This window comes from Phalacrocorax carbo, chromosome 12 (genome assembly GCF_963921805.1).
Source record: "Phalacrocorax carbo chromosome 12, bPhaCar2.1, whole genome shotgun sequence".
In the NCBI taxonomy this organism is placed as follows: Eukaryota; Metazoa; Chordata; class Aves; order Suliformes; family Phalacrocoracidae; genus Phalacrocorax; species Phalacrocorax carbo.
This window is the reverse complement of record NC_087524.1, coordinates 3733693-3873760: the sequence shown is the minus strand read 5'-3', so window position 1 is coordinate 3873760 and position 140068 is coordinate 3733693. Positions and strand designations below refer to the sequence as shown.

At 44.3% G+C, this 140068-nt stretch overlaps 6 protein-coding genes and 3 long non-coding RNA genes across 17 annotated transcripts in view; 4 read left to right on the top strand and 5 right to left on the bottom strand.

Annotated features, from left to right (window-relative positions):
- The window catches only part of LOC135315469 (uncharacterized), a 13964-nt gene extending 4228 nt beyond the window's left edge, over positions 1 to 9736 (top strand). Inside the window, exon 4 of the long non-coding RNA XR_010374937.1 lies at positions 9214 to 9736. This is a non-coding gene — a long non-coding RNA (uncharacterized LOC135315469). The remainder of the gene's footprint in view (positions 1 to 9213) is intronic.
- Positions 9737 to 9867: 131 nt separating this feature from the next.
- On the bottom strand, positions 9868 to 27144 carry FAS (Fas cell surface death receptor). The gene is made up of 9 exons (XM_064463754.1): positions 26982 to 27144; positions 18924 to 19089; positions 18190 to 18324; positions 14812 to 14920; positions 14244 to 14308; positions 13823 to 13897; positions 13609 to 13682; positions 12508 to 12532; positions 9868 to 11106 (listed from the first exon to the last, which is right to left on the bottom strand). Exons 1-9 carry the CDS (start codon positions 27105 to 27107, stop codon positions 10691 to 10693), a joined length of 1191 nt encoding a protein of 396 aa, XP_064319824.1. The 5' UTR covers positions 27108 to 27144; the 3' UTR covers positions 9868 to 10690.
- A 92-nt stretch (positions 27145 to 27236) lies between these two features.
- LOC135315466 (uncharacterized) lies at positions 27237 to 29243 on the top strand. The gene is made up of 3 exons (XR_010374933.1): positions 27237 to 27664; positions 27940 to 28064; positions 29028 to 29243. It is a non-coding gene; the product is annotated as an uncharacterized LOC135315466 (long non-coding RNA).
- Positions 29244 to 29345: 102 nt separating this feature from the next.
- Positions 29346 to 44988, bottom strand: LOC135315468 (uncharacterized). Of its 2 annotated transcripts, none has more exons than XR_010374934.1 (3): positions 44843 to 44988; positions 33147 to 36741; positions 29346 to 33057 (listed from the first exon to the last, which is right to left on the bottom strand). It is a non-coding gene; the product is annotated as an uncharacterized LOC135315468 (long non-coding RNA). The 2 variants fall into 2 exon arrangements; XR_010374935.1 differs by having other exon boundaries at positions 29346 to 33054.
- ACTA2 (actin alpha 2, smooth muscle) lies at positions 42594 to 52640 on the top strand. Of its 2 annotated transcripts, none has more exons than XM_009508455.2 (9): positions 42594 to 42700; positions 45314 to 45485; positions 47660 to 47788; positions 49107 to 49217; positions 49663 to 49747; positions 49839 to 50000; positions 50258 to 50449; positions 51426 to 51607; positions 52415 to 52640. In XM_009508455.2, exons 2-9 carry the CDS (start codon positions 45357 to 45359, stop codon positions 52556 to 52558), a joined length of 1134 nt encoding a protein of 377 aa, XP_009506750.1. In that variant the 5' UTR covers positions 42594 to 42700; positions 45314 to 45356; the 3' UTR covers positions 52559 to 52640. The 2 variants fall into 2 exon arrangements, with proteins under 2 accessions (XP_009506750.1, XP_064319825.1); XM_064463755.1 differs by lacking the exon at positions 42594 to 42700 and adding an exon at positions 45034 to 45212.
- Positions 52641 to 54314: 1674 nt separating this feature from the next.
- On the bottom strand, positions 54315 to 77352 carry STAMBPL1 (STAM binding protein like 1). 4 transcript variants are annotated; one of them, XM_064463749.1, is made up of 11 exons: positions 77138 to 77352; positions 65772 to 65951; positions 64635 to 64852; positions 63155 to 63230; positions 62099 to 62194; positions 60477 to 60831; positions 59708 to 59832; positions 58696 to 58833; positions 57936 to 58048; positions 56241 to 56340; positions 54315 to 54622 (listed from the first exon to the last, which is right to left on the bottom strand). In XM_064463749.1, the coding sequence occupies exons 2-11, from the start codon at positions 65853 to 65855 to the stop codon at positions 54566 to 54568; spliced, it is 1362 nt and encodes a 453-aa protein (XP_064319819.1). In that variant the 5' UTR covers positions 65856 to 65951; positions 77138 to 77352; the 3' UTR covers positions 54315 to 54565. The 4 variants fall into 4 exon arrangements, with proteins under 4 accessions (XP_064319819.1, XP_064319823.1, XP_064319821.1 ...); XM_064463753.1 differs by having other exon boundaries at positions 59750 to 59832; XM_064463751.1 differs by having other exon boundaries at positions 65772 to 65948.
- A 51-nt stretch (positions 77353 to 77403) lies between these two features.
- ANKRD22 (ankyrin repeat domain 22) lies at positions 77404 to 102115 on the top strand. Of its 4 annotated transcripts, XM_064463756.1 has the most exons (9): positions 77404 to 77757; positions 80524 to 80604; positions 83030 to 83168; positions 87097 to 87168; positions 96632 to 96823; positions 98622 to 98729; positions 99061 to 99138; positions 100120 to 100218; positions 100995 to 102115. In XM_064463756.1, the coding sequence occupies exons 3-9, from the start codon at positions 83037 to 83039 to the stop codon at positions 101070 to 101072; spliced, it is 759 nt and encodes a 252-aa protein (XP_064319826.1). In that variant the 5' UTR covers positions 77404 to 77757; positions 80524 to 80604; positions 83030 to 83036; the 3' UTR covers positions 101073 to 102115. The 4 variants fall into 4 exon arrangements, with proteins under 4 accessions (XP_064319826.1, XP_064319828.1, XP_064319827.1 ...); XM_064463758.1 differs by lacking the exons at positions 77404 to 77757; positions 80524 to 80604 and adding an exon at positions 85069 to 86151 and having other exon boundaries at positions 83085 to 83168; XM_064463757.1 differs by lacking the exons at positions 77404 to 77757; positions 80524 to 80604 and adding an exon at positions 84908 to 86151 and having other exon boundaries at positions 83085 to 83168.
- Positions 102116 to 103467: 1352 nt separating this feature from the next.
- On the bottom strand, positions 103468 to 117388 carry LOC104041394 (lysosomal acid lipase/cholesteryl ester hydrolase). Its single transcript, XM_064464496.1, has 10 exons — positions 117313 to 117388; positions 113438 to 113576; positions 112258 to 112372; positions 111008 to 111206; positions 110298 to 110407; positions 108838 to 108974; positions 108148 to 108288; positions 106629 to 106700; positions 104709 to 104777; positions 103468 to 103701 (listed from the first exon to the last, which is right to left on the bottom strand). Exons 2-10 carry the CDS (start codon positions 113567 to 113569, stop codon positions 103468 to 103470), a joined length of 1209 nt encoding a protein of 402 aa, XP_064320566.1. The 5' UTR covers positions 113570 to 113576; positions 117313 to 117388.
- Positions 117389 to 120068: 2680 nt separating this feature from the next.
- LOC104041393 (lipase member M-like) lies at positions 120069 to 130708 on the bottom strand. Its single transcript, XM_064464495.1, is given in 11 exon segments — positions 120069 to 120716; positions 121906 to 121977; positions 123446 to 123517; positions 124590 to 124735; positions 125283 to 125420; positions 126156 to 126188; positions 126191 to 126264; positions 126976 to 127174; positions 127881 to 127998; positions 129171 to 129282; positions 130692 to 130708. Coding segments are annotated over 11 exon segments (1215 nt in total). The 3' UTR covers positions 120069 to 120482.
- Between the last annotated feature and the right edge of the window lie 9360 nt (positions 130709 to 140068).

Genomic DNA, 140068 nt, shown 5'->3' with positions numbered 1-140068 from the left:
CTCTGAACGACAGTACCTGAATTTGTGTGTTTAGGGAAGGGACTCCTTCCTAGGAGGTTGACCATTTGTTACTGATCTTCAAGAGAAAACCTTAATTTTGAATCTAACGATATTTTTATTTATTTCATTTGATCATCTGTCGCATTTACTATTACTGTCTCTAACTGCTGTCACTATGCCGTTACCGGCAGAGTAATGGTACATGGTGGAGCACGGTGTGTTGGCTACCCTGTGGGGACAGCAGCTGAGGTAGGGCATGCCAGGAGGTATCTCTTAAAAGATTGAGTCAGCACCTTTTTTCACTGCCTGTAATGTCCCAACAGTGGAGGAGGCGTTGATTAATTATAATGATTCAGAAGGTCATTGCAATGATTCAGAGCGCGCTGCATTCACAAAGAGCATAAAAGTCATGTTGAAATTCAATGTTAAAGACTAATTCCAGGAAAGAATTAAATTTAGACAAGTCACAACTACATTATTTTTTCTGGTAATTAATTCTTCTGGCTGTATCTTGAAACTAAATACTGAGAAAATGGGTAAAGCAGCAAAGCTGTCACAGCAATGAGCAGGGGTTAAAGGACACTGGTTAGCACAAAATGTTACCGTCTTGTTCTTGTGATTTTGAAGTCATAACTCCTAACGTTTCCAGTGATTTAATGATCCCACAAAAGTTAAGAAATGCATTTAAGACCTGACACAACAGAAAAGGGCATCCATATAAAGAAACGAACTGCATATTTGTTGATGCAGGGAGGAGAGAATTCCTCAGAAGACCCTTAGCATGACAGCAGAATAAAGGGAAGAGATGCCCAGAGCGCTTTTAGACCATATATCTACACTAGGTGAATACAGACTTCATCCTGGTGAGAGCAACTTTTCCCCTGGAAATGAAATCCAAAGCACTGTAACACCCAATGATTCTGTACAGAGCCCAGCTCCCTGGGACTTCTCACAGAGCAGTGTTTAGAGGATATGTGAAAAAGGGCCAGAACAGACCAAGGTCTGGTTGTGACAGCAAACTTGGTCATGTGTAAAATACCTTTACACTTGCAAAAAGTGCCTGGTCAGGGGCCAAGGAAATTCATTTCAGCCGCTATATTTTTGCCAACTATTCGTGGAACTAAAGCACTAACTGCATAAATTCTGCTTCCTTTGCTGAGGTCCTAATGAATACAGGCGATTTAGCAGGATTAGATGATTGAAAAGTTTTGAGCATAAGATTTTCAGAAAGAATCCTGGATAAGACATTATGGTATATAAGCATACATACTGTGGGAGAATCCGAAGCCCCTACTTGTTTAATTCTGGATTGCAATGTACAGAGAAATATATGCATCTGAAAATACAATCCTACTTTGGGGACTAATTAGCAAATTTCAAAGATAGATAACCGAAGGGGAATTCAAGGGTAACTGAATTAGCATGCTTAATCGTGCTAATGTGATCATGCAGAAAAGCAGAAAAAAATGTTCTTTTCATTTTTGTGTGTTGGCCATTGTGCAGAGGATGGGCCTTTCAATGAGAGACTGAACAAACTGGTGCTGTGTAGCCTAAAGGAGCAAAAAAAGATGATGTGGGAAGCATGATAATGATGTTCAAATATGTAAAAGCTGGTTGTAAAAAGGAAGGGAACAATCTCTTCTCCCTAGTGAGTATGGCAACATGTAGAGGGCTGAAAACACACCAAGGGTTCATTTTGATATTAAGACAAACTTCATAAGAGTAGAGATTGTGAAACATCAGTATGGATTACCTGGAGAGTTTTGGAGTCTCTGCCTCTGAGATAGGACAAAACCATTTTAGCCAATATTGCCTCAGAGCAAAGGACTGGAGTGAATGACCTTTCAAAGCCCTTCTAGTCCTATAAGTCTCAGAAAGTAACCAGTACCTTTTAAAGCAGAAAGACTGTGTGCATCTATTTTAAGGTGGCTGGAATTTCCAGCACTTTCTTTTTAAATAGGAACTCTCTCTGGAGTTCATTGTTCAACAGGAAAAATTCTTGGGTTTCACCTCAGCTAGAAGACTTAATTTCCTGTTTGAATCATAAACAGTACTGTATTCTCAAAGAAGAAAGTCCCAGATACCTTATTAGGAAAAAAGAACAAAAAAAAAAAAAATCCCAAAGGACAGTGTAGTGTGGCAAAGTAAAAACCTTTATAGTGTAACGCTGCCTTCACAGCATGTTGTTTGCTCTTACTAACTCCTGCAAGCCAGCCCAAATCAGTCCCACAGAAGAATTTAGGCACCTAATATCTCAGTAGATGCCCGTGTCTCAAGTGAGTTCACAGCTGCTGAGCCCCCGTGCATCGGTTCTGTTCAGAAACCGGACAATTCCTTGGCTGCCTTTGCTGTGGCATGCGGTCCACTAGATAACTAATGTGAATAACCTAATAGTTTAGGCATCCCCTGGAACAGAGGCAATCGATTCCAAACTTACACAGCAATTAATATTTGATTACACACAGTGGAACAGCTCCAACGAGAGCGATCAGGAAAGAGATGTCCTCCAAAAGCCCAGCCTCGTGCTTCTGGGAGGTGGGAGACTGGCATGAAATTTTCTGCTCCAGAGCAGAGAAGGGGATTCCAGCCAGGTTCTGCCACACCTCGTGTGGATGTTAGCATGTACCGCACCAGTCAGTGTGGGCTTAGAGCGGGAAAAGGGGGAAGAACATCTGACCTGCATTTCTGTGTTTGATAGTGTGGCAAGGCACCAAAGAGATAGGCAGCATCCCATTTTAAGTCATGCCTTCAGCTCCAGGAAGGCTGTTCTAGTATGTTTAGATTTTAAAAGTCTGGTTTGCTTTTTGGCTCTGCCATGGACTCCCCTATAGACTTATCTATATTAAGGTTGTCTGTAAGTCTGCCCAGATTTGTTAAGTAGTGAGTATAAGCTGATGACTGATTAGATCCTCAGGTGGAATCCTGCCTAGAAAAGAAAAACTCTCCTTTCTTTCTAATGATAATAGTTTTTCTCTTTGATCCCAATTGCTAACTTGAATCCAAGAAGAGCAGGATTTCACATGAAGTCTTATTTTGAACTATTTACAGCTTCTAACACTTCTTTGCCGAAATTTTCTGGACCTGGTTGCTGTCCAAGCATAATGTATTGATTTAGTTTGACCAACAATATCTTCAGTCACATTTGGAAGAACCATTTCCTCCGTTTAAGTAAAAAATGAATACATTACTATCTTTCTTTGGAATAGGTCCATAGCTGGGAGAAGAAAGTAGGAAAACAGTACTTCTTTCTGAGAAATGCTTTTGCACATTCTGTTGGTAGTTGTTTTGGACTTGGATGAGTTAGGGGATGTAGAAAACTGCATTTCCTGGAGGATCTGTGCATTTTTATTGTGATGTGTATAGGAATGCCTTTGGAGGAGGGAGGAGGAAGCTGAAAGATTGCTTGACTCCAGCCCTTACACAGAACAGGGCTTTTATCTTACATCCAGCCCCCAAATTCCAGCTCATGAATTTACTCATCTGTTTTCATTTACCAATAAAAAGAGAGCCTAAAAAGCTGCACTGACAGCAGGTTAATAGTCTTACAGTTGTAAAGTAAAGCAATGATAAGGGCACAAATCACCCCACCAATTTTCTATGCCTCTCCTTGGCTCTCCCCGGAGTGGGTATTCCCTGGGTCACCAGCTAAACGTACCTCTGTCCTGCAGTCCATAGGCGCTGAGCCCCAGGTACCTTGCAGTGGGGCGACAGCTCAGGAAGCCTTGGAAGCACCCGTTAGTGTTACTGTTCCGCAAACCACTCAGCCCGGGCTCCCTAAGGGGTGCCTAAGAGTACCCGCTCTCGTAACCTCTTATTGTTGCACTGCGTGACGTTGCTCATTACTCCCCTTAGAGCATCTTTATGGGCTGCCCTGCGCAAGTTCCTTACACCAGCGTGCCTGATGTCAGGGAAAGGCTTTTGAGCGCTGTAGGGAGACCTGAATAAAGCTCCTGCAGTAAGATGCTTTCTCAGGAAAGACATGTCAGTAAAGGAGCTGCGTACCCTGCACAGCTAGTTGCTGATTCGCTGTTTGCTAAATATACATCAATAGAGCTAACAAAAGTATAACACCTGGAGTACTTTGCAAGCTCTGATATCTCAGGGTACAGGATTATATATGTTCAAGCATTCATAGTTGTTCCAGTTTTTCTGATGGGAGCAACAACTGTAGATTTTGCAAGATTAAAAAAAAAAATCTTGGCGGGCAACTTCCTGAGGTGGTTATTCCCAACATTTCTATAGCTAGAACAGAAGTCAAAACTGCATTTAATGCATAGTTATTTAAAATGATAGGCTAACTTACAAGCCTGGAAGAGAAAGAAGACCACGTACAATAGCATGCTGTAGCAATTAAGGGTATTATTCATAAGCCAGTTCTTCCAGAAAGCCTCTAAGCTGTCACCACCCGCCCCTTCTCCTCCCCCACCTTCATCAGTTGCTTTTTCACTTGATTATGGTGATACAAAGACTATTCTTCAGGGGGCCAAACGTCAGACTTTCTCAGCCACTGCTAATGCCTACCTTTGATTGGTATCTTGGCAGTTGCATAAGTAACAAGCAAATGAATGTCTAACTCTCAACTGCTTTATTTTGTATGTGAACGTTTGTTAAGACTTTACTGCAACGCACACCCACGTTGGCACAGGTAACGTTGCGCGTCCTTCGGTAACAGCGCCAGTTCCAGACTTCTGAGTGTTCAGTTTGCAGCCCGAATGTTTTGTTATGACACAGTTTTTTCCATGTGGTATTAAACTTAAAACTGGTGGTGCCAAGTCATCGGCTGCGCTGCAGCAGAGTTTGGCATTGATGCGTGGGACTTTCTTAATCCTAGGGCTAGCTGAAGGGAGTCAGGCTGTGCTCATCCTCAAATCTGAGGAGTGTTACAAAAGCTGTCACAACATTTTGTGACACTGCAGGTGTTGTTTTAATCCTCTAAAGAGTCTTTAAGGCTAGAACATGTCTTGCAAGATCTCATGTAAAACTGGAGTTGGAACCGGGTCAGCCTGATGGCAGGCTCAGCTCTACCAGGGCAAGGCTTTGTGCCCGTGTCAGAGCCGGTCTGCTGCTCGCTTCACGTGCGAGCTCAGTTATAAAATGTCCTTTCCTCGTGAGAATAATTAATCTCCCAGAAGCCAGCCGGGCGGAGAGCCTGGGAAGGAGCAGGGGAGGCGGCGGCGGGGAGGGAGCTCTCGCAGGCTCCCCATCCTTGCCAAGCCAGGCCGGGGGTGTGCGCGGGGACCGGGAGGAGGGGACACGCGTGGGACTGCGCGGACACAGGCTGCCACCTGCTGAGCAGGGGCAGGGAAAGGCAGTCCGCAGGCTTGCTGCATGCTTTCTGTGAACGGGCAGGCTCCGGCTGTCACCCCCCCCTTATCCCCCCAAAACAACCACCATCACCCCGCGGGGTGGCTGTTTCAAGTTTAAACAAGTTTAAAGGAATTTAAATCTGAAGAGATTTGATTGAGTGGTTAAAAAATACTGAATTATTTAGTGACCAGTGTCCGTTCTTGGATAAATGAGGGGCACTGCTGGTATAAACTTAGTTGCACCCTGTCCCGCACCATACAGGAAAGTGTTGTCCTCGTGTCTTAGAGACAGACCTTGACCCTCAAGGCCGTTTGAGCTCAGCCCAGATCGTGGCCACCCTTCCCCGTGAACTGCAGCGACAACTTTGGGCCCCAGCCAGAAGAGCGGAGGTGCCAGGGCACAAGCAGCCCCAAGAGGCTGGCTTGCCGGAGGCCTGACGGTGCGTCAGAGCAATCTGAGACTGTCGTAAAACCTCCCCTGCAGCTTCAGCTATCCCAGGGATGTGTCCGGAGAGGGATCATCGTATAGTATGAGGGAAGGACCAGGAAAAGACCAAGAAAGAGAACGTAAATCTTCAGATACTGATAATATGGGGCAATCTCCTTAGCAAGGCCTGTTGTGACAGGACAAGGAGTAATCATTTTAAACCAAAGGAGGGTAGGTTTAGACTGGATATAAGGATGACATTTTTTACTCTGAGGGTGGTGAAACCCTGGCATAGGTTGCCCAGAGAGGTGGTGGGGGCCCCATGCCTGGAAACACCCAAGGTCAGGCTGGACGGGGCTCTGAGCAGCCTGATCTAGTTGCAGATGCCCTTGCGAATTGCAGGGGGGATGGACTCGATGACCTCTAAAGCCCCCTTCCAACCTAAACCATTCTATGAGCCTACGATAATCTGGAAAGTGTATCAGTCCCATTAGTGACTTTGGGATAAATATGCAGGCAATGAAACTGGGTAGTCCTGCCTCATCATTTCTTGTCCATATCCCAATGACACACATACAGGCATATTTATCCTCTGCTGTGGACAGCCAGACATATGGACACCACTTCGGGAAGACGTATGGGAGGCCGGGTGAGCGGCCTCCGTGTGCTGCACGCCCCGGGGCGCGGGAGGCTGAGCGCTCTCCCTCTGCGGACTGCACCTTTGGCTCTCTCCTGCCGTTGCTTTCCATCGCTAACTCCTCCCGTGTTTGTTCAGGAGCCTCTTTTCAGCATCCCTGCGATCACGGACGTTTCTTGCTGGTTCCCCACTGGGCCGTTTGCTATGAAAACAGCCCTTTGTCACACTTGCTGGTTTATTGGAGGAGCGAGAGACCTCTGTGTAAAGCTATGGGAAAGGGTCCTCTAGCACTCTGTCTGCCTAAAAAGTCTTGCTTTCTGTTGGGAGAGGAACTTGGAACTAAAACCACAGAAAAGCTACCCAGAAAACACTGTTTGTTAAGTTTTGTGATTGTTCCCACATCCCTTGTAATTCTCAACCACAGCTCTGTACTGGAGGCTAGATACACATGGTAGGCATTTTTCCTCTCGCTAGCAGTGGGATAGCAGGAATGTAAAACTTCCCTTTCAAGTCCAAATTCAAAGTATTGACAAACAGTAAGGGAGGAATGTGAATTTTGAGGTTGTATCTTCCCTCAGAACCAGAAAACTGTCTAACTCCAAGGCTTTTCCCAATACAGTTTTCATCTTCTCACGAATTTGTGTTGTTTTCCTTTCCTCTCCTCCATACAGGAAATAAGCCTACGGCTCTCTCACACTTTAATGTGCTTGTCATGCCATCTGTGCCGAAACATTTCTGATTCTTTGTACTCAGCACTTCATTTCTCAGCAACGTCTTTTCAAGAACTGGAGGACAGCTTTAAGAAGAATCCGTTTCATGTTGCAGTAATCCTGTATACCGGAGCTGTCTTGAACCTCTCCTACTTTGCTCTGGTGCCACACTGTAATAGTAACCTTGATTCTGTCTTCTCGCAGGTGTTTGGTTTGCTCACAGGGCAGCGGGCACGCCTCTAGTCTGCCGAGTGGGTGAGCAGAAGGAGTGGGTGTACGCAGCAAAACAGCCTGCTCCGTTTCTAAACAGATCCCTCCCTCCTGTGACCACTTTCGATTTCAGGGGACTGAAGTAAAAGCATCCTTCTGACCTTTTATTTCTATATTCCTGTTCTTCTATTGTTGTTATTTTTAAATAACAACGGCGCTGGTTTTATTATTTAAATAACAAACACAAGCGCTTTGCAAAGTTTTGGCTTCAGGCTTCAGAATGTGCCAAGTGATTCCCTGGGCAAGTTTCTGTTTCAGTTACCGCTTGCTTTTCTCATGCTGGGCTTCCATAAAACAGGACAGTTCCGGTTTTCAAAGTAATTTCTGTTGCTTTCATTTTTTCTTTTTTATTTTTAACCCTACCCAAGCTGAGAAAAGAGTTATTTTAGACTTCTCATGACACAGCCTTGTCATCTGGGAGAAAGAGGCTGGTTAAGGCAAGTATGCAAAGTGCAGAGCCTAAGGTGAATACCAGAACTATATTTCGGCGGGCAGCTGAGGCGGTGGCAGTTGTCTTGCTTATCGGCATGAGACTCTGCATTGACTTTCCTCCTGAGAATGAAAGGTGAGACCAAAAGGTGAAACAGTGCCAATATAGCCTGCTTGGTATGATTCTCCTGTGCAGCCCTAGTTTGGAAATGAGGCCAGAAGCAGGAAGCAATGGAAAGTTGGGCATGTTACTGTCATTCAATAGAATGAAATCACTTTTGGTCCGGGTACTTTAAGCTTGATCAGAGCTCTACGCTGCCCTGCTGACTGCAATGTAGACACATAGTCACTCCTTTGGAGAATCAACTGCACAATATAATCAATCCTCTTATTTGATACACAGTGTTACCAGTTAAGAAAAAAAATGATGGTGTATGCTAACCACCGTAGTTAATGGCAGTCTGGGTTCAGCCTTGCAGACGTCTTCTAAGGAGACTATGACTCACCGCTCAGGGACTTTTTTTTTTTTAACCATCCTCGTTATACTGAGGTTGGGGAATTCCAGTGTGATGAAAGAAAAATTTCTCGTTCTATTTCACTGCCACAAATTTATGAGGTTTGATGCCATTTTAAGATCTGCCTAGTTCAGGTCAGTTATACTGACTATATGAGAGATGGACAACCTTAGTTTCTGGTGGGCAGATGCCTCACTCTGAGATAAAGCCAGAGCCAAGAAAAGGCAAAGTTCAAGTCAAGCACCTGCCAACATATATTTAAGCTACATTTATGCCTTCCTGGGTGGGACACGGTACAGGGAACAGCCTGTCTACCAGGGCTGTGAGAGCACGGAGCTTTCCTTCCTTCCTGTCTTGGCTGTGCTTCTACATAACTGCAGTGTAGGAAGGCTGGCACAGCCTGTACCACTGCCATGCTGCTCTTCTGAAAGGAAGGCAGGTATTTTATTCTCAGATATATGTGGAGCCTGGCCAAAACATGGCAACGAGCAACACGCTGTTGCAGCACGTCAGGTCTGTACACAGATAGCACAGACACAAGTCATTTATACAATGGCATGCCCTGATCAGTCCATAGGTGCACAAGTCTGGTGCAGGGCTATTAAACCATCTGGCTACAGCAGTCTAAAGGTTTTCCTTTGAAAAGCAGCACATTGTGGGGATTTTGGCAGTATAGTAGTTGGAAGCTGATTGATTAGACACTTAGCAAATGCAAAAAGATTAGAGGCAAGAAGCTCCAAATTGAGGTGGAAGGTTTTTCCAAGCACTTAGCATCTGTGAGGTCCCTGAGACCTTGGAAAGAGCTGTACAACCTAAACCGGGTCTGGGACTGGCAAAAAAAACATGCTCTGACTTTGATGAGTCAAGCCTATAAAAGGCTTAAAGCTTCTGAAGCTTTAAGTCCTGCCTTTCTTTTCAGGCTCCCGCCTAATGCCATACACAAATTTCTAGCTGCTTTCAAAGGCCAAGCACTGCCCTCCCAGGCACCTCACTTCTAGCGACGTGACGTTTTGGAGCAACGCCACACGGCTGTGGGCACCCAGCGTTGCCCAGGGGTTGACTACCAGCACCTGGCACCCCGCTGCCAGACCTGTCCTGCCCTTTTCACAGCCCCAGGGCCAGGTGGCAGCGACTGGACCCTACCCCGCACACCGGCACGCCCTGGCTGGCAGGTGGGAGCAGCTCTCCTGATGTTCCGGCTGAGTGTTGAGAGTGACTGGAGAGTCTCTCTAGGGAACTGATGGCAGAGCCAAAGGAAAAAGTTGTTCTGCTTTCTGTGTGACCTAGAAAAGTCAAACCTTTCCACCAAGGACTCCTGCTGAAAGACTTTACGGGACCTTGCATAAATGGGTACGTGAGCAGGAAAGGCCTCGCTGCAAAGCAGCCAGCACTACTGGCTCTTTGAATTTAAGAGCCGAGCCCTCTGTGCTCTGCGATGGAAGAAAGGTAAGGTGGTTGGTTTTTTTTCAGGACGGTGATCTCCCCTTTCTGTGATTTACTAACCTGAGTAAAAGAAAACCTAAAAATGACTCCGTAGGTTGCATGATAAGAAGGAAAGACAGAAGTCATGCACTACGTGGATTTATTTTTTTATTGACAATGAAGTTTCCATTGCAGCAGGTCCTGCATTAAAAAAGCTGGTGTGGCACACTTGCTTATGGAGGCTTCACAGCTTCTGCAGGTTGCCTTCCAAAAGTCATGGTTCTGCTGTACTGTACTGCTTCAGCTCCTGCTTCTTTGAATGGTTTTAACATTAGAAAAGGCTGCAATTATTGCAGAGAACAAGGGAGCTTTTGCACAGAAAACTTGCACATACATATGCAAGTATACAGAACTCTGCGTACACACACAGAGGTGCTTTTATACAAGGCAGAATTCCATTTACAGTAGAGTAGAATTTAATTACACGGCAACATCTATATTCAAAATTAATCAGGTGTATATAACAAATTTTTTTTGTTCAAGTATTCTTCCTGCTACACTTCATAGACTCTGAACACCAGAGTTTTCACTCTGAAAAACGCAACATCCCACAGTTCTAATGTAAGGAAAACATTACATCAATTAAGTAATGCAGGACCATACATTTAGACGTTTTCCTCAAATAATGACTGCTCCTTTCTCCTTGGAGTGAATCCTATAGCTGGACTTTTATATTGTATCTCTTAGTAAATAAGGTATAAAACTTCTCCTCCCAGTTCTCAACAACCAAAATAAAGTTAAACCTTTTTTCTAAAGGAAAGATATTTTTACAAAAATCGTAATTATTCCTTGTTCATATTGTACTTCCTTGAATCAATCAGAACTGCCGATGAAAATGGCATTTAAAAGCTTTCTTACTTGTATTATTAGAAAAATACTAATTCAGTCAGAAATAATTCTCAAATGACTCTGTGCTATGTCTCTTCCAAACTACCAGAACAGGTTTTACTTAGCTCAGCACTATCATCATAAGAGTTTCTGCCTTCCTGAGTGCAGGTTTTGTTTTGCTCAGTGTCATCATTATAGGACTGTCCCCCTTCCTGACAGCTGGAAGCAGCTGCCTTCAATTTTTCCTCAATTTTATCAGCTGCAGCACACATTCTAAACTCTCTCAGGCTGCTTACGAGGGTTCTGTAGGCTCCTTTTATCCCATGTCTTTGATACCAGGCTTGAAACAGCTTAATCTTCTGTTCAGATGTATCACTAAAATAATCCCGAAGAATTTGATCTATGGTAGGTTCTGGCACTTTGTGATTTCGAACAAACGTCTTGACTTCTTGGAGTGTCATCTCCTCCACGATACCAGCAACGTGGCTGCTCAGGTCAACATCTAGAAGCATAAAAGGAAATTAATGCTCTTGGCACTTATATCTTACTGGTTTTTATCACCTGTGCTTGGAGTTGATACTTTTCCTATCCAAAACAGATTAAGTTTCAGGTATTCATGACTCAGTATATTTTATACATGATTTTTTATAATATACAGCTGATACCCGACACCAACTTCAAAAAGAACATATGGTCCCTTCTGATTGGAGCAACACAGGTAAGTTTGAAATACTTGGAATACTTTGCGAATAGATAGTGTCAGAATTTGCTATGTGTGATTAGGTAGGAGGGAGTCTGCAGACACTGTATCCTTGAGTAGAATAAATAAGGAAGGTGTGCTAGAATAAGCTGGTTTAGTATCAGTAAGAATTATGTAACCAAGCCAATAACGAACTGAGCATGCCCGAAGACTGAGGTCAACCAGCGGACACGGTGAGGAAGACTATCAGCGACCACCAGAGGACCCTGGAAGACCACCAACGAACAGAAATGCACATGCATTAAGGACATGTGCATGTATTAATGAGTATAAGAACAGTATGACTACGATAATAATTTCCTAGAAAACTAACGAACATGTCTATTTCGGTTGCGTACGACTCCTGTAGCAGAACAACTTGGGGTGCGCACTAGGTGGAGCGATCGCCTGTGTGCCTCCTACTGCAATAAAGAATGCCTGCTTCCTAGAACCGCAAATTGAGTTTTAGAGGGTTCTTATATTTGCCAGCTTACAGTATCACAGCGAGTCTGCTTTTACATGTTCCTACCAAATGCTAGGGAATTCAAATATTTAGGGTTGCATCCATATTGCTTTCTACCGCTCGACACAGAATCTCAGTTCCCTCTGTAACCTGTTCTGCCCTTCTCTATCACAGAAGTCTGGTCATCCTTCATGTACCCGTTTTGCTCAAAATGGTGTTGGGAAGGGTCCTGGAACAGGACGTGTCTTTTTTTGTGGTACAGCCTTGGAGCTTATGCTCTTTTCCTATTGTGCATTACTACTGTGGATCTGCCCTTGAGCATACGGTAGGTTTGTGTTTCTGCGGTCCCACTGCTGGGTGTGGGACTGCGCCATTATCATAATTATCCATGACTCTAGAAATCCAGCTTGTTGCCTCCTCGTGTCTGCACCATATGCAAAACAGAAATTCACCTGTTTTCAATTAGTAATTGCTTCCCATACAATAGAAATTCCTCCTGAGGCAAAATTTTCACGATACAACTAAATACCTTAATAAGCACATTATGAACTGGCATTTCATTAATAAGTACTCACTGGTGCGCTAGAATGACAGCCCTGGGCAGTGCCAAAGTCTACACAAAAATACCTTTTTTTTCAGTGTAGGACTTACATGACTGGTTTTTTTTTCTACTGAATTTTAAGAAATTGCTTTTCTCTTACCTGTCTCTATGAGACATACATTCTCCTGAAAAGAGAAGCAAGAGAGATGACTAGAAGCAAGTTTTGTAAAACACCAGCCTCACATAAGAGGATAAACACGTTTCGTAACACAGGACTTGGTTAATTTTCTTTTTGTTTTCTCCACGATTTCCCTGTTTTTATGAGTGAGGGAATCAGGTCGGACAGTGTCATGGTTTTAGCTGGGATAGAGTGAATTTTCTTCACTGCAGCTGGTGCAGTGCTGTGCTTTGGACTTAGTATGAAAACAACGCTGATAACACACCGCTGTTTTGGTTGTTGCTGGGCAGTGCTTGTACTGGTCAAGGGCTTTCCAGCTTCCCAGGCTCTGCCGGGGGCACGAGCAGCCAGGAGAGCGGATCCAAACTGGCCAAAGGGATATTCCATATCATGTAATGTCATGCCCAGTATGTTACTGGGAGGGGCTGGCCGGGGGAGGGAGGCAGCAATTGCGGCTCGGGGACAGGCAGTGTCAGTCGGCGGGGGGTGAGTGGTTGTGTCCTTTGTGGTTTTCGTTTTTTTTTTTTCCTTTTTCCCTTTTCCCTTCTATTATATGATCATTATTGTTATTATTATCATAATCATTATTATAATTATTTCATTTTAGTTATGAAGCTGTTCTTATCTCAACCGACAAGTTCTTTTTGCTTTTGCTCTTCCGATTCTCTCCCCCGTCCCACAGGGGTGGGGGGAGTGAGCGAGCGGCTGCGTGGTGTTTAGTTGCCGACTGGGGCTGAACCATGACAGACAGACAGACCTCTTCTGACGGGGTAAGCTTGGGGAATCACCTCAGAATTGTTATTGCCTAAAAATATGCATGGGGACAGGTACGCTGGGTCAGGGGAGGCCTGGTGATTTATGAAGTTTTGATCTTGGTCATGTAACTTAGGAAACATGTCAACAAATTCTGAAGAAATAATACATGGTTCCTCTTACTTCTCCCAAAAGAGTCCTCATAGTGAAATTTACTTCATTAATGTCATGGAAGAGAGGCATGCACATGCTTGGGGAGTCCCAGTGTAATTTAAATGGTACACCGTTCCTTGCATGAAGCTTTTTTGTGATCTAAGCAACAATACTTACACAAGAAGCATCTGTTGTGGAGACTACTTTGGCTAGGTTCCCATTCCCAGTAAGACCCTTCTGTTTTCTCTTGTCTGAAACAAAAAAGTGTTTTTAAAATAGAGGACAGATTGTATCTCTCCTCTGGAATCCAAGAGTATAACATTACAGCCGAGTAAGTAGCTGAATATCTTATTCAGAGTACGACAGGAGTAAGGAATAGGAAATCACTTACAGAAGCATATCGCTCCAGCTGCCAGTAGTAACAGAATTATCAAAAGAATGGCCCACCATGGCACTTCTGTTGGAGCTTTGGAAACATCACATGAAAGTTAAGTCAAGAAATACAATACAGAAACACACTCTAAATTTTAAACAGGATTGCATCAGATTATAAAAGCCTTTCTGTTGTCTCCTAATGGCAGAAGCTACCTCTTTGTTAAAGTTTTACCTATCATGAGTTGCCCCTAAAAAGGAGTAATAGCTCCTACATCTACACAGTGATTAAGTGAAAAGAGCAGTCATGCTCTGGCCCAGTAGATCGGATGCCCCCAGCTGTCAGGAATCACTACGGGCCATTGTGTAGCACTGTACAATTGAAATAGCCTTTCAAAATAACAGCTGATGCTAGACCATGCTAGGTTTTAAAACAGTACCTTTCATTCCGCACACAGTGTCTGAATTTGAAGTACACGGCTTTTCAATTATGCCGCTTTCACATCTGTAGAAAACATGAACAAAAATTATTATTATGGGATTTGTTTCTCTCTGTATAAAGTCTGTCAACAGAGCAAACCAAAATCTTCTAACGCTTTTATCAGCTAAATATTTTGTATATCAAGATGTTGAGGTTTGGAATTTAATAGGTATGAAAACAGCATGGAAAGGTATGGCAGTGGCGAAAGGTGTGGAAATTTCTTTCTAGATGTTCCAGTAGGTCACACAAAGGCAACAGGAAAGCTCAGATACCTCATTACATTTTTTGAGAAGTATACACAGGCTTGGTAGATATACACCGGTTTCCCTGTGTGCCTTTGGAAAGCCTGCATGGAAGCAAGTTGAGTTGACTGAGCTAAGTCAGTCAACTAGTCAGCGAAAGAAAACTAGTATGCTTATCCTCGAGTTATGCATTACCTTAGCCTCTACCTTGACACTGGCTGGAAGAAAGTGTGACAATGCATGGTATTAATAATTTCATATTTAACGATGAAGGTATTAACTTACATTGTACATGACTCACAGAGCGAACATGGTCGAGTATTGCAAAAATGGTTCTCTGCACAGACGCATTGTGTGTCCTTTTCTGGGGTACAGTTCATTGCAACCTCCAAACCTAAAATACATTTCTTAAAGTTTGTTAGTTTGAAAAAGTAGGCCTTAAAAGCAGGTCCCTGCTCACAAGCTCTTGTCCTCCAACTTACACGCTTTTAGCTCTACCACAGCTGGCACTGGTGAGGCTTAGTTGTAAGAACAATATAGCTTTTATAAGGAGCCCCGCTGCTGCAGTACTGGGAATATGGAGATGGCAAAGAGACCTCTACTGGACAAGAGCTCAAAAAACCGATCACACAATAAAGTACTTGCTGGAAGAGGATTCACTTGGCGCTGCCAAAAGTTGTCAGCTTCTTTTTCCCATTCAGAAGTGTAAAGCCAGAAGGAAACTCATAAGATCACGTAGCCCATCTCCCTGCTTGATGTCAGAGACAAGTTCTTTACTCTCTCTCACAGACAAGTTTATCTCTTCTTGAGGACCTCCAATGGTGAGGAATTGCACTCACTCTTTTGGCTAACATATTCCCTGCTTAATTATCAAAACAAGTGAATTAATTTTCACCTATCCTCACTGTATATGATGAAGCTGTCTCCATCTATGAAAAAATATTTCTGCATTAAAAATTACTTTAGGTACCTACCTACTATGAAAGCTACTTTCATAGGCGTGTAGGAACAGAAGGAAATTTTTGAGTTATCACACTCAGTGCCCTGCTGTAACAGGAAAACATATTACCTTTCAAAATTTGATTAAGCTTTACTGTGAAACCAGTGTTGAAGCATTCATGAAAATATCAAACGTGAATGATCCTAAGACTGGTTCTCACGGAACTTCAGTGGCAATTTTCCTCCTGCCCAATGTTTTCTGCTGAATTCTCTTCAACTACCTTATCGTCCATGGGATAATGTGACTAGCCACCACAGTACCCTTCAGTTTAACTAACAGTTTCCTTTGCTGCACTGCACAAAATGCTGAATTGTGTTGCTGTACTCAACTTTGTTACCCATGGAGAAATGCTTATACAGTAGCTAATGAGAGGAGAATTTTCAATGCATATGGAGGTGTTATAGGGAGGGAAAAGCTCTAAAGATTGATATTCCAGCAGGTGATCTGAGTATAACCATAGTGCAGTTAAGAGCTGTCTCTCCACTCACCAAACTCAATTTTGGACATGAGGAATGCAGAAATATCATTCCCTAAATCCAGGTATACTAGAACTACAGGACATCTGGTAGAACTGGTAAGAGACAGGTGTAATGGACTTAAAAAGAAAACAAACAAAACAAACACAAAAAAACCCACTACCCCAAAGACCCCAGACAAACCTAAGATGGGTATTTATGCAACGAGGAGTGAATTTCTGGAACCTGGTGCCCCCCAGCAGGTTCACGCACAAAGGGCTTGTAAATGGATACTAAAATGGCTAGGTAAGGATGGACCTTCTAACACCCTTTCCTACAACTGTGGATGCTGGCAGGCTTTGCAGGGAGCACACCATAGAAAGTAGAGAGGTTGGTTTGTGTTTTCTCTAAATAGCGTCTCTTGCCTCCACTGCTGAACGCAGAATACCGGAGTAGGTGGACCACTGGTCTGACCCGGTAGGGCATGCCTCGTAGTCTCATCATTTGATCCCATAACCCACACAGATCTTGAATGTATAAAAGACATCACTCTATCAGGTCCAGCAATTTTAAATTAATATTATTAGTTACATGAAAGACTATGAAAGAAACCATTGGGAATTCTCCCATCCCTGTTTCTTACAACACCCTTCTTTTAACAGAGCGAGAAGAGCGAGAGCTTTTCTTCCTTGACTCTAACCAATTTGTATAGGGTCTGTTTTGCAAGGGCTGCTTTGGTTGCGCAAAGGCAGAGACAATAGCGGTGGCAGCATCCAATCCATGGCGCTGATGGGACTGGGAGCCCATGTGAAACTGCCATATTAATATTTACTCCATAAAGCGCGCAGCTCCCAGCTTTGCACAGCTCTGGCACGCTCTGACCGCAGTACCAACCCTCAGGCACCGCAAACACAATTTGAAAACAATGTGATGGAAATGTTTAATCTGCTGGGCCCATCTGTGCTAGTATTTCTGCAGCTCTCCCTGAGAGAGGCACCTTCACATCTCCACATTGCCTTTAATATTCTCCTAAATCATGTCCCCACGGCGCTTCAAGGGACATTGCTACAATATCACAGGTTCATCAAGAGTGCACGGGAGAAGGGGGGCATGCAAAAACAGGATAAGGGACAGGGGTGTCACTTGGGATAATTTTTATTTTAAAATATTTTCCAGGGATGATGTTTCTGTGCCCCTTGGACAGGTGAGAGAGAGGAGAGGGTAAAAAAAAAGTGTGTATATGAGGAAATCAGAGGGAAGTTATTGTGGTCTTGCTGGGAGGCGATTAGCGAGGCTGTTTAGAAGCAAACAGGCTGGAATGGAGCAAAAATAATTTCCAAATAATTGCTTTTATTAACCTCCTTCATCAGCCGCTTGCTTTCATGTGTGGCTGCTGCTACTCCTCTCTCCAGAGGGCTCCATCCTGCTCTGAGTTTCACATGCAAAACAGGGGTGGGTGTTCAGGTGAGGGGAGAGACCCCAAAGCAGCGGCAGCCTGGAGTGGGGGTGGCTGGGCCCAGCACTCCTGGATCCCCCCACCCCGACACATCTGTGACCTAGAGCTGAGATGATCCAGCTCAGGTCCATCCCCACTCCCTGCCTCAGTTTCCCCATCGCACCAAGGCCAATCCCCCCATCTGGCCTTTCAATACTTAAAGGGGGCTTATAAGAAAGATGGGGACGGACTTTTTAGCAGGGCCTGTAGTGATAGGCCAAGGGGTAATGGTTTTAAATTAAAAGAGGGTAGATTCGGACTTAGGAAGAAATGTTTTAGGAAGAAACGTTTTACACTGAGGGTGGTGAAACCCTGGCAAAGGTTGCCCAGAGAGGTGGTTGATGCCCCATCTCTGAAAACATTCAGTATCAGGTTGGACAGGGCTCTGAGCAGCCTGATCTAGTTGAAGATGTCCCTGTTCAAGGCGGAGGGGTTGGACTAGATGATCTTAAGAGGGTCCCTTCTGACCCAAACTATTCTATGATTGCGTAAGGAGAAATAATGGACCGACATAGCTTGTTCTTCTTCCTACTTTGTGCCTGATGAAAGGGAACTGAGGGATAAACTTATGACTTTGTCATAAATTCCTTTGTGTACTACTGCTAAAACATTTTAATCTAGATGCTACCCACTGTTCAGGGATTGTGGAGACTTTTCAGTCAAATCCCATATCAAAGAATTCATTGCTAGAGCTGCTATTTCTACAGATGTACCGAATGTCCTGTCACACGAATGGCATCTTGAACACTTCTCCTCATCATTGACATGGTCTATGTACTCCTTTCCATTTTCACATGGAACACAGTGTTTGCTAATATCCGTTGGGCACTTGGTATTTTTAACAAAACCTGTAGAGACAGAAAAACCCAAGAATTAAGATTTGCAATACCTTTGGACAGAAGCCATCAGCTCTAAGACTTTCTTTTTAATCCTTAACACTTTTTGATTTACAAATATGGACATTATTTATAAAGAATACATATATTCTTTATGCATATATATATATGCTTTTCAGGAATGTAGTGTACACATAAGATTTGATTATTCCCCCTCTTCCTCCAATTTAGGACTGAAAGAGAACACAGCAAACAAAACTGTACATGCAAAGATGGAAACCCCATGAATATACAGAGTCTCGTAGGCAAAAGTCTTTACTTGCACTTTTTTAACCTCTTTCAGAGACATGTATGTAATTCTTTGCTCTTTTGTGACAAGCATGTTATGTGAGAACTGCTATCTGTAGTGGAAAGTTATTGGTGCCCTGAGCTCAAGAAATACTTTTCAAGTGTCTGATGTCCTGTAGCAGAGAATGATACAGCTAGAATGAATCATTGCATCCCGGAAACCACAGCATACTGCTTAGCTATCACAGCAGACAGCAATTGTGAGTGTTGTGGTTTCTACCCTTAATGACTTTACAACACAGTCTTACACAATTGATACCTACCACGTCCACATTTCTTGCAACACGTAGCACCTGATAGGTATTCATCCTGGTTACAGTTAATTTCCCTCTTAGCAATGATCCTCCTTGTAATTAATTTATTGTATGCTGTGTGTATTAGAGCTTCAGTATCATTCTTGCACTGTGTTTCAACAATTAAGACAACCACCTAGAAGAGAAGAACAGCAAGTTATTAAAAAAAAAAACTGTCAAGGACTGTAGGTGTGTATTACTACTAACACAGAGTTACATCAGTACTGTTACCCTACTGGTAAATGTTTTGATATTCACTCCCTTATTAAAGTTGTCCATTACTTCAGAAGAGTTAATGGACAATGAGGACACATATTAGATTTAGTGCTATCTGCTACCGCTACAAGTACTGACCATTTGAACTTCAATGCCTGAGAACAGACCCATACATCTGAGTTGTAACAGCTGACGTAAGATGCCTAATTACAGTGCAAAACAAAGGAAATCCCATTGCCTTCTTGAAGAGCTTTCTCTGCCTCAGATCACTGTGCCTAGATCTGCCCTTTCCTAGCAAGTACTTCCATATATAATAATCTTTCATAGAGAACTTCCTTAATTCAAATGATATCTCTCTTAACTTCTTGCCCCCCTACTGTTGCTCGCAAACTGAACAGTGTTAATGCATCTCTGAAGAAAAAAAAATGTTTTAATCTCAGCCAAAAACACTGGATTTCTAAAATTAACTTGTTCTCACTTTGTTTTCCAATTCAATTATTTTTCTCCTTAGTAGATGATGCCTATATATTCCTGAAAAAAAAGTATCACTCTCCTTTCAAATTATTTTACATCCTGATCCATTTATTTGAATGCACCGTCAAGCCAAATTGCATAGTGCTTGGTTTTTAAATTTTTTTTCCTGTTACTAGTCACTGTGCTGCCTCTTCTCCTGATAATAAGAATGCACTACGGACCATCGGCCAAGCCATTCTTTTTTTCTATTTTGGGAGTAGGGTGGGAAAATGAGAAGCATAGGCCTGCTATAGAACCATAGAATGCCCTGAGTCGGAAGGGACTCACAAGGATCTTCAAGTCCAGCTCCTGTCCCTGCACAGGACAACCGCAAAATTCACACTCTGCGTCTGAGGGCGTTGTCCGAGTGCTTCTTGACTATCGTCAGGCTTGGCGCCGTGATGCCTCCCTGCGGAGCCTGTTCCAGGGCTCCACCGCCCTCTGCATGGAGAACCTTTTCCTAATGCCCAGCCTAACCCTCCCCTGGCACATCTCCCTGCCATTCCCTCGGGTCCTGTCATTGGTCACAGTTTGCCTTCCTCTTGGCAGTGGTTTGTGTGGAATTCTGTTTAATTGGCATGCATTAAGCATGAGATGCCTATATAATGGAGGTATGTAATGCTTGTTGGCTGCAGAACTAGGTTCCCTCCTAGAAATGTTATGTACGACAGCCTAAGGACAACCTCCCTTTACTTAACCCAGTTTCTGCTGCTAGTTAGGAGTGATTTGAACATTTTCACGATTTATTTTAGGTGTGTGTTACTTACTATCTGTGTGGAGCTGTAACAAAAAATTAAGAGAGTCCTTAACTTGAAGAGTTTTAAGTCTTAACATCTAAGCTGAGCTCTACATTCACTGTTCTTGTCCCTCCTTCATTAAAAAATACTGTTTCATATTTTACAAAAGACTCAAGAGATATACACTGCGAGAGATACTGAGGAAGAGAGAAAAATGATGCCTGGAAAGACACGGAGCAATGCTATTGTCGTTGGCAAAATGAAAGAACAGGCCAAGTTGTGAAGGAGAGGGACGGCAGGGTACCTTCTTCCGAAAGGAGATTAGTGGGGAATGATGTGCAACACAAAGAAACTTTAAATCCTCATACCAATGGTGCACTGTGTGGATTAGAAATCCTGCTGACCACAGATTCACTCATATTTTAAATCAGTACGCAAAATAACTTGATTAGAATTATTTATGTTTAATTTTGTCTTGGATATTTGAAAGAGGTTAATTCTCACTGGTCAGTTATCTTTGAACACTTCTGAATTGCAGCTTAATACAAATTTGACTGTAGCTGTTAATGCTAACAACAAGGGACATACATGTTTCAGGAATTATCTAATAATTTGAGGACTCGTTATTTTTATTATTATACTTTTTTTCCCTGCCAGAAGGTGATATTTAATAGCTGATTAATTAAATCTTCATGATTTTGTGTGGAACTGCTTGGATGCTGATGTAACTTTAGTTAGATGCAGAGAACCCTTTAATTATCTTACATATTAACTTACTGAAAAATGGGTTTGGATTTCAAACTGAGCTCTCAAGTGAAGTAAAGCGTTATTTGTGGCAAATTAATTGAAGTAGCCAGTAGGACCACTGTCTGCTGACTTCTACAAATAGCCACTTCTTTTGATCCTCTAGTCTATTCAGAGATGGGAAGGTGAAAAGCATCTTCTTTCCTTAGCAGCCACCTGTTTTAAAATTTATGTAATACCAGTTACTAGACTGAAATGAAGGCCTTTCTTTGCACCTGGAGGAGAAGCTTCAGCTGCTAAACAGGCAGTTTAGCACTTGAGAAACTGTGGGCACAGATGCTTAGCCCACCTCTTCCCCCACTCAGTGCTCTGACCTTCCTCCTTGGCTTCCAAAGCTTCAAGCGTGCTCTTCTCTGAATCCCCAAGTAATGATGTCAGAAGGTTAAAGTCAACGTAAGCCCTTGACAGAAGCTGTCAGATGGATGTCCCAAATTAGGATGATCTGTTTTCCTTTTGTGTGGGAGAACTGTCTTACTAAAAACCAGGATAGAAAATCCAATTAAAAAATAACAACTAAAATGCCATCAGGGACATACGTCCAGTCCGGTTTGGCTTTCCCTGAAGCACGGTGAAGCCCTGCACTTCCATCGCTCTCCACCACATGTCGGACCGGGCTGAGGGAGGGGATGGTCACAGGACAACGCGGGGGACACGCGTTGTCCCAGCTCTGGGAGCCGGAGGCCTGCGAGCCCCGACCGGCCTGCCTGCCATGAGGCCTTGGCCAGCAGAAGGGTCCAGAAGCGAGGCGGTCGCCAGGCCGGGGAGGCCCTGAGGCAGCACGATGGATCTTTGGCCACCCCAGGAAAGCTGATGGCACCAGAAGGCTTCCGGCCCTGAAGGCAGCTGAGGTACATGGTGGGCCAGCACAAGGGCCGCTCAGGGCATGAGGAAGTTGGTGGGGAAATGACTCCTTTATCCACCCCTGCCCATGGAGGAACTGTGACTCAGCAGAAGTGAGGAGGACGGGACTGGCACCGCTGACCACCTACTGCTGAGCTCGAACGCCGCAGCTGGAGCTCTGATGAACCTGCCCCGGCTCAGTGACGCCCGCCCCGCTGCGAGGAGCCGGCTCCCTCCTCCTCGCCTGCCCTCACAGCTGCACACCCCCACGGACACCCAGCATCCTGCTTTCGGCACCCAAATCTCCCCTTTTTAGAGCACAGAAGTCAAGTCATTTTTGGAAGTGGGGGCGCGGGGGGGGAAAGACCCTGAGCAACAGTAAAGAGAAGAGTAGGAGTGAAGGTTACCGCAGCCCTAATGCAGGCACAAAGAGTACCTGGGTACAGCTGAGGAACTGAACGGCACGGACACAGAGCACACACAAAGAAAGAAAACATCGAGAGAGTTGTGCAGAAAATGGCACATAACGGAGGCAGCAAACATCTTTCTAAATTACTAATACCAGCAAAACTTAGCTGATTATTTTTTTGTCTTTACCGAACACCTGCCATCACAGTGCGTGCCAAGACACAGCCTTTCCTCATGTGAGCAAACCTCCCCGCCTCTTGCTTATGCTTTTATACAAGTTGTACTACGCTGATAGAGCGAGGAGGGACAGAAATGTAACGCTTTTAGATGGAAGCCCTCCCCTGTCACTCACGGAGATGAACTTCCTGGTACACTTACAAGAAGTGGGGATCACTTCTCAGAATTTGACACTTTAACCAGCACCAAACACCTACATGGGTTCTGCTCACAGGGACATCTTATACTGCCATCTGGTACAAGGAATAATGAGAAAACTGTGGAGTTTTTTCAAAGCAACACACTCACTTTTTTTTCTCCTCCCGGATTTGTACCATCTTAAAAGCAATCCATTTGCTATATAAAAATTTTGGTGTGTCTTATAGGAAAAAAGAGTCAATTAGTCATTTAGCTTTCTGGGCGCACCTTAATTGCTTCCCTTGTTGTCACCGAGCAGCAAGCGCTAATAGCGGAAAGGAAGCACTTTAGCAGCTTTTACATAGGCAAGGGTGATAGGTGCTTTTTTTATGATGTGTACGTTCAAAGAGCGGCTGTATGTTTTCAGCCTAAAATGACTCACAGAGGCTCTCTTCTACCTTTTCATCTTAACCTGAAAAATAGTTGCATATCTAAACTGACGATTTAGATTGAACTAAGCAGCTGATGGTAATAAAACCAATAGATGAGGGATATCTAAATTTAGCAGAATCCATAAAAATGATCCATAATAATTATTTTTTGCATTGCCCAGGCATTTAAGAGAGCTTTCTACCTCCTCCCTCTTCTTCACTCCCACAGCATCCTCCAAAATGCTTTCACCAACAGGCATCTGCTAAGGAGACTTACAAAATCTGATTTCATCTGTGTTCCCAGGGCAGAGTGACAGGAACTTTAGTTTCTTTGAAAACTCGTGTGACTTGGGGATTCTAAGGCCTCCAGGTCTTCCTGTATCAGAGTACAACAGGTCAGCTTCATTCAGCTGAGAAGTTTCAGCAGACCTGCCTTATGGGGATGTAATGTCAGCTTTGGAAGTGTGTGAACATGTCATTTGCATACAGAACTTTTTAAGCTTTGCAACTTTTAACCCTGAGAAAAAAATTGTCTCTGCTTTCTCCTGTTACCTTTGTAATATATTTTATTTTTAGCAAGCCGCTTCTCCCATTTCTAATCCATAGGTACCTATGGATAAGGAGGCTGATGCCTTCAGAACTTGGTGGCCTTTTTTTTTTCCACTCCACGTTTGTTATATGGGACAACATGCATGAGCTCATCAGGGGCTTTCTAAGTGTTAAGAAAAGGGGGAGCGGGGGATTTTTCTTGCTTTTTTGCTTAGTGGGAGCTCAGAAAAACTTTAACTCATTTTCTGACTTTTGATTTGCTTCTGGTACTTTTGGTGAATGGTTGCTAGAGTTAGCTTCACTTGAATACAGTTTTCTATGTAATTAATCTCCCTCGTGTTAAACCTGTCAGGATAGCTTTTTCCAAGAGTAAGTAATTTCACGGTGCTTGTTAAGAGGATTCTCTACTCCAATTCTTTTATTATGATAAGTGATTTCTGCTTCCAGTATCTCCAGTGTCATTTTTCCCCTCATCCCGCTCCACCCCACGCCCCCCAGGGCAGAAATTGATAGCACCAAAATAACCAGTAAGTATTTTGTGTTCTAAAATCTTTTATGAGACGGACAAAAAGAATCCAGTTCCATTTTCTGAAGCCCAGCAATGGGAATTGGTATTTCCCCACAACTAGAAGCATCCTGAGCTTCTTAAATTTCAAGTAAGATGCAATGTATTCAGTGCCTGTAAGAAGCCTCAGTTACTGTCCAGTGTCTTAAAATAGTCACTGTCCAAATTCAATCCATTACTATTTTGCATCTCAGCTGACTCAGATGCAAATTATTGGGGGGTGGGGGTTGTATGGTTGGTCATTTTGGTTTGGGTTGGTTTTTTAAATTTTGATTTTTAGGAGTACTGTTCTAGTGAACACCTAATAAATAGTTTGGGAGCTTGGGAGAGTTGGAGCAATACTAAAAGCTCCCACCTCACTTTGATGATGATGTGGCGAAGGATGAATAAGAGCTGGACAACGCAGAAATTTAGCGGCTCTTCCCCCTTTTCCTTTTGTAACACAATACAGTTTTCTTGTTGGCATTTTCTCTTGGTTCAGTCAAGTTGCCTCAAAGATAAAGGCAGTTAACTGTGGAAACGTGAGCAGACAAATGTTTCCAGAATTGGGGCCCTTATACTTTTACTTGAGTCTTAGGTCATCCTATGACTTCATGCCTGTTCATATGTATAGATTTAAATACATGCATTAGTTGTCTGGGAAATAAGAAGGGTCAGTGCAGTAATGTACGAGCCCTGTTTTCAAAGGTATGACTTCCAAATTTCCAGAAAACTGCCTGCTCTGTAGTCATGTTGGATAATTGCAAAATATTTATATAACATTTTACACCCTTATGATGGCCTGTTCCTTTAGAGTGGCAGGTGGTTTTGCGGCTTGTTTTACAGGGTAAAGTTAGCGTTTTCTAACTACGTAGGCCATTGCTATTTTGCATGACTATCCCTGCAGCTGCTTCTACTTAGGTGCAACATGGAGTTCCTTGCAAAATTGAGGTCTTATTCAACAAACTACTTTCATGTTCTTGTTTAATCAAAGCAGTATGTCAAACGCTGCCCAGGTTTACTTATTTATAAGTAACGGAACAGCATGGTAATTAAAAAAAAAACCATAATTTTTTAAAAAATATGAAGTATGTGGGAGTGCTACAATCCCACATACTAAGGGGTACTGAAATTTGGAAACAGGTGGAAAATAAGAATAGAAGTTATATTGATTCTCTGGGAGCACTGTGATAAAGTACTTTTTAATCCTAATTTATATTCTGAATAGTTCCAAGATACTGAGCTAGACTGATATTTCTGTCAATTGTTTGCTGCTCCTGCACAGGAAGAGATAATACACACTTCTGTCAACAGATGAAAATCCTTCTTTGTATTTTAACTATGCTATGGTGCTTTGTGCAGGGGCATGGATATAACCCTCTGAATCACTTTAAATAGTTTACTACCTCTTATATAGTAAATCAGATCAGAATTTGAGTCGGTTTTACCTTAACACCTGATTTTAACCTGCCAAATCCCAAAGCAAACTGCATTCATTACCAAAGTAACCATACCATGAAGAGATTTTGAACGGGAACTTCAGTGAATTCCCTCTGAAACAGGTGAGCATTGGCGTTGGGGAAGCAGCGTTCATCACATCCGCACTTCCAGGCCGGTCACGGCTCTGCTCTGCGGCAGGGCTTCCCGCCACCTGCCTGACGCCCGCTATCCCACCCGGGGCTCTCAGAGCAGGGCCGCCTCGGGGCAGCCCCCGGGGAGCGCAGGCAGCGCCGCTGCACCCGCAGGAGCCCAGCCATCCCGCCCAGGGGCCCGCTGCCCCCGCGGCGCTGCGGCCTGGCACACCTGTACCGGCGGAGACCCCTGTGCGGCAGGCCCTGACACGCTTCCTTACCTTCCTTGTCCGCGGCAGCCCTTCAGAAGGAGCGTTTGCGAAGACAGCTGTACTGGTGACAGACGCGTGACGCGAGGTCTGAAGCTGCAGGGACTCGTACTGTGCACAGGGGATGCAGAAAGGAAGGCCCTTCCCCGCTACTAGCGATAAACTCTGCACTTTGGGCCATGGACTCGGACTACTTCTCTAGCTTTTCCCGGATCACTGTGGCTCAAAACGCCGCCGCCGCAGGTCTCTGCGTTCGTGCCGCTTTCCCAGACCGCCCTGTCACCCGTCCCCGCGGCGCAGCACAGGCCGGCGGGCGCTGGGCACCCTTTGCCCGGGCACGCACCCGGCCGCACAGCGAGCCCTGAGCCCGCCTCGCCAGCCTCTCGGGCCGGGGCTGGGGGCTGCGCACCGCGGCCAAGCCCAGCTGCCCCTGGGCCCCCGCAGCTACGGTACGCGGCTCGGTGTCCCTGACAGCCGCCTGCATCCATCCCCCTTTTTCCTTCCCTCTGCTCTTCAGTAACGCCCACCTCCCTCCACCTGGCACCCTCAGAAGTGACGGCTGTAAAAACCATAAAGCGCCCGAACCCGAAAGACGAGTTTCCCAAGGCGCGGGGTGGGGTGAGCTGTGGGAATTGGCCTAAATGAATTAGCTGAAATATCGGAAAAAAGTTTGTGGCTGCCGGCGGCGACCAGGCACCGGGCCGGGCCCGGCCCGGCCCGGCCCGCCGCAGCTCCCGCCCGCTCCCCGCCGCCGCTCCCCGCCGCCGCTCCCCCGCCCCGGCAGGCACTCACGAGGAGCCGGGGAAGCAGTGCCCGAGCCATGCCGCCGCTGCCCAGCGCTGTCCCGCACCTTCCGCCGAGGCGAAGGCGGCCCTGCGGCCGGCTGCCTGCGCCCGGCCCACGCCCGGCTCCTCCCATGTTGGTAAACACGGCGCGGGCCCGCCCACGGCGCCGCGGGGCCGCGGGGCGCTGCGGGGCCGCGGGGCGCTGCGGGGCCGCGGGGCGCTGCGGGGCGCGGGGCGCTGCGGCGCCGCGGCGCCGCGGGGCGCTGCGGGGCGCGGGGCGCTGCGGGGCCGCGGGGCGCCGAGCTGCCCCCTCCCCGCCCGGGCAGCGGGCGGAGCGGCAGCCCCGGGCAGAGGCCTGGCCCGAGCGACCCCGCGGGCACGGGCAGGGCTGTTCTGCCCGCGGGCAGCGCCCTGAGCTCCCTCTCCGAAAGAGGACGGGCTGCTGAAGTCCCCTCTTGGGGGCGAGGGGGGTGTCCGTCCCCTCCTCCCCCCCATTCTGGCTCTCCACGGGGATCCGAAGCGTTTGGGTATGGGGTCGGGTGCACCCGCTTGGCAGCTTGTAGATGCCAGGCATGGTCCTGAGGGCACAGAATTTTGGCTGGGTGTGAGGCATTTGCTTCGTGTGCTTCAGCTGCTGAGCAGAGCCATCGCCTCCCCGCCAAGGGCAGAAACTCCAGTTTTGCAATATTGGTAAGGTTGGGCTTGGGGCAGGGAGTCCTGAATCCATAGGAGTGGAGCAGGCGTTCAGAACAGGCGAAATCCCCTGCAGCAGAAGACACTGCCTTTTGCTGTCCTGTTGAAAGGATTGCTCAAGCCATGACTTCTATTCTGTAGCAGTTTCCGGTCACTCCTTCTGTTTTTCTTGCAAGTTTTCAGTGGTTTGAAATGCCGGCAGTCTGGCCTCCCCTGTAGTGTTAGAAATAATGTGATGGTGTCATTTATTGACGTGTGTTCTGATCTTTCAGGTTTCGACATGATGCCGTTGCCTTTGGAAGACCATGGTTGTAACTGAGCTGGCGTTTTCATTTCAAACACCATTTTTCAGTGGTTTATGACTCAGATTTTCAGAAAACCTTCAGTTTTTCTGCAGGTATGGCTCTTAGCTGCCTTATAGATAAGCTGGGTTCGTAACATCATAACTTTTTCTAGATGCTGCTCTTTTAGATATTTCAGGCTTTTTAACCACTTCCGGACGAAGCAAAATGTGCTGCTGACACATTTTTAGAGATGCTGCCTTTGGAGTATCAACAAGCAACAATCAACTTTTTGCCTTCCCAGTGGCAGTAGGGAGTATGACCCTCTCTTGGGTGCAGCGAATGTTACATGTCTGTAGCTCCTACTGGGCAAACCCAAATCAGCATCTACTGGAAGCTGTTAATTTGAGCGGAAATTTGCATGTGCGTAGGGGTGGAGTAGGGACTGCAACCAACGTTGTCCGGATCTGGATGGCTGCTGCAGCAGAAAGCTCAGTAGAGCTGTTTCCAAATTCATCACTTGGGGGATTCTGGTTTGTCCTAAAAACAAAACCTTATGTGACTGGGCCCTCAGCAGGCATCGGTTAGCATTCAGTACACCTCGGTGTGCTTCTTGCCCTAATTATCCCATATCTTCCGCTAAGGTCGGTAGCGCCTATTAGGCGCATGCGGTTCACGCTCTTGCCCTTCCCCCGGAGGTGTGATGGCTGCATGCGATAGCTGTTTTGCAGTGGAGTGTTTTTGGTCTTGGTGGGAAGCTTTGAGAGACTTGAAAAGCCACCGGATTCTTGTCAAAACAATAGTCTCTGCACGTGACTTGGAGTCATACCTCATGTAGTTAATAACTGTAGCTGTTTGGGGTTTTTTAAATATATATAGTGGATACAAACCAAGAGAAAGTAATGTGTTTGGAGGAGGTTTTTTTTGTTTGACTACCCTGAGTTGGTATCAGTGAGCAATGTAAGGCCAATGTTTTCATCTTTGCACTGTTCCTTGGGTTGCAGGAGATAATTGTGGCTACTAGAAGTGGCAGCCGTGAGTATTTTCTTTACTCACCTTTTATCTAAACCTTAATTCAGGTGTCAGTTGAGGAGTGCTCAGCAGTCCAAGATGCTGCACTATTTTTCTTACCAGCAGATGGCCTTGCACCTTTCCCGACATGCAAAGAAGGATCAGACTGTGGTGGGATCAAACTCCAGAACAGTTAAAGCGCCAAGAGGCTGACTTTTTAGCTCCATTGCAGTTCCACCTTTAAAAATGTAAGGTTTTGGAATTAAAGTGAAGTTTTTGATTTATTTACTGTGCTGTTTTGATTTGTTGTTGTTGTTGTTATTGTTGTTCTGTGTCCACGTACGTGCACTGGTCATAGGAAATTCTGTTCGTGATAGCTGCAAAAACACCAGAGAAATTATTTTGGACACGCACAACCACAGTGTTCTGGCTTTGAGGGTGGCTGAGCTGGAATCTGTATTCATGCCTTAACTGGCATCACACCTTTTCTTCCCTCTCCGGAAGCCTACTTGCACCGAGACAAACTGACTCCATCACAATATTATGACTTTACAAATTATGTAAGTATTATAAATTACGAATAGTGTAACTTAACCAAAGTGGTTCCATCAAACCTAAATTCTTCTTTGACCTACAATACACATTAGAAGATTATTGCTGCACAGAAGACTTACACTGGGATACCTTAATATAATAAATACAGGAGTGGTTGAATTTGAGAAGAGTTACGAACTCCTCGCTACATTTGTCCTCCTGTTAGCTTTGCATCTTCTTGTCTTGTATATGTTGACTATTCCCCTGTCTTTTAGTAGATGGTAAGTTTGCCCTAAAATGTGGATTAGGGGACACAAATTGTTTTTGGACAACTTGATTTGGCTGAAAAGGGAGGAAAATAGAGAATATAGGAGATATGTTTTGAGATATTTAAAATTAAACATTTTGTTATGTGATTCATGTTTTGTAAGTAACCTGAAGTTTAAAGGAAGGGGGGATAAAGCTCAAACACTTAATTATCAGGCCCAAACTAGAGTAAATTTGTTTCACTTGTTTTCTGCATTTTGTTTTATTTTGCTTTTCTGTTTTGCCTCTCCCCTCCCTCATATGTGTTCAGAACAACCTAGTTTTGACTTTTGGTTCAAGTTCTAGGCTGAGTAATCCATTACTCACGCAGCTCTGTTGCACCTCCTTCATCCGTGGCTCAAACGTGTTCCGCTTTGTGACTGTCACAAGCATCAGATAGCCCTGTTGGGAAATGGTCGGGGTGGCATTAGTCCTTAAATCGTCAGCTCTTGCTGAGTACAGTTTTGCAGTGGAATGCTTTGCCCTTTGTTTTCCAGATCTTTTGTGAAACACTGAAATGGTGATCTTGCTCCACCCACCGGCTGGTACTCTTTCCTCTATGGTCTTGCAGACCAGAAATGATCTGTACCTGCTGTCACTAATGGCTGTTTTGCTGCAGTGTGATATGGGTAGATTCTGACAGTTTGAGGTTACCCGTCTCCCTTTCTAAGATACTACTTATAATAACCTGGGTTAGCGGTGTAGTGAAAGGTTCTTGGTCAGATTCAGATGATGTGGTAGCAAGGCACTGTATTGGCCCAAACACCCCTGTTCTGTGGGTGGAGGAGCTGATACGACAGCACAGAAGTGGGAAAGCAGCGTATGATCGGAGAGGTTTATGAATATCCTGTGGGCTTTTTTTGTAAGGGTGCTGCATGGTGTCTCCTCAAATCAGATCAGGGAGTTCTGGCATGGTCCTGTTAGAAGTAATAGTGATCTGATACGGAGGCCTGTGGAGCCAGAGATGCTAGTGTTTATCTAAGAACACCCACATTAGCAATGAAACAGGGTGGAAACCGAAACTCGTAGCAAGTCACTTGTCCCCTCTAGCAGTTCTCTGGAGAAAGTGATAAAGGAGAATTAGGAATAGCCCCTGCCACTCTAAAAACAGATGCCTGTCCTTCCTGTTGTAATTCAGCTTCTTGGAGCACCACTGGATCCATGCTTTTGTTCAGCAAACCCAGTTAGATGACGTCAATGCATTCTTCACCACAGGGGAAAAAATTTTTCAAACAAACGGAGCATTTCCTTAGACTGGAAAAGCAAACTGGCTGGATGCCTGGTGGCTCCTACAGCCAATCACTATAACCTTACCATAAATGTAGATGTGTTTCTATCTTAGGGTTGATTATTGACTTTATTTTAGCCATGGGACCATCCTGTCCCAGTCCTCTGTGTGTGCACTCGACCAGCGAGTGCTGAGGTCCTGAATGCTGCATTATTTAGCAAATGTTTTGCACATCGCACTGGCTCACTTAAAATTTGACTTGCTGACTTGGTATATTGTAAATGCATCTCTTTTAAAAGTTTTGCGGAGCACTCTTTCCATCCAGAACTTGCAACAGGCAGCTTAGCTTCAGAGGTTGGCTGGTGCTCCTTTCTCTTTTCTTCAGGCTAATTGCTCGTAGTTGTTCTTTGAGGATTTTATTACTGATACTGGGATTATGCTTTATACTCGCAAAGCTTGGTTTATAGCAAGTGCTAACTGTCAAATGTGTAACAGATGAACTGTAAAAGCTCCTAAGATAATGTGCTAGAGAGGCTAGATGTTCTCCAGAGGGGGGTGAGGACGCGTTCAAACCTTTTCAGGCACTCCCTGGACAAGGGCATGGTCGATTTAGTCTGTGAGTAGTAGTACTTGTTTCCTGCATTTGGGAGTTAAATGAGGATGAGAGAGGAAAGGTCTGTAGAGAAATGACTGGACTTAAAAGATAAATGTGAGTAAAAGGTCTTCAGTTCTGCTTTTAACCTTTGATCTGAAGATGGCAGTAACAGGCATACCAGATGGCTTTACTTCTGATGTTGTGTGACACCCAGACAGCCACCCTTCAAGGAAGAAAGTTTTTATAATAGTTTTAAAGTTAGCTAAGACAAATTTTATTAAGGGGGGGTGTGTGGAGAAGCTAAAGGAAACATTTAAAAAATATTTTAGCATACTGTGGTTGTTCAGAATTTCTGAAACCGTAAGAAGTATTATGTCTTTTGGATTTAGTTCCACTGGTTTGCTTTGCTCTGTCATGCCGCTCTTTTTGGGCTATCATCTAACAAGTGAGACTAACACACTCAGGTAAAGCAACACCTTGTGGCGGAGACTCCAAACTCTCAGGTTTTGTGGATATCGCTTGATCTTTGAAATGCTTTGGCGGGGGAAGGACAGTGATGTGAAAAAAAGTTTTATCCCACCCACTGAAGTCTCAGGTGCAGTTCAGCATCCTCTGTGACACCAAACGCTCTTCAGAGAGAGGACAGGATGCAGTGATCGCGCTCTGCGTGTTTGTCTCCGGGGCACTGCTGTGCGCTTTTAACCAGGGCTTGTGCTTCAGGCAGACGATCAAGAGCTAAGTTCTGGTAGAGAGGGGCTGTTGTGGTATGAGCAAGGTTTGGAGGTGGTGGGATGTCACTGTTCGTTGTCTTCACCTACTTACCCACTTCTACCACAGATCTGCACAAACAAACAGGAGGCCTGGGTAGTTCGTGCCAGCTGCAGGAGTGAGTCATCTCTGTTCAGCTGCACAGCCCACTGTATAGTCAAGCTTTGTTACGAGCACGAAGCAAATGAAATGAGTGTGTAGTACAGACGCACTTATATTTCTATCAAAATACAGTTGATTGTTTTCTGTTCGTGGTTCTCATCAGCAATTAAATGATGGGCTTAGAAAGGGGTCGTCATAACAAGAAGGGATACACTGGCATTTGTTGTCCAAAGCAGTCTGTTAAGTTTCCAGATCAGACGTTAGCAATATTTTTCAGCTGAATCATTTCTGAAATACTTCTTGGAAGCCAAGTATTTTGGAAGAGGCATCCTTTCTGCGCTGCCCGGTAGCTGCCTCTCCTGCTGTCAGCCAGCTCACACGCAGGAGCGGGAGACCAGATGGGGGACCGCAGGGGGATGAACAGCAGAACATGCATCTCTGGTTCCCTGGGATGGGCAGGGGAGCCTGGTGCCAGCTCAGGCCACCGCTTTAACAGCCACAGGTTTCCCATGTGCTTCTCCCAGCTCGGGGGTGCTCAGAAACCCCCCTGCCTGGAGGCAGCCTGCTGAGAGGAGAGCAGTTCCTCAGTTGCATGTGAGAAATGAAGAGGGACTCTCATCCCTTTGCTGTAATAGTGCAAGGAAATTGTCTTACCTTTCTGAAGTAGAGGTTTTGGCCCAGATTCTCAGCTTTCATTGAATCACTTCAGCGAGCTGTGATTTTACTTGAGGTCGTTGGGTAATTTTGATGTTGTCTGGAGTGGAGATTTCACTCCATGTGCATAAAGCGGATGTAAAGATACATTATATCAGTAACTGGGAACTTCCCCCCTCTAGGATGCAGGGCTGGCTGCCAGCCCCTTCTCCATTCGCCCCTGTAAAGGGTCAGCTCGGTCTGCCCTACACTTGCCACATGGTAAAGCGTGGAGCAGCTTGGCTTGGTGCAGTGAAGGGCTGTCGCTACAGGGGAGCTTGCTCCTTGCTCTCCCAGCTACCATTCCGCTATTCCTGAGTGAGCTGGTACAAAACCCACATGTTTTCTTTTCAGGGGGCCTACCTGAGAAACAGGATCTGACAAAAACAAGTCTACAGAAGAATACCTGTAAATTATTAAAATCAAGGTAATAGGGAAGGTTTAGCCCTCATTAAAACAGTAGCTTTTATTGTGTAAGCAGAAAAAGAGAAAACAGGTGTCAACCCTCTTTTGCAAGTGTGGTTGTCCCCTGTTACCCCCAGCTGATTTTTCTGAGGTCTGGCCATTTGCAGTGGAAGTGGTGCTGAGTTTTCAATGCTATAAAGCAACACTGTTTTATTTAAATATGTTTCAGAAAGTGTGACACGTTTATGCTGAAGACCTGCTAATTGCCTAATTTTCTCCTTTTATTAATGTGTTCATGCTGCGTAATACAGACTAACCACAGTGCAGAGGAATGATTTATATTATGTTGAAGAGGTCTGAGCATTTGACCTTGTAAATGAATTCCCAGAGACAGCTAAATACAATGCAGTAAGTAACAGGCTGTAACTAGGAAGCTGAAGGAGTTGTACGTAGTTCTGGTATCCTGATGTGGAAACCATCCAGGCATTTTCAAGATCCTTGGGCAAGAGTGTTTTGCAGCAGTGAAAGGAGTTACTACGTCTGTCTGAGAAGTTACTAGCAAGGAACTGAACGGAAGAGAAATCTGGGAAGTACTTACAGGACTGACAACATAGTAGATACCATAGCTCTGAGACAGAGGCATACACAGCCTCGTCTTTTATTTAGCGCTGTTACTGGCTTGCAAGAACACGAATCAGCAGGCTTCAGCATTTTCTGCCTGTAGGTACCCGGGATATTCCTGAAGTCCTGAAACCAGGCAGACGTTAGCCTTCTGCCAATGGAGCGGAGAGCTGCGTGCGGCGAGAGCGGCGCCTGTTGCAGACCCTGCGGGCGTGCTGCTCGTGCCTGTGCGGTACCGACTGGGATCTGGGATCTTATCCTGATAAAGAAATGGATCAAAAACCAGTTGCGGATGGAGGAATCTCCAGCTGGGCTATAGGCAGGTTAGACCTGAGTCCTGACAGCTTTCATCCTCCACGAGGCCAGTGGTACAATTGGTCTTGAAATGGGCTGGAATGAGCAAAAACTTTGCAGAATTCTGTGTTTTTCCTTATTCTGAAGGATGGTTGTGTTTGTTTCAGAGATGCGTGTCTAAGTCTCCTTTACAGTCGTAGAAGGAAAAGAACAAAACATTATTCTTGGATCTGATAGGGAATTTAAACAGTTAAAGGTATATAAAACACATTTAGTGGAAGAGGAAAAAAAAACCCTACCTTTGGCTGGAAAATACTGGCACACTTTCAGAAAAACAAGCAAGTTATTAAACAAAAATAGCATGTTATCTGTACTTTTCCGTAGTTCTTATAACTGTCTGTAAGAAAGAGGAAGAAGAAACTACCTTACGTAACTAAGATGTTGTGAGCAAAGGCGAAAAACCTGCTTGCTTCAGGCTTCTTGTGAGACTTGAGCATTGTTTGAGGAGAGGTTTATAGGCTGAATGTGCTAGAGCATGAGCAGTAGCTGTGTGCTAAGTTCCTCCTGGCTAAGTGACCAGCCATCGTCAGCTGCCAGCCTCCTGGAGCACCACAGTAGATAGCAGGAGGGTCCTCCAGGCCCAAGCAACAGCCAGGATGTGTGCAGGAAGGTGCGACGGAGGCAGGCTGGCACTGCACACAGGGCAGAGGAGAGCACCCGTGAAATCCCATCCTTCCTGCAACCTGTGGTGCGTTAGGCACCACTTTGCTGTACCTTGTTTTCATCAGCCAAAATGACATTCAGCAAAAGTGCGATGGATGGGGGTGGGGATCCTTTTGCACAGGTCAGAGGTGCAAAGTGTTTTCTCAAGGCTTCATATTATAAACAGGATTCTACTGAGGAGGACTCTGTTTTACCATAGATCTATAATGAAGATTGTAGCAAGTTATAAAAACACATACACACACACTCTCTCTTTATCTGTGACATTTATCTGCAACTTATGTTATTGTTCAGATCACTGATAGAGGCATTCAGGTGCATAGCCCATGATGGGTTGGGAAGGTCCCACAGGGTCGCACCCACTCAGCAGTGATTTCCCTGTGCTGCTGTGCTGTGAGGCTTCAGCTAGGCAGTTCTCATGCTACTCTGCATAGGTCGATACTGCATTTGCCTTATTTTTAATTATTTCATGTTCTAGAAAATAAAAGGTTTTAGAGGGCTTTTACAACTAAGTGTGTTATATTTCTCAAAAAGAGTTTGACAGGAAGTCATTTTTATAAAGCCTTATTCATTCAGCATTTATTATATTACCTCCTTTTTAATTATTTGGATTCAGTATTGGCAGCTGTGATAGTTTGAGTAAGCGTGGTGTGCTCATCTGGCAAGTTTGTAATTAGCTATTTCTTGCCGTTACGTGCTTGAAATTTTTTGTTAAATTGCCTTTCTTCCTGTTTCGGGAAAACCCCTTAAGCGTTTTTAAGGGCTAATGGAAATAAGTGTTTATTGTTCTGGAATCACTTTGCCCTGTTTTCTGCAACACCTGGATGGATGCAGGCCATCCAAACCCGCTGCACTGGGCACGCCCAACGTTACTGCTGCCTCTTTCAGCACCCTCCTGCGACGGAGTTGATATAGAAAACCCCAAACCATTTTGCAATTCTTTGAATTGACATCTGAGTGTTTCCTGGTGCAGAAAATGCACGTGTATTAAGTGTGCTTACGTTTGCCACATTGTTTTTGACAATTCCCTATAACAGCATATATTTCCATATAATGACATGCCAATTCCAAAAGTACGTTTCCTTTTTATCCTAAGGTGGTTTTTAATGCGTTCACTTTAGTCATATTTAGTCAAATTGTTTGTAGATTTCCCCTTGTATTCTTTGCACGTTCTTCAGTTTATTGCCTTATAATTCCTCCACTGTGATACAGTGGTTCTCATGGAGGTTTAAAAAAAGAACTCAGCTGTGCTCTTGGGAGTTGTTTATTTACAGGTTGTGCTGAGTGGCTCATACGGAAGACGAGGAAGTTGCAGCAGGGCCGTGTCTCCGTGTCCTGCCCGGCAGCGACATCTAACTGCTCCGATTGTGCCGAGCCCAGGTGCCAGAAGGGGGCTGGAGACCGGGGCTGGGCCATCTGGAGGGGTCGGTGCCTGCTCGCGGACGTTTGTGGTGAGAGGAACTCCGCCGTTGGTCATCGTCCAGAGCCCACGGGCAAAGAAGATACGTGTCGGCTGCAAAAAGTGAAACTGTGGTAGCAGAAAACTAGTAAATCCGGTAGTGAAAGAAATCACCCTATAGAGGTCCTTTTCCTTGCTGTTTGCTGGAGGGCCAGCCAAATTGGCTGATACAGGCACCTGAGCTTGTGAAATCGTGTGGTGTAGCTAGGCGTGCAGAGTCGGCAGGTTTAACCTGTGACTAGTAGCCTTACGAAACACGCTTCCAGCGAATTTCCTTGACAGGAATGATCTGATTTCTTATAACGTGCAAGCTCACCTTGAAACTTTTCTTTTGGTGACATAACAACAGGGCAGCCGCTTCCAAAAATGCGGCGGGAACTCGGTCTCCTCGTTGCTGTCGGTGTGGGAATACGTTGGTTGGGGAGCTCGGACGTTATTGCGGAGGAAGGACCCCCGTGCTCCGCCTGCCCCACGCACACGCTGCGTAGGCCTGGCTTCCTCGGGAACGCGGGGCTGGTTTTTCACGGTGATGTGGTGGGAAGATTTAATTTACATTTTGACAAATTTCGATAGCGTGTCACTGGCGTGGTTCTGCTAATTTTCTGGAGGAATCTGTTCTATCTTAGCTCTTAGGAGGTGTGCCAGTGTAACACCATCATGAAGCCTAGTCTACAGGATCCTAAATATATATATACACACACATATCTGTCCTAAATGGACAGATATATCTGCCTGAACTCTGAACGAGCTACTGAGGTGCTGCTAAGAATTTACACACAGTGGGGCAGAGCTCAGCCTTGGCCAGTGGCCTGAGGGCTTATCTAGGATCTCTGGCGGATCTGCAGCTCTTTGTATAAAGACAGCGTTCCTTTAACTATGCTTCTGATATATTTGATGTTTTCTTTCTAATATTAGGCATGTCTGCACCAGCTGGAGTGTGAGCTAAGGGTGCTGCCTTGCAGATAAAATGTAGAGCTTATTTCAACAAAAAAATCACGGAGGGCACTCTTATCTCCAAAACTAGGTGTTTAAATTAGGCAAATTTATGGAGGAAAAATATGTCTGCATCTGTTACGCATGAAGATATAGGTACAATCTCCTGCCCCAAGAAATCCTTATTCTGCATGTAAGGAAGCAGAGAGGATAGAGGAAGAAAGTTGTCACTGTAGGTGTCTCATTTCTTTCCTAAGCATCTGCTTGCTATCAGGAAATCTCAGAGACAGGACACTGAGCTAGAAGGATATCAGCCTGGCCCAGCAGGGCTCATTCTTATGTTCTATTTATTTATCTAAGAAGGGTGGTGAGGGAGCCATTAGCTCATTTTTACTTTGAATACATTCCTTTGATTTTGAATGAGGGGTAACTTTACCACGTTACCATGGAGGAAGATACTTTGTCAAGAAGACGAAGGAAGGTTGTGAATGAACATGTTTCATCACCTCGCTTGGGAGGCCCAGGAGGCAAACACTATATCCTCTAGCTCGTGAACAGCACTGGCCAAACTATTTTCCAAACTTTGTAGGTTGAAAACTGCCATATTTGAGAATGGTTAGAGATGTTTTGTCTTAGCTGTTAGAAAGAGACCAGTGCAAGAGCCTGACAATCACAGAGAAAGCTAGTCTATGGGTCTGACAGCTTATGGTTGATCTGACAGTTTACAGATGCACACTGTGTGACAGCTGCAATGAATCAGATTATTAGAGGGACTTTCTGCTCCCTAAAGCTTATTTATTCCTGCCTTTCTCAAAAGGGGGATGGGGTGGGGAAGTGTAAAGCCTATCAATGAGATAGAGGAGAGGGCCTGAAGCCAGACAAGCCAAAACATTTAGAGATTCTGCTAATGCTACGAAGATGAAAGGAATCCCCAACTAAAAGGAGCCAGAGACATATTTAGCAGAGCCTCATTCCTAAAGAGCCAATTGGATGTAGGCAGGAAGGTCTCCACGCACGTCTCAGAAGTTGTTTTCCCTTATAAAGTAATGGATTGTAATGTTATGGGCAAAGGGGTTACTTTATTCCCAGTTTTCTATAGCAGTTGGGATAAGACTGCAGCTTCTGCCCTCCTTTACCAAAAAAGTATGGCATCTACAAACTGGTGCATGGCCCCTGGGCCAGCGTCCTTCAGACCAGCTGAAGCCCGTTTCCTAGGCGTGGTGGCTATACGGCCCATTTTGTGTCCTTAGGACAATCTGCACAAGTTACTGAAAAACAAAGAACTGGACTTAAGGAATACGTAGCTAAGAGTTTCCACTGATATCTCGAAAGATGCTTGAAGTCAGTGAGGAAGTTCCTGATGTGCACGGGAGCTCTGCTTAGTATCACTTTAAAGAGAGCAGGGAAAAGGTTATGAAAGAGGCAAAATTATTTTTTCCACTTATTTTCCTTTCTCCGATCATACTCTGGACATGCTGCTGTGATGGAGGCTGCAAATGGTTTAGTACGGACAGAGAAGTTCTTAGGGGAAGCCAAATAAAACCCATAGGTTTTGGCTGTGGATGCAATGAAAGAAATAAAACCTCAGGGATATAGATACACCAGGCAAATTGGGCTGTGGCAGTTTCCATACGGATGGGCGGGATAAGTACTAAAAGATAAGCAGCAGAGAGTGGGGATGGAAGTGGCCTCCAGAGGGGAAGCTAAACTACTTTCAGAAATGGTATTGTCTTCTTCTGCCTCCAAAAAATTATACACACACATATACATATGTATATGTTGGGGCTAAGCTGGTATGTGTCTGTAGCTGCAGAGGAGGGTTTAGAGGTTTGATCCCCAGCATTTAGGCTTCGTTCTCAGAAGACTTGATCTGTTCAGTTCTCTTTAGGTTCTTATTTCCACCTCGTGGCAAGGACCTTCTCCGCTTCCCCCCACCCCTCCGGCAATCACCTGTATTGCTGAGAAGAAAGGTGTAAACTACTAATGGCGTTTTCCCCATGTGTTTTTATCTGTAGTAATATCTGTGAGATCATAACTCGAGCATGGTATCACTAAGAAAAGAAATACCTGTATTCTGTAATGTCCCTTGAGCCAGACTGACCTAATTTCCTTGCATAGTTCACCTGTTTGCCTCCTTCCTTCCTGCCCCGGGACCTTCCATAACGTAAGGCCCCAGGGACAAGCTGCCTGCTGAGCGCTGGCTCTCCATTGTGCGCTGGAGGCATGGTTGTGCACCATCTTTGCATTTTTCCTGTGCTGTTCCTGTGTATCAGTCATTACCCCTCAGTCAGCCTCTGGGCTCCTCCCTTCTAGTCTGCATAGCCCAGTCTCTAACAAATATCCTTCATGTGGTAGGGTCCTCCAAACAACTGGCGCTTCCTCTTTATTGCTGTATCAACAACTGCCTGCTCTGAATGAGACTCTGCGCCAGCCGTTATCTTTTTCATGAGCACACTGAAAGCTGGGATTCCCACGCCTTTGCTGCCCATGACAGGCAAGGCGATGTGCGATCCTCACCCAATCAACCATTCCTCAGAGCAACCGAGGGGCTGCTGCCGCTGTCGTTGCCACCACTGGTAACTGCGGTACACGCCAGGCTAAGTTTGTAGGAACTGTGAGGAAGCATAACTGAGATACGAAGTCTGTGGCATCCGCATGGCCACTGTCTCCTGTAATATCCACAGAGGCCTCTTGTAGAAAACTGGTGCCTGTATTTCTCACTATGCCAGGGTGCCGTGTGAATGGCGTACCAGTTCTACTGAAGGGTTGTTCACTTGGCTCTGCAATCTCATATGTGCTGTATCCGCTAGAGCATCATCACCGGTAAGCTTTTTTGGGAGTGTGAACCTCTTCTCATTAAGGTGAAGAGTTTGGATCCTTTTGGATCTTGGTCCCAGTCTCAGTGTTTTCAAGGAGAAGTAGTAGATGATGCTTCTGAAAACCTTGGATTATGTTTCCTGTAATCTAGGAGGTAAGTGCTGTTTGTATCGCAATCAGACATGACTGCACTGGCAGGTTATGTTGTGTGAAGTTCTCCTTCCCCGACCCAAGTTCCCTAATCTAATACCACACCTTCTGTGCGAGGTACGTATTTTTTCTCAGCTGTGTTTGAAAACAGGATTTGGTTTTTGCTGTCCTTCGAGTGTCAGTTGGAGATATGCAAAAAAGAGTCTGTTTATATCCTCTGTTGTAGGTTGCTTATCCTTTTTTTTTCCAAAGGTTTTTCCCCCCCCCCCCTTTTTTTTTAAGACCTCTTATCTTCTGCCCCAATGCTGGAAGTGAAATAATAAATAGCTTTTGCATGGCTCACGTTCCAACATTTGCTAGCTTCTGTTTCTGACCCTCAAAGGCAGTTACATTCCTTAAAAGTTCCTTTCCTTAAAAGTTAAATTCCTTTTGGTCTTCAATCCATAATTCTGCCTATCTGCTATCCCTGCTAGTGGCCTAATCCTTATAATCTCTACATCAGAAAAACTCCCACTGCGGTTGTATGGGAGATTTTCTTTCATTAATACTACTCAGTTAGGCAGCAAACACTGTAAGCAAACACATGATGCCCCTCCCCATTGTAACAAGGCTCACGAAGCAAGGATCTCACTTGGATTCTCATGTCTTCCTTGGCTTGTGTGCATAGAGCAGTTTTGAATGTGTAAGGTTTCAGTATTGGAGTTTAGAAATGCTGATTTCTGGTGTTTAGTACAAACTTAATGACAAAATATTATTGACTCTGAACGGGCTGCTTTGCTAGAATCAGCCTGTCCAGAGAACAGCTGGCCACAGCTGTAAAAATCCAGTCCTGTGCTGAAAATAACTTGGACAGTGAGAACCCTTGCTTTATTCGCTAAAAGTATGTTCAGCAGAAAAGCTAGATGGGGGTTACAAAATTTAACAACGTTTTTACGAACAATTTGAGATGAGTTTATGACAGTCCAGACTTGTGGCCATCCACGGAGTAGCACTAGGGTGAAGTTGGCCCACAAGTCCTAGGGTTTTGAAAATAAGCTGCCAGGGAACCAGAATGGGTTCTAGCCCAATGCAGTCCAGAGGGGATCATAACAATCACAGAATCATAGAATAGAGGGTTGGAAGGGACCTCAAGGGTCACCTGGTCAACCTTTCTTGCCAAAAGCATGGTCTAGACAAGATGCCCCAGCATCCAGTCCGGCAGTGCTGGGGAATCCACCGCTTCCCCGAGGAGGTTATTCCAATGGCTGATTTTTCTCATCGTGTCAAATTTTCCTCTTGTGTCCAGTCGGAGTCTCCCCAGGGGTAACTTGCACCCTTTACTCCTCATCTTTTCCATGTGACTCCTTGTAAAAAGGGAGGCTCCATCTTCTTTGTAGTCACCCTTTAAATACTGAAACATGATGATAAGGTCTCCCCTAAGCCTTCTTTTCTCGAGGCTGAGCCTTTTAACAGAACATTTTCACAACCTTCCCGGTGAACCCTGTAGAACAGCAGGCACTTTTTCCGCTGCCCTTAAGCCTATGGGCAATATTTAGCATACAAGCAAACCACTGAGCTTTTAAAGAGACTTTGTAGCAAAATTCAGCAGCTGTTTGACTTGCTAGAAATATTTTGATTGTTTTGTCAAAATCTTTAATGAAAGCAAAGTGTTTCTTCAAAAACACCTTCCCTATTATAAATGACTGCTCTTCCAATTTATCCCTCTGCCTCTTGGATGTTGCTACGGAGGCCTGGACCTCTCGTGTGTGAACACATGCTCCTCCTGCCAGAAGGTGTCTGTTGTGGGCGCACTCCGTCTCTCTGTATTTTAGCAACTCTGCTGAAGTTTTAAAGCATTTATCTTGCACAGCTGAAAGTCTCCTCCCGTTTCATGAGCTCTACACTGGAATGCAGTGGAAGAGACCCAGGGCCTGTGGCCACCCAGATGAGAGGTTTTTGTAATAAGGTCCCTATATGGTTTTGTTAGAGGCTTCAGCTCTGTCTCTGCCTGTCTCTGCTCCTTGTTTGGGAGGCTGGTGGGAGGAGAGGAGCTGAAGGGGCTATATAACCTCAGAGCTTTCAGATGCAGAGTGCACCATCCCAGAGCAGCTATCCCCAGCCAAGCACTGCCAGGGTAAGTGGCGCTGAGCCAACAGCATGATCTACAGATTGCTGGAGGACTCCGATTAAATAATGTCAAATGGAAGCTATTCGGGAGGATGTGCTGCTGTGCTGTAGTTTGCTTAAGCAAACTTACCTATTAGAATTGAATTGATAAGATGCTTGTAAAATCTATACTGAGTTGTCTTTCTTTTATAGCTCTTCCAAAAGGGAAATAAAAGTTCTACCTGATGATTTTGCTGATTCCACCAGCAGCACTCCAGCAATAGCATAAAGATACAGTCTGTGTAATGCTGTGGCTGCAATTATAGCTATCTTAATGTTTAAATGAACCTGTGTGACCCTGCGGTGTTAGTTTTGTACAGAGTTCGGGAAGGGGTGGATTTGCCCACTGTGTAGTTGGTTTCTCAGCAGGTTTGCTTCAATTCTGTTAACTCAGTGTAAGGTGACGTGAGCGTTTTGGGGAGCGTGACTGTAGAAGAGCTGGAAGTATGCGAGATAGCAGTGTCTGTTAGGATACAGCGAGGAGGCGTGTGTATTTGCCCCTGTGTGTATGTGTATGAAACTACTGCTCTGTAAAATGCCAAGCATTTCATTAAGGAACAGGATCCACACGGTATTTCTTGTGAGGCTGGAGTTCCCTTAGTAGCTTGTTATGGAGATTGGTGAGGAGATTGGTTATCTTTAGCTATAAAGCAGGTAAAAAAAAAAAGAGGCTAAATACTGTATTAATTACTTGGGAGAAAAATTTCCTTTCTTCTGCAGTGCTGAGTGATATTTGCTGCTGTAAGATTTTGCTACTGCATGCCACGGCAGTCCTGAGCTGTAACTCACTGGCTGGCAGCAGAGCACCCTGTCTGAAATCATTCAGCTTTGATTTTTCAACTTTTTGTGTTTTATTACTAAATATGGTTTTCATTTACAGCCCCCTAAGCTCAGAAATGTATCCTTTCCTGCCCCCTTCTTTCCCCTCCCCCAAGTGATTTTTGGCATCGCATTAGCTGCATGGGTTTGAGCAAACCCCCTGACCTCGAACTTTGTTCCAAAAACAGATGGTTGAAAAGCCTATTTCCTAATTAGGAAATGGTTTGTCCAAACCAGTCTGTTCATTCATGTTAGATAACAATTGTACTCCATTCAGTAAATGTTTGAGCCTGTTTTCCCAGGATTTTAATAAATCAAAAAAATTGCAACCTACTTTCCTTTCCCAATAATAATGATAAAATACCTGGAGTACATCAAGCTAGGATTTCCCTATCCTTGTCTCCTCCTGGGAGCTATGCCCAAGCACCCTGCAGGAGCAGGGTTGCAGCTGTGTCTCATGGCTGCCTGCCTGGGGAGAGGCGGAGGACCTCAAATGAAGAATTTGGGAGAACTGCCCCTGCTTGTTCCATCCGATGTAGAGGCTAAATAGGTTGTGGGCTCCTTTGCTCATCGGCCGTAGCTCTTTTTGACCCCATTTCCACTTCGTCCTGTGCATCCAGTATTCCTGCAGCAAGTGGTTTCAGGGACCGTGTGCGGAGCCAGCTGCTCTGTGGGTGACAGCTGTCTCCTTTAGCTGTTTACACGCTGCAATTTGTTGAACTCTGTATGGAAGCCCAGGCTCCGAGCTAGCCAAGTGATTCCCTACCACACTAAATTGTGAGCAATCACTTCTTCCTGAGCCCTGGGATCCAGTGCTTTTTTCTGTAATTGACTTTAATACAAAAGCTTCAAAGAATTTTTATTACCCTTATTATCTTCCTATTGCCAGAGGAGGAAAACTGTTTCTTTTTACTGAGACAAGGAGCAAACATAAACTGCTCTGCCACTCTACAAATGCAGTTTATTAGCTTCTTTGAAATTATGACAGACCATATGCAATGGCCTGTTTTTAAAACACCTACCATCCCAGACTTCATCTTAAAGGCGGGTTATTTTTTCTAAGTGACTATGGGAGGGCTGGAAAAGGATCTTTTTTTTTTTTTTTTTTTAATTGGGAACATTTCTTTAACATTTTAAAATGTGAAATGTAAAATTAATGGGTCATCTTGACCCAGTGGGTTAATATCTGCATCAGGAAAACACCACTGGTACAAGGCTAGCATTTAATGTATGGCATGTACCATACATTGGGAAGCCCAAGACCAGATGGGGAAGACTAAAGCGCTCTTACCTTTGACAGCTTCCCAGATGTGTCAGGATTTTGTCAGGGTGCTAGAAAAGCGGGGAAGTTGTGCTGAATCTGATGCAAGGGGATCTTTGTTTTTGCAGCTGTCAGTCCAGCCGTCTCTTTTATCTCCCACCCACCCCCAGCCATGGACTTCTGTGACCAAGTTTAGATAAACATTTGCTGCTCCCTGATCTGGCTGCCTGTGCTGCAGGAATAGAAGCCTCCCCTGGAACCGCCGGGACGATCTCTAGTGCATACAGCCCTCCGGCAGATGTGGTCGAAAACGTCTTGTGCTTTCTAAAGGAAGCCCATTCCTTTGCATGGCCCCGCTGGCCTTGTGATTGCCAGGCCGGTGCCACGCCGCTCTTTGCTGGTGCTAGTTGCTTTCATACAGCTGTCTCTGTCTTCAAGGGTGGGTCTGCTACCTGGGTATGTTTTGTTTTGTTTTGAAACTCTTTCCTGCTGTTTTCACAGGGCTGTTTTCTCTCTGGAGGGCCTGAGGACGTTGACATAGAAGATGTGCGAGGAAGAGGACAGCACTGCCCTTGTTTGTGACAATGGGTCTGGGCTCTGTAAAGCCGGCTTCGCTGGGGACGATGCTCCAAGAGCAGTTTTCCCTTCCATTGTGGGTCGTCCCAGGCACCAGGTGATGAACTGCTTTGGTTATCCCATCCAGGGCTTGTAGAAGGCTTTGCTACCCCAGCCCTCCACCCCAGAGCCACCTTTTCCTGTGGTTGGGACTAGCCCAGCCCTGGGTGATCTGTGTTACACAGCATTTCCAGGTACACTCACCTGAGCCACAGCAGGTCTCTTGCCTTGTGAGAGGAGTCCTTCTAAAATTTTTCACTCCCTTGTATGCCCTCTTCTCCCTGTCCCTTAATTTTGGATTACCCGGAGAACTTGGTGAGTAAAGCTAGTTTAAAAAAAACCCACAAACATCACAAAGGCCCAAAAAGAAGTATCTGGAAATTTTGACTGCCTTAAAAGCGGACGATAAGTGATGTGTGGAAAACTAAAGGAGGAAGGAGTAGTCTTCAGTCAGCTTCCTATTAACCTCCCTCACTCTATTCATTTAGCTTTATCACAAATGGGCACCTGTCTAGGGTTGAGTTTCTTTAGCTTAAGGTTTACACTTCACAGAATCACAGCATGGCAGGGGCTGGAGGGGCCCTCTGGAGCTCACCCCGTCCCACCCCTGCGGGAGCAGGCACCCCCAGAGCAGGGGCACAGGGCCGCGTCCAGGCGGGGGGTGAATGTCCCCAGGGAAGGGACCCCACAGCCTCTCTGGGCAGCCTGTGCCCCTGCTCTGGCACCCGCACAGGGAAGGGGTTTGTCCTCATGTTCAGGGGGAACTTCCCGTGTCCCAGCTTGTGCCCGTGGCCCCTTGGCCTGGCGTTGGACACCACTGAAAAGAGCCCAGCCCCATCCTCCTGACACCTGCCCTTCAGATATTTATAGGTATTTATGAAATCCCCCCTCAGCCTTCTCTTCTCCAGGCTGAATAAACCCAGGTCTCTCAGCCTTTCCTCGTAAGGGAGATGCTCCAGTCCCCTGAGCATCTCCGTAGCTCTCCGCTGGACTTGCTCAAGCAGTTCCCTGCATTTGAGTATATGATGCATTCCAGATGATTTTAATAGTTTGCAATACATATATTATCTGAGCTGTTAAATATAGAGAGTTTCTGAGCCAGATTATTATTAGCATGAACTAGAGCAGCTTGGCTAGGCCATGACAAACTAATCCTCCTAATTAATAGATCCACCTAACTGCTCCTATGCCATCTAAGGACCAGGTGAAATGGGAAGAGGTGAACTGGTTGTAAGATGCAGCATTTTATGTACCCAGCAAATATGTTTTAAGCTCTTTGTGGCAGAGGAAATGTGTGCCTAATTGAGGCCTCTGGCTGTTAACATAATTGAGAAAAAAAAATTCAAATGTCAGCTTCTGTAGACGGTGTGAACAGTATTAGTTGCTCAAAAGCATGCCATTCAGTCACAGTGGAAAGAAATACAGCAGATGTCTCGACCCTTTCTTTCCTGATCATGTATCACAGATAGCATTAGTGCCCTGAAGGAAGGCTCAACCCGTCATAAATTGCAAATCCAGCTTGCTTGTTTCTAAGACAGGGCAGTCAGAGATGCCAAGGTTTGGAGTATCTAATGACTAAGTTCTGATGAGAGTATTATGCACTTAAAGCATCCTGCTATATACTTTTTTTTTCCAGTATTTCTAAATTTAACATAGAGATTACTGTATATCCAGAGTAGTTTCCAGCTTCTAATGCATGGATGATTTTACAGGATCCATGAAAATACCTAAAAAGAAGCCTGTACCAGTAGATTTAAATTGTCTGTCTCTAACAGCAATATTACAGTGTTCAAAAAGATGTTTAAAAAAATGTTGACATTTAAGCTTTGGGAAATGTAAAGTGTGTATTTCTCCATCTTGACCCTTAGACGGCACATCACTTTCTGCTTTTACTCCACTTTTTAATAGTTTAGCAGACAGTTCATCCCTAAATAATAACGAATATTAAAACAACCCTATCTTTTCCACTTTATCTTAGTGAATTTAACATTGTACTGTGCTGTTTGATTAAACTGTAGTGGAAATATGAACCCCAGAGGTTTGAATGAATGAAGCATTTAATTCTGCAAATTAAAAAACAATGTGTAATTCTTCATTCGTTAGTATTTGTAAAGTATTTTGTAATTAGTATCACTGTCAACTGGATTTATTTCACAGCTAATGTTCTCTCTGCTTTGTGACACCTCTCCTTGAGAGACTAACTCCGTTTGTGTTATTTTATGTGTATTTTAGGGTGTGATGGTTGGTATGGGTCAAAAAGACAGCTACGTAGGTGACGAGGCTCAGAGCAAGAGAGGAATCCTGACCTTGAAATACCCAATAGAACACGGCATTATTACAAACTGGGATGACATGGAGAAGGTATTTCAGCTTTGAAAAGTTGATGTGTATCACTGGTAAACAGAAATACTTTAAGCAAATGTTGACAGAATACGCACTAAATGTTAGATGAAAGCGTCACGCTATCAAGCATGGTTTGAAAAGAAGGTTGTTAACCAGCAGAGGTTAACGTGTATCTAACCCTGAAGTATCGCAAGGAGTACATCAAGATAGTTACTGCGAGGTCTTTTACTCCAGTGTGATCTACACATCTTTGCATTAGCAAAGGAGGGGGAAGAAAGGGGAAAAAAAAAAAGGCAAGAAAAGAAAGCAATATCTTCAGAAAAAATGGAATTAAAGGAGGTAGCTGTTTCTGCAGCAATGCAAAGCATGTATGTAATTTTGATGTGAAGGACACCGTTCACACCCATACTTTTTAACGCTTGGAAGATTAGCAATATTGCAGTGCAATGCGTCCATTTCAGAGCTAGTACTTGGCCGAAAAGCTTCCAGAACGACGTTCGCAGTTGTAGTCTGTACAGTTGATATAATTTCTAAGATGGTATTTCTATTTAACATCGTGCTGTGGAAATAGGGCTATTTGGAACAGTCGGGACACCACAACACACTGCAACTAAGAGACTGACTCTCGTAGCGTTGTGCGTGTTACTTGGAAAGAGCACAATCTTTCAGATGCCTAACCTATCAACCAGGCTCTACTCACTGCCAGCTTGAAAACAAGCTTAGAAAAAGCTTTTTGGCCTTTAGGAGGTCTCTGGTGGTTTTACTTCTTACTGGTGTATTAACCTCCTTATTGCAGTCTGCTTGGCCTCAGATTCTTATAGCTGGTAGTAACGAGCCGTGAGGAGGAAACAAACGCAAGTTGACTCACGAGCTACTTGCCTTCATTTCTTTTTATAAATTCTTGGGCTGGCCGCTACAAACCAAAAGGTGAGATTGTTTTCAGGCAGCCTGTTATCTATCGAGCTCTGCTGCGTAAGCCTGCGTACGTTCTAGAGTTGTTCTGGAACTGTTTCACTTTCAAGTGTTATTGAAATAGCGTTACTGGAGCCAAGGCTGTCCTGCTCTGTCTGTTCTACTGTAAGAACAACATATTTATTCTCATTGACTCCTGTGTCCTTAAAAGAAGGATTACTAGCAGTAAAACCTGAGGACAGTGGTTTTCTTTCTCCAGCTACTTCGGTAACCTCCATGAAGGCAGTAAGAACGGCATGAGAAACATTTCTAGCCTAGCTCTAGGGCAGTAAGCGGAGCGCTGAAGCGCAGTACCTGCCTGGAAGTGATTCTGAGCTGCTGGTTGACAGTGTTTCTTTCCTTTGGCTTTTCCCGTTGTTCTCAGATCTGGCATCACTCTTTCTATAATGAGCTCCGAGTTGCACCTGAAGAACACCCGACTCTGCTGACTGAAGCACCACTGAATCCCAAAGCCAATCGAGAGAAAATGACCCAGGTAAGCTCACACCGAAGCTATGGAATAATTCCAACTTTGTGAATTCAACAGGATGTGAGCTTCATCATTCCAGTTAATCATGCTGCCCAGTAGTCTCTCTTAGTTTTGGAAGACGGAAAGTGCATAGTGACCATCTGTCATATCTGTATATTGGTGCATTTACTTTAGAAAGTCAGTGTATCTGCTTTGAACGTGAGTACTTCAGTCCGCCCAAGCTTTATGCCATTTTAATCTATTTCTATGCCCAGGCCTAGTACTAAATGATCTTTGATATGTGTGTATGTCTTTATTCATGTGCTAAAGGTACAGGCCAGATACATGGACATGTCTTACCGGACAAATATTTTTGGATTTAGATTTTGTGTCTTCTCCCTCTCTTTCAGTATATTGCCTCAACTAAGTTAAAACCCCTAGTGTTAAGGCAATTATTTTAATTGCATTTCAGATTATGTTTGAGACTTTCAATGTGCCAGCCATGTATGTCGCTATTCAAGCCGTTCTGTCCCTCTATGCTTCTGGACGTACCACAGGTAGGCCTCTGGGGAGCACGGTACAGACAGCTGAAATAGTTAAGTGTGTTGATGTCCACCTGGGAATGAACCGCGTGTTCTCTTCTCAAAGGGATTGTGCTTGACTCTGGGGACGGCGTCACCCACAATGTGCCAATTTACGAAGGCTACGCTTTGCCGCACGCCATCATGCGTCTGGACCTGGCTGGCCGTGACCTGACAGACTACCTCATGAAAATCCTGACAGAACGTGGCTACTCCTTTGTGACCACTGGTAAGGACACGCTGCTGACTGAGGAGCAGAGTTCTTTAAAGCGCAGTGTTTCTAGCAGCCTTAGAAGGACTAGCAGCCGTTCTGCAGTTGACGAGACACAAGAAGGAAGCCAACGGGAAAGTCCCCTGCAAGACTAGCAGAGGATTTGTTTAAAAAATGTGTGTTGGGGGGTGGTGGTGGGGAATGAAAGGGACCAACCTGTCATCATGTCTGGGTCCTTCCTCAATACCATTCTAAAGACTGACTCCTCTTGACAGCGGAGCGTGAAATTGTCCGTGACATCAAGGAGAAGCTGTGTTACGTGGCCCTGGACTTTGAAAATGAGATGGCCACTGCTGCCTCTTCCTCCTCTCTGGAAAAAAGCTATGAGCTTCCTGATGGTCAGGTGATCACTATTGGAAATGAGCGCTTCCGCTGCCCAGAGACCCTCTTCCAGCCATCTTTCATTGGTAGGTTGAAAGATTGTTCTGCCTTGGTAAACTGCACATAAATATGAAGTCCCTGTTTTCTTTTGATTGCGTCCCATTGGAAACTCAGATGTAGACACAGGTATGTCCTAGCACCCATTATACAATAAGCTTTTAGGACAGCACTATTAATACGGCGGGAGGAACCTCATGTCAAACAATAAGGCAAAATGCTTTCCCAAAATAAACCCTGAGCATTTATTCCTGGCTTCTGACCTTGGGCCCGTGCCATTTTGTCTGTTGTGCAGTTGGCTGCGATGAGAAGTACGGCCGCAAAGCCACTTTTCTACGTAGTGTGAGGACTGTAATTTGAATGTGCTTGCAGGGAGGTGGGGTTGGGGGGAAGCACTACTTTTCTTTTTTGAAAAGACTGCTCCAAATCCTGAATCCGTGGTTCATCACATTTGCAGGGCAAAGCCAACACAGTCCATGCTAATTGACAGCCGTGAAAGCAGACTTGCAACGAGGTCACACAGAAATCCAGTGTCAGTTCTGCCAGTTGGCAGAATTTCAGCTCAGAAATAGATGAAGTATTTGCATACTTAGAGGTATTAGGACATATTTCGACTGTTCTATCTCTGAGCTGGCTCAATATAAAAAAAAACCACCCAAACAAAAAAAAAAAGCCCTAAAACTTCAAATGATTCCAAGACCATATAAGGAATTCTTAGGATGTTTGAGATTGCCTGCAAAAGCCTAGTGGAAACTTTACTATTCCACACCCCCAACTTTCTTTTTAAGGAGAAATTGTGTGCCTAAGTGGGAGAGGAGGGCTGTACACCAAGGAATGCCTAAGCAAATAATTTAGGCAGCTGAAGAATGACTTTCCAGATTTCCCCAGCTCTGAAGACTGATGTTTCCCAAAGAGACACTAGAGTTCATGTTGTCAGTTCTGTGTTAATAATTTTAAGTCTCTGTAGAGAGTTGCTTCCTCAGTGCTCTTCTGTAACTTCCCCAGGCATGGAGTCTGCTGGCATTCATGAAACCACCTACAACAGCATCATGAAGTGTGACATAGACATCAGAAAGGATCTTTATGCCAACAACGTGCTGTCTGGAGGCACTACAATGTACCCGGGTATTGCAGACAGGATGCAGAAGGAAATAACTGCTCTGGCTCCCAGCACTATGAAGATCAAGGTATGATGCAATTATTTGCAGACTATCTCATTTGTCATGTACAAAGTCCTCAAAAATCTAATGAAACATAGCAACGCTCTACAAAGTAATAAGTGCTTTGTACATATTTTGAATGATGTCTGTACCTTCTAGCAAATAATCACCACCTGGTGACTTTGTTGCTGGAAGAAGAGCGCCTTCCCTCCTCTCATTTCCTTGTTCATGGTATATTCTGCAAACTCCCCCGACATGGCCAGACAAGAATCGTGTGGACCCAGCACAGATTTTCCTCTGGGGCTATATTTGAGCTTCTTCAGCCCTTTTTGGCTGGTGGAGATGGGAGAGAGGAAATGCTAGTTTTGTCCTTGGCCTACAACTTCAGAAAAGAAAGAGTCGCTGACAAGTCAGTCTTCCTTCTGCCACTTCAACTATTCCATTCCTTGCTTTGCAAACATTTTATCAGCTATATCAATAGAAGTGCTCCACAGGTCACTCGTTTTTCCAAGCCCTCCTGGGCTATCACGATATGTTTCCAGAGCAATTTCTCCCCTTTTCTCATATGCACTCATGAATACACAAGTGCACTACCCTTACGGGACAGACCGGCTCAGGCAGAGAAAGCGAGGACTTAGACGCAGACTTAAATGACGACTTTTTAGTCTTTACTGCTTGCAGCAATGACTAACTATAATGCCAGGGATGACACTAGCGTATACAGACAGTGTTTTTGTTGATATCAAATATCACTGCTTTAATATTTTTGTGTAAATGAACGTATTTTATTCACCGTGGACAGTTGTACTTAATGTGCTTTTATTTCTTAACCAGATCATTGCTCCTCCTGAACGTAAGTACTCCGTCTGGATTGGAGGCTCTATTCTTGCCTCCCTGTCTACTTTCCAGCAGATGTGGATCAGCAAACAGGAATATGATGAAGCTGGCCCATCCATTGTTCACCGCAAATGCTTTTAAGTTGGCTTTATCTTTGTATGTCTCCTTAGCGTATTACTGTGAATGTATTCAGGAAAATACATTCTTATCATTTCATTCCATATATCCTTCATCATAATGACTCTGATTAATTGGATACTATGTTTTGTGTTTTTTTTGAATAAATTTTAAATATGCTATGAAATTGCTGCTCCTATTTAAAAACAAAAAAACCAAAACCAAAACTAACACAACAAAACAAAACCCGTGCGTGTGGAGGTACCGTTACAGCTGGTTTGAAGCTCCATCTTGTGACATGGATTTGTTACTACGCTATACTGGGCTTAACAGAAAAAGCGGTACCTTTTGCTCAAGGATGCCAATGCTAGAAAATGCTCAGCTATCAGGCTGCGCATGGTCAATGTTTAGCCTCAGTAAACGTTTTAGTCTGCAAACAGACCCAGTCTTGATTTTTTCCAAAGTTCTGGGCAGGACCAAAGGAGCACAGCATCTGTTGCCTATCAGGCTGCGCATGGGTGTGCTGCTTTGTATCTGCCCTAGCCAGAAATATGATCTATCCACGTTACTTCTTAATTCACAGCTGTCATGCTGGAAGAACTAACTTTTTTACAGCACGACGTGTGCTACAAGTTCTGTGTGTTTTCTTCAAAGACATGAAACCTGTTCCTTTGGGAGCATAGCTAAACACTATTAGATTGAACACATGACTTCCCTATCAAGTGCCCTCAGGATGAGTGCAGCCTATTATTTTTATGTTGTGATTTCTGGCAAGGTCTAAAGGGTAATTAAGCTGGCTTAATACATTTTCTCCTCGGAACTTTTTTTTTTTTGGGGGGGGGGGGGAGGGTGTAGGTAATGTAATCAAAGTAGATAAAATAATTTAGACAACGGGTAGTCAACTAGAAGTATATGCATAGAATCTGAAACCAGTAATGCTGGCTTACAAGTATATATGTGAATAAAAAACTCACTGAGACAGGCCTGGAGAAGGTCAGTTATAAGGAACTTGCTGCAATCTGTTTATTAGAGTTCAGGATAAAGGATGCTATTTATTTTTGTTACCCAGTTTCCTGTCTAAACTCAGTAGTTTACCTCACGTGCCTGTTCCTCATTATCTTTCAAACTGTAAGGTCTTTGTATCAGCACCTGTTATTTACCACGTCTGTGTAAGCCCTGGGTTCCAGGTCTTGTCCAGCTTCTGACTGTTAGCACGTGTTCCAAATGTTATTGTACTAACCTCATTATTTAAAGTATAGGTCATCTAGGTTCTTGAAACAGATACTAAATAAACTCTTGTTAGAGCAAATAGCTTTGTATGGTTCTTCCTTCTAACGCTATCTAGATCTTTTTATCTAACTCTAGAAAGATCCAGGGAATTCCTTTCAGGATGAAAACTTGATTTCAAATAAAATTTCTACTAGCAAGTTGCTGGAGAAGATATGTTTCTCCAAGGGACGCTGACGCACCTCTGCTATGCAAAGATGTGGTGAGGGTTAGCTTTCAGGTAAAGGACGTGTGGTTTCTGCCTAATAACGTAGCCAGAACTTGAGCTATACGAGGCTGGAATAGGGAAAAGGATGAAAAAAACCCACCACACAAAACCAAACCGACCCAAAGCGATTCATTTGACTGTACTACATATAATGTAAATTCACTGAAGCAGTGAAAAGATTACACAGCGGGAAGCCACAAAAAGCCAACCACTTGGCTTTCTAATTCTCAGAAAGCAACTGATGCCAACAGGTGACAAAAGAAACGCTTGTTTCAACACAGTTACTGTTGTTTGAAGTTCATTTTATTGTTGTGTTTAAAAGGCGAGATTCGTTTACAGTTTCAGGGGTGATGCCGCTGAACTCCATTTTGACAGAGCAACAAAATAACTCCAAAACCGGCTAAAGCAATAAATATCAAACCATTCCATCTAAAATGTATAAATATAAAAGGCATTTCTGAAAACGTAGGAAAAACAGGAATCCTTTTTTTTTGTTTCGGCCCTTCGCGTAGTAACATCGCTATCATCCATCTGCATCACCTCAGATCCAGCACAATTATCTTTATGTCTTTCCCGACCACGTGGGTACACGGCTGCAGAAGAAGGCAACCCATTACTCACAGAAATCCGTTTCAGTAAAATAGCATTTGAGGGCTATTGTTTCCTCTTCATTTTCTAAGCCGGCTTAATGCTACGCCCCCCTCTCCGACTTCGTACCTGTCACCGTGCCCGCTCGCAGGCAAACCCGACCATCGCAGGCAGAGAAATAAAGCAAGGACTACAACGTTCGATCAGAAATGAGTTTCTAAAGAGGGTATTGCTCGGTGCTTGGCCTGTGGAACAGATTGCAGTGCAGTGCTGCCCTTTATGGAGCACGGCATGGCAGGCCTGAAGCGGGGGGGAGGGTGCTGCTCGCTGCGTTACAGCGGGTGCACGGGGGGCAGCAGCAAGGAGAGCGGCAACTCCGATCTCTTCCCGCGGTAGCTTCAGGTATCTCTGCCCACGTGACGGATTTTTAAAGCGTTTAGGACTCCACTGTGTCTCCAGACACAGTCATGACTGAGTAACAGCTTGGTTTGGGTCTGTGGAGAAGAGCTTTTGCCAGAAACCAGACAGATGCAGGTTAGGATTGTTCTAGTCAGGTTTCATGAAGCATCCTGTATTATCACCCGTGACAGCTTTTTTCTCCAGGAGATGAGGCTGTGGTCTTACCGGTTTTGTTGGAAGATTAATGTGTTTTAGGGATTTTACTTGAAAGGATGTTTGTGTTTGATATGTGATACCACCAGTGTGTCTAATGCTTATAACTGAGCTCATGTAGCCAGTAACAACTTAATCCACGAAGTAAGCCTGTAAAGGACCACTGAAGGGAGCCTATCTGGAGCAAAAGTCTTAAAATTTTGCAGAGTGGGACTCCCTTCTCATTATCCCTAGAGTCAATGATAAAAGAGCAAAACAAAATAAACCCAACCTCTCCTCCTTTTAAGGAATAATACCTTCTGAGAGTCCTACAACAAAGAAGTAAATTCCAATGTATTTCACTATTACTTCTCTGCATTTGATGATTTTATTTTAAGCTAGAAGAGATGCTCTGTATTTGACATGAGTCCCATTTAAAAAAAAAAAATCTTAATTATTCAAAGGGAAAGATTGTTGTCTGCCAGACAAGAGTGACTTTTCTGATAATTCTGACTGACTATACTGTTCAGCCATACATAAAGCACACTATGCTATTGAAACATCAAAAAATATGGGGTAGTTACTGAGAAAGGCTTGTGAGAAGCCAGGGGAAAATTGCGGGCAATGAAGGAAAGCGGGCTTCACCTACTCCTATCTTTTAACAGCTGGGATGTTTTGTTGGGACGCCACAGCTGGGGAGAGGAACTGAATGCTATGTTTAAAAACTGAATAGCTCAGGAACAACTCCCACTTGAAACTGTGGCTTTTGCTTCTGAGAGCAGGTAGAAGTGGTGACAGATGGTAGCTGCGTCTGGACAGCCCCCGTTTGCACGCAGTGTGTAATGCTCATTTCATGGCTGCTATAGTAGACTTCTGATGTCTACCTTGGTCAGTGAAGTAAGGGCAATGAATTATTAAAATGGGAGAGGAAGCATAAAGAAACCTAATCTGAAACACATACAATCTCTGCTTGCGGGAGAACCATGGGGCAAGAATTTGAACAGTCAAAAACATGTTGGATTATATACTTACATTAAATAACCTGGGCTCTTTTGTATGTGGATGGAATCCCTTCTTTTTACAAGCAGAAACTTCTAGCATGCCAACATTAGTAAGTCTGAAGATGCCAGTGCTGGAAAGCAAAAGATGAAACTACCGTTACATACTGCCCCCACAACACAGCTCCAAGGTTTCGCACATAAACTGCTTAGCTTAACAGAAGGACAGCTGGTGCTCAGCAACCCTTGCTGCACAGGAGCTAAGGCTGGGTTGGGTTCTTAAAGCTATTTGATATCAAAGGGAGCTGCATTCCTGTAAAGAAAGGGATGAGGAGGGGACGGGGAGCAAAACCACAGCACTGTTGCTACTCCCATGAGGCAGGTTAGCCTACTGAGGGCCAAGGCTAGTTCACAGAGGGAAGATACAAAACAGAAACTTGGGTGTTCTGGTTTGCATTTCACTCACTGAACGCTAGAGGAGCATCTTAAAAAGAGAACAAAAAGAGTTTAAGCTAGCTGTGTAAATGACTAGTGAAAGTACACGCCCTCCCCGGGTAATCAAGTAATACAAAGCATGAGAAAAATGCACTGCTGCAGATGTACGACCTAACACTTTCAATATTGAATAAAAATTCAGAAAACTCACCCTTCTGTGAAGAACATTAATACCTAAATAACTACAGGACAGCACCTGATTAATAAACGTTACAGATAGGAGTAACATCCTACGATGGAGAGACAGGAGTCACAGGTGGTTAGAGACGGTTACAGGGTATTGGCATAAACTATGGAAGAAGTTTGCAAGACCAGAGATTTGAAAAGGTGTGCAGACATTGTGCTCTGGGTTACAAAGCCTAGCGCTTGTGCACTTGCCACCCAGCCTGTATTTCCAGCTCTGCTGCCTGAATGGCCCATATAGGAAGTTAGGTAACCACAGTGGGATTCATAGAAGTCATCTACAGGGGCAGAAGGCCAGAAAGAACGGCTGAAGAAATGCACAGTCTAACCAATGGAGTCAGTCCTGGGGCCTTCAAACTGCAAGCACCCCAAAGCAGAGTCACAAAATTGAGGTCGGAGGGAACCTCTGAGGATTGCCTAGGCCAACCCCCCTGCTCCAGTAGAATCACCTTGAGCGGGTTGCCCCAGACTGCATCAAGTCAGGCTTTGAGTATCTCCAAGGACGTAGACCTCACACCCTCTCTGGGCAACCTCTTCCATTATAAACCTTTGCATTAATACTTACACAGTTACAGGTTTTGCCAGACACTTCTTGTCTGTGTTTTATGAAATACAAAATTAGGACCTTATTATCAAAAAAGTGATCTTTATCCCTTTACTCCCCAAACTGCAATTTTCATATCATCCTAGAGAAATAGGTCTAACCCTTCCACTTCCTTCATCAGACAGAGTGAAGGTGAGCCTGTGGTAGGGCCCTGGCAACGAGGTCTCCAGAAGAACAGCTCCTGGCATTACTACTTGGTTGAACAGAGTATAAAAATAAATAAAATTTAAAAGCTGGGGCTGGGAAGGGGGAGGGAGAGAAGCCAGAATCAATACCGTGCGTATAGATGACGGGAATATAAGTCTAAAAAACTTAAAGAAAACAAGCTGACAATACAATATTCCTGCCCTTCATCCCAGTTGACATGTGCTGTTGTATTTGATCAAATGTTAAGATAAGGAGCAGGGGAAAAATATCTAGATATTACTTAGAAAAATCAGAACTCACTCATTATGCTTTGGTGAACAAACAATTGCAATGGCCTCTGGCAACATTAGCTGATAAGAACAATGAGTATGAAGATCAACACTGGATAAGAATGCAGTTTGTGTTGGATGTGTCTACAAAAAGAAAGGGAAAACTCAACATCATGAAATATTTCTTACAAATCACGGTCGTCATACATTCAAGAGGAACAACAATTTGTAACAAGTGAAAGTGTCAGTACTTTCCCAGGTTAGTGCCTTACGTTCCTATTAACCCAGATGCTACATTTTCAGTATGAGGTTTATGGAGGTACATTCACAACCAGATGTACAAGCAATTTTCTGATCACGTGGGGGAAAAGGTGGAATGAAGAAGGACAAGACAAAGGGAAATGACTTCTTTGTCCAAAATCCCCAAGAGTGACATTAATATAAAGTTTAAACAACATGATATCTCCCCCCCCCCCAATTTTTAATATAGTTTTAATATAGTAGAAAAATAAATGGCATTAGAAAGTAAAAAAAAAATACACCTAAAACAACATAAACAAAGTTGCACTGGCAAAAGCAGACCCGTTGTGTCAACAGGATGCCTCAACTTCATTAACAAATACTCCTCTGTGGAGAACATTAGTGCTCATTTACATCACTACAATTAGAATTAAGAGAGCAAATTAATTTGGATTATTCCAGTTATTTCTTCAGTTTGTTATTTCCAGGGTTTCTTTCACACAAAACGCAGTGCTGGTATAGAAAAGACAGGATCTATGAGTCATACGTACATGGATCCAACCCAAAGTGAGGAGATCATACTGGTCCTGAATACCAAATAATTCTTCCACATTCTCCATGTCGCAGTAGTCTGGTCCTGCAGATTGCTTTGGCACTATTACGTGGGTAATAGTAAATTCATTATGTGTCTGTAAAACAAACAGTGACTCAGGGTGGAACAAATGATCTAGTGAATAAATACTACATCAGAGTGTGGGAGACGTCAGCCTCTCAGCTACCACGACGCAGTGTAGATTCCAGTGCGGCTATACTGACTCACTGCACCTGGAAACACCCCTTCGCTTTTTAGCATGAAAACATACAGGAAAGCATTAGTGACATCATGAGATTGTTGGACTGAAATGTTTGCAGAGACCAGTGTGAAAAGGACGTCCTTCGATAAAATTAAAAACGTGAAAAGAGGTTTGAGAATACCACAATTATTTTGTGTGAAACCTGGAACAAATCTACTCTTGCTATTCGTTCTCTTTATGCAGTTCAAATACACTTGGACATCGTCGTTAAAATTCTTTGTATGCCGGCATCAGCCATGACATCTTTCCCTGCTCTGAAAGAACATTGTTATCTAGGCCAAAGGGAAAAAAACAGCCTGAAAATCGTATCTTCTACAGCTTGATGGGGGGATTTTCTTCGCCTTTTTTGTTGCGCCATTATGAATTTGATGACTTCAGTAGATTCTAACAGTCTTTATATTTCATTGTCCTGTAACTAAACCTCACTTACCTTAGATGAATGCCAGAGAAAGTACTTGAAAAAGCCTGTATTGTACAGCGTGCTGAAAAACTTGCTATCTGTTACGACAGCAGCGTAACGCTGATTGAAGGTTTCCCCAACAGGGCAAGCCCACATTGCTGAAGTGACCACTCAGGTTACTATATGAAGGCAGTTACATGAAAGACTAATCATTTAAATCTGCTTTTACTCTGAAATTGATACATTACAGGAAAATCCAGCACTATCAAATATGCCTTTCCCCATACAAATGTGAGGGTTGAACTGTACCAGTTTTCCACAGAGAATTCCACATGTCTCTATTCCTCTTACTGTATTTGCCTCTGCTAGCAGCAGAAATTTGTGACAGAGATCCCTGGGCAAAATGACGCCTCTGAGTGCTTCGGCCAATTGAGCTAAAAGGAAAAAAAAAAAATAAACAGAACAAAACAAAACAAAAAAAAAACACCAAAAACAAAAAAAGGAGAGAGAGATAAAAAGGCATTTGCAGCTTACACAGAAAAGACCCCTAAAATAAGGAGATATACACAGTTACAGGGAATTACTAAAAATGAAATACTTACCACATCACAGATTTCTAATGAAAGTAAATCAACAGCACAAGCACGTCGCCCTGAGCTGAGGCCGGCAGCCCTTGGGACACGCTCTCTGCCCTGCCTGCGAGGTGACAGCGAGCTGGTACCAGTGCCCAGACGAGGGCTTTCCAGGGCGAACCACTGCAGGTTCTGCTTCTGTTCCCCTGAAGTCCACAGCAAGATTGAGACTTCACTCCACAGGAACACTAAGGCTCCATTTCTAGATCTCTCCCTCGGCACGCAACTGGGAAACGTGGAACCCTGCAACTAATCGCCTCGCTTAAAATGACGAAACCCTACGGAGCCGTTGCGTGTACGTTAACCCGTTCACGCTTATTTCACTGTGAACGCCCTCATGGTGAATAAATACATACGCATATGCAATATGTGGACTGCTATAAGCAGCAAAGCAGTGGGTAAAATAAGAAGGTAAAAGGAAAAAAAGAAAGAATCTCTGCACTTACTCTGAACAGCACTTAAAGTAGCTGCTGGCTTTAAGACCCGGTTTACTGGAGGCGAATGTCCAGTGCAGCCAGATATGCCGCTCTTTTCTTTTTTCTCAAGCAGTGCAGTAGACAAGGAACTGTTTTCTGGTACAGAAATACAAGAGAGCATACTTCCATCTATCTGTTCAGACATAACCACACTCCCTTTGACTTTCTGATCTCGAGCTAGCTCCTGCTTCTTAAGCTGATCCTCAAAGAATTGAAACTGCTCCGATTCAAGCTGCTGTTGCCGCATATGTGCGATTCGTTTCTTCTCTGCCTCTATTAGCTTTTGATGCTCTAGTTTCTTCAGAAATTCAGTTTTACATTTGTTCTGAAACATATGCAAAATAGCGACAATCTCAGAACGCTAAAAAAAAGTTACCAAAAAAAAAAAAAAAAAGAAGGGAAAGAAGCAAACTAATTGTTTAATAAAACCATCAAATCCTGTCATTAAAAATTAAGTCTTTTGGAACCTGTTTGCTGAACTGGCCAATACAACTCGATTCCCAAAAGCAGCACGATATGGAAGGAAATACGGTAAGCAACGGACTCGTAACACAAAGCTTCCGATCCGCACCGCTGCGGTGCTGCGTGTCCTCCCTTCAGCAGCGACAGCGCTTGAGTCGGTCGTTAAAAAAACCCAAAGAGACTTTTCAGAATAGCGGTGGTGGAGGCCGGGCACCAGAGATCCACGAGCGCCTGGGCTTTCTGGGTAGACCTGGGGACCCATTTCGTTACCCGGTGTTGCTGAGTGTCGTCGCCGCTCGAATAGGTTTGCCGACTTTCTCCCCTCAGCTCCCGCGGGGTCGCTTAACCCGGCTTTGGCGGGCGGCCTGCCCGCCTCTGTCCCCTTGTCCCCAAACCACCTCCTTGTTCCACAGGCGGCAAGGGAAGCTTCAGGTTTCAAGAGCCCTTCCTGCTCCCGGGTAAAGGAGAGCGTCAAGCGTCTCCAGAAGCAAATGAAAAAAACCAGAGCAAAGTAATTTCTTAAATGTCAGGAACGAAAGCGAGCAGGAAAGAAAGCCTCAAACCGGTCGCTGATGGGAATATGGGGTGTGGGGGTTGCGTTTTGTTTTGTTCTCTTCTTTCTTCTTAGTCCTCTAGGTCCGTTTCAAGGAAAGGAAAGAAAAGGTGGGGTTTTTTTCTAAGCTTCTCTTTCCAATACAAGTTTTTAAAACTACAGGTCCTGGTTGCAGTGACTTCAATATACAAGATGCAAGTATTGGCAGTTAAAGACACAAAGAGGATCAATTCAAACCTGAACCCGTTCAGAGCCAAGGGACCTTTTCCACATACTCACGTTAAGCGTATCAACAGCACCCTTTTTATAAACCAAAACGACTGTACCCGAGTCCTATTCAGATATTTGTAGGCTTCTCACGTAAATATCACAGTACGTTTATTTCCAAGCACACTCTTGCATTACTTATTTTCGAAGGACCAACTGATTAGATTCTGACAAGTGGAAAGTCATTCCGAGCAGCCCGTGAAATGATTACGTTCTTGCTGAGCTGGTATTCTACTGCTAAATTTTTAAGACAAGTCATATGACAGAAAAAATATTCATACCAAAGATTTAATAACCGTATAAAACTTACTTTGTTCTGCATATATTCTTGATATTCTAAGTTATATTTTTTCAGAAGATCCCTCTTCAGTTCATCTGTCCGTGGAAATGCAACCTCCTTCAATTTCTTTGGAGAGGGAAAGAAAGATAGGTTTATTTTTCATTGTTCAGTAGAACCACCTGGAAAGCAAACCCAGCCACAACACAGATTTCAAAAAATTTAAAATAAATACTGCCTTTCTCCCAAGAAAGGAAGGAAGAAATACACACTGAATCATCAGCTTGTGAAACCTCTATGGTACACTGCTTTCAAAATAAAGCTATATTAATATATATCAGTGAAAGCTGTGACATGGGCCACAGTCCAAATCTGGCATGAAGCATTTTGGCCTTGAATATGACATTATTCAGCTTTAACAATAGAGAAAGCAAGCGAATATGGCAGCACGAGGTAAGAGAGACACTTATGCAACTTATTGGGCAATTCCAGATGTTTTAAACTCAATAGAAGGCTGTATTTGAAATGTCTCATTTAGGGAGGGGAGAAAAAAAAAAAAGAAAAAAAGAAAGGAAAATAAACTATTTTATATACAAGTGGAGGAAAAAATCTGGTAAAACCCAAGTAAATACATATTTGGTAGTAAAGAAAGCAAACATATACTTTGATATTCAGCAGGGTAAGCAACTACTGCACAGGCACCAGAGATGTCACAGCCCTTTGCCCCCTCTGTTTGCAACAGCCACTTTGGACCATGAGCCACCCAGCCACCGGAATTAAACTCTAAGTACTGTTATATTAGTGTATTTTTAATACGTAAACTTTCAAAAATAGATATTCCTGGGTTTCCAACAATCTACCAACTTATTCAGAGACTGTTCTTGTTTACCTTTTAGAATGATAATTTCATTTCCAGTAATGATCAAGTGACTAAACCACAGTAAAACATGAATGACTAGTGTAGAAGAATATCAGAAATTCAAGCTGCCGTTGTGGGCTCTGCGTGCACCGGGGGAAAAGGAGTCCTGGGCAAGAACGGACAGATTCTGGTGGAAACATTTCTTAAAGGCCAGGAAACCATAACCCTACCTTAATAATATCTTGTTTTTCTGGTACTGCACATTGGTGATAGTCTCGGTGACTGGGCAGCTTTTCTACAAACAACCTAGAAAATGAAAGATGCGTGTGATCACCTCAGTAGCCAGAGGAATATCCACAATAGCTTTTATGTTGGCAGGAAAATCAGTTTCACGTAACTCTCAAATGCTGAATTCCAGATGACCTGGAGCAGGTTTCTACACGTTCATTTTTGTGTAAAATAACACTTAAATTCTTGCACAGACTTGTATAGGACACATCGGGTAATGACAGGAGATTATTTTCTATATCTGAATATATTTTGGTTTTCATTAGTGGTTCGGTTGGGTTGAAAAAAAAAAAAAGACTATCAGCAAGCACCTAAAAATAGCCCTCAAAAGCACCCTCCACCCTAGCCAGTGTTAATAAAGCCTGTTTCCAGCATCTTTATCTGTCCTTAGCTGAAATGCTGAATCTTAAATGGGAAGTCAGGAGTGCAGCACTGACTGCCGTTAACAGACCGAGCTGCACGGCTAACTGCGGTGTTATTAACCCACCCGGACATCTGAAGTGCAGCAACACTCAGCTGCGAAGGTTCAGCTGCTACCCATCTTCCAGCAGTTTGTGCGATGTTCACCTCCAGACCGTCTTTTTATAGGGATACGTTTAAAATTAAGTGGAATAAGAAAGGTTTGGTCTAATTTTCAGAGCATGAGGAAAATAAGGGCGAGGAGGGGAAGGAGGTCTCCTATTATAAAAACTATAAAATCTGCCTATAAAAAACCCCAAACAGCCTTTCAGAAGTAAGAAAACAGACCAATCAATCCTACAGCAAAACTAGGTAGTTAAAAAGCTTATATCTGCCACTGATATATTTTTCAGCTGGCTATTTTGGGAGTTGTAATGAAAGCGGTCTCGGATTTGGGTTTTTTTGGGTGGGAAGAATAATCATACAATGAACACATATTCTGTATCTTGCATTTATTCCTGTAAGAAACAATAAATTATGCTTAATCCTTTTGGGGAAGAAAAGTAAAAAGAGGCAAAAAGCCATTTTTTCATGGTTTAAGCACTGTGCAATGCTACCATCTATAAGATCAGCAGAAGCTCGTAGGGCATAACTATTAAAGGCTCAGAAATCTCATTAAACATGGCTTTTTAAGCCATGCACTGTATTTAACCAACACACTGACAGACACAGAACAGTCTGTGGGGAACAGTGCTCATGGTATAGCCTGGTAGAGTCAACTTAAACCTCTGTATATTAGAGTAGTTCATGCCTGGCAGTTAATAGACGGATAGGACTATGATACTAACAGCTAAAATGAAATTATAACAAAGCCTGTGGCTAGAGTAAAGATCTCCAAAGAACAAAGCTGTTCTGCAAGAACACACTAAACATTTTTCTGAAGGGGCGCCCCATTTTCACTGCAACTCTTCATTTCAGGTTACTCGGAATTACAAGCTACAATGACTATAAGTGGTTTCTTACGTTATGAACTTATTATAAAAAACAAAAGCGTTCTCCAGGTTTCCCTCCTCCATATATACTGATGCCATTCGCTCCATCTCGACGCCAGATCTAAAGTAACGGCGTGGAGTGATATCTTCACTGATCGTGATATTGCTGCCAAGCTTGCTTAAGGCACGTACTCTCTCTTCTGGGGTCACGGAGATGTCTGTATGGTCAGGAATAGCTACTAGCTTTCTCTGGGGGAAAAAAAAAAAGAGAAAAGAGAGAGACATTAGCAAAGAGAACCAGATATTACACTTCACTTTCAGTAAGTGATCTCATTCAAGAAACTCAAGGGAAATCTTCAGCTTTTTTCTCAAAATAGGCATTGGTTTCCCCCCTGCTAGCTACAGTTGAAACATTCCAATGTGTTTCTTAATTGCAAATAAATTGTGATTGCAATCACAAATAAGAAGTGATCTTATCGCCTTCCCCAAATCTTCAAACTACAAAAAAATCCCAGGAAAAAAAACAAAACCACCTTAAAATTAAGTAAATCCCTGTAGAAATTATCAAAGGCAAAGTGTCCTCTTTAGAAACCCCCCACATGAAATTCTGTAAGGTTCTGCCTTCAGTTACTGAACTAATTTGTCGGAGGGCCTGGATACTCAGGCTCCATTACAGGACGTAGAGGGTATGACTGCTGGGTTCAGCTAACCAAGAGCAGGAAGTTTCCCTGGTCACTCAACAGTTCACTTCAAATGTTCATTTCCAGGTTCAAATGAGGCAGTTAAAGCCTAAGAAGTTAGAACTCACTCTACTGAAGAAGTATATCTGCTTATTATAATCATTGCCTTCCTGTTAATTGGCTAGATAAGCCGCTATTTCAAGTTGTTTCCTCTTACTTTGATGAAAATTTTTATTCTTTCTATTCAAAATGTTCACTTCAGCTTCTTAAAATCCTGGTCACCGAAACAGGCTAAAACACGATAAACCACATAAGTGGAAATAAAGTAAATTCCAACACAACCGTCAGGCAGAACACGTGAGGAGCTGGCAACACGCAGGAAAAGATCCTTGTAGCTGACAGCAAGGCTGCTAAACAGCTCTCCCGAGACGTTTCCTATTTGAAAGGGAGGGTGCCGAGCCACTGAAGCATTGCTCCCCAGTACGTACCAACGAGCTAACGGTGAATGGCTGTTCCATGTTGCTCTCTGTCTGCAAACCAAAGAGATCGCTCTTCTCCCCCAAAGTCTCCATCTGGCTGCAACGGGCAGTGTCAGCCCAGCGCTCAGGGCTTGCAGCCAGCTCTCTCAGCGTTTGCTAGCCCAAGGGACACTTGATTGCGGTCGTCTACTGGAAAAAATACAAGTCATTCAGATTAGAAATACAGCCAAATGTCATGTAAGTTTGCATGCCTGCCCCCACCCATTCCTTTGGTATCACAGTATTTACATATTTAATAATAGTCTAAAATTTACCAGGCATCTAGAACTTAAAATGGGAATACGTCGGGGCTTACAGGGCCGTTGTGGACTAGCTGACCTGTTCTAACGTTGTGACAGTGGATTAGAACTCCATATAGCAAATTATTTTTACAATTTTTACAGCAACTTCAAAAAACTCCCCACTTTCAAACGTTAAGTGAATAACTCCAAGTTTAAAGACTAATCACAGAATCTGTGTTTCCTTGAGCGTATGTTTCGACAAACATATTTATAAACGGTGTGAATCTGGCATCTTTTTTCCTGCTAAGCCTATAAGTAAAAATAAAACTTTGCACACAAGCTTGGAGCAGTAATATAAAGCAGAGAAAATATTTCAAGCACCACGTGTTCCACCTTCACAGCTTGCTGACCTCACCAACGCCCAAAATACAATGAACTCTGATGGATCAGCTGACAGTAATTGCGTCTTGCGCAGCTCTCAGCAAGTAAAGACAAAGATTTAGACGTGATGCGGTCATCAGAAAACCCAAACAAACAAAACCCCCAAAAAACAACAACAAAACAAAAACACCAAAAAACCCCCCCAGCAAACTCCTGAAAAGGAAATTAATTATTTAAATTACACTGAAAGTATGAAAATGAAGCTCCTAATGTGCTTTTTTCACTTCTGTGCACTCAGTCTAAACAGATTTGATCCTGAGTGACAAAAGTACTTTATATAGTGTATTAAACATGCTTTATGATTTTGTAAGGATATAAAGAGTGGGCTCGGCAAAGATACTTTCTCAGCACAGCTCTCTCTAGAGGCCAGAGGACTCTGGGTTAGAGAAAAACCACCCTAATGTGTTTTTAGCTGGCTGCATTTCTCAAGTATTGATTTCTGGTTTTTTTTTTTTCCCCAAAAAGCTAACAGTATCTATGAGATCAGTCTTTAATTTTAGCAGTTAGTGCAAGTATTACAGGAGACATTAAACTCATTTAAGTAATACACTTTCTTTAAAATACTCAGAATCATCCTGCTTTACTTGTAAGAGCCCGTAACGGTGTACTCATTCCACTTCATTAATTCAGTCTTACTCAGATTTTACGTATGACCTCCCAGTCTCAATGAATGCGTCCTTGCTTGACTTTACACCCATGTTTTCAATTTTCAAGATTTTTATTCCCACCATCAGGTATGTCACAGTTCTGGGAATTCAATTTCAAAACCTCCTTTTTCAAACTGAAGTATTCAAAATGCTTGTACAATTTGTGATTAAGAAAAAAAAGGTGCATGGCTTATACACCCAAGACATCAACTTTAGTTGTGGTTGCAGCACTAATGGAAACAATTCTCTGAACAATTTAATTTTACGTACGTGGAGCTCTGGTGTAAATGATCTCCTTGGCAGGAAAGCCTATTCGCAGGCTGCAGAAAGGCCCCATGGGACCAGAGTAATTAAATATTTTTGCTTGAGCCTACACCAAGAAACATACTGCCTTATGGCTAGTTGTACCTGAAACACTTCTTCAGCCGGACCCACTGTAGATGTGGTGCACTGTGAAAGGAGAGGGATAAAAGCTTGGCCAGTGCAAAGCTCACATTAGCCTTCTGTCCCTGCAGCTCAGATTCTAAGCAGAGAGAAAATCTTCACTAAGAGAGACTGCCTTCATATGCCCTGTGTGGCTCAGGAATAAAAATAAAAAAAAAAACCAACCCAACAAAACCAAAACACAAGGCAAAACTAGGAGCTAAAAGGCGCGTATTTTAAAACCATATATTCACTCTCAGCCATCACTTGTGGATTCTTTTATTTTTTATTTATTTCCCCTAAAAGCAACTGGAAGATCTACAATAGGCGGATGGTAGGCTGGTTTTGGATGCTAAAGTATGCATCCAGGTATGATAAACCGCAAAATATTCTAGTAATTCAATTTTTATATATATATATAAAATTGTTCAGAAGTAAAGGATGCAGTAATGTATTTCTAGCCATTTCTCTATTTCAAATAGCAGCTTTTGAGCAAGAAAACGGCTTTTCAAGCACTTTCATCCTTACAGACTTTCTCAAAACTCTGAGGAAATGGACACTTCAGAGAACGCTCTTAGATGCTTCCCTAGGGAGGACACGGGATATGGATCCCATACGCCTTTCAACTACTACCACACCTTGAACACTTTTCAGCCTAGCTGGTAGGCAAGCGGGAAAGCGTTAGTGCAGCAAGCGGGAACACGACAGAGACTAATCGGTGTTTTGCTCTGGTTTTTTGGTGGGCAATATTCCCAGAGGGGTCTTTGTTAAAGGAGCCTATGGTATCCCAGAGCCAAAATAGCTCTGGAACCGCACAGGGAGACATCACTGAACCCTTTACTTGCAAATATTTCTCATCTTCGTTGCCTCTAAGAATATTAAAGTTATAAGTTATTTCAGTGATTTTTTTTTTTAACCTAAAGAAACATTAAAAATAAGGGAAAAATATGTAAAACCAGGTATTTTAAAGAGGAGACATCTGGTAACAGCAGAAACTCACACTTCCTCAAAATTATGTCAGAGCTTTGAAAGGATGAAGCAGCTCTGCAGAGAGCAGAAGTCAAGCCACAGTGCAAGAGCTTAGCAGACCAATCACAACAAATAAAATAAGAAACCAACTTTTTCAATTTGGTTTCAGGAGCACATTAAAAACCAGACACTGTAAATAAAGAAGAACTACTACGATGAATTTGTATCACTTTTACAAAAATGCCAGATAAGACTCAAATATTTTAGCCAATACAGGCGGCAGTGTAATTTAAAAAAAAAAAATCCTAAAAAGAACATGGGCTGTCTTATGACTGTACTCCAACATATTATCCTTAACACATGGACGCACTGGCCAGAATTATAAATTATTAAAATGCAGAAAGTTAAACTTTACTGAGAACACGGCCACGGGCACGCGTGCCGGCTCCCTGGAACGCCTCCGTGCATCGTGTGCCCCACGGCGCAGCCCCACAGTCACCTTCAGCGGCTCGAGGGCAGCGACGCGGCCGAGGGGCTCCCCTCACCCCCACCATCCTCCTTGTACTGCCACTTCATTGACGCCAGCGACTGCGAGGCTATTTGTAGCTGATCCAAATTAAAATCAAATGGACTTTTTAAAATTAATTACTTCCTTGTCAAACTCAGAAGGCAAGGGAGGAGGCAGAAACATGAAGCCAGCAAAAGAGGCAGACTCGCCGCTTTCCGAGGCAGTGATGTCCTAGATTCATCTGAGCTGGCTTTGAAAATGCACCCCAAGAGCTTGTACTGGGCCTGCCAGCATTGCCCCGTCCTGAGGAGTACCTCTGTCTTCTGGAAATACCCTTATATTTCACTCTACAAGAGCAAAGAAAAATTCAAATATCAAACCTCTGTGTAACTGAAACTAATTATATTTAAATATACAAAATAGTTATGCTAATACAGTGAACTACACTCCAACCCCAACCACAGGGGAGAAGTAGCAACGCTAGCTTGGAGCTGTCTTAGTCTAGGAGAGTGTAAAGTGCTCTAAATTCTAAGAGCAAAGATGCACACAATTTCAGGCACTCCAACTAACTGAGATGGACTTAGGTAATGTTTGATTAAGAAGAAATGTCTGGACATTTGGCATGCAAATCAAGCTTTTTCTAAAAATGAATTTTCTGACAGTCATTATCAGAATATAAGAATTTTACATCCATTCAACTGTTAAGATACTTTTCTTGATTTCATTGGTAATGGCACTCAAATCCCATTTCCTCCTCAAAACCCATTTGTTTTCCTGTATGATCCAGCTTATGACACCACGCATTAATCCTTTGTAAAATCCAGCTTTATTAAATCAAAGGCTTTCAGCCACAGTAAATAGAGCAAAGTGAGAACATGAGCTTTTTAAATGGCATCAAATGTCATTCTTTCTGTCCAGGCTAACAAGCATGGTACCAAGTACCAGGGAAGTGAAAAGCAGAGAGAGCAATTTTAACTTAAAAGTGTATGCAAATAGTAGTACGTAAAGATAGAATAAATACATCAGGACATATCAAGTACCTCAAGAGTAGGCTAATAAGAGAGAGGTGGTAGGAGAAGACCTGGAGGATGCTCACACAAACTCTCACGGGCTTCTGAGAGGTGTCATATCATAATTCATCAAAGTCTCCAACGCCCTCACAGTTCGGTGCACGCTGCCGCGTCCCAGGCAACTGCCAGGACAGAGGGATGGGGACAAACAAGAGCCCCTCTGCCTGGGCGCAGAGCCCGAGAGGCACGACCCAGCGAGGTCTGCAAGCTTCCTAACTGCGCTGGTGACGGCGGAAAGGTGGGAGGCCGTACACACGGCTGCACAGCCAGGCTTACTAGCTCCGGTGCAATAGGAACTATTTAGGTTACACAGTTTGCATTTGCAATGCCTTGTGTGGAGCCAGCTCCGAGTCTGGGCAGAAAGAGCTCGTACCGCTCCTATGCTGGGCTTTGAAATGTCTGTTCAGTATGATGTGCTCTTCACCGATATCACCTGGCTGTGTGAGACGACAGCACCAGCGAAGCCGACGAAGCCAAGCAGGGCCACGGTCTGCCAAAGGATGCACGCGGTGACTGGCGTCCCGCAGCGGGAGCCGCGCTGCTCCAGCTTTCTCGGGAAGCCACGGCCACGAAGAGGAGCTCAGAGTCCCGGTTCTTCCCAGAAACTAGCTGAGTGCAGAGCATGGGGACCGAATTTCAACTCCTTATCATCACCCTGAGGCTGCTTTTCCTGCTTCAGTTCTTCAGAAGAGGTTTTTAAAAGTTGAATGAGCTTTTTAGGTTTATAAACAGATAACTGCCTAACTTCAGTATTAATCATTAGTTTCCACTGTGTAACATTAGTTCCTTTGAAACACTGCCGTTCGTTACTCTGAAACATCAGTTTCCCCTTTGTAACATATGTTTAAGTTCCAAGGGAATTAGTCACAGCACATTGACTTCGCTGCTGTCAGCAACATTTATCAATATTTTGACTATTGGTCTTACTAAAAAGCCTCATTAAAGACATCTCTGGTGAAATTTTCCAAAGCACTTTTTTTCATTCAAAGCTTAGGCTCTGTTAAGAATAACAGGGATGTGGAGCATTAGCACTGATTTATTCTTTGCGTATTTTTAATAGTGGATTATTTCTGAAATATTAATAATCCTTTTGTTTGATATTTTGATGGAATGTAAAGCCCAGATGTTGTTCCCTTCAAAATAATTTGCTTCGGTTCTTTGGGATTAGGATCCTTACAGTATATCTAGAAATATTTGCTAATATAGCAGCTGAAATGTGGCATAGGTCAGCTTTTTACAAGCAGCTCTTGAGAGCATAGTTCTGCATTCATCCCATAGTAAGAAAAAGCTTACTTTAATATTGTCCTGAAAAGTTAAAACACTAATGTTCTCTTTTACTATACTGGGAAGTGTGATGGTTATAGAATCCTAGAATAAAGATGCATCTCAAGCCACAAAGGGGTCATTTCTCGTTAAAATAGCCAGATTAGCAAGTGCAAAACACACCATTTAATTACCCATAATGGAACTAAATTGTCTCAGCAGACTTGAAACGGGGCACATTCAGTAACTGCCAGATGAAGATAAAGGACTGTTTCATGCCAATAAGTCACCTATGACGCAGATACTTGTACTTCTGTGCTTTGAAGTGAATGTTCAAGTGAATTTGGTGAAAAATAAGTTAGAAATACAGGCACCTAACTCATTCAGCTCTTTCCGAAATGCCAGGCCATGTACTGGCACAGCACAATCATTTATACACATGCTTGGGTTTGATATAAAATATGCTAAAACCCAGCCATAAATAGCAAAGTACCTTCTGTTCTCTCCAAAAAGAAACAGTTTGCTGACCTGTCAACATATTTTTTGAAACAACCGTTCACCGTTACAGCAAGTGATTCAGCTCGTATAGTAAGTGGTCTCTTCTGGAAAAAGAAAAACAAAACACAAAACCAACAAAGCTCTGAATGTCACGGCAAGACCACTCTCTTGTGCAGAGAAAAACCCTGATCAACCAAAACCAACAGAACGGCCTTTCAAAGAGAAGCACTGCAAGGAGCCGCTTGCTGAGGAACCCCCATCTTTCAATGGAAAAGTTGCTCTTCGTGGTACGAGCTACTAAGCTTGGCTCTAGAAAAGCCTGTCTCAGTAACAGTTCATAATTTAACATTGCTCCATGGCTCCATTTAAAGAGCATTGCCAAGACCTCCTCCCAGGCTCCACTAGCTCCCAGAGGCAGCTGCCGAGCTCAACAATCATCTCTCCTAGGAGTGGGTCACGGTTATATCCTCTTTTTCACCTACTGTGAAGGACCAGTCCCACCACCTCCCAGCACACTGCCCAGAGGTCTCTCTGCAGACTGTCAGTCATGTACAGACAGTAGCACCTTCACCTCCTTGGGTACTGAGAGGGAGGAATCAGGTGCAGAGGAGATGCTCCGTGCACAGATCTGCCAAATCCACGTCTTGCCTGTACGGTTCTGCATGTCAGTGCTCTATCGTACATCACAAAACTGAGCTTCATTTTCATTTAAAGAAAATGTGGGTGACAGAAGGGTCTCTTTTCCCACAGTTTAAAAAAAAAAAAAAAGAAAACAAACCAATATTTGAAGACTTTTAAAGTTGTTCTGCAAATATCTGGATGGCTGCAGTTGGTTAATGTAGCTACTTGAATATCATTGACTGGCTGTTTTCTAGGGACAGTTTTCCTTTTGGAACGGAGCCAGTACTGCGCTAAGAAGCTACATCAATAAAATTAGATTGCTGCTGGGTCTGCTAAGGCTCCGATAAACCACTACCATATGCAGATAACCTCCAACATGGCACATCCAACACCTGACTCTTACTCCCTACAGAGAATATGAATGTAGAACCTACAGGCTTCTCCCACTGCCTCAGAGCACAGAGAACAACTCTGACCTTCACCTATTTTCTCATTCATTTTTATGCAGACAGTTCTGAAGGTGAGATCTAGTATGCCCATGCCACCACAACATAACCTGCATAGGGTTATGCTCAAATCACCTGTGCAGAGGCAACGGCTCACTACCGGATTTATTAATATGGTCTGCCTGCAAAGACATTAGTGACTTTCAAGAGAATATGCCAAAAACCAGACTGGAAGTATTTAACATTGAAACATGCATCTGTGAACTGCTGACAGTTCTTTCTCTTGTGGTTTCTTCTGTCAAAACAGAACACAATCCCTCCCTCCCTCCCTCTTCTTTGGTAACACCATTCATCTTCAGCAGAAAAGCATTTTTGACATAATGGCTCAAGTATCACCAATGTTAGAATGTCTTAGGTTACAAGCGCTATTGCTCGTAGGCAGTCGCTGAAATATACTTACGCAACACAGAAAGCATCTTTCCAGTGACCCACTAAAAGGATGCTCCAGCATGGTATAAAAAAAACGCTGCCATTTCCTTCCTTTAGCAAATCTGTAACAACCCCCCATCAAAATCAGTGTCGCAGGGCACATTAAGCCAGAAGAGGGCAGAAATAAAAGAAATAGATGTTGTTATATAATTTGTTCTTTGATGATTCAGCTGAAATACTGCAAAGAGAGATACCTGCAATACATAACATCCCTGATAAAGCTAACTTCCATCATGAAGACAAGAAGCTGTGTTGCTAAGGGAAACAAATGAGAGGCTAAAATCGGCACAGAGGTCTGCAACACTTCATAGACTTCCAAGAAACAAAGAAATCACGATTCCTTGCAAATCCTCAGGTTCCACAAATTTTTCTGCCTGTAGCCCAATTTCTCTCGGAGGCAAAGTCCCACTAAGACGCGTTAAGAACTTTCCTGCTCTTCCTATAAAAGATAATGATTTTCTGGCAGTATTTGCTTAATAGAATAGTATAGAATTAAGTAATTCTATAACAGGTTCAGACTCCGTAACCTCTAACATGGACATTTCTTAATTGGGTGAGTAACCTCTTGCAACAATCAATTGCTTTCTGATGACAAATCCCTATTTTGTCTTACTTCTTATGTTCTTAATGGGGGTGACAAAAAAGGATAATTGAATTTAATTGACATTTCTGACATACAAATTCACAGTTCATCTGAAGTCTATTAAATTAGCTATAAAGAGTGAAGCTTGTCTTGTGGCCGCGAATCTAGAAAAAATAATTCGGGGCTTTAGTTCAATGGAATCTGACTAGTTTGTACACTAGTGGTTAAGTAAGCAAAGTGCAGGGAAGGAACTGGTAGTGGTATTACCTACAGGATGGAGCGTGGTCAACCAGTACAACTAACTACCCGTTAATCTGGCATGTTTATGCAGTACGATGATTATATTAAGATAATACAGTTAGTTGATTTCATAATGAAGTCTTTGACCTCCTGCCCTATCCTAGATGATTCAGGATGTCTCATGCTATGAGCAGATGGGAAAAAACCAGGAATGTCTGGCTCCACAAGGAGGATTCAGTGTGCTTTAGACCGTTTTTTTTTCCTATTTGGATAGTTAAACATTTAATTTCTCTTTTGTAAGTTTGCTAAGACTGACAGTGGCAAGCACACGTTTTATAGCAGCGCTGACCGTAACACGGTCAGCTCACAGGGCTGCTTTAAAAAGTCAGCTGAATTATCCAGAATATCAAAGCTGAGCACAATGATTTGTGGCTAACGTTTTATACACTTGCAGGCCAACAGGCTATTCGTCCCAGCGACTACCTTGGAGCCTATTTCCAAATTATTTGCTTTTCCCTTCAGGATGAGTCTGATGACCTTTGCAGCCTATCCAAGCCCCTCTCCGCATCAATGGAGCGAGCTAGGCGTCTCTGAAGGCCTTTTGACAGCTGTTCAGAGATGCTAGAAGAGGAAGATGCTTTCTGCATTGATTATGCAGTGAACCCACAGCTTCCCTAATGCAGTTCTGTATGTTGTGTGCTGAACTGTGAGTCATCTAGAGCTGCCCGTAGGAAGTGGTAGGCAACGGGTTGTGTCTGAGCAGGTGCCTGACTCACCGCATTACCACGAGGTATCATCCTCCATGAAAGACTGAAAAAGCTGGGTTTTTTTTTATAAAAGGGATGCCTATGCAACAATTGTACTAAGCCACTACACACAGATCATTCAGGAACTGTGCAAGCCAGATCAGTTGCTTTCATGGACTTGTACTTCTATTTATAATGGAAAATATGACCAGAAAATGTATTTTCTGGCATGGCAATCTAAATGTAAAATATTTATTGAAATGACAAGACAAAGACTTTTATTACACAGTAGTGGAATAAGTTTCAGAACACAAACTGGAAAAGTAACCTTTGATACAGAAATAAAATCTCAGGAGTCTGATAAGAACAGAAAAAACCACTATGCATACGAGCCCAGCAAACGGAGACCAAATATTTATTTTTATACAGCATTTGCTCAGTGTCTTCACGTATAAGTCACCTTGCCGCTCCCTCAGCGGCGGAGGATTTCATGCCACCCCTCACCTTCAGCTATACTCTTCTTCAGCTTGGTGATTAACTTCCAGGAAATACATTAAGGCCTGACCTTGAGCATACTTCATGCACATAAAGAAAACCACATGCGAAAAGGCTTCGCAGGATCCCCGTAGCAATACCAGTGATACACACAGGCGCAGGATTGATCAAGACGCTGAACCCGATTTTTAAACATAATCCTACAAAATAATCCCCTAAATTTACAACCATTTAAAATGCAATTCAATAACTATGAAATTTGCACGTACAGAATTATACAGGACTGGGGAGGAAGGCTTCCTACGCTCTCCTGTGATCTATGAAGCTCGGGACTTGTCAACACTGGCCTTTGGCTGAGTTATCCGTACCTTTAGCACCTAGACGCGCAATACACCAGGCAGAAATGCATTTAGCACCTCAGGAAACCCAGCTGTTACAGAGTAACACAATATATTGCCTCAGCAGCACCCACAAGAACAACCCTGGCCTCCAGTCTCCTAGGAATAGTTCATGCTGTTCTGAGCCTGTATCCTATTTTCTAGGATCTGATGGTCGAAGGCAATTTATCAAATATATGCTAACTTCGTCTTTGGACAGACTTCAGCGCGCAGTGAGGAGAAAAACTGCTTCTGTGGAGGCAGAACTTTCTCAAAGCCGGTTTTCGCCTGAGGAATGAACTCTCTGGGAGCTACGCTCCATCCAAGACCCCATAATCTCACCGCTTTCCATTCTCAGCAAAAGGTGGGGTTTTTTCCTACCCATGACTTCTCAGTCAAGCATCCAGAACCACGTGCGTATTAAATAAAAATCATCCCAAACCAAGAGAAACTCCCCCAGAAGAGACTTTTTGCCACCCTTCTGAAACAGGACAACGCATCCATGGGTGAGGGAGCGAACTGCGTTCCTCGGTGCGCATCGGAGGGACAACTTAGGCCCTACGGAGGTCAGAGCGAGGTAGGTACAAAATGAGGTACGTGAGCAGACAGAGCTTATGAGGGAGCTACAGACGCCCAGCAAACGCAGTTTCTTCTCTTTTTTTTTACGTTCTTTCACTTTCCATTCCTATTAGAATGTTTCGCATGCATATGGAAATTATTTAAAAATAGAGTACCGCTCTAAGTTTGATTTCTCTCTGAAACATGCTAGCATTCTGGACTCCACCACACTATAATCACCTGTTTTTGCAGGCGCAGTGGAATCAGCAGCTTTTCCCAGCGCCGGCTCGCTGCTTCCCCGCACACCCGCGGGTGCCGGTGGCTCCGCGATGCCCAACGCTGCCCCCGGGCACCGGGAGCTGCTCCCTCTCCTCCCCCCCCCCAGCTCCGGGCCCGTCCCGCCCGGGGCTCCGTGCATCACGTTCCGCCCTGCCTGGAGGAGGGCGATCTCCGAGCGACCGGCCTCCCGGGACGGCGGCACCTGACACCCGGGGCGGGGACGGGCCGCACCGACCGCGCACCGGGGACGCTCGGTGGGGGCAGCGGAGCTGATGGAGCTCGCAGCGGCTCCCCGGCCCCGGAGAGGGCAGAACGCGGCACGGAGCCACCTCTTTCTGCCTCTGCCCGCAGGGAGCATTGGCGCAAAGCGGCGGGATGGAGGCGGGGGAGGCAGCTCCCCGCCCCGCATCCCCACACCGGGGGGAGGCGGCGGCCGCTTACCGGATCCGGCGTCCCTCTGAGCGGCCCCGGCGGCCGGCGCTGGAGACAAAGCGAGGGGGAGGCAGGAGCGGCGGGGGGGCCTGGGCCTCCTCCTCCTCCTCCTCCTCCTCCTCCTCCGCCGCCGCCGCCCGGCCTCGCCCCGCGGGGCTCCGGCGCCCTGGGCGCCCCGCGCGGGGGCGGCGGGCAGGACGGGGCGGCCGGCGCCGGCCCAGCCGAGCCGAGCCCAGCCGAGCCGAGCCGAGCCGAGGGCCCTGCGCCGCCGCAGCCGGCCCAGGTTACGGTGCGGGGCGAAGGGAGGAGCCTGCGCGGCGCCGGGGCGAGCGGCGTGGCCGCGTCCCGCTCCGCGCCGCGGGGTCCCCGCCGCTGCCGGGGGCGGGGGCGAGGGGTGCCGGGCCCCACTGGAGGCTGGCCAGGGCGGCGGGGCCACGGGGGCGCTCCGCGCTCACCTGGCCCGCGTCCCCTCCGCGCTCCCGCCGCGTCGGTCCCACCATCGCTACTGGAAGCCCATACCCGCTTGGGTGCGGGTGTCACGCACGCCGCGCCGGGGCCGGTGTGCGCCCGGGATGCGGCTAACCGGCGGGAAGCACAGCTAGCACGGTGGCTGAGGAGGGTGTCTGTGGGTAAGGAGGAAGAGGAGGGAGGTTTAAACGAAGGCGCAGTCGTCAGTATGGGGCTGTGGCACCTGGGAAGAGGGATCGCTGGGGAAGAGGGGGATTGCTCCCCCGAGGCGGAGGAGGTGGGGGGCTGCGGTAGGGGGGGCTGGCAGCCTGGGCTTCTGAGGGGGCCGTGCAGTGCAGTGCTGCGGGCTGGCCCGCATCTCTGCTAGGAATCTCTAGCCAGCGCAGCAGTTGCTCCATGATAAGCTTGGATGATGACCTTGGTGGCCTTCTGCTGAACTTGCTCAGCAGATATTGATCATATTGATGTCTTTCCTGGGGCCCAAACCTCGACACAGAAGGCTCGATGTGCGCTAAGATACTTGCATTTACCTCGTCCTTACCCCCAGACCCTTTCCTTCCATTCACTGGGTGTGTGGCTGTTCTGGCTGCTTGGCACCCCAGCCCTCAAGTACCGCTCTTGGTGCTGATGGCTGAGGTGTGGGGCAACAAGTCTTGGTCCTGGCTTTAAGAGCAGGAGGGGCTGATTTGGGCGAGCAATAAAGTCCTGTTGGTTTGAACACTTACTTTGTTATCTTTGATTTTTCATGCAACGCTGGTGGTTCACTGAGTTTGGCTGAAAGCGTTGTAAAATACAGGCTCCAGTCTGTGCCATGGAGGGGTTTCCCTGTGCTTAGTGCAGCTGTTCAGTTAATCTCACCCTGAAGCAGAGGTGCAAGGGACCCTTACAGTGCTGCAGGGATGTCGTCTGGGTAGCTAACAGTCTTCTGAGGGGAAGTGTTAAGGGCTTGGTGTTCCTGTTGTCCAGACACTGGCCATTCCAGGACTGCATTCCTGAGGAATGGCAATAAGAAGATAATGTTTGGTAGCTCGAAACTCTGGCAAGTGGAGAGCCTATCTGATGAGCATTTGGAAATTGTTGTCTTCCCTTAGACTATTTGGCAATCCAAACTCAGTCAGATCGGGGGTGATGTTAGGTTGAACATCAGGCTGATTTAGGTGTTCAGTATGGGAGACACGTTCTTTCCCAAGCAGTGTTGGACACTGACCTGAACGCTTCCCTGTAACCTCTTGCAGGGCGTCTGTGGCTCGTTCTTGCACAGCACAGGAAGGGCCTCTAGAGAAGTTTGAACCTCATGTCCTGGATGCCCCTTGGTGGCTGCTTCCAAGCTGTGAGCTTAATCTCAGACCTGTGTCCACACAACCAGGTTTGAGGAACTGCTGGATCCCTCTTCTTTCATGTCCCCAGAAAGGGCAGTTGCCAGTGCCTGCCCTTTGCTTTCCTCAGTTGGACAGAGCCATGTGCTCTGGTTCATGGAGCATCTGAGTTAGCTCATGGTTAGCCCTGATTCTGTGGCAGGGAAAAGGCACCACTGGTGAGGGCAGGAGGAGTTTGGTGTTGCGATTATTTTCCTTCCCTCCCACTGTATGCTTTGTACGGCCTCATGCTGTCAGGTCCATCGTGTGCATCTTGCCTGACTGTTAGGTGGTGCTGCAGACGTGTGAGTGAGAGCAGAGGTGAAGGGCTTTGCTGCCAGGCCGTTCAAAGCCGAGCTCACTTCCTCTCGCTAGGTCTGTTCTGGGTTCTCTGGGCTGCTCAGGACACTGGGGTTTATAAATATTGTGGTGTAAGTGAAAGTAGCCACTTCGCAGTCTCTGCCTCTTGGACTGCGAACCTCTCCAGAAGTTGTAAGCTCAGTTCCCAGCAGTACCACAGGCTGCTAGACAAGATGTGTCACCTCCTTAGCATACGTTTTCTATATTGTGAGACAAACATATATATTGATGTCTATCTCCCAGATTATCATCAAATGGGTTTCATTTGCCACAAGTCTTGGTCAAAGAATCTGGGCTTAAGCCCCCACCCAGAAACACCCACGGTGCCTGAGCTACCCTGTCTTGGCCTGTAATGATGAACCCTTCACTCTGTTTGCTCACACAAGACAGCAGCACCCACATGCCAGAGAATTTGCTGCGCCAGTTTCATTGAGGACTGATCCCTCAGGCTGATGACAACTAATTCAGCAGTTAGGCAGAGGTCTCCAAAGATGCTATGTTTCCATAGAGTTCCTGGAAACAAATTGGAAGAAGCCAGAAATCTTATTAGCATCCTCTCTGAGGCAAATTTCAAACTTAATTCAATACCTGAGAATCCCCACAGGAGCAGGCTAATTCAGAGCAAGCTGGTCATTGAGTGTTGTGGTGTTCACTGAGCAACAGATTTAGGAATGTGTGGGTGATGATAAACACATAAACACACACCTTTCAAATCACTTGTATTTTTATACCAGGATTACCTCAAAAAGAAGAATTGTCTCTGGGCAACCTGCAAACAGCGGTTCAGAAAACAAGTGACAGGTGTGGAACCGGTGACCACACCAGCTTCTGTACAAACCACAGCAGCAGAGACTACATTCTTAGGTAGAAAGTGTTGAGAAAACTGGAGTCTTCCTCATCATCATCCAAAAATAATGTGGTCACAGCACTCCCCAAGACAGGCAGCAGTACAGATCAAGATCTGTCACAGCCTCAGGGGACAAGAATCTCCCAGGTCCCTGCTAAATATCCTAACCACAGGTTTGATGCTTCTTTACCTCTCCTGCTCCATGGTGCAATTTGGTCTTGCATCAGCGCTGTTCATCACAAAATGACTCCGCTCTTTAAATAGCGCCAAATCAGTGCTTAAACGTGCTCTCCTATATGTGCAGACATCACACAGCACTCTACTGCTGCTCGTAAGTGAATTTTTGTTTCCTTTTATCGGCGCAGGTTTCTGCCAGCGAATCAGTCTGCTAGTGGAGACAGAGCAGAACTGCGGCGGAAGGCACACGCAAGGCAGTCAAAGCAGAGGTAAGTTGCTTGTACGTATGTGTTCGTGGTCTTTTTCTCTGTTGCCTGTCTCCACAAAGATGTGCAGCCTTGCTTTTGTGCAGTTGCTTGTCAGACTAGACAGCCTGCATCCCTTCTGATCTGCAAGGCTGTTGCTAACGCATCAAAGTGCGTGTTTGCTGAAGTTGAGGAGAGGAAGAAGTCCTGCGCAAGTGGGAAAAAGGAGTAACTGTTTCTGGAGTAACTGATGGTTCCATTTTGTTCTGTTCGTGGTGTTGTTTTTTTCCTAAGGATGTCACTGTGGGTGCATGAAAAGCTTGGTATTGAAAGCATGTGCATAAATTGGATATTATGCTTCCACAGTTTCAAATGTGTTTAAGCTTTTCTTGTAAGTTAACCAGGAGATTCTGGTATCTGCTAGCCACGTTCACTGCCCTGGTGCCGTCCTGTCCCACTTACAGTGTATGTGAAAAAAGTATAATGACTCTTGTAAGAGTACATTGATTAATTTCTAGAAGGTGTAGGGCCTATTTTCATTAAATATCAGAATTCTCCAGAAATGACCTTTCGAATGTGTCTTTCAAGTGGTCTCTTCCTCTGCTTTTTTACTTTTTCAATTAAATATTTCCATTAATTCCAGTTTGCCATGGTAAATTCTGCTCTTTGGTGTTGTTTCATTAGATAAAACGAGTAGGTGGCTGTTCATGGTTCCTACAGTCAAGACTTCCCCACTGAAATTAATGAGGCAGTGCGTGCCAAGCCTTGGAGTTAATTGGCGTACTCTCTCTGATTTACAAGCATTCAGCTGGAAGTGCCTGAAAACATGCCAGCTCAGCCACGTGACAATATGGTAGATAGAAAAAAGTATACCCTAAAAAGGGTAACAATTTAGGTACCCCATTGCCTCACCTATTAGTACAAAACCAAACTGGACTTAAGCTGAACTTAACAGTTTTGTTCCAAAACGATATTCCACATACAGAAATAGAAGAACATGTTTTACTTCTCTTTGAACTGAATAAAACAACAGAGAGCAGTGGAGTATCTACTATAAAACTGTGCTTCCAGAGCACACAGGTGGGAAGATTTCTGTTCTGTTGACATGTGCTGGTTTCAGCTGGGATAGAGTTAATTTTCTTCACAGTAGCTAGTATGGGGCTGTGTTTTGGAATTGGGCTGAAAAGAGTATTGATGGCACAGGGGTGTTTTAGTTCCTGCTGAGCAGGGCTTACACAGAGCCAAGGCCTTTCCTGCCTCTCACCCCACCCCCCAGCGAGGGGGCTGGGGGTGCACACGGAGCTGGGAGGGGACACGGATGGGACAGCTGAACCAACTGACCCCAGGGATGTCCCACACCATACGGCATCATGCTCAGCATGTAAAGCCAGGGGAAGAAGGACGGGGGGGATGTTCGGAGTGATGGCGTTTGTCTTCCCAAGTCACCGTTACGCGTGATGGAGCCCTGCTGTCCTGGGGATGGCTGAGCTCCTGCCTGCCTGCGGGAAGGAGGGAATGAATCCCTTGCTTTGCTTTGCTTGTATGAACATCTTTTGCTCACCTATTGAACTGTCTTTATCTCAGCCCGTGAGTTTTCTCACTTTTACTCTTCTGATTCTCTCCCCCATCCCACAAGGGGGGAGTGAGCGAGCGAGCAGCTGTGTGGGGCTTGGTTGCTGCATGGGGCTAAACCATGACAGGACAGAAGAGTGGAAGTATTCTCCTACAAAGTGGATGGACTAGAGTGAGTTTGGATGCCAATATTAAAATCAAGGGTATATCCCAGTTTTGATTTAATCCAAATGTTCTAGTGTCTCAAGGGCTTTGATAGATTTAATCAAAAATGAGAAGAATCGAGAACTCTCTCCCTCATGAAGAAGTTCAGAGCGAACAAACCTCTTGGCTATCCTTTCCAGGCTCTCCAAATCTTAATAATCTTCCCTATGACATGCCAGATAATATACTCTGTTTTTATGACCTGTATGTTTGCTCTATGCTGATTACAAAGGTGGCTACAGCCAAGAAGCAGGTCACTAAGTAGATAGAATGTGCTCTGCAATTTCTATTCAGAAAAGCTTCCCTAGAACCATCAGTCAGCCCCAAAACCCCATGAAAATTCAGTCGTTCCTCCAGGTGGCCAAGGCACAGATTTACAATAGGGAAGAAGACCATACGTGAGAGACAAAGGAACAAACTCATGGCACAAACTGTCGCCAATATCATACAAGCACATTCCCCCAGGTCTGTTCCACATCTTCCTGGAGCCCTTGGCTCCCACTACACAGCGCAAGCTGTGGAGAGTCCCTCCTCACACAGGTACTTCTCCTGGCAGCCACTTGGGGAACAGACCTCGGGCAACCTTCAGGAGACTCTCCGCTTGGGTCTTCCCATGGAATTCCACACCACTCTCTTCCTATCGCAAACACCCCGCATGTGCTCTTTCACACAGCCCCAAGATGTGGTTCCTCCTCGTGCTGCTCTGCTCCCAAGGAATTGCCTTCTTGGCAGGATTCACAGCACCCTCCACTCTGAATTCAGACAAAAGCCAGAACAGGAAGACTCGCAATCCTGAATGCTTTATGAACGTTGTAAGTAGGGTCGCCGCCTCCCTTTCTTTGCAAATTGCCTCTCCCCGTATCATTACCACCACCCCATCACTTAGAGTCTCTGCAGCACTATGACAGGGAGCACTCACCTAGAAGAAGCCTTGGTGCTCCTATCCAAACAGCCTGAGCTGCCAGAGAGAAGGATTCCTTTGCAGTGGAGGCAAAGGCTGGTTTCGAGTCTCAAGGGAAGCGAAGTCCTCCCCTTTCTGTAATAACCTGTTTGCCCAGTACAGTGGCAAGGGAGGATGAATCCCTTTTCCAAACTGCATATTCTCACAATACAAATTAATCCAAGACCCCTTGCTCTGAATCACCAAAGATTTCCTCACAATAGTGACAAGAGTGTAATAGGTGGTGCTGCGAGCGAGTCTGTTATAGGAGATCCACCCTACATCACTTGCCTAACCACACTTTGGCAAGAAAGGATTCATTATGGCCCAAATCCCACATCTTTTGGCACTGTCTTACACAGGTACTGCTGCATGTTTACTCTCTAGAAAGGTGTGATCTGCATCAGCCTTGCACAGCATGACAAACTCTCTCCCAATAGGTTAGTCGCTCAGTACAGTTCTGCTTTCTTCCATAGCGTGGGGCCAAATACCAGACAGCTACCACCTAAGCAGGTCTGAAGAAGACTTTGATGTATCTTTTAACAAGACTATGGAGGACAAAAACCCCCAAATTACTAAGTCTCTTAATGCCAGAATTACTATTTAAAGCATAGTTCATGTATGGCTATAACTTGCCACATTACTGTTCAAAAACAAATTAGCGGACACTGGAAATTAGAAAAGAAAGATCAGTGCTAAAAGCTTCTTTGCTATTAGCACCTGCATATCAAAATCAATTCACTTACAGTCTTTGAATGTTGTTAGTATATATGATTTACGTATAAGATCCGTGAGTAGATACTGGGTTTTATGCCATGCTGTGTCATTGTCCTTTTACAAAAATAAACTTGGAAACAGAGCAGAAAACAGGGGGAAGTGACATGTGGCCACATTCTTAGACAATTATTTTCCTTTCTTCTCTTAAGTGCATTCTAAGCGTCTTTTGGCAGAACAAATCCTTCAGGCCAAGACATCACCTTGTTTGTCTTTAGGTGCTTATGTTTTAGGCAACCAGTTAAAGTTCTCACCAAATCCATCAGTGGGGAAATTTGTACATGTTCAGAAAACAGGATGGGATGCACCCCTTCTGGTGTTCCTTCCTTCCCCGTATGCTTCCCTTATGTGTCCAGTCACTCTCACCTGAGTTTCTGCTTAGTTACAAGTAAAAAATTCTGCTCTTGACCTACTAACCTTCAGATAATTATTCTGTTACTGCACGTCAGCATAAATGTATGCAGTCTTTTGGAGACTGCAAGCTGAAAAACTCATTACTTTATTACAATTAGGGGAACTTTACAGGGAATCTGTATTAAGAAAATCTGATTAATGCATCTTCTCCCATAAAAAATGGCCTTAATGCAAAATTACCGGTTGTTAGAAAATCAGTATCTGGAGATGCTCTTATGAGCCTGTGCCTTTAGAATGAACTCTCTCTCCCAGATAAAGGGTTCAAGAAAAAAACGTTTTCCTTAGGTCTGCAGCACAGAAATGGACAACAAATAATGGGCTGCTAATCTAGTCTCACTTCTTCTTTGCTGCCTACTGCTTTTTTATTTATTTGATCTGTAGAGATCTCTTCACTAGCTAGACTTGTGCCTTCTGTGTTTGCAGGCTTCATAGCATTTCCTACGTATCCTGATTTGGCCCAAAGGGTTAAAGTGTTCTTTGCTTTGGGACCAGTAGGCACAATCACACATGCTACCAGTCCTCTGGTAGCATTTACAGATCTTCCCCGATCACTGATCAGGGTATGTCACTCCTCTTTCTAAAAGACATAATTGTCTGCTTCATCTCTACTGGATTCCCCCAACCTGAACTGATTTTAAGGGGGTGATGAGTTAAGAATGAATTCAGTGTATCAGACTGCTGAAAGTGCCGGTAGACTTCAGGCTTTCCACGGAGCTAAGCTGCAAGGCTTGGCATGGCATCTCTTTTGGAACTTCTTTAACAAAACAGGTATGCTTTCACCATTATTTGTTTAAATCAAATATTTTTGAGGGGAGCTCACAAATACCAGAATGAAAGGAGTTCGACATAGTCCACTAAATCTAGCCTTAAGGACTAGTAGAAAACCATAAATAAGATATTAGACATCTTAATTTTATTAGACTTGCAGTTCATTTACACTTGTGAAATATTTACTTGTAAAATTATAAAGGAAACACCTATTTCACACCAGAATTTGCCAGTTTAATAGAATTTGCTGGGAATGGTGGAAATCCCGCATGCTGTACTTTATGTCAAACTGCAGGACCACTTGCTGTTTCTAAGCTGTACCCATTATGTGACTGTAGAGCACCCAGCTCCACACCCTTCTCATTTGTCTGCTCCCTCTTAGTAGCAGTACTCATAGCATGGTTTGCACACCTGCCGAGACGAAATATTAGGGCAAAAAGGGGCTTCCTATACCCTGCAGTCCGGAGTGCAGCCGAGTGCCCTTTCTCACTGATGTCAGCGCACTAACCCCAGATGGAGAGTGACCTCCAGGGCTCATGCCCGATAAGAAGCAGGAAGGAATGTGGTGTGCTCTTGGGAAGAATAAACTTCAAAGGATACTGGGATGGCAAACGGTTTCAGCAATCTTAGTTAAGAGGCAAGGCTATTAGAGGAGCGGGAATGACAGTTTTCTACATGAAATATTCCTGCAACAAGGGGGAAAAGAGTTTTGCGTTTTTCCTCTCTTCCATTGCTGCTGGGCTGCAGAGGAGTTCTTCACCAGAAGGAACTGTTGAAAGGGCCTCTAACGCAGATCTGAGGATCTCTGGGAAAAGTTTGTTATAGTATCTTTGCTACGTAGCTGGGGCAGAATACAAAATCTGAACATGCTGAGCATGTCCAAGAGCGCCTTAATACAAGTAAGGCTAAAGTCATTTTGAAGGCAAACAACTTTTCGGTCTTATGTCTACATACAGTTGCAGGGACGTAGAGAGATGTGTTGGGGTCTTCATGTAATGCCAACCAGGACCCCAGCTAATGGTAAGATGAGCCACGTGACACATTCAAATCACACAAAGAAGAAAGGCTGAATTCAGGAGGGTCCCATCTTGCAATGATGTCCCTCAGTGTCCCCTCTTCTGGGGCTGAGACAAAGAAACGTTGGACAGATAGCAAAGCTTTTTGAAATGGATGGAGAAAGATCTTTTTTCTTTTACACAATTCATATTTTCCTTCCTAAATAGGAAGACATCCAGGTCAGCTGAACGTAAGAGATTGTTTCTTTTTGGTTGCTCCACATCAAAACATTTCCAGCCAAAACTCAAAGCTGTTTCTTCACACTTCTCTCAACAGCAAGATCTCATTCCTTTACTCTGGCTGCTACCTTTTTTCCATGCAGACCTTCCATGTGTCTGTTCTCCAGTGGTATCTGATCTCTCATACTCAGACTATTTAACAAGTGTTCCCATAAAAAGCCCCGAAACATGTAGCCTCATTACACTCGAGCAGACAGTCTATTAACAATCCTCTTCTACTGATTAAGCGCAGCACTGCTTAAAAGCATCACACAAACTGTAGGGACTGGGAGAAACAAAGGCCAGACACACACCCCAAATAATGTTTTCCATATGACTAAGCAATAATGTGGTAAAGAATCTCCCAAAGAGATCCAATTCTACATACTCATTCCTACCGTAGAATCACATATTTGAGAGTTTCTCCTCAGTTTTCTGCCTGATATTTGAAGAATATCCTATTAAAACGGGGTTTTAGCACAGCAGCTGTACATTGCTCAGGTCCTTCACAGCTTTATTCTGTCACAGCACTGCATCCCTGCCTTTATAACACTTCTGCTTTCTCTCCAGAGCCGAATAGACACATACGTAGGACATTCCCCTGCTGGAACATCGGTACAGAACATCATCCATTGGCATCAGGTATAGCCGCGCGCTGACGTACAAACCAACCCTTACGACTGCCTTTGACGCAGCCGACAGCCTCCAGGGAAGCGCGGAGGCGGTGGCTCTGGGAAACCGCCCGTCACAGCACCTCACATGCTGCCGTGAGCCCCTGGCACGTGGGGAGCACTGTTTCCCACGGCTCACCAGAGCATTACCTGAACTGTCCCCTTGGTATCAGGCACTGAGATTTCCCCAGGGCACGTCAGGCCTCTCTGCAGGTTGGGCTCTAATGGCTTCCAGCCTGCATCTTTATTTACGAAGACCTTTGCCTTGAAAAGCTGCGGCGGTGAACACGAGCGCGGTCTGGTCCCTTGGCAGGCAGCAGGAGGATAGTGGAAACTTGAGCAGCCAGGGGATGAGGCAGACCAAGGAGTGACCCAGGGTAAAGCTTTTCTCCCAGAGGGTTAATTGCAGCCTGGATCACCTCCCAAAGCCATTTAATCACACAAACGCGCTTCTGCTGGCGCAATGGCAAAGGGAGGAACTGTCTCTCCTGATGGCATCTTGAGCCACTCAGACCTAAACTTGTTCTGCCTAAGCTCCAAATCAGACCAGGGCAAGAGAGAGTCAGCTCAGAAACATGTCACTGCAAAAAATACACTCCAAGTGTATTTTTCTGCTCCTGATGTCTCCAACACATGTTTAGAACCAAATGTCTAGTAAATAAATTCCAAACCAAAACTCGTCCTGTTCCTCAAGAAAGAGAGAGTGTGAGCATGTGAGAGACGTTAGCCGTGTTGCTCAGTGCACCCGAAGGACATCCCTGGGCGTATGTAAAAGGCGTGTGTATGTGGCGCGTAGGGACACGGTTTACTGGTGGACTTGGCAGCGTTAGGTTTATGGTTGGACTTGACAGTCTTAAAGGTCTTTTCCAACCGAAACAATTCTATGGTTCTATGACATGCTTAAGCAGAAAGAGCTTCTGGTGGAGTGTAGGGTTCTTTGGTTACTGTATGTCCAGGTAACTTAATTTCCATTTCACCTTCTCTGTTTGCTTTCTGCCTTTTTGCTTATGGTAATTTGCGACAAGTCCTTTTGGATTCAAGGGATGGCACTTGACAACTGGGAGGGAGATGGAACAGATCAGTAGTGCACTGGGTGCTTTGAGAAGGGCAGCTGACTTGCTGGAGCTTAGCTACAGGGTGGGCTGTAACAGGAGCAACCCAGGAGTGACCATATGAGCATCAGGAGGCGAGGGGAGGGCTGGGAACGCCTGCATTTTTCTTATGACACTAGTGGTTCCCTGAGTTCGGCTTAAAGTGTTATAAAATGCGGGATCTGGTCTGTGCCATGGAGGGGATTCTCTGTGCTCAGTGGGGCTGCTGAGTTAATGCTGTCCTGAAGCAGAGGTGCAAGGGACTCTTGCAGTGCTACAAGGATATTGTCTGGGTAGCTAACAGTCTTCTGAGGGGAAGGGTTAAGGGGTTAAGGGGTTAAGGTCTCTTGTCCAGACACTGGTCATTCCAGGATGGCATTTCTTGGGAATACATGTTTCTGAGGGTGGTCTTGCACACACAACTCCAGCAGGCCACAGATTTCTTTCCTGAAAGTAGCGTAACTCATGGCATTTGGAGAAATATCACTTATAGTGCTTAGAAATTAAAAAGATAAATGATCTTCCATGCCTTTTTTTGAGGGTGCTGTTCTGAAGTGTAATTGCTATTTAATGTAAAAAATGAGTTGCCCGTATTCCTTCTCTGCTGAAGGTCCTCCCAATAAACTTTCTTTTCACTTCTGGCTCACATGAAACTTTTAAAGTGTTGTTAAATTCTTTCAGGAAGTAAGAATCACATTTCCTACACAGACTGAGTAGGTGACAGTTTGCCCATGCACAGAGACTTGGCACCTTTTGGGGGAAAAAAAGCCTTATTCAACAAACTAATTAAAACTTTCTGGATTCAAATCCTCACTTAAAAGCGTGGTAAAGAACAGTAAACCAACATGTAAAGCAGAAGTGAACCTGTAGTCACTTCTGTGCCAGAGATGTGATGCTGGATTAAGTAGTAATTTACACCATCTTGGGAAAGGTGACGCCTGAAGCTATCATTATACTTTGTGGAGGAGTTTGGGGTTTTTAGTTCTTCTTTTTTTCTTTATTTTTTTTAATACCTTTCCTTGTTATCACGCATTTGTATATTGGTGTTGGGAGAGGACTAGGTAAACTACTGAGCTGAGTGATTTGAGGTTTCTTTCAATGAGTTGCAGTTTATAAACTCTACCAGCCTAGCCAGTTGCTGGAGGAGGTTGTCTGTTCCTTAGGATCTGGATGTGAAGAAATACTGGCAAGGAATACTTTTTCACCTTTGAGGTGTTACTCACTCCTCCGTGTCTTTAGGCCAACAGAACACCCACTGCGTGCTGAAAGATCGATCTATTGGGGGAATCCTAGTGAGGTTTGTCACAGGTAGGCGTAGTGTACGTTTCTGTTACAAACCAACTTAATTTTCTTCTGGTAAACAGCCATTGAAAGGGTTAGAACTGGTGCCAGCTAATGAAAGCTACAGTCAATGGAGTTATACTGCTTTAACCAGAGAAGGATAGAGACAATATGAGTAATTTTGTACGGCCTCCCACCTCGCTGGAGAATAAATATGAAAATTGCATGGAAATAAAAGTTCTCAAATATAAGGTAGAGGGACTGGACTTAAAATGGACAGTTACACACATATGTTTTAAAACGTGTTTAAAAATACGCTCGAAATATAGGAAATGTGGGTTTTGAACTATAAAGAAAAAAGAGACTTTGGGGTGTCTGCAGACACTTGAAATATGCACGCCTTACTCAGAACGACTATGCGAGCGTACTACAGAAATACTATCAGCATCTTGTCTTCGGAGCCATGAACACTTGAAGGGGACGGTGACACCAGTAACAATTCTCTTCCCGAGGAAGCTCTACTGCAATTAACGTATAAAGTTAGCAGGTTAAACATGAACCATATTCATTGTTTGGGCTAAGACGAGAAGGCTGAGCAAAGGTGATGAAAGCGGCTGCCTACTTAATAAGCTAATTACACTGGGAACTCTGATTGAAGGTGTGGGATCTAGGTACTTCCCTTTTCCTGGTAGGCGTCTGAGGTGTTCTTGCAGAGGGTTTGGGACGTGTTTCAGTCAGAAGTAGCTAGGGTGGTAAACTAGCTACCATTTGTAGTTACTTGGTTTAAGTTTTAGGTTTCATGCTTTTTTTTTTCTTTCTCCCCCCCCCCTTTCTTCACTTGTGAAATTTTCTTCCTCTCTCTCTCCCTCCTCCCCTCCTCAGCCTGTTCTGCTACTTTCCTTTTTAGGCAACTGGAGGCTGTTATTGCAAAAATGACAAAGGAAAATGCTCCTCTGTTGTAACTTGTTCTGTCGGTCTCCTGCAAGCCGCTGTTCTCATGTTTACCTCCCTGGGTTGGGTTTCTGAAGACAATTGTTTCATGCTACCAAGTAGAAATCACTTAGACCTGTCGCTTTAGAAAGAGTGATACTTTCAAGTTAAATATTAACCAGATTCAAACAAGCTCAAGAGCATTTCAAGTGTGGTTAACTTGTTGGGCTGGTGAGCAAGAACGAACTCAAGCAGTGAAGAATAGGCATGGGGATACTGTATTCAGAGGTACGTGACTGTTTCGTGCGCAGTAACCGAAGCTATGGAAGCTATGGATATTCACTGGGTTTGTTCCCTTCGCAGCCTCCCGTACGCAGGCTTGTAGAGGTCTGGAAGTTCTTTTCCTTTGGAAATGCTGTACTTCAGCTATTACAGACAGAAGTACTCGTTGTGGGAGTAAAGAAAATGCAATAACCAATGTAATTATTGTGACTTCCCGGAGCAAGTACATGTTCAGCATTTTTTTTGTTGTTCTGTGTTGAGATCAGAATGATAGGTTAGCGGTTGGACTCGATCTTAAGGGTCTTTTCCAACCTTAACCATTCTATGATTCTATGGTTCTGAGCTCGGTGCAAACAACAAGCATCTTTGCAAAGTGCGAACAACTCCTTGGCTTATGTTGAATGCAGATAATAAAGCTAATGCCTAAAGAAACATCCCCCCCACCTCACAATTGTTTTAGGAATGTGACTTTTTTTTTTTTTTTAGCTCTTATCTTTATGAGTTTGTCCCAGACCATGGTCCATTTAACATACCCCTGGATTTTAGCATAAAAACTACCTAAACGTATTCATTATTTTATACACTTTCCATTTGTACCCTTGGGAACAAATTAGGATTCTAGTCCTTTTTGACTGTGAATACAGTGGATTGCACTGCTGTTCCTTTTTCTGGAGATAGCATTACATAGCTGTTCCTTGAAAAGGTTACATTTCTATGCTGAAAGCCACCCTTTTATTTTTAAAAGGCTATTCAATGAAATCAAGTATCTTCTTCTCTTTCAGTATTACAGGGAGCTTGAATCTATGCAGTCATACGGTGGTGGGCTGGGTAGAATGCACCTTATTCTGGAAGGATTCGTTGCCTCTCTCCAGGTCTGCTACTCTGAGATAGTGCTGTACAAGAAACACGTGTCACCTAGCTTAATTAAAGCGGTGTTTAGAGAATGTTCAATTGCTGTCCATATCTTCCATACTTTCTAGTTAATATTTTCATACACGTGTTTTCTTCCTTTAAAAATTTTGAGTGAGGTATAGTTTTCTGGGTAAAGTATGGTTCATTTATATAGGCTAGAAATCTAGAGAAGTGCAAATAAGAAAGGGTAAGGTGCCTTTTCTGAGGACCGTGGGTTGGATACTAGTGCATTCCTCAGCATCACAAACATGATTTAGACGTTCCCGTCCAGTTTGTAGCATGCCTCTGGGTGAATTTTAGTGCACAGGGAGAGACTGTGGATTGATTCAGAATACCTGGGTGTTATGATGTGATTCCTTTTTGACTGAGCAACTGCAAAGATTGACGTAACTTAGGCAACGCCCTGCAGGTCTCAAAGGAGGAAATAATTATAACCTGAAATTGCTCTCCCTGTTGCGAGATTGGCTTTACCTTGGCCTCCTCTCTATTGGCTGAATGGTTTGTCCTTAGTGCCGTGCCTTTAATCTTCATTTCACATGTGGTAGAACTTGCTGAGTAGCTTGTGGTTTGTGACGGCCTCGGTAAAGCTGAGCAGAGGGAGATGCGAGAAGCTCTGAAAACAAGCAGACAAATTCAGATGTGGCAGTTTATCTGGATCTTAGTAAACTACCTGATTTCAATCGCATGCCCCACAACTGATTAAAAACAATTTTTAAAAAATCAGTTGTGTAGAGGTATTGTCCTTCTTCCTAACAGTGAAATATTTTTACTTTTCTTGCCCCCTTTATCTGGTGATCTTGTACTGAGTGCTCTCAGCCATGAAAACCCTTGCCTGTCCTATGACTGCTTCTCACCTTTCCTGAAGCCTCAGATACTGAACATTGAGATCCTCTTCTGAAGGCCTTGTAGAAGTAGTATTGTAGAAAGAGAGATTCTTATCGAACTATAGAGGTTTTGCTTTAAAACTGCATATTCAATTTTCCTTTGAACACCTGACTTGTGTGGGTATCACTCGGTCATTGTCATATCTAATCTTCAAACTCTAATTTCCAGTCCCCAGTGCCTGCCCTTTGCTCTCCGCAGTTGGACAGAGCCACGTGCTCTGGTTCATGGTTAGCCCTGATGCTGCAGCAGGGAAAAGGCACCACTGGTGAGGGCAGGAGGAGTTTGGTGTCGCGATTCTCTGTTTTCCCTCCCCTCCATCGTACGCTTTGTGCAGCATCACTCTGTCAGGTCCATCGTGTGCATCTTGCCTGACTGTTAGGTGGTGCTGCAGACGTGTGAGTGAGAGCAGAGGTGAAGGGCTTTGCTGCCAGGCCGTTCAAAGCCGAGCTCACTTCCCCTTTACCTAGGCTGGAATTCTCCCCCTCCCTTCAGAGCTACAGCCCGTGTTTGTATTGGGTGTAATGTCTGATACGCCTATGCCACGTCTGCCCTGCTACGTCGTGGAGGTGGGCTAGGAGTTCTCTGGGGTGGTCAGGACACCGGGGTTTATAAATAATGTGGCTCAGGCGAGAGTAGCCACCCTGTGTCTTGGACGGCCAGCACCCCCAGACGTCGTGAGCTCAGTTCCCGCTGGTGCTTTCTTCAGTGCTTTCTGTTGTGGGAGCACTGGCCTTTGTTTCCCACATGTGCTTAAAGGAGGTGCCATAGGCTTTATGCCTGTGCTCCTGTTGCCACTGCATCTTTAACGAGGGGAGGGAGCTGCAGGTGTTCTCCTGGCTGTCCGACGCTGCTGTGAGACTTCTGCGCCCGTAGTCCTGCTCTTCTCCACAGCTGAGCCTGAGCATGAGATGTGAACTTTGGATTCTTCTGATGCTGCTTCCATCTTGCATGTGAAGCCCAGTTATCCTGAGTACGTATCTTACAGGTTTATTTCCCTCCTGTGTGTGATGGGTGGATAACAATAACGTAATAACCGTAACATGAATCAGAAGCTGGTTTTTAAGCTACATCATTGCTGAGACAGTCTTCTAACACTGTAGAAAACTCACTGAGGGTTTCCAGACTTTTAGCCTCCATGCTTTTCTGTAGAGGTAAAGGAAATGTGTGTTCTCGGGTTTTAGAAGGAAACTACTGCTTGTACGTAACGCTGTCCTAACTCTATAACTGGCCTCGCTGCTGATAGTCCAGTTAGGACTAATTTAGACAGAGCTGCCAGAGCGCCAACCCAAAAAAGTGGAAGGTGGAACAGGGGTTTGGGGCCGAGGCTTCACAGCCACAGAATCCCTTGCATGCTTCTCAGGCTCCAGCCTGGAGCCAGCGAGGTTTTGCGTCCATCCTGCTGCTACTGGAAGCCTGTTTTGGAGCTTTACTCTGCCCGTGGCTAGAAATCTCTAATTTTCATGCTAAGCTTCTTGGCCAGATATATTACCTTTTTTACCTTGTTCCTTGAAATTAGTTGGCTCTTCTTCTCTAATACTTACCCTTTAATTTATTTTGGAACACTTACAGCCCTGTCTTTTTTATTCCTAGCCAAGCTAAGCAAATCAGTCTTTCTTCAGGCTCTTCATGTTCCTCAGTTGTGTAGAGGTTTTACACTCCTGCCATAGTCTGATTTCATTTTTGGACCCACATGACAAGAACTGTACCCACTCTCCCAGTTAAGTGCCTTCTATAAAAGCTCTCTTCTCTTTCTGTGGGAAAGACTGCCTAATGTAACGCTTGCCACTGGTTGCCGTTTCCGATGCCTTTCTTTCACAGGTAACTGACTGCCACCTATTTGTGATTTTTCTTACCTTTATTCTTTCCTAACACATTTTTTTCTGAAGCCCAGTTGTTATTGATATCAAAATAATGAACTTATCATTGTTTGGATTGCTTTGTTCCTTTTCTTAAATATTCTGCTACTGTGTTTGCTCCTCCAGTCATGGAGTTGTGTTCGTCAATTTGGGAAGTATATTACAAGCCTGATCAATGGGACTTTTCACCTCTCTTTGACTAAAAGAGAGATTTTCTAGAATGCAAACCAGCAGAGTGGGCCTCAAGAAAATCCCATAAAACCAGGAAAAAATGTGTTGGTTTTTTTAAATATGAATGGAACATACTGATGTGTGAAAGAATCAATTCTACAAAGAATCCCCACTGCAGTGGAATAATAATGATAATAATACAAATACTTCGATTGCCCTTGTATTAGCTGTTAGACTGGATGAGAATTGCTTCCTTACATTCTCTGTGCCCTGGATGTTTTCTGAGAAAAGCCAGTTTCAGAAGGTAAAAGAGCACAAGTGACTCATGTGCTGGTCTCTGTGCATGACTTCAGTCCCAAATAATGTAGTCTCTTAGGGAGTGGTAAGTGCTCCATTATTATTCATGGCTCTAGAACTGAGTTCAACAGTGGTGTAAGGTTTAGGAAAAGATCCCACAGGTCAATGAGAGTATCAGTCAGAAATGCCTTTGACTTACTGACCTAGCAAGTAAAACTCTTCGAGGCAGTACAGAAAGAAAAGCGCAAAAGCACATCATTTGGTGCCACGGGCTGCTGAACTAGCAAGAATCGATGAGAAAGTAATAGAGTTGTACGGTAAATGGCTGGGATTTGAGCATGTGTTCAACTAAGCAGCAAATCTCCTGCATCTTTAAATAAGCAAAGCAATACCTAAAAGCAAGAACAGTAGGGAAGTCAGAGGTGCAGGCAGACTCCACTTTATCTTCTCTTTCCTGGACGTGAAGATACGGTACCAGACAGTGACATGACAGAGGTCGAGGGTCTAGAGCAAACTGGTCATTTCGATGGCACCGGTATGCAGTCACTTACATCAAGAGGGGTTTAAAAGAGGGATTTCTCCTCAAAATCGTTGTCTTGTAGATCAAAGTTTGTCTGAAGTGAAAGTGTAAATAAGATGAATCTTTTTAATGATTAAAAAAAAAAAAAAAAAAGAAAGAAAAAGCTAACTGCAAGGGGGCTGAGGAACAGGCTCAGAGTCCAGGGCTAGATCTTGTCCATGTACTGTAGTTAGGATGTCATGAAAGGAGGATGGGAAGGAAAAGCTGCAGATAATATCTAAAGAAAATGCTTATCTTGGAAAATGGTGACTAAAAACCTCGGTATCGAAGACAGAAGAAACTTATTCTCCTTTTGACTGGAGAACTGGAAATGCTACCAGTCTGTCACACTTCCCACTGTTATTTTCTGCCTGTATTAAGCCATTAGAAACTCATAGTAATCGTATCATTCTCAGCCTCTCCTTAGTCTGAGATCTTGCTGCTGGAGAGGGAAGAAATTGCAGGTTAAGTCAGGGGTGTGTAGAAATACTGAGCGAAGACTTGAACAGCAAGCCGTTCCTAAAAGCCACGCAGGACCTTGCCCGTGGGCGTACATACATGTATTTTTTTTAGGTACGTGCAAATTTAATGTGAAGCCCTAGAAAAGAAACGTGAAGTTTTTAGATTTCAGTGGAGTTTTGGAGTGGGTTTTGGTTTGGTGGGTTTTGTTGTTGGTGTTTTTTTTTCAACATTTCTAGCTCAGCTTTCACCCAAAGTGTGGTTCTGTTTTGGGAACTGATGAGTCAGAAGTGATGCCACTTGTTCAGCTGCGCTCATCCAAAGGGAAAACCTGCTGTAAGCTTAGAGAGGTGTGGGCTTATCAGCGCTTGTTGCTTAATACAGTGACCAACTCCTCTGAGATCAGAAGCTATTTTTTAATGGCTGCAGGTGAACCGGGTTTATTTCTTGGATTATAGACACATCATCCAAATGGAATAGAAAGTTCATTCCGCTGTGCAAAGGCTGTGATTTCCGAGGCTGAGGGCTGGGAGCTGCTGTGTGGCAGCTATGGGAATATCTCTTACCACCATCTTCTGGAAGCCACCTAGAACTACAAGCTCGGTCAGGAGTGCTTGGCAGCGTCTTAGGATGTGCAAGTAGTACGCCAGAATGGGTAGAATGGATGTCTTAGTGAAATGTGTGCTAATGAATATTATCCTCTCCCTTCAGCCCATTTGTCAGGCAGCTTATAATAACAATTTCAACGAAGTTCAGCTCCTTTTGGAGCACAACAGCAACTGTCTGAACATCCAAGACAGCTTCGGTGGAGACACCCCTTTAATCTGTGCATGCAAACAGGGAAACAACAGGATAGTTAGTTATCTTCTGAAAAGAAATGCTGATGTCAACCTCAGAAACAAGGTAAGTGGACACTGACTCCTTTGCAGTGACTGTTCTTCCAGATTCCTGGCGAGCGTGTGTGGGGACTCCGGCAGTACCGCCAAACCTGAGGTTTGTTTCCGACGGAGGCATAAGTACAGCCCCCCATATTATAACTTAATAAACATTTATGATTCTATTTGTCTCCTCATTTATTTTCCCGACTTGCCATTGCACACAATAATAATAAACGTTGGCAGCCTGAATTTCTCTCTGCGTTCACATTCCCAGTTCAGGTAATACCGCGTGCCACCCCCAGCCCCCCCGGGGGCCCTGCCTGCTTACCCGTGCAGCACTCGCGTTCCCCTCGCCCTCCTGCTTGCATCTGTCCGTTCTGCAGCTTTTCTTTTCCCTCTGCCTTTTCCTTCACCCCGGTTAAAAGGAAGGGCTGAAGGAGAACCTGTCCATCGCTCACAAACGTATCCCTGAGGAGAGACTGACTCTATGAAAACCTTCTTTATTCCTTCTGCAGACCTGCTCCGTCACAGTATTTGACACATAATAGCCTGCTGGGGGTTAGGAGGGAAGCCTTTGTCAGCTCTTCACCTCTGCCCTATTTTAAAAACCCTACCTGCCTTGCACAACAGCTGTGACTGGCTGTCTTCCCTAAGGTGATGAGGAAGTGTGTTTTTGTGGTAGATTTCCTTGTAGGTTACCAATAAAAAGTAGCCAAAAGACACAAGTTCTGGCTCCATTACTAATTTATTCTTATGATGTTAAGGGTGATAAATAGCCAGGAAAAAACCCACAACATTGTAAATTCTGCTGTATCATCTCATACGCCAAGGCAATGTTTAGCAAGTCTCTACACGTTTGTGGGCTGTCTTGTATCTCTGGTTTCCGGGGCATTTGATTATTTCGTAGGAGGGCAGCAAATATTTGTGAGGTCAGAGGCATGTTCTACCCTGTCTAATCCTCCTGACGCAGAAGGCTGTCCCTCTTACTTCAAAGTCCCTTTGAAAGTCCCTGTTGCAGTCAGACCATTCTAACTGCGCTGGCAGCCATTCACTAGCTGTGCCTGGCTTTCCTGAATGCTTTTCTGCTTCACCTTCACAGATGGAATCAGGCCCTTGGGCGCAGAACCTGACCGTAGTGCTCAGGACTGAGAATGGGGAGCAGAGGATGACACAGAAAGGCTTCTCTGCTTATTTTGGGCCCCAGTGTAACACTGCAGCCTAGTTTGTCGAATTCCAGTTTGATGACCTGTAGGAAGTTTAGCACAAGTGTTCTTTAACACATAAGTTAAAAGCTTCTACCCTTTAGTTGCTTTGGTACACTCAGTGTTCAAAGACTTTTTTAAACTCTCTTCTCACTAGGAATCTGCTGGGAGTGTTGCCACTTGCCTCTGTCTCTCACCTGTGCTAAAGGAGATGCCATAAACTCTCTTATGTCTTTGCTTCCGTAACCAGCACCTCTGTAAGAGGTAGAGCTGTGGGATTCTTCCTGCTGATTTAACTTGCTGGGCAGCTGTAGCAGCCACATGAGATCTCCACTCTGCCCGCTTTCCCCCTGCAGCCATGCCCAGGTTTGCAGACACACACATGGAATCCACGGATCCCACATCCTTCTTGTGTGTGTAGCCCAATTTCCATGAGCCTGGATGTGTTAAGTGTGCTTCTACCTGAAGGAAGCAAAGTGTGTGTGTCTGTTTCTGCTTGAAAATCAGATAAATATTTCTAATAGATAACCTAAAAGAATTTAAAATGGTCTATTGTTGTCAATATTCGACAAATGTAATCACATTACTGAATCTGGTACTAACGAGATGTTTTGTGTTTAGAAAGACCGCACATGTCTGCATTACGCTGTGCGAAAACGGTTTACCTTCCTTGACTATGTGCTCATCATAATCCTCATGCCAGTTATGCTTCTTGGATACCTTCTTATGGTGAGTCTGAATGAAAGCAGGAAAGCCCCATTATCTTTCCCTTTCCCCTTATCACCTTCTTATCTCAGTATTTTGGACCTGGAACCCGTACACAATATGGACTGCTGTTTCTAAAGCAAGGACTGATGGAGAGCAACAGAAGACGCAGGGGTTTTGCTGTGAATACAGCTAGTGAAGGAACAGAATTGTATCATTGCATCAGTCTGGCATTTGCAGAAGCCAGACACTCTTCTGCTTGGAAAAAAAAACCCCAGTATTTAGCCAAAATCTACTTAGTACTATATGAAGATGAACTGTCTTACTGTGTTGCTCTTTCCTTTGCACCAAACAGGTCTCAAAGACTAAGCAAAATGAAAACCTCATCAAGATGTTGCTTAGAGCTGGAGCGGATGTTAATGCTACAGACTTTGTAAGTGGGTTTGTACAAATGCAAATGTGGTTTGGTTGCGTGCAACATTACTAAAACCAGACTCAGAATCCTCTAACAATATAGCCCTGCTTTCAGAGTAAGATCAGGGACTAAACTGACTGTGAAGCAGCATGAGGATTCAGTGTTTTCCCTTGCCACTTAGGCAATAGTTTTGTAATGTAAACAGAAATAATTCTCCACTGATCAACTAATTCTCCCTTTCTGACCAATGCCCTCCTAAAATAATCCAGGCAAGCTGGGCTGAGATATTTACGTATTAAATACCCATAAAGATTCTAGTGATATAAGGGTCTGAGTTTGTCACTGTTTATGTTCTTGGACCGGAGCAGGTTTGTGGGCCAAGGTTGTGCCATAGTGCTAGACCCCGTGTCTTCTCTTGATCTTCAGAGTGCACTGGTCTGCCATGCGTAGGGGTCGGTATCTGCTGTCCCACTGGGTGTGGTAAAGAGCTCCTGTCCTCTAAGGCAGAAAAGGAGAAGCCCCAATTTTAGCACATTCTAAAACACTGAAGCGTGAGGAAACAGTATTGCTTAAGACACAGTTGTTGAGCTCAAGATCATGGAATCTTCTGAAACTAGAATTATTATTCTATAGTATCTATAGAATCTATAGTATATATAGATATAGATTATAGTATATAGTATATATAGATATAGATATAGTGTATATATATATATATAATCTATAGTATTATAGAAACAAGAATTATTGGCTTCCTGATAAAAGTAGCAGACCTGTTTCCGCGGCTGCATCCTCAGGGAGGAATGATTTTTTTTGTTCCTGTTGCCCTTATGAGAATGTATTTGTTTTACTGTGTAGTGTACTGTGACAGGAAACGATACGTGTCTTTTGCATCCAGCTGTTAGGGGGAAACTGATAAGGCTACAAGTAGTCAAACTTGCCTAAGGTCTACTAAAGAAGTCCTAGAACTAAAATTCATCTGCTTCTGTTTCCCTTCAGTCTGGCAGCACAGCCCTTCACTACGCCTGTGAAATGAAAAACCAGGCAGTCATTCCTCTGCTGCTTGAAGCTCACGCAGACACCTCTGTAAAGAATCAGGTAAGGAGCTGAAGCTGATAACTGTATTTCCTTATGAGGGTGAGCCAGGATGTCGCAGGCCTTAGCTGGTGTACAGCAGTTTAAAAAAAGGGCGCCCATCCTCCTGGCAGCAGACTTTTTGTTGTGTGGTGTGAAGCAACGTTTGCTCCGCTCCCTGTGTTGGCAAGAGAACCTTTAAAGTCCAAATCCTCCACTGCGGGATTTCTACCAGTAAACACTGCCTGCATGTCCTCTGGATGGGCAGATCTCTTAGCTCTCTTTGTGGTACCTCGTCTTAACTCAGAGCTGCTCTACAGTTGTTCCTAAGGTGCGGGCTGCAGGGGAGTGGTAAGAGCCTTCCTAGGTGCTTTATGTGCCGCTGGACACCATTATTCTGAGAGGTGTTAAGTCCAGCTGCTTCTGTCATCGGAAAAGCTCAAAAGTTGTCCAAATAAATATTGACCTGGGAGTATCTGCATTATTGAGTTGAAGTGAGCAATGTATTGCCCGTGTTGCTCTTGAAATCAGCTCTTAGCTTAGCTCTGCACTGACTTCAGACGTTAGCCCCAGGAAGCAGTGGAACGGCTGTCACTGCTGGAGGGGAGGGGAGGACTCTGCCCCTGGCTTCAGCGAGTATAATATTAGACCCAGAACATTAAAAAATCTTTGTTTTAGAGCAAAGATGTGACAGTGAATCTTACGCAGGAGAGCACTGTATGTGGGTGGCAAATTTGGGAAAGCTCTTTGTACTTGACCCCTGTCCGTCATATTCAATGTATTTAATCTGTTTCTTTCAGGATGGGGAGACTCCCTTAGATATAGCAAGAAGATTGCAGTTCCACAACATTGAAAGCATGCTAAGGAAAACTTCCTAGTCATCAAGGACTCTTGGACGCGCAAAAAAATTACCTCATCTGGCAATCCATCTTGCACAGCAGCAGGAGTTGTGCAGAGGGTTGAGGGCTGTTACTTGATAAAGACTTGGTCCAAATCCACCATTCCTTGCTGCAGATTTTGACTCTTTTGTGTGAGACTTGTCAATACCCCCAAGACCACGTGGGCTGAAAGGAGTTTGTTTGATTTTACTAAGCCGTGAATGATTACAATAGCTTTCAAAATATGGCCCTGCGTATCTGCTTCCCTGGTTTCAGTACTTGATTGCACAGACTGTGGATTTTGAAAGCCAGCTGTAATATTCTGGAAGCTTAAACATTGCACATGACAGTTGGCAGCCAATGCAAAAATGAAATATTCTTTAGAGTGTGTGTTACTTTTTCTGTAGGGGATACACTTGACAACTGAACAATATGCCACAGCAGTTTGTACCAAGTCCAGTACCCATCCTCTTTGTTTTTCCCTTCCTACAATGGGAGTGACTGGGAAAGTAGATCTCTCAGCTTAGCCTTCCTCCTTCCATCCCTGCTACAGGTCTCACACACCTTAATTCTCACTGTGTTGTTACAAGAGAAGGATTATCTTATATATATAAAAAAAAAAAAAGAAACAAAAGAAATAGCAAAAAGAGATTCAGTGAGTTGCTGGGGACCACAAAGAAAGCCAATTCCCAGGTTGCTTTAATGCATTAAGAAGTAACAATGAAAATATGTTTGGCCTGGTAGAGAAATAAGTCTCTTGACTACCTTTCCGATAGAAACAGCGTACTAAAGGAAAAAAAAATCAACAAATGAAATGCTGTTGTTGGGAACCAGGGGTATCCTTCCGACGGGACTGGACCGGATAGCATGCTTTGCAGAGTCACGCATGCAGCAGGGGGTGCATATACCAAATAATAGTAGATTAATGAGTCTTCTCTTGCATAGGTGGAGACAGAAGAAAACCTGCAGTGTAAGCTATGTATTAACGTGCCTGGTACTTTGTGATTTAATAATGCAGAAATAAAGGGGAATCACCTTTTAAATGCTTCTGTATCTTGCTTTCTTGGTTTAATAGATCTCTGTTATTGTTGACAGTTTTGGGCATTTCCTGTAAGCTGTCATAAGTTCAGAAGACAGATGCCATGATCAGCACGGCTAATGGCTGCTAGACTAAGTGCACAGACGAGCTGGTGTATTTTTCCTGTGTTGCAGAACACAGATATCTTTTTCAGCCTAAATATTCTATTGGATGCTGACTCCAACTGTGACGGATCTTGGCTGGGCAATATGAGCTTGAGATCCCACCCAGAGGCATCCTGTGAAACAAAGCTACCCTGACTGAGCCTGTAATAATGGACACTTTGGGTGCAGCCTGGGGACGGACGCTCTTACCTACCAGATCAACTTGTAGGTGAGAAGATGTGAGGCACTTGCATGGATAGTAAAGATGTTCTGCCTCTTTGGGCTAATGGCTGGGAAGGGAAAATAGCTGACTGCTTTCCCATGCTGTAGAAATTCCTTTATCAAAGAATGGCCAAGACACAGAGCTATGTAAAAGTCAAAGCTGATAGCTCAGAGCGCTTTCAACAATTTCATTGCCAGTGTCAAGAATAATTCATGGGGTGGAAACTGTATTGCTTGGAGTGCAGCTTGCCTGATGGGTCTATATCTCCTCATTCCTCAGCTGCAATCCATGGTCTTTGAAGTTGGAGGGTTTAGAGCGTGAACAAACATTTGGGTGATGTGTAGGCACGGAGGGCAGGAGAATACTTCTATGAGTTTTTCTGAGGTTGGATTCCTTGATGTTTGGAAATTATCTATTGCCTGCTCAATTTCTTGTGTCTGAAGATCCCAGACACATTTGTGTCTGTGTTGACACTATAGGTAAATGTGAGGATGGAAAAAGGAAAAAAAAATATCCAAGTTCTCTGTCAAGTGGATAAATGATTTAATTTAAACAAAGTTCAGCTGTACTTCAACAGAGAAACGAGCAAATCCCACTTTTGGGTCTTTGTGGGAAGACAGGCATAGGAATGCCTCTGTGGGGTACGTAAGATATACATGAGAAGAACAGAGTTTAGGCTTAGGAAAATCAGTCTTGTAGAAATAAAAGTTGTCCAAATTAAGTGATCCCTGCAGTGTGTGCTCAAATATATTCATGTTTTCAGCTTTCATTCCTATACACCTCAAACTTCTCAGGAAGACGGCAGTCACAGTAACAGCCTGGAAAACCTCAAACTATGAGGAAAGCAAGAAAAAACAAGTACGGAAAACTACCTATACTTGTATCCATTATGTGTGTCTGTGTGTTTACCTCTTCCCCAGGTATCACCCTTAGTGCCAAATAGAAATTCTGGAGGTTTTTACTGAGCGAATCAACACTCCGTATGTGGTTTCAAAGGTATTTTGTTATTAGTTCAATGATTTTCTGATACATCTTCTCAGTTGCATCAAGGCCCCAGATGAAATCGAGGTGTCCCCAAGTAGGAAAATGCTCATGGTAGATGAGGTTAGTAATCCGAGGAAGTAGCCTTGCCATGTCTTCTGGATCTGCAAATGTGTCGCGTCCACCGCTCCAAACAGCAGTGGGTATGCTTATCTTCTCGATCTTGTATGCAGGAGGAGTAGACTGTAAGAGAGGGAGGAGTGCTGAGCGAATGCTGTTATATCACAAGGTGTGCCTAGAGAAAGGGTTCTGTGCAAGCATCTCTCCCTTCTGCACTCACTGCACCAAGACCATAAGGATGAAGGTCACCCTCATAGTGTTTCTTGCCCTGACCCCATTCCCTGTCTACCGTGAAAAGGAAAGATGAATCCTACTCCTGTGTCTTTCCTTAGTGCGTGGCTAAGAGTTGTCCAGCAGTTTGACACCTGCTTGTGCCCTTCAGAGGTGGCGCTACGGAAAGAGCGTCTGTGTTTATCAGAGGAAAAGAGTCTGTGTTTATCAGGCAAGGACCGTGGAGCTTATTCATGTGCATATTTAGGGAGGTAAGACCTTTAAGTTTTGTTGGGGCATGGAGTGCAACTGTTGGCTTTAGTTGTTATGCTTGGGACTTAAATAGCAAAGAAATATTTTGGCCATTTATGATTTTAACCTAGAAAATTTCTGAGATGGTATGCATGGGTAGAAGTGACTGATTATATCCCTGGAGCCTTTTTATCTGTGAAAAACGGCCTGCCCAGAACACTGCAAGTCAAATGTGCTGGTTAAAAGTGAAATGATTCTCAGCCAGTTGGAGAGGTCACCGTAGCTGTGAAATTCATTTCCTGCCTTAAATGAAAGGCAGACCTTGAGTATTTCCGGGGAAGTGAAGAGCTCCATAATCATCCAGTCCTAGGACGTGAGTGTAGCTCGTAGCCTTTGGGGAATGGCAGGTAAATGGACATGTCATTGGACACATCCCTGCGTCAGCAGGGGAGGCAAAACCAACTGCTGCTAGCTGTCTGCAAGGAACTGTCTCTGCCTCGTCTGTGAACAGACTTTTACACTTACCAGTGTTAGGTTCAGGCGAAACATTATCTCACAGCACTCTCTCCCTCTTTCTGTAGGACTTGAGGTGCTAAAATGGGTATTTTCCTGTTCTTACTTTTGCCAGGACCCAAGGATGAGTTCTCAGGGAAACCATATTGCCTTACCTGGTTGTATTTCTTCATGTTTTCCTTGGAGCCATAGTCATAAGCTTGAAATTGGCCTGCATATATTAGCTGTTAAAAGAAAAGAAAATGTAAGTGTTGAGAGCCCAAGAAGCAGAACGCAGGCAGCATTTTCCTGCCTGTGGCTGAAGCCAAGGCTCAGGCAGCGGGCTGTGAATTACTCCCACCTCTGCCTCTGGTTGCAGGCTTCCAGGGGCACTGAGGATGGATCGTAGGGTGAGTGGCTTCGTCGCCTTTCCCCTTGCTAACGTTCTCTCCTGATCCTCAGCCACCACCCTTGGTTTGTTTTGTTATTAACATTTTGCTTGACTACCTCAGTTAACTGAAGTCGGGGTCCCTGTTCACGATGCAGAGTTGGGTTCAGTTGTCACATGGAAAGAAGATCTGAATGTCTAGAACGTGCCAGGGCTATTCCTAGTCTAGGGCAACACAAGATCTCTCCTTACGCTTCTTGTCTTTCATGTGCCAGTTTTGCCTGGTCTGCTCTGCTCCAATTGTGGTGGCATGTCCAGAAGCTCTGTACTTACAGGAGTTTGGCCATACATGAATTATACTCAAACAGCAGTTTTGAGGTGGAACATCAGGCACCAACATTCTTGAGTCTGTGCTTGACATATGCCCTGAAGGACTGATGAGTGAAGTGTTAAGTACACATCTGTTTGGTTTTTTTTCTTTGGAGTCTTTTTTTATTTTTTTTGTCATTTTATTTTTACTTTTTGCACACACCTGACATGTAATTTAATTTGTGAGTGGTTGTATGTAATACAGGGTGAGAGAAAATCAGTCTCTATCAATTTAGAAAACCTTGACTTCAAGGGTTCAAGTAGCTGAGAATGTGCTAGAAATGGGCCTTTGCTATTTTCTTCTATCCTGCTGTATCTGTGTTTGCTTTGTAGCTACTTCATTAGAGGCTGGCAAAATAGGCTGTAAAGCCCCTGGCTATCAGTGGTTTGTCCCCATTTCCTGGCTTGTCCCCAGTGGTTTGTCCCCATTTCCTGGCTCTGGGTAGGTGTATCCTGTGAGACTTAGTCCTGAGAATTTTTCTCACGGATGCCCTCAGGAGCACATCTATATTCTAGACCATATTAAGTGTTTGCAGAAATGAGGGGTCTGCCTATTGGCTGTATGCAGATATATTCTGGCTCAGCAGGTGCACCTGGACAGATGCAGTGATGTTTCTGGGCTAAAACTGTCTTGCCACGGTCGGATTCAGACCATGAGCAGAACAATCTCAGATGTGCCGGTGCATAGGTAGAAACCCACCTTTAGAGAACTGGAATCCAGGATCTGGACAGTAGCGAGAATGGCTAAAAAGGGTTTTGGAAAAAACTGGCTGATGGGAACATCCCTGTAGAGCAACATTGCTTGCCATGTACTGGAGTAGTATAAGGCAGTTCCCCACTTTGCCATTGCGCCAGCAGAAGCGCGTTTGTGTGATTAAATGGCTTTGGGAGGTGATCCAGGCTGCAATTAACCCTCTGGGAGAAAAGCTTTACCCTGGGTCACTCCTTGGTCTGCCTCATCCCCTGGCTGCTCAAGTTTCCACTATCCTCCTGCTGCCTGCCAAGGGACCAGACCGCGCTCGTGTTCACCGCCGCAGCTTTTCAAGGCAAAGGTCTTCGTAAATAAAGATGCAGGCTGGAAGCCATTAGAGCCCAACCTGCAGAGAGGCCTGACGTGCCCTGGGGAAATCTCAGTGCCTGATACCAAGGGGACAGTTCAGGTAATGCTCTGGTGAGCCGTGGGAAACAGTGCTCCCCACGTGCCAGGGGCTCACGGCAGCATGTGAGGTGCTGTGACGGGCGGTTTCCCAGAGCCACCGCCTCCGCGCTTCCCTGGAGGCTGTCGGCTGCGTCAAAGGCAGTCGTAAGGGTTGGTTTGTACGTCAGCGCGCAGCTATACCTGATGCCAATGGATGATGTTCTGTACCGATGTTCCAGCAGGGGAATGTCCTACGTATGTGTCTATTCGGCTCTGGAGAGAAAGCAGAAGTGTTATAAAGGCAGGGATGCAGTGCTGTGACAGAATAAAGCTGTGAAGGACCTGAGCAACGTACAGCTGCTGTGCTAAAACCCCGTTTTAATAGGATATTCTTCAAATATCAGGCAGAAAATTGAGAAGCAGACTTAGGAATAGCTGGCTAATACTATGCATTGCATGCTTTCTCCATGAAAGTGAGTGTGTTCCATGAAGATAGTACTACTGTGGGATCCTGTGGTTCAGCAACAACAGGAAAAACCTTCCAGTCCTTTCAAAGTAGATTCCTCACCTGACACCAAACCCCCATGCATATATAAGCCTTTTGAAGACTTGTTTTATTCTCTTCACTTTACTCCTAATACTAAAGAAGCCAGCTTTCAAAACAGGTTGCTTTTTCTTCTGTTTGCAGTGTCATAGTTCTGTTAGGGAGATATTCCACCTTGCAGATTCCTCCTCAGACTTGTTATCTTGCCCTGAGAGCCACAGTAGTGGCTTAACCCCACTCAGGAAAGACCTTAATGGTTTAGCGCTGCAATTCAAAAGGGCTGCAAGGCCTTTAATTGCTTTTGCATTGAACCTTTGATTCTTTCTGCTTTCCCGTATGTACTTTTACAAGTGGTTATAGATGGAGGAAAGTGGGCCCCAGTCTTTCCAGATATTGTGGTAATAAACATTACATAGGCCAGCTTCTGCATACTTTGGCCACTGTAAAGGGGATTTAAGACACACTACAGTGTCCATATGTTGGCAAGCATAGGGACAACTCTCCTGTCTCTCCTGTCCCCTCTGACTGATGCACCAGTCTCTGTGAATCCCACGGTAGGTGTGTTGCACTCCTCAGGCACAGTGCAGGGACTTTCTGTAGCTCTACATGTTGTGGATTGAGCTGTTGGACCCAGTTCTAAGGATAACAGAAATGGGAAAATGCCCCTTTCACTAGTTCTTTGGGACCCAGTTCTGGTAGTAGTCTGAAAAGTGGGAAAAGGAGCTTTTTCCTGTCTTTTAATTAGTCCAGTGTTCAGAGGACCCTGATGTCTGCATACTGAGGAATGAAACTGGGAACTGTATTACCAAGAAGAAGTCGGACTCCATCACTGATTGGCTCTTTTTAAAGAGCAGCTGTGTACAACCAACATCTAGCCAGCTTAGCCCCAATAGAGGGCACATCTATTGACATGGGCAGTATAGCTCCAGACTGAATTCAGTCCTTCCTTTCTGGGATTGGACTGTGCCTAGCTGTTCGTCCCATCCGTCGCTAGCCCTAGTCTTGTTTGGCACTGTTCGCACCCCACAGCGTCCTGACATTCCTTCGGTCTGCTGAGCACTACGTTGTCGTTTATGCATGTTTACAGGTGCGACAGTTACTACATAAGGGCAGCGGGCACAAACGTAACTTCCAAAATCACCTTCGTTTTGAGTAGGTGTTCTTGCATATACTTACTGTGTTCAGATTTTTTATGTTGCCTCCAGCTATGTAACAGAGTACATGGCCACAAAACTTATCCAGGCTTGTACATAACTGTGTCATCGGTCCTTTCAGAAATCCAATTTGGTGCATCGCTCCTTTGCAGCCAAGTACTAACTGAGGGAAGGGAAAAGCACAACAGGTTTTTGTCGCGTTACAGGAGTGTTTTATGCAGGAGATTGTTGCCTGTAGCCTAACCTCCTAACTCAGTATTCAAAGGCTGCTGAAACAGCTTGCCTTCCCAGTACCCCTTAAAACACTTTCTTCCCCATAGCGCATCACGTATCCTTCCTTCTTCATAGTACTGGCATCAATCCTGGAAGAAATTGTCCTTCCATTTCTAGTGTAGTGACCTCAACGCTCACTCACTTCTGAAGTCCCAGAGACTGTCATGGCTGTTATTGCAGCAAAATATTAGTTAACAGCAAGAGTCCTGTGATGAGGCAGAGTTTCACAATTCTCCTACTTCACTGGGACCTGCTGATACAAGCCCTGTGTTTCCAGTGTTTTCCCCACAGGGTTTGGGAACAGATTTTTCAAGAGCACTTGATTCATCCCAAGCTCAGTATGAGCATGTCACCTGTTTGGGAACACCTCGTCTCAGGTTAAGTGAACCCTGTGAAGGTAAGTCAAGCCTTGGGCCTCTTAGAATGAAAAATGACACACCCTGAGCAGTGATTCAGGAACTTTTGTTATCTTAATCAGAGGGCTTGTAGCATGTGAGCACATGGTTACTGGCCCCAGAGCACAGAACATTTTCACCTGTTTAGCCAGGTCAGGGTATGTAGAAAATGCTATGAATCCTGCAAACACAGAAGAGAGAGCCTGAGTTAGTGAAGACATCTCCCACATACAAACTAAATAAATAAGCAGTAGGTAGCAAACAAGAAGTGAAACTAGATTTGCAGCCCATTATTTGTTGTCCATGTTTATCTGTGCTGCATGTTTTACCTAAGGCACGTGTGGAAGCTAAGCCCTGAAATGAATTTTATTTGGGAGGCAAAGTTCATCCTGAGGTTTAGAGCATGTCTGGACATTGCCTTATCAGAAGAGTTTTTGTGGGCAATATGTCAATGAAGCTTTTGTGATAAAATCAATTCCCTCTAAACTTCAGAAAACTCTCATAAAAGATGAGTTTTCCAGATTATAGTCTTTAAAGGTCTATGTATGTTTATGCTTCCATGAAACTGTAGAATAATTAGCTAAATTCTGGGAGCTTTGAGTGTTTTCAACTGAATGCCTCAAAGGCAGCTGAAGAAAACCTAGATGATTAGTTTGTTTTGCCATGAGGGTCTTTAAATACTCTTACGAGAGAAAAAGAAAGAAAAGGTTTGGAGCTGTGACAACATATGATTTTCCCATGTTTCATTCTCTTGTTTATGGGTTGTTTACACTAAAGAATTGGCAGTTGCTCGTTTCTAATTAATGTCTATTCAGGGATCTTACACATAAACTTCAGAGCCCTTCAGCTGATGCTAAAAGTAAGTTAATTGCATTCAGGGGCCATGAAGTGAGTTAATGCTAAAGGCTGGTGCTAGGAGAAAATAAGTTAGAAATGTTTTTTCTTTCCCAATTTTCATTCTCTGGCAATATGTTTTTAAGTAGTAACGTGGGCAGTTGTAGCCACTCATGAACTGTGCTTTAAATGGTAAGATTGCCATTCAGTCATATGACTTAGTAATGCTGAGCTGCTTTTTCCTTGTCTTCTGTTGTTTGAAATTATGTATTATACGTGCTGTTTTATCTTTTTAGTTTTTCCTTCCTGTTCACAAGGTAAATAATAGTACATCTTAACACAAAAGATGGACTTAATGAAAATTCTGTTGCTGAGAATTTAAGAAAAATACTCAGTGCCTGAAGTATCCTGTAAATAACCACACTTACGTCTCTAATTATTTAAAAAGTTGAACTATATTTGGATCCGCTATTAGGTTTCTTTGCTTATTAAGGGTAATCAAAGCTGGTTTTAGAAAAGTTTTGCATGTTTTCCAAATCTCAGCTCAGAAGACACTTCCGAGTTTGCTAGCTCTCCACAAACAAGAAAAACAAGCGCATGGGTGGAGAGACCCACCTACTGATCAGAGAGGAACAAGAATAGCTGTGACCCGTGAGTGTACTGACATTACCTATTGTCGTGCCTTCAGAGTGGCCAACATAGTATACATCCTTCTGTCCAGTTTTATTCATGACGAAGTACAGCTCTGCTGGAATATCATATTTACCCATTTCATCAAAGCTACAGGGGAGAAACACAAAAAGCTAGCAGACAATTCGGCTATCACAGTGTGAGTTACTGAACGTCAGTTTTGTTCATTGCACCAAGCAGAGCCCACTGAAAGACAAAGTTGCAGGCTTTGCCTGCATTCTTGCTTGCGTTGGGAGGGGGGGCGGAGGGATGCGGCTGTACTGCCGGGCTGCCTTGATGCCTTGGGCTCTTTGTGGAGGAAGTGCCAGTTTTGCCTGTCAGCTGCAGCCCTTGGGGAACTGAATTTAATGAGTGCTTTTGCTAGCATGGGTTACAAAACACGTTTCTCTCTTGGATGAATTCAGCTGTGAGAGATGAGCGATTTCTGGACAAGGCTGCTCAGCCTGTTCCAGTTGAGGTTCTTGCTCTCCCTCTCACAGTACTGTCTCCCTTTTCCTCAGCATCCCATTTCTTTTCTCAGCATCTGAAATCTCTTCCCCAGCCAATGTTCCCAACTCTGTAGCAGTGAGCATCCTTCATCTGGTTCTTTACTCTCTTGTTCTGATGCTGGTTTAGGTAAAAACCGTCAGGCAGAAGCTATCTAGTCCCCTTGGAGTTTCTCTCTTGAGTAATTCTCCCTCTACAGAGTACCTGAACTGCCAGAACTCTTTCTGGCTGGGATTAAGGGTCTTGTGTTTTAAAGACCAAGTGTTCCCTCGGCTGTTTCCCATCCAGACATCATAGCCAGCATCTGCGAGGAGGAAGCCCAAGCTGTTGTTGGGCAGGTTAGAAATCCAGTGGGTAGCATCTCCTAGAAAAGCATGCTGTAGGAAGACTACAGGCTTTTGCCCTGGAAAAGATGAAAGTATTCTTATATTGGAGCAGTACTTAGTGTGTATTTAAGATTGGGGTGCAGAGTTTAGTGTGTGAGAGATTTTAAATTTTTCCTTCTTCAAGAAGCTCCCAGGAGAACTATGCATAGATATCGGTCTGAAAAACCTGAAGGATTTGTTCCATGCAAGCAGGAACCCTTTCGTGATATTTCATAACCATTTCATGACAGGACTGGCAAATGAAGAATTTAATGAGGAGGCCTGTCCCCACCTCCTCTTGCACTGGAAAGCCAACTTACAGGTCCCTATATTGTAACCATCTACCCACAGCTGAAAACTGCTGAAGGCATAACAGTGTACGGAAGACAAAGCAAAATTCATCCAAAAAAGCATATCTACCCTTAGGTCTATTCAGTAACCAAATGGGCAGGGCCGAGAGGCCCCTGGTCTAACTTTGGTTAACCTTACTTTGAGAGTGAAGCTGGGCCAGATGATCTCCAAAAGAGGAGATCCAAATAGGAGGAGGTATCCAAAATAAATGGTTCTATAGTTCTAACAAAGAGCAATAAACAAAGTAACAGTATCCAGGGTACCTCGAATTCCAGGCAGAAATTTTTATTCCATTCAGAAAATGTGATGAAACAGATGAAATGCATTTGCTTTTCACTGATGACCTGATTTCTAATGGTCTTCCTTAAAAATATCTCTGTCTTCCAGAAGGATGGGAATTAATATTCATATGCCTAATCTGAGGTGCTTTGTTGTCAGGCTTCTATTTAAAATGTATATTACTTAGGGTGTTAATGCAAAACCAGTCTACCAAACCCTCCCTCAGCCTACACGAGAGAAAAAAACCTGGTATGTGACAAAATTAGTAGAAATGTCTGAAATAAGGACAGAGACACTGAATGTGTGGGCTTCAGATGGATTATGAGTTCAGGCCACGTTCCTGCTCTTACTGAGATGGAAAGGCGTGGAACATGCCATTGCACGTGCAAAGGGGAAAGATGGGGAACAATGTAAAAGTTGGGCCTCAGAACTTCCTTATATCCTGTGATTGTGCCACACCTGTATTTTCGCTGTTCCTCCCAGCAGGAATTCTGAAAACACCAAGAATGTATCCATCCTCCGTGGTAACTTGATATTCCTCACTGGGGTATCCATGATATCTGATAATTTCACTCTGTGGGAAGCCAAAGGAGAGTTTGTTAACATGCAAGTTGTCCTGTTTTGGAGGGTAACCAAGCTCAGCGGTGTGGATGTGGGCTGTTCTGGGATGGCAGTGCAAGGCCCCTGACCACAGGGACCATGGCTGAGGATAAATATTATGGGTCTTGTAAAAAGATGCATCAAAAATCTTAGACCTGCTTAGGTGGTAGCTGTCTGGTGTTTGACTCCATATTATGGGACCAAGCAGAACTGTACTGAGTGACTAACCTTTTGGGAGATAGTTTGCCATGTTTTGCAAGGCTGTAAACATGCAGCAGTATCTGTATAAGACAACGTCAAAAGCTGTGGGCTTTGGTCCATAATGAATCTTTACTTGCCAAAGTGTGGTTAGGCAAGCCATGCAGGCAAGGCAAACAAGGGTGGAGCTCTTGTCGCTGAGGAACTCATGAGACCACCTACACCTAAGTTGCATGTACTGTGAGGAAATCTCTGGTGATTCAGAGCAAAGTGTCTTGGGTTATGCTGTGTTGTGAGAATCTGCAGTTTGAAGAAGGTGTTCAACATCCCTTGCCACTGTCCTGAGCAAGCAGGTTGTTACGGAAGGGGAGGACTTTGCTTCCCTTGAGACTCGAAACCAGCCTTTGCCTCCCCTGCAAAGGAATCCTTCTCTCTGGCAGCTCAGGCTGTTTGGATAGGAGCACCAAGGCTTCTTCTAGGTGGGTGCTCCCTGTCATAGTGCTGGAAGGACCTTTGTCCTCTTGCCAGGATTGCAGTCTTCTGCGCTGGGGAGTTGCCTGGCCTTGGAGTTCAAAGTTGTAGCCAGCAGTCTCCATTGTAGTGCTACGTGTGTGTCCCCATGCAACGTGCAAGAGTCACGTCTGACCCTGGCACGTTCAGAGCTCGCCCTCATTGCAGCAGTAACTCTAACGCAGTGGTTTTGGAAAAGGCAGGTTAGGAAAATGGGGAATGTGGATGGGGCCCTTCTTAGCCTCCTGACAAAAACTGTTAGTGATGGGGTGGTGGTAATGATACGGGGAGAGGCAATTTGGAAAGAAAGGGAGAAGACGACCCTACTTACAACGTTCATAAAGCATTCAGGATTGCGAGTCTTCCTGTTCTGGCTTTTGTCTGAATTCAGAGTGGAGGGTGCTGTGAATCCTGCCAAGAAGGCAATTCCTTGGGAGCAGAGCAGCACGAGGAGGAACCACATCTTGGGGCTGTGTGAAAGAGCACATGCGGGGTGTTTGCGATAGGAAGAGAGTGGTGTGGAATTCCACGGGAAGACCCAAGCGGAGAGTCTCCTGAAGGTTGCCCGAGGTCTGTTCCCCAAGTGGCTGCCAGGAGACGTACCTGTGTGAGGAGGGACTCTCCACAGCTTGCGCCGTGTAGTGGGAGGGTTGCAGAACAGGTGAGAAAAACACTTGGAGATACCCTGTGAGAATACGCCTGCGCACTCTGCAGATGACAAGGGAGCTGTGGCTGGTAGACAGGCCCAGCTCTTGGCATGAGTCTAGCAGAATTTTGACAAAGAAGCATGAGTACCTGAGATGACCATAACCCAGCTTGTCTTCCTTTATCTGCCTCCACTCCTCTGCCAGCAGGAGAGGTGAAAGGATAAGAAAGCACTGTCGTTTCCTGTCTCCTCAGGAATCAGGTGAGAGAGGTTTGGGATGGGCTCTCTTTCCCCCGCCCTCTCTTTGTTTGGGATCAAATGCCCTTCTACGTGCTGGTCAGTGGTGTGCTGAGGTTGGGGATCAGTCAGTGAGGCTCGTGAGGGTTTGTGGAGGGGCCAGGAGTGATTCAGGGGCTCTGGGGAGAGACGTAATGGGCTTAGGGGAACATGCTTGTACCAGATCAGTGCCAGCTTGTGCTTCCACCGTCAGGTGCTGTGCCCCAGACCAGATTCGAGTTCTGTTTGAAATCAGTTCCTCTAAGAATATGAAGCGAACAAGGTGACCATGTGTCCCCCGAAGCCACATGAGTCACTTCCCAGTTAGCCTTGTCTTTCAGACTGAAACTGAATCATCTAGGTCCCCATTTATTATCCCCTCGGGCTTCTTCATGTGCCCTTTGCTGCCCACCTCTTCCAAGAACCTGCTTTGCTATCCCTAGATAATCGCATTTTTGCTGCTGCTACTCCTGAGCCCAAAGTTTGTGTCTCTCAAAATCAATGGATGCCACCAGCTGAGAAAATGCGGAATGATTTGGTTTTAGAGCAGTGAACAATGGATCCTGAGACTGCCTTCATGTTGCCAAGGGCCTTACTCCTTCATCTCATAGAAATGTCTGTCCTTATTGCAAATCTTGTCTTGGTTGTGGGGAGGTGAGACCTTACCCTGAGACCTGAGACCTTTGCCCTGAGACTCATGGTACCAAATTAGCTTTTCTGAACAGAAATTGCAGAGTCCAGCCTATCTAGGACCAGTTTATGCTGATTCCACATACAGTAGATATGCTTCCATGTGTTATTCTTTATTTTCCAGAACACAGTAAACGAGTGCGGGAACACTGCTCTCTGTGAGCTTCCCAGTCTGTTTTTTCAACATGCAAATTTTGACTCAAACACTCCCTAGAAAGGGAAAAGCAGGTTCTCTGTCCCAGAAAGTTACTGGGACTATGAATTAAAACTCTTTGGAGAGCAACAGAAATACTGGCATGTTCAATGCTCCTTGCCTACAAGAGAGCTGCAAGTAAGTAGGGTAGGATTTTTCTTTCCAGTCTGAAGAACTGTATAAAAAGGATTCATCCATGAAGCTCAGGACTCTGCTTACACGTTCTGGAAAGGCCCTTATACATCTAATTGTTCTTGTATATTGTGCCTGCATGTGTGAGGAGAGAATGAGGGCTGTGAAGGGTTTTCTCCGCAGTCATTCTGCATGTGGATAAAGACCATCAAGATCAGGCAGGCTACCTGAATGTTCAACAATAGAATCCATGGGACAAAAGGGACATGTAATGCAATGTAAGGCTTCAGCTTATAAAGGCGTATTGTAAGATTGCCTCACCAGTAATGACTGGGGACATTACTGCTCTTTTAGGTTTGGTTTCCTCAGAAGAAGAGGGCATGCTTCTATGACCGCGGTGTGTTTATGTTTGTTCGCCTTTCTGTCCATCCTGTAATTAACTTTTGATGTCATTGGTAAATATCTGCCCGGTTCAGCACCGAGGCACAAGCCTGTAAGGTAATGGGGTTCACAGGAGCTCCTGAGCACTGTTTGCTGGGGGAGGACTATCCAGAGGGGTTAGTGCCTTGCTGGGGCCAGAGGTGGCTGTTGTATGTCCTGCAACCAGCTGAGCAGTCAGCAAGAGTGAGCTACCCGACTAGTCAGTGTCCGTGTAGCTTCAAAGCAGCGACAGCACGCAGGGCTGGGCATCAGGGTCTGGGAGAGGATTTCAGAGGAGACCTGACTGTATTATAGTTTGCATTAAGAAGTTCAGCAGACTCAGGAAAGAAGTCCTTCTGAATCCAGGCATTGCCAGGCCCACTAGACATGGAGAATCCAACTTTTAATGAAGAACAGAGGTTCCCATGCAGCCACATGTTTCTGGAGTCTGCATCTAGCATAAGACATCTGCTGTGACGAGGCATGCTGCTCTATGGAGTTTAATTGGAATTGGAAATTAAAGCTACAGATCAAGAGAAAATAAGAGAGTATTCCCTGGCAAGTAATGGGGAAGATGAGCAGGATTTGTGGGAGTGAGGGAGGGGTAACCAAGAGATTTTTGCACTCTCTCAATTTCCTTGTAGGAGAAGGTGTTTCAATTAATTCTGATCTTCAGTTTAACCTTTAAATTTGACAGAACAAATTTAAAGAAGTTGAACCTCGTGAATCATCAGGCAGTTGGAATGAAGTAGTGTTTGGAAACACCCAAAACTTTAAACTTTACATCAAAACACACTCCATTTGATTCCCTTTGTATATCAAATACTTCTTAACTTTTGTTGTCAAAACAGGAAGACTCACAACTACATACAGAGTCAGCACAACACTCTTTTTTTGCTTTCTGCTGTTTTATCCTCTTCTAATGGAGTAAAATATGCCTTCCTCTCCCTGCACAGGGAATCTTATTTGGGAAGAAAAAGTTCTGCTAATGCCTCAGCTTGTTTTCAAATCACTAGCAAGACTAGTTGAGGCAATGCAGAGGCTAAATTATTCCCCTTGTTAGGGCAAACTTTTCTCAATGCACCCTATGATCACTTGGCTTAGCTGGCATGGCTCATGGACTTCCAGGTATTTGTCTTTTAAATCAGATACAGTCGGGTAAGTAGTATGAATCTTGGCAGGCCACTGCTCCCTTAAACTTCAGGAATAAAGACAGTTAGGAGACATGAGCAGACATTTTTATCTAGTGAGATGAAGTCATAAAGAAATATTGGGCATGGTGAACTGTCATAAAAGAACATACTTAGAATGAAAAAAGGTCAGAGAGAGAAATGTCCTTGAAAGTTTTTAGGTAATTTTAAGATTTTGTGAAACTAAGATACAAGCCCTTCAGAAATTCATCCACCTATCCTTGTGTTTTAAGCAATCTAAAAATTATTTCATATAAGCTGTAAGGCATACACACGCCAACCAGAGGCACAACTATGACTAAATGCATATGGGAATCTGCTGCCTTACTCACTAACGAAACACACATGTGCGTTACACTGCAAGAGCAGGAGGTCCAGTTTACACACACTGGTGCAATACTGGGACTTTCATTCCCTTGTTCTCAGACTAAGGAAAACTATTAGAGGAAAATGAAGTAGTTGTTCTTGTTCTTCCTTTTGTGCAGGTCGAACTTCATCTTCTAACTCGAGCGAGCAAACGCTTCTGTGCATAGCAATAGATCAGAGAGGCAAAAAGCTGTCTATTCTTATAAGGAACTGCACAAAAGCAAGGCTGCACATCTTTGTGGAGACAGGCAACAGAGAAAAAGACCACGAACACATACGTACAAGCAACTTACCTCTGCTTTGACTGCCTTGCGTGTGCCTTCCGCCGCAGTTCTGCTCTGTCTCCACTAGCAGACTGATTCGCTGGCAGAAACCTGCGCCGATAAAAGGAAGTCAAAACACAATGAGCACTTCAGTGTAGCAGCCGTGAGTGTCATGAGTTGGCAGCATGTATTGTAGAGCGTGTTTAAGTGCTGATTTGGCAGTGCTTCAGGAGTGAGGAAATCTTTGTGATGAAAATGATCTTCCGGTTAAATTCACAAACCCAAAATCTACCATGGAGCAGGAGAGATTAAGAAGTACCTACAAATCAGTGGTTAGGATGTTTATCTAGGACCTGGGTGTTCCAGTTCCCTGAGGCTGTGGCAGACCTTGACCTGTACTGTTGCCCACCTGGGGGGCTGCTCCAAAGGTGATCTTTTAGGGTGAAAAGGAGGAAGTGTCCAGCTTCTCTCAACATACTCTCTCAAGAACACTGTCTCTGCTACTGCTTTTCATTTGGTTTATGTTAACTTTAACATTACACACAGACTCCTAAGTCTGTTTTTCAGTGAGCAGCAGAACTCATGAACCCTATCTTATTCTACATTACTTGCTCAGAGTTGACATGGCTTCTGTAGGGACCCTCAGGTGCCAAAGAAGGCTTGAACACATCACATAACCTTTCTTCCAGTGATGGAACAAACAAAGGTTCTTGTTTCTCCCAAGCTATTTTCATCAACTCTAAAAACATTGTATCTTTGGAGATCTTTGCCTAACTGCTAAATTAGCTGTAGTCAGCCTGGGGACTCAGTCCTCGCCAAAATTGGCTTGATGACCATGCGCAGAAGCACGCGGTCTGTGTCCTTAGGCAACTGGGGCTACAAGCAAAGTAGAATCCTCCTATATGAGGACCAGCCTTTCAGCCAATTAACTCCTAAGTGTCTTCAGAAGATCTTGTGTTTCATCATGGACTGATGAGCATTTGGAAGAACACCAGATGAAAGGGATGTGTTCTTGGGAACATCAGTGCAAATAATATGATGCTTTTGGGTGGTGGGGGGTGGAAAGGAGTGAAATAAGAACAGGACGTCATTGAAGCCACAGTAACATTTCTGCTTTACATACAAAGTAGAGAACATTGTTTGGGATAGTGAAAGGGTAATTCGGTAATTTCTCAGTGAAAAGCATTATAACTTGGCTGCCCTGATGTCTCTAAGTGACAATAACTTTCATCAAACCATAAATCAGTCACTCAAAAGGGCTTCTGCAATGTGATGTCTCGTCCCTCCTCATGTGCCAAGGTGGGATCAACGGTCCCCATGATGTTTCCAACGCTGCTTGCCCAACCTGTTTTTACTGATTTTCCAGAAAATTCAACACTCCACCTCCTCTATGGTCTCCCAGGTTGCAAGATAGCTGCACAGCCGCAATCTCTTTGCTAGGTGGATTTAGGGGAGGCTTTGGCTCCTTTCAGGTATTTTGCTACTGCATTTTCCCTTTTTAAGTATTGAAAACTCATAAAGTAGGTCTCAAGTCCTCATGCGTTTCCCCTATAAGCAGTCAGTTAGTTGAAGGGCTGACTCTCTGGAGGGTATTTGTCCCCAGGAATTTGTAGTGGGTGTAAGGAATGCCCTCAAGTGGAGGGGAGCTGTTTTGTTTGAATCAAGCTCTACTTCACTTACATTCATGGAGCACAGGGAAACAGGACAGGCTTCAGCAGTGGGTTCAGGAGGTGAAACAGGCCTGTTCATCTTGGAAGGGAAAGAGACAGAAGTGGCACCAGCCATGGTTAATTTGTTCAACTGATGAACTGTTTTGTAGAGTGAGACACTGACCCTTTGGTCATACAGTTTCACCAGTAAACTCCCTTAGTGTCACAGCTCTACCTGCCCTGGTTAGCATCCCAAGACTCAGCCCTTGTTAACATTTAATTCAAATGGAGAATGAGGGTGTCATGCTGAAAGAAAACCCCTGAATGCACTGTTTCTTTTCACAGTGAAGCTAATAGCATTTCATTGTGGAGGGACAGTGACCCATAATACTGTAACATAAAAACCACAGAGGCTACCCTTCATGTGAGTGTCTTTGTGTGATAGCTAACTGAAACAAGATTGGTAGAGCCAGAGTTCCCCCAGGAGATTATGTAGGATGACAGTTGCTTCAGCACTGTTTTCAAAGCAGCCCTTCCCACTAATGGGCAAAGTGCTCTAAATACCCATGGGATGGAGATAATGGATTCTTTCTAGCCATGTTTGGATGCTTTTCATTTTAGTGTTTAAACCCCAAAGAGGCTTCTCAGAGCCACGATAAAGGTTAGAACAGCTCAGCTCTGTGGTAGCCAGCAGCTTCCATGTGAAATAGCAGGAGATGGGAGGTTTCTGCGGGGTTCAGAGTGTAACTCTGAAGCAATGTGTCCCATTAAAGTGCTGTCATTGCCAAGATGAAATCAGCTCCTTTCTCCCACCCTGGAGAGTTTGTGTACACAGATCCTGAAAGTGTTGTCAGCAGACACTGAGTCTGCCAAGATTTCTTTATCTCAGGGGGGCCTTGAACCCAAGTTTCCCATCTTCCAGGTGCGTGCTTGAACCACGAGACTAGCTACTGTTTTCCCTGTGTCCTTTGCTCTTCCTCATGAAAAAAAGTGAGCAGCCCTGTTTCAAATGAAGACAAACTATCTTCTTTTCAGGAGTGAGTTTTTTGTGTGAACTCAGTTTTTACTTTCTGGTCATCACCTCATTCAATAATAAAATTAATCAATACCATAACTGCTAGAATTAGTCTTGGCTTACACTATGCCTTTCAATAACTGCCAGCCCAATAAACTGAGAAATAACACGAAGAATGGAAAATATCTTGAGATCACTGACTGTATCCAGAGAAAGTCAGCGCTTTCATTACTGTTAGAGTCTAAAGAAGAGAGCAGGCTGCAACCAAACCCTGTCTTCTGTTAGCAACAGACAGTTATTGCAGAATCTAGGCTGTATCAGTTAAAAAGTGGTTACTGATCCACAAGGTTGCCAGAAAATATGAAGTGCACCATCAGGATGCAAAAGGCATTACAGTGACATGTGCTGTGAATATAGTGTCAGGAGGAACCCTTTCTCTGACTCCAGCAGAAATCATCTGATGCAAAGAAGGTTTTGCTCCTACCCAGTGAAAGCAAGTGTCATTGAAGGAGTCAGGTACGACTACTGGTTGTGGGTTAAGGATACTTCTTCATCAGATGAATGATTTCATTGTACATGTGCAAAGGTGCATCCAATCCCCAGATGAAATCCAGGTGTGCCCATTCAGGAATCCTCTTGTGATAGACGAGCCTCTTAATTCGAGGCAGTAAAATGGCCACATCGTTGGGATTTGCGAGCAAGTCTTGTCCCCCAGTCCATACCGCAGTTGGTACAGGCGTCTCTTCTACATTGTAGAGAGAAGGAGTAGCCTGGAAAACATGAAGCAGTACAGGAATGAACATCTAGGAAAGCACAGAAAACTTTAAACATGCATTTGGGGATTTCTTCTGTCACTGTTCAAAGTCAAGATCCCTAAGCCAAACGGGAAGGAAGTGCCCTTACTTGCCTTTTCTGTCTGTGCTTGCAAGGATGACCCAGCTGATAGCACAGCCAAAGGAAAAATGCCTCCTGAGTTGACAAAGGGTCACTGTTGACTCTGTGCCCTCTCATCTAGGAATTCATAGGGGAGAAACCTGGAACAAGACAAAAATATCAGGACGCCTCTGGATAAACGCTCACCTTGGTCCTTTTGGAGTACTGGTCAGCCCCAGAAGACAGCCATGGTTAGAAACACAACAAGGATGAAAAGGAGCATGGAGTGGCATCTGTAGGAGGAGAGAGGAAGTAGCTTAGGACTCCAGAGTTTGGAAAATAGAGGCCAGAGCAGGGACAGGAGACAGGCTCATACAGTCACAAATAGTAGGAAGAAAGAGCACAGGAAGTAATTATCCCATTACTTCTCATAACACAAAATCTAGAAGGCATCCAGTGACTTTCCAGGGGCAAGTAAATTCAAGACAAACCAAAGGAAGTTGCATTTCATCCCAGCCATCATTAAAACATGTAACTTGTAATGACTGGCTGTTGTGGAGACCTAAAGAGCAGGAAGGTCAAGGATGGGGTGAGAGTCTTGAATGGAGGAGAGGGTCCTCAGAGACTGCTTGAGGACAGCCTTTTCATCTCTGGCTGCCAGAATCTAGGGGTAGCTATCAGCTCTCCAGCTGCCCTCTTCCTAATAGTGTTTCCCTGAGCTCTCATACATTGGCAACTCTTCCAATCACACAAGTAGGCAAGATGCCTCTTGGTCTTATCCACTAGATGTACTCCTCTTTTTCAAAATTCATTTCCTGTCTTTCCTGCCCTTATTTCCCCTTACTCTTATTGATTGTTTAATTGGAAAGTTTTGGTCTTCCTCTTTCACCCCCCGCCCCCCGCCCTTTTTAAAAGCTATTATTGCCACTAGTATTTGCATGCTTTCTCTGTTGAATTCTGAACTGGAAAGTAATAATACTTTCATTTACTTGTGTTCTAAATATGTGTCTCCTACTACATCCTTGCTCTTTTCCTATGTGCTTCAGTGTCGTCCAAGGGTAATAATATTGTTTTACCGACATATACCTGTTGGCATTTTTCCATGTTCTTATTTGAACTGCCCCAGTCATAAGCTTGGAACTTCCCCAAATGGGCTTCCTAAGAGGATGAACAAGAGAAGGGTAGTTACAAAGCCATCATTAAGGAAGTTTGTGGGTTCCTTCCCTTCTGAGCCTCTGACTCCTAGCTAAAGCCTCAACAGAAGTTCTCCTAAAAGCTACAAAAGAGCCAACATTAAATTAATTAAAAGTCTTTACCAGTGAAAAGGGGTCAAATGTTATTGTCAGAACCAAAAAAATCATGGCTTCTGCAGAAAGACCCAGGGATGCTCTCACAGGCAATTTGTTCTAGTTTGTAAAGTTGCTACTGACAACTGCCTTCAGCAAGTTCCTCTCACTGATGCTGCCGTGTCCTCGTCTGACAGTCATGTTGCCATCACTCAGCTCTGTGAGTGGCTCCTTCTTTTGTTTTCTCTTCCCTCTCGGGTTTGAACACAGAAATCACCGTTTCTAGTACTTCCCTCGTGCTCCTCGGCTTTGCCGACAGCGTGGCTGTTACTGCTGTGCGAGACACCGCCAATGGGATGTTAAGATTGAAGGCAAGGTGTCTGTTAACTCCTTTAATAGTAATAACAGCAACAACAACAACGAGGGGTTAGGAGTATTACTCCTTCATGTTTCTACTTGTCAGTCTGTGGCTGACAAGATGCTAGATGCTAGATGCTGAACCAAACCTGAGTCAATTTGTAGAGCTCCCCCCACTGGGCCTTTGTAACCCTTTTTCTTTATGGGCCACGGTTACAAAAGCAATTTAATCAAATCTAGTATGTTATGCAAATACACGGCCAAAAGTATTGTTTGAGTAAACGCCTGTGCAGATGTCACTCAAACGTATCCGTGTGTTTGCTGTGCTGAAACGTGCACGACCACCCGCGAAAGCTCACTGGGTTCGCAGCTGCTGCCTGCTCTGCTCCAGAGGCTGCAGCGCTGCCAGGAAACCCGCCTTGCACCCAGCAGCCTCCCTGGGCACTCAGAGCTTTGACAGCATGTGTCTGCTCATTGCTTGACTCCGCACTGGAAACTTAGCTAATTTCTTAAGGTAAGCTCTGTACAGAACCGTGGGCATCATTTATAAATGGTACTGGATCCACAGTAAGAAGGGTGATACACACATCTGCACACACAGCTTCCAGCGTACTTGCTTCTGCACAAACAGAGCGTTTCACTGTTGGCTTCAAATGTGCCTTTATTGCACAGGGTATTTCTATCCTGCCGGCAAAAGAAAGATTGATGAAAAATAGTGTTTTAAATTGAGATCTCAACTGTAAACCACAAGTTGCCTGTGTTTTCAAGAAGTTAGCTGTGGCTTCACCGTGGGATATCAGCTATACCCACTCTACATCATTCTATATTCATCAGCGATACCCACTCTACATCATTCGATATTCATCAGCGATACCCACTCTACATCATTCGATATTCATCAGCGATACCCACTCTACATCACCCAGCCACTGAGTCATTGAATCATTGAATACCTGTTTTGTCTTTCAGGAGTTTGCTAGTACCTGACTCCAGTGGATTATGTTCTGCACAGAAGTTCCAGCGGGGGGTTGTGCAATACATGCGTTGATTCGGTTCTGAAAGAAAATATTCAGTAAGTATTCCCTTCCTCCCTTGTATTCAGATCTACATCAAAACATCTGCCACAGCAGCGTCATTCATCGATAAAACCAACAGAAGTTGGAGCGGCACGGTCGGAGACTCCCTCAGAGTTGCTCCAGGTGTGGCGATGTGGCAGGTTTGGAGAAGCACCGAAAGAACCCCCATTTTCCAAGATGACTGAGAATCTAAAAGAGTCTACAGGTGGAAAGGACAGAATAGAAAGTCAGCAATTTAGGCCCCAAGCTGGGTGGCTGTTTTTAGGAGTCTAACAGATCCTGTGTGAGAGAGGATCGCGACGGAACAGCTCAGTAAAAGGAACTTCAGCTGCCTGCGGAATGCCAGCTATTTGGAATAAAACTCACCCTAGTCCTGCAGGGGTTTCTTAGCAAGTCGCTGTGTGCTCCTTCCTCAGAGAACATGCTCTAAGGCATTTTGGGGAAGATGCTGGAGCAAGACTTTCACGCCCAGGTGCTCTGACCTACAGCTGCATATAGCGTGAGGTGCCTAAGTATGTCTTAACCCCCAGCGTCTGCCTGCTCTCTCTCCGGTACCCGCTAGGTATCCTGGGCCTCTGAGCACATCCCTGATGGCGGTCCAAGGCTTGGAGGAGGAGCACAAGGGAGAACATGTGTGTTCCTTTCTCCATTGCAAAGAGCTCCTGGAAACGTGAAGCAGGTAGGGGTTTTATTTCTTCTTCCATGGTATGCCAGCATCCTGAAGATCTCCGACAAGACCAGCAGCCAGTGTGAACCAGGAGATGGTGCCCTAGGTGAGGTCTGGCAGAAGGCAGACCGCAGAGTTCTGCGGGGCTTTGAGCAGTTGTCGATCGTAGGGATGGTGCCAAGTGCTCTTCTGAGGAGCGAGGCAGGGGTCCCATGCCATCGGTGGGGCAACCAGCAGGTACCACTGTCTCCTAGTGGGGACTGTTCCCTGCAGCGCTGGCTTGTGCTGGCTAATAGAAACTCAGGAGTGACACCACCGGACAGAAGGTCAGTTTTGGGTGCAGAAGCTTAAACTTGCAGTAGCGCTGGTAAGAGTTACACATACCATGTCAATGTTTTTCGGGTTACAGCCACCCGGACTGAAGAAGACACTTCCACAAAGCCTGGCAAAAGCTCGGTGGCTGCAGACAGGGACTATTAGCCGCCTTAGACAGTCAGTCTGGGGAAGGAATTCTCTTTTGCAAAGAAACCTGGTGAAATACAAACGTAACATTCATTTAGGAATGTACACTTGTATATTTTGCTGTTGTTTTTAATAGGTGTTTGTGTCCTGTTCCTCTTCTCCAGCACTTTCAGTGGTTCTCACTTGCTTTTTCTTCATTTGCCAGGTGATGTTCCCACAAACAAGAAAGAAATTGGGTGTTTTTCCATTGCATCAGCCTGCTCAGGCATTACTCAATTTATGTTTCATCACTTTTAATGACGAGATATGTTAAATGTTAATTCCAATTTGTATTTTAGCTCTAAGCCTGCACATCGTTTGTGGCTTTGTCTTGGAAACCTTGGAGGATCTGCATCTCTGTATCTCTCTGGTTGCCCTGTCCCAGTGCTGCACTATTGCCCTAGATAAAAGTTTTTCTTAATGTCCAGTCTGAACTTCCAAAGGCTTCAGTCCTAAGGTAAACCTACCCCCATGCAAATGAGGAGACTTCATAAAGCCCTATATTTTCTGTTTATCCATTTTAAGAGCCGAACAAACAAGTATATGGTTAAACAGTTGAAATCAAGATATCACATACCTTGAGCAATTTTTCGGGAAGATAGAGGAGTTTTGTGGCTGGGCTTCTGGCGTACTTAATAGTAGCGACAGGTGCCAACGTGAAATAGAGCTTGATTTTTTGAGCCAGCTCTGGCATTGTTGAAAATGCAATGAAAGCTAAGAAAACACAAAAAAGAGGCGTTAAGAAAATAACTGTACATTAGACTGTTCTCAGTATTTATAAATGCTATTCTGCAATGTCAAGCCTAGAAACAACCTTGTTAGTTGTTCAGAGGCTGTGGTTCAGCCTAAACTTGTGTGAAATCCCTCTTCGCCGTGTGTTACCAGCTTGCAGTTTTATTTCCCTCTTTAGAGAGAAATTTCTTTATATTTTGCCTTTACAGCTTTCTTCCAAACCTATTTAAACATAAATGCACACTTCTGATGTCCATTCATGCTTTTCATACACTACTGGGAGGAGCAGTGTGTTTTTTTTTCTGGTCAAACCAATTTCATATTTTCTTTTTATTTTTTGTGAGCGTGTCCTATCCAAACTGGCCAACTTCTCTTTTTGTACTCTCATCTTCCTATTTTGTTTATTTTGGTCAACCGACCATCTGCTGTTGGGCACACCCATGCATCTTGGAAAGAAACAATTTGCATGGCCCACAGTAATTTCCAGTATAATTCTAAGTCGGCAGCAGTTGACTTAGCAGAACTTACAGCACTGGTGCATTTCACCCATTATGTTTTACTGTCTTTACAATAAATTAAAACACCCTACGTGCTGAAGACACCTTATCCTGTGTTTTCCACACTGCAAAGACTTAACGAATACCCCAGGTACATTCAGCATCTGAAATCACGTTACTCCTGTTTTCCTGAAACATTGGTCTGTTGTGTGTAACTTACCGATTGTCGAACCTTGTGAATAGCCAATATATACAACTTTTCCTGTCCTATTTTCGCCACAATTAGATTTATCGCTGCTGGAAGGTCAAAATTTGCCATCTCATCAAAACTGCAGGCAGGAGATTGAAAGAGAGGTATGCATAAATTAAAAATCCATTTGAATTCATATTTTTATTACAGGCTTGTCAGCAAAGAAACAACCTTAATGATTTAGTGAATCGTTCAGCTATTTTAGGTTCTATGTTTTTCTGGCACTGGATATGGAAGACACTACTCATGGTTTTCTGGGGTATTTTGTCCCTTGACATCAATAGAATAGATACTTCAAGAAGTATCAGGTTCAATTTTAGTGGTCTACATAGAAGGAACAGCTGGTGATATAGTAACAGATCACATATTTTGTACAATTTGTCATTAAAGAAAAGATCTATTTTAAAATGTTCATTAAAATAAATGCAAAAATTATTTACATTTTCTCCTTCTGTGACTTTAATATTATTGTAATATACAGACGTGTTTCTAAATAACCTCCAAAACTGCCTTCAGAACTGAGGAGCGGGCTGGACGCGACCTGTGCAGGTTCCTCTGAGTTGCTGTCCTGCTCTATTTCTAGTGTGAAGAACCTTTTTCTAGCAGTAATTAGAGGAAAGTAGTCTCCACCACAGCTAAAGTTCACATGCATGTACGGGGCACCACAGCAAAAAGTGAATGTAAAGAATGCTTTTTAAAAGGTCGCGTAAGTAAATCCCTGATTTAGCCAGCTTAAATAAATAAATATACAAGGGTGGCAATGGAGATGCCCTTCAATGGTTCAGTCTACCTGAAAGCCCAGGATTCATCTTGATCAATGGAATAATTTTCATGTTTTCTGGACCAGCGATTCCCTCTGCTATTTCCCATCCGAACATCAAAGCCAGCATCAGCTAGTATGAAGCCCAAGCTGTTGTTGGGCAGGTTTGTGACCCAGTTACTAGCATCTCCCAATAATCCGTGTTGGAGAAATACAGCAGGTCTCGAAGCTGAAAAGCAAATCAGAAACAAAACAACAGTTTATAAAATGTCTTGATTTTCTGGTAGTTCAGGAAATTTACTGTCCCATGTTCAATATTGGGGTTTGCTCCTGCACCAACTTAAAGGGAGACAACTAAGCACAAGAACAAAGCATCCCTTTTTGTAAAGAGAGAACTTCTTCTAAGCTTCTGTAAGGATTTAGGGAAAGAGATCTGCCTGACAGCAGCAAAAACTAGCTTGGCACCCTCTGGTCATTGTTTGCGTAGCTCTACCACATTAGCTTGAGATTCTCAACACTGATATATAGAATAAAGGTGTGGGACTGTTTGCAGAGGTTTCCATTACCCAAAATATTAATCAGTCATGGATATTAACCAGGTGTAAGCAAAAGCAAAGCGAAATTTGAAGCGGGAACAGCTTTCTCAAAGCAGGCTGATTGGACAGGTTACAGCCTTTACCCTACTTTGTTTTCTAACTTCTACTCATCAACTCTTATTATGAGGATATATGCTTCATATTACAGTGGATTTTTATTGTAAATAGGTGTGCCTGACATAAATCATGTTATTCTTGCAGGCTGTTCAGAGCAGCCAGAATTCTTTATTAAAATGTGACTTATGTATACAAGCTTTAATGGGCATTTTACGAAGAGGTTATCTCTTTCCAGAATGCGCCCCATGTAGGCTGGTTTTGTCTCGTATTAGAGAACTGTACCTGGATTTCCCTGATTCTGTGTACCATAAGGGATTCTGTTAATGGTAATGATATAACCATCTTCTGCCACCACTTCATACTCCTCGCTGGGGTACCCTTTGTAAGTAATGAGCTCATTCTAGAACAGAAAGTACAAATGCATTTGCTTGCAGAAGTCCATTTGACATATTTTATGCATAAGATATTTTCTATGAAGCGGTGTTAGAGAGCAGATATACCTGGGGATTTAGTCCACGTATATTAAGCACCTGAATAAAGAAATATCAGATTGGATATTGTAACCCTAAAACTACAACAGATTTCCTTCATTCTTTGTGTTATATCCAGGATTTGACTATTCAGTTAAAATCTGTTATAAAAAACTGTATTATACTGCTGCCATACAATCAGAAGCCCTTACATCCTGGCGGTATAAGAATCACTGTAACCTCCTAGCAGGAGATTATGATTCCCATGGCTGAGAGCAGGAGCTGCCCGGGTGCATGCTCCCGATCTGCTGCAATGCAAAGTGAAACCGGTTTATTTAAACTACCTTCAGAGAAACCCAGAGAGCTTCACAGCTGGGCTTTTGTGAATGGCGCGTATGCAATGAGTACCACGGAAAAATTGACTGCATTAAAGAAAAAACAGGATCAGCCACTTGCATAGTCACAAGGGAAATCACCAGCACAACAACCTTAAGCTCTGAAATAAATATTACTTTGGACCCGTAACATTCAACCTCTTTTGTTATAAAAGAGGATTGTTTTTTATAACTTTTACTCACAGAATTACTCAATGTAATTTGTCACACAGGACAGAAACCCCAAGATTTTAACAAATTACTAAAGATCTAAACAAGCTTGCTGGGCAAGAGGCGCTCTTCTGAAAATCTGGTGATTTCTGAGCCATGCCGGTCATTCAAAAAAGGAGAAAAAAACAGCCGCTAGTTATTTAGAGTCTTCTTTGATGATGAAATGCTGGCATTACAGATGGTCATCTTTTCAGATAGGGGGATAGCGCCAGCAATAACAAACTGGTAACGGAACTGATATTTAAAAGGAAATTAACTCTGGAGATTTATTAAGGAAAGGTGTTTGCCTTAATTTCTGTCTGCCTTAATTTCTATCAAGCACAGAATACGTTGTTACGCACACAGAAAGAAGAGAAAGCAGCAGTGTATAGAGTGATTAGAAAGGATGGGTTAAATAAAGGCAGCTTATCTACCTTGTTGTTTCCAACACCTCGAAACGCCTCAGCTGTGAGACATGCATTCCTTCCTCTCCAGGGTCACTCTATCGAGCAACTTACCGTATTCATAAATGCTTCGGGATCGGCAGCTCTCTTCATTCTCCTGAGTTTCTCTGCATAAGTAATTCCATGAAACCAGCATGTCACAGCAACAAAGAGCCATATCTTCTCTCTGGATGAAACAGTATTTTCATCTGTTAGTAGTCCTGCTCTGCACGTGCAAGCCAGGCAGGTTCTGTGCTTTTCTGATGAGGGAAGTGCTGCCTGATACTGCGCAGAGCTAGCCTGGTACTCCCTGCTTGTGAATTAAATGGAACAAAACTGACTTTAAACGCTCATCCAAGGGCGTTTGGCAGCAATCTGGATTCCATGCCAAGGCCTGGACTAGGACGTCGCTCACAATCAGGCCAAAAGTATTAGGGAATACAAGGAAACGAGCAAAGCTTTTGGAGTAAGAGATTTCACTCATTCTTCTGAGAAGCAAGTCACTTGCATTAACATGTTCATGCATTAATCAGGAAATGTTTCTGGCTAACTCTGGGGAACACTGGAGTTACTGGGCAACTCGTAACTAAATCAGTTGTTGTCACAGTGAAGCTTTCGAAGTGGAGAAAAACAAGTTGCCGGGAAATTAACCAAAAAACCAGAGATGATTGCAAATAAACAAATTAAAATATTTATAATTTAATTAAGAACTTAGGAACCTAAAGAAAGCACTTATTTATAGTTCCCTAACGTAGTTTATACAAAGCTGCTCAGCGGCAAAATTTATCCACTCCAGAGGATGAGGATGGTGAAGGAAAAGAAAGCTTTGCTAAATGTAGTGATAGGTAGAGACTGAGGGCAGGGACGTCCAGTTTGGTTCGAGAAAAGAGGAACAAAAAGCTGGACAGAAACTAGCCTGCTTAGCTGCGCACATAGCAGCCCCACAGCCCGCGAACACTTACACACTCCTAGCTCAACAAAAATGTGCTTGAAGTACCACTCTATGCCCCACAAATGCCTGGAGACCATGCCTAAACTTCTGTTGTCCCAGAGACACAGCTCTAAGATAGACTGAATTAACCAACAAATCTACTGCATTTATGGTTTTCCAAACCGACAAGACTTTGTAATAATATTAATAGCTTATTTTTTCTTATCACGGAACAATTTATGTTCGAACATTCTAATGCTACTTTCTGATATAATCCATATCTTGAAACTACTTGGCTCCTTTTGCAATAAAAGGAACAGGCATCTTAAAAAATTCTTTTTACTTAGCTTCGGCCTCCTTTCTTCTGCCTGAAAGCCACTGCGATCTTATTCCCACACCTGGCATTTTCCCATGCCTCTCCAGTTATCCCAGAGTTACCTACGTTCAGGCTAGATTAGTGATGTTGCCTCTCTTTAGCCAAAAGGAATCTTTCAAGAAATAGCCGTTTTTCCACCTCTGTGAGTTATAAACAAAACAATATAACAAAATACATTTGTTCTCAAATAATGAAGCAGCTCCTGAAGCCTAGGTTTGATACCATCTTTTGCAGCTTCCACAAAGCCTTCACCAGGTTTGGGTCAGAAAGAAGTTAAAGCATTACCGACCTTGTGCCAGAAACCATGTGTTCGACTGCGCAACTGAGACGACAAGAACGGAAACCCAATTCCCAGGTGTTTGGAAGCAATGTAGGGTGAGGGGGGCAGCAAAATGACAGCCATGCACTGGTTTTTCCCCAGTCAGGCAGCACCTTGACAATAAGCATCTGTTTCTTTCCCACTCCTCATTCCTTCTGCTATCACCTTTCCCCAGGGTAGCACTAGGGAGAGGCGACTCCTCTTATTCTCAGACCTCATGCTTTTCATCTCCTTCGCCACCACAGCTGTAGCAAGGAGCTTTTAACCATCACAGACTGCTGGATTTTTAAGGGGAATACCAGCCTCTGTGTAGCAGCAGAGCAAGATCAGGAATTTTGAAGACGAATATATTCATAGATACACCTTAACATGCCTAATGAAATTGTCAATAAACCTTCTCTTTTACTAACAACCTGCCTATGCCAGCTTTCTGTGTAATGTGGAAAGCGTGGAAAGAACTCTAACTCTCTGATACTTCCATAGATGTTATTGCACATATTTTTCTCTTATTCTTTTAATGCTCATGTTGCTGTCCGTGATTCTACATCGTTGCAGGAGTGGTTACAGGAGATATTCCTCTATTCATATTTCACCTCTAAAATGGCCATAGAGTGAAATGGCTAGTCCCTAAAGGAGTAGTTCTGAAACTAGAATGCTTTTCCATAACCTGTATGGACTCAGGAAACATTACCATAATGGCCACTTGTCTCAGTGGTCTCAAGCGTAGCGGGAGTTGTCCAGTATTGCCCAGCAGTAGAAATTAGGTAGGTTTGAGTAGATTGTTGGGTCTTCAGGACAGTGACCTCTGTGAAGCTCTTCTCTTTGTGGAGTACAAGCGTCATGCTGCCATGCTCCCTAACCGGCGTCCTAGTTACTCCTCTCATACAGAGTTTGCAGAAGTGCGATCGAGGCTTTTTCTTTCTTCTTTTTCACCTGCGTGTTCTGGTACGGAGCTGGCAGACTTTGCATTCCGCCTGCTCCAGCTTGATATTTTTAAACCTTGAGACTAATTATTCTTTCTTGTTCAGTTCCCCACACTTGTTTCTCCAAATATTGATTCTGCCTCATAGATACCGTTCGTCCACACAGAAGAGATCAGCTTATACACTGAGACGAACATCTACCCAGGTTTTGAACAGACTTTGATATTTCTATTTATATTATAGCTTGCATACTTTCTCCTTGCAATACTGGCTCTGGTTAGGAACAGAAATATTTAATATATCCTCAGAAGATATTTCCTTTAATATTTACAGACCAGAGAGAAATACGAAAGAACATCTCAGAAGACCTGTTCCTACAAGATTTGCTAGCAGGCCTTCAAAGAGAAATATAACGGTCCAAGTTCAGGTTCTGGCAGAGAATTAGGAGAGGAAATTCTTTTCAAAAAGCTGGTTTAGAACATGAAGTGTTTCCAAATATTGACTATACACATGGGGTGGGCTTTTTTTAAGATCTTCTCTTTATTTGCTTTCATATACTCTAACTTTTTTAATCTTCCCTCTAAGAAAACCAGCTTTTCTCTTTTTCTAAAGTCCCAGTGTCTTTCGAAGCTCAACATGAGTTCCACGAGCGAACTGTTTAAACATGTACTTGCCTCGAGTACCTAACGCTATTCTGACACATTAAGATACGCTACTAACTCCCTGTGAACAAAGCCAGCTTCACTCTTTATTGTAATGCCGTGCTTCACTGACAAAAAGAACTCAATAAAACAATGTTGAGTAAAAGGACAACGTATAAATGGCATAGTACCATAAATAGCAACCTGGGGGATAAAGTCGTCACTGCAGGTTACTGGCAGCAGGTGTTTGAAGTGAGCGTTTGAGATGGGGAAAGAAGATGAGCAAGGGTGAGCGTTGGGCTGCATTCGTTAGTGCATTCGTTAGTTGGCAGGTTTCAGGGGAAGTTACAGTGTAAACAGGTGCAGAATTCATTGGAAATGCTCAAAGGCTGAAATGTTGCTCTCTGAGGTGTAGCTGCAGCTTCACAAATGTGGTCATGTGCAAATGAACTGTGAACTGTCAGTCCCGGCACCCTTACACAAATAAGTGTCTTTGTATGCGTTGTGGACTGCGCGCTTAGTTAATAAAACATCAGCTCCTGCCCACGCTCTTTCTGTGTCAGAACCCCAACAATGCACAGGAGATAATCCCAAGCATTTTGGTGTTTCCTGCAAAGTCTTTCCTCTCCCTGTTCCTCCCTGCTTCAGGACTCAGATCTGGCTCTGCCTGCAAGCGACTAAAGAATGGAAAGCATTTGCAAGCAGTTGAATATAGCAGTTCTTCATGGATCAAATATGTCCTTTTGGCTTCTTCATCCAGCTAGTGTATGTAGTTATCAGAAGTATTTGGCTATGCCGAGTATGTTAAGGAGGGCCTTTAGAGGAAGGTATGCTTTACTGGGAGACGGACTTGTTTTTGTGCGAGTTGCCAGCCAGTAGTCTCCAAGGGAACACACAGCAGCAAAACCAGAAGGAACCCTCTCCGTGCACTCATAGAGCTTTCAAAATAATTAATACCATAACAGTGTAAGCAGTCGTTTCTTGAGAGGGAGCAGAACACTGAGATCTAAGGGCAAGGTCTAACAGCATCCCTGAGACAATACCTAGTTGCTGGCAGTGGCAGCGTAGGTGCAGCACCTGCCCTCAGCCACCCCACACTGGTGCCTTGACTCCCAGCACAGGCATGCCTGGGGGGTGAAGGCAGAGCCCCCCCGTCCAGCAACCTCCCTCCACCTCCAAACAGCGAAGACACTTTCCAATGGCGTCCACAGCCAAAAAGCCACAAGTGCAGAAGCATAAAGCGCTAGTGAGACCTGGTGCTGCCTGGGTGAGAGATTCTCCTCAGCTTTGTCAGGCCTGCAGAAATATTCCTGGTGCTCCTCATCATCAAGGTAAATGGCATGGGCTTGCCTGGAGGGTTTCCAGCAACGAGGCTGAGCAGCACAGTATTCTTAACTGGTGAGTGAGGTAGCTCTGAGCTGGCGCTTACGTCATTGTGAATCTTTCATGTGACAAAGGTAGAGTAAGACTTTTCAAAAGGAAGGGCTCAGGAGGGACAGAAGGGGGTACATGCCTCTCTCTTCCGCTCACACTGCTGACACCTTGTCTGGGAACGTCCCAGGCAGTGCTTCCCCCTTGCCCAGGTCTCAGTCACCCATAGAAGGGGCAGCTTCCCAACAAAAAGCTCAGCACCAGCCCCCCTGTTGACTTATACGAAGGAAACATGACTTCTGAAAACAGTAATAATTTCCAGAGTACTTCTTGGCTGATGCTGAAGTCTGTGAAATGTAAGCAAACCAGGACTTCTTCACCTCTGAGGGTGGATGAAGATGAGGTTTCTATTGCAATTCATGAACTTTGCATACCTGTTGAAATTGTTTTGCCCCACAATCCACTCGTAATTCCTTTTGTCCTTCTGCTAATTTTGTAGTAATGATACAGCAATATCTCGTCACCCCATACGAATCAACTGTAATTAGAAAAAAAAGGAAGTCGCACATCTGCATACACCTGCATGGAAAGCTGAATTAAGTACAGTTTATTTGTCTTGCACTTGCTGTTAAATGAAAGCCTTGGGAGCGTGACCTCAAATCTGCTGGCAGAAGAGCTGGAACCAGTATGAGCACTAAGCAGGAGCGATACCGAGCGCACACCGGTCAGCGTGCAGCAGTCAGTCCTGGCGAACGTGTGCCATTAAGCACTGGTGCGCATGGACTCGGGAAGGAGGCTGGGGCTGGGTCAGGCAATTTGCTCAGGTCACTTTTGTGCTGGCATCAGCAGGAGCCACCCAGCTATTTTTAAGGATGTGTCAGAGGGTCTGTGAGCAGAGCGGCCTGTGTTTTTCTTAGAGCTAAGAATTAAAGTAATGGGCTTGCTCTGAGACAGGAGGCGGCTGCTACGGGGTTATGACATCGCAAAACCTCTGTCCTCTCTTCAAACTGGGATCTTTGCATACCCGTAACTGGGTTCGACTGGGGTTGGGTTGGCTGCAGCCCGGAGTGGGCAGCGAGCCGAGGTCAGGGCTGGGCCCCGAGGTGGCTGGCAGCTGGGACCGCCGCCTCTCTTCCTGTGAACACCTTTCTCCTTGCCTGCTTTCTACTGAAACGTTCTCTTCAGTTATGAATTCCGCTACTAATTATCTCAGTCTTGGCTTGTTGAATTTTTTCATGCATAAAAACCGACTTCCCACTAACTTTTGCTGGGTCAACAGCTTGGATAGTCATAGCTCTGTCTTTCTAAATTGTAAAGCACTTCTTTTTTTTACTTTTAACTTTCTATGCAGTAGGAATTTCTTTTGAAGCAGTGGAGGTATAGCTAGCCCATAGATCTGGTCCTTTTTCTTTCAAAAGCAAATATACAGTTACCAATACAAATTGCTGGTCTGCTCTGGGTACCAACATTAATTTCCTGACATTAAATAGTCCACCATAAAATAATTTAAAAAATGAAATTAAAAATAATTACAAAATGAAGATGATTACTTTACACTTAGGACTTAGAATGTTGTTTTGATCTTTTCTAGGGAAAACGGAACATGATAAAAGTGTTTTAACCTTAGCTATAGAAATGCACTTTAAATAGAAACTCTGCTTATCAGCTCTAGTCTGTGTTTTCAATGAAAGCTTTCCCTTATAAAGACACAATTTGTCTGCTGACCCCAAAGAGAGACTTTTCAAAACCAAACTAAGAGTCTACACGTTCTATTTTACTTATGTCAACAATATGTCATTCTCTGGCTATGTCAGGGAAGTTTACTTCTAAAAACATTAGCGCCAACACATAGTTTCACAACATCGCACAGAAATAGGACAAATGAGACTTACGGACCACTTTCAAGCTCTGCTCCATTTGATGTTGCACTAGACATTGAAAATTTCCATGAAACAAGGGAATATTCTTTCATTAAGCTAAGTAATATCAGACAAGAGGATAATTCTTACCATCACTAAGGAAACCCGTGTCTTTTTCACGGTCAGGATGACCTCTTTGCTTTGGAAGCATTTTGTGAAGTGCCCTGAGGCAGGAAGACCCCTTTCGCAGGGCGGTCTCGCAGTGTTTCACTCCCCCGGAGCAGGTAGCAGTGGCCACCTGAAAAGTGGTGAATTCCCAAGGTCTGCGTAGGGGCACGGCATGTTCCCCAGCAGGGATGCCTCATGGCTCCACGCTCTCTGTTAGCAGGACTGTCAATGTGCAGCAGAGAATCTCCAGTGTTAGAGGAGAAACAGGTCTGAAAAGCCAGTAATTTGTATTTTGCTTTTGAAAGCCAACAGGATAACTGGTCACGTCTTCACTGCCCAAGAAGCTGTGGTGCAGTGATCCCCAGGCTGATTCCGATCGGAGCTGGCGGTGCCCCTACAGAGCGGCCCTGTAGAGGTACCAGCTCAGACCCGGCTCCGGCAGCAGCACTGTTGGGGTCCATACCCACCGCACTGCGCCGTGCCCCGCAGCTGGCAGAGCCGGGCTGGCACCTCCCTGCTGCACCCCCCGGCACTGCTCAGCCAAATCGCTCTGCGCTTCTCGTATCCGCAGCCTCGCTCAGGTCGTCTCGACACCTTGATGTATCTGGGGTCCGTGTCTAACGAACAGGGCGTTGAACCACGCGTCACCGCTGTGCGTTTCTGCCCGAGTCGCTATGACCTCCAGGGCTTTTGTTTCCCTCCTGCTGTCCAGCTGGCACCTCCAGCTAGGAGGATTTTGTGCATTGACTCTCCCTAATACTTGTCTGAAGGTTGTCTAAGGGACAGTTCAAGCAGTTAATCTGAATGAATATTCAGATAAGTAAAATAAAATCACGGCTGAAATCTTTACTTTTGTGCCCTACGGGATGTCAGAGTTCATTCATACAAGTCCTGAAGACAGACCTGTCCTTATTACAAGTTGCATTGACAGAGAGTTAATAAAATGGACTGCTGGAGATAAAGAAGTCACTGATGAGATTTTGCTTTGGAAAAAAGAAAGGAATATCTGAAAAAAAAATTTTAAACAGATTTTTTAACAAGCAGATGGATTCTTGGAGCTAGCAATGCTGCCGAAATTTTCACTTGATCCTATCAGAATTCTTCCATGTTGAAAAAAAACAGTTCCCTGAGCACCAGACGTAGCAACACTGGTTTCCTGTTAGTTTGTACCTTAGAGTTGATTGCAAACTCCAGTTAAATATTTCCAGTGATTGGGTTCTCTCTCCTGCACTTATTCTTCCTCTTCTAATCCCCTAATCATGCTGCAGCCTTTACTAGTCAGGAGACTTGTAATCTTTCTCTTCTATGTGGTCATCTTCTTTTCATGAAACACATGAAGCCTTAATTATTTTGCAGAGGACTATGCTGCTATCAGTGAAAACTGGACAGAGGGCTCAAAACATACCAGGGAACATAAAGACAGAGTCACAGACAGCATAATCTCCTGAGCGTTGTTTCCTTAGGAAGGCAGCTTAACCATGCTCCCTTAAGCCTTTGAATAAAATCCCTCTATCACTCTGTACTGTTGCTGCATTGCTCTTGTGCTCATGTTTTGAAAAGTGATTGTGCCATTTCAAACCAAAATTATTTTTCATACCAGTATAATTTTCAGATTACGAAGACAAATACAAATACGTTGCAGAGTATTATTTTGCATAATATTCTTCTGACGCTGTAGACCCTCTGATGTTACAGACTCACCCTTAGCGTTACGGGCAACGCAGCCTAAAACATGTACATGGTGCATATACTGGGTACCTGCCTTTTAAATTTCATAAGAAAGCATTTGTTTTCCACAGAAGGCACCGGCTTAGGAAGCACCCTGACTTTAGTGCCATTGCTTTCAGCACGCTGGGTGCGGTTCAATTTCAATGAGGGAGGAATTGAAATTAGATCTGTTTGGAGGAAACCTCATAAGGCTCGCCTAAAAATGGACAGGAGGTCCCAGTCTCCAAGGGCTTTGGCACATATACGGAAAGATCCATTGCCATTTTGCATAGCGCGAATTCTCACCTGGCATGTTCAACACCTGGGAGGTTGTTCCAGATGGTACAGCCGTCTACCCTGCCACCACGTCATGCCCTTATCACACCTTATATTCTAGCAAGGGACATTGAGGACAACCATTGCGATGGTCTGTGGAAGGAGCCAGGCTTCCCTTCCCTGCTGCAGCACTGCCTAGCCTAGCAGATCTCCCACACGATACCTTCCCCACGCGTGATGACTTTCCCACGTGTGATGCCTTCCCCACGCTGTTTGCCGCCACCGACGCCAGGGAGGGGGAGCAGCATCAGGGGCAGGTCAGCTCTGAGACGGCTTCTGTGACCACTAGTCTGTAATTTTCATTTGGGACTGCAATTACAGCCTTGGAGTTTATTTATTAGAAATTAAAATCAAAGCCAGAGCTAGATAATTGCTTATGGCAAACTGACTTCTCTGTGTGGTATACTAGTGGGTGTATAAATACAGGGTGTATGTGCATACCGGGTGTGCACATGCAACCCTCTACTCACAATGGCTATTTTTTCCCCTCAACTCAGCTCAGAGGGAATTTTGGGGGAAATATTTTTGGCAGAATCACAGAATTTCAGCCCCTAATCTGTCTGGGTTTATTTTTTTGTTTGTTGTTGTTTTTTAATCTTTGGCCACTGCTACCTATGGGACATTGGACAAAGAAAAGAAGTACCAAGGTAAGGGGCTACTCAAGGTGCCACTAATCAGTCCCGGGATCCATCAACAAGAAGTAACCAAAGATGGGTTTCGGTGCTGTTTGAGATGCCCTTGGGCAGCCTGCCTGCCTCTGGGCTTTCTCCTAGGCTTTGCGTGTATTCATTTTGGCTGAACCAGTTTCTTGCTGGATCATGTCTGGAGGGTGTGAAGTGTTTTATCCTTATCTGTTAAAGATTGCTTTATTTACAAAAATGTTAGTAAATAACGAAGACTGGATTTTCAGGTAGCCTTCTCTTGGTTTATAGCAAACAGCAGCCAGATTTTCAGATGTAGAAGAGGCTGCCCGTCTGCGATGACCGATCGGCACAAGATGGTTAAACCTGTGAACATCTGTTGCCTGCAAAATGTTCGCTACTTGTAGCTGCTCTATACTGGCAGTGTAGAAAAAAGAAGGGTGAACGAAAAGCGGGAGGTTGTTTACACGAAGAACTCTGAACAGTTTTCCCTTTCACAGGGGATGCGGACTAGCCAGTTCTCTGCATTCAAAGCTCTCCAGGATCATCATGAGCTCCCAGTTTTCAAGACTTTTCCTCTACGACTGAGGCATCTCTTTGAACAGGAGCTGAGCCTCCTCACGTGACTCCAAGAGCAGCAATTTTAATGGAAATGCCAACCAATATTTCAATCAAATCTTAGTAAATTTATTAATTTATAACACCATTATAATTTAAATTATGGCTTTTCATAGCTACTGCAAGCATGGCAGGTATTATTACGAGCATATTGGGTTGGATATTATCCTTGGACTTCAGAATACTTGAGAGGTGACTCGGTAGTTTTTTATCCTGTTCTTTGATGTTGTGCAGGTTAGAGGTTTGTGGGTGGTTTTTTTTTTCCTTTTTATTTAATTCCCCATTACTGATATATTTGGGTTTGGTATTAGCTCTGGTGATAAGGCTACTTTATGCCCAGACTTTTCTAGTCATGGTATATTTCTTTACACGCAACAGGCCATTGGGTTTGCACAGATCTGTACAACACGTACTGAATGTGCGTGTGCAGCTGAAAAGCCTGTGCTGTAGAGGTTAGCTCTGTTAGCATGCTAATCCCAGGGGTTTGCTGCCCCTGAAACATCAAATGCACTATGCGTCAGCTGCCCAACATGCACACATGCATTTCTGTCTGTGAAATCGCAGTCAGAAATAGTGTAACTGCGCCTAATTGGGGACAATCATCCTGATATTTCCCATCAAAGCAATGTGGATTTACCGGCGTGACACAAAATGAAATAGCAAGCTCTTACTATGCAAGGCACATTTGTCTTCTTTATTAGTAATAGATAAGGGAGGTCATTTAGGATGAACCTGGTTTGCTAAATAAAATTGTAGCTGGAAGAGGTGTGGTATCTTCCATATGAGCTGAGGAAAAGCTGGTTAGCTGCAATCATGGTGCTATAAGGATGTGCCATTCCCGTACACACCCTGGCGCGCCATGTCTCCGAGTCCCAACCAGTCATCTCCCTCTGCACTGCGAGGTGGTTGCACATTGTCCCGTTGTTCCTCCTGTGAAACCACGTAGCTATGTTGCAAGACGCAGAGTATTGCATGACATGTTCAAACCATCTCAGAATTAAAATCTGATGGAAAAGTTATAGAGGGTAATTAATCATAATGTACCCAGCTGTTTGCTTCTTTCAGTCTGCCTTCTGGTCTTTG

Excerpts from the sequence above, each read along its gene's own strand:
- FAS (XM_064463754.1), bottom strand. The coding sequence starts at position 27,107 with ATGGGAGGAGCCGGGCGTGGGCCGGGCGCAGGCAGCCGGCCGCAGGGC. Across the intron at positions 18,325-18,923 it reads TTGCAAGAAATGTGGACGTG|GTTTTGTTAAAAATACCAAG; the intron begins GTAGGTATCAAT and ends CTGTCTCTACAG. Across the intron at positions 11,107-12,507 it reads TGTATGTCTCATAGAGACAG|ATGTTGACCTGAGCAGCCAC; the intron begins GTAAGAGAAAAG and ends TTATGCTTCTAG.
- ACTA2 (XM_009508455.2), top strand. The coding sequence starts at position 45,357 with ATGTGCGAGGAAGAGGACAGCACTGCCCTTGTTTGTGACAATGGGTCT. Across the intron at positions 45,486-47,659 it reads TGGGTCGTCCCAGGCACCAG|GGTGTGATGGTTGGTATGGG; the intron begins GTGATGAACTGC and ends TGTGTATTTTAG. Across the intron at positions 49,748-49,838 it reads TGCTTCTGGACGTACCACAG|GGATTGTGCTTGACTCTGGG; the intron begins GTAGGCCTCTGG and ends CTCTTCTCAAAG.
- STAMBPL1 (XM_064463749.1), bottom strand. The coding sequence starts at position 65,855 with ATGGAGACTTTGGGGGAGAAGAGCGATCTCTTTGGTTTGCAGACAGAG. Across the intron at positions 58,049-58,695 it reads TCACTTTGGGTTGGATCCAT|ACACATCCAACACAAACTGC; the intron begins GTACGTATGACT and ends TTCTTTTTGTAG. Across the intron at positions 56,341-57,935 it reads TGTTCACCAAAGCATAATGA|CACTGGCATCTTCAGACTTA; the intron begins GTGAGTTCTGAT and ends TTTGCTTTCCAG.
- ANKRD22 (XM_064463756.1), top strand. The coding sequence starts at position 83,037 with ATGTGGTTCCTCCTCGTGCTGCTCTGCTCCCAAGGAATTGCCTTCTTG. Across the intron at positions 99,139-100,119 it reads ATGTTAATGCTACAGACTTT|TCTGGCAGCACAGCCCTTCA; the intron begins GTAAGTGGGTTT and ends GTTTCCCTTCAG. Across the intron at positions 100,219-100,994 it reads ACACCTCTGTAAAGAATCAG|GATGGGGAGACTCCCTTAGA; the intron begins GTAAGGAGCTGA and ends TGTTTCTTTCAG.
- LOC104041394 (XM_064464496.1), bottom strand. The coding sequence starts at position 113,569 with ATGTGGTTCCTCCTCGTGCTGCTCTGCTCCCAAGGAATTGCCTTCTTG. Across the intron at positions 110,408-111,007 it reads AAAGAGTTCTGGCAGTTCAG|CTTTGATGAAATGGGTAAAT; the intron begins GTACTCTGTAGA and ends TCTCCCCTGTAG. Across the intron at positions 104,778-106,628 it reads ACATCATCCATTGGCATCAG|CTAATATATGCAGGCCAATT; the intron begins GTATAGCTGCGC and ends TTCTTTTAACAG.